Source organism: Diadema setosum, chromosome 9 (genome assembly GCF_964275005.1).
Source record: "Diadema setosum chromosome 9, eeDiaSeto1, whole genome shotgun sequence".
Taxonomy (NCBI): domain Eukaryota; kingdom Metazoa; phylum Echinodermata; class Echinoidea; order Diadematoida; family Diadematidae; genus Diadema; species Diadema setosum.
This window is the reverse complement of record NC_092693.1, coordinates 20,019,081-20,133,091: the sequence shown is the minus strand read 5'-3', so window position 1 is coordinate 20,133,091 and position 114,011 is coordinate 20,019,081. Positions and strand designations below refer to the sequence as shown.

At 39.0% G+C, this 114,011-nt stretch overlaps 2 protein-coding genes and 1 long non-coding RNA gene across 3 annotated transcripts; all 3 read right to left on the bottom strand.

Moving 5' to 3' along the window:
* Window positions 1-11,115: 11,115 nt before the first annotated feature.
* LOC140233210 (rotatin-like) lies at window positions 11,116-100,160 on the bottom strand. The gene is made up of 45 exons (XM_072313323.1): window positions 100,020-100,160; window positions 94,082-94,269; window positions 89,990-90,185; window positions 87,858-87,998; window positions 83,072-83,162; window positions 79,224-79,338; window positions 78,692-78,845; window positions 75,287-75,449; window positions 70,915-71,182; window positions 69,871-70,050; window positions 69,255-69,467; window positions 68,387-68,490; window positions 67,218-67,353; window positions 62,903-63,028; window positions 60,140-60,256; window positions 59,692-59,846; window positions 58,802-58,967; window positions 57,726-57,825; window positions 50,987-51,199; window positions 50,079-50,226; window positions 48,907-49,113; window positions 47,581-47,832; window positions 46,655-46,996; window positions 45,954-46,091; window positions 44,951-45,026; window positions 43,366-43,494; window positions 42,260-42,352; window positions 41,091-41,249; window positions 39,865-39,960; window positions 38,415-38,598; window positions 37,582-37,646; window positions 36,271-36,313; window positions 35,320-35,512; window positions 34,517-34,836; window positions 33,714-33,842; window positions 31,467-31,673; window positions 30,140-30,304; window positions 29,533-29,627; window positions 28,498-28,575; window positions 26,854-26,980; window positions 24,029-24,219; window positions 23,176-23,335; window positions 13,857-13,979; window positions 13,050-13,153; window positions 11,116-11,940 (listed from the first exon to the last, which is right to left on the bottom strand). The coding sequence occupies exons 1-45, from the start codon at window positions 100,117-100,119 to the stop codon at window positions 11,761-11,763; spliced, it is 6,930 nt and encodes a 2,309-aa protein (XP_072169424.1). The 5' UTR covers window positions 100,120-100,160; the 3' UTR covers window positions 11,116-11,760.
* Window positions 100,161-103,190: 3,030 nt separating this feature from the next.
* Window positions 103,191-107,024, bottom strand: LOC140232962 (uncharacterized). Its single transcript, XR_011901511.1, has 2 exons — window positions 106,827-107,024; window positions 103,191-106,751 (listed from the first exon to the last, which is right to left on the bottom strand). It is a non-coding gene; the product is annotated as an uncharacterized lncRNA (long non-coding RNA).
* A 94-nt stretch (window positions 107,025-107,118) lies between these two features.
* Window positions 107,119-112,062, bottom strand: LOC140233074 (E3 ubiquitin-protein ligase MYLIP-like). Its single transcript, XM_072313191.1, has 4 exons — window positions 111,923-112,062; window positions 109,433-109,629; window positions 108,440-108,829; window positions 107,119-107,959 (listed from the first exon to the last, which is right to left on the bottom strand). Exons 1-4 carry the CDS (start codon window positions 112,007-112,009, stop codon window positions 107,338-107,340), a joined length of 1,296 nt encoding a protein of 431 aa, XP_072169292.1. The 5' UTR covers window positions 112,010-112,062; the 3' UTR covers window positions 107,119-107,337.
* Window positions 112,063-114,011: the final 1,949 nt, after the last annotated feature.

The following is a 114,011-nucleotide window of genomic DNA, read 5'->3' as shown; positions in this document are numbered from 1 at the left end:
CTTTCAATGTGATGGCAACAATGAATTTGTGTACCTTGAATTGGAGCAGCGAATCAAAATGCAGTGTAAAACTCACAATTTTAACAGCAAATAGTTTAAAAACACGCTGGAACACGCTTTGATGGAGTACTTTATTTGAAAGATCAAAATATCCCCTTATTAACAGATAGAAAATTAACATGCGGAAATGTGCACATTATAGAAAAAAAAACTAGGTTCTTAAGAGGGCCTAATTTTCATTTCCTTTCGATTTGCGAATTATGAAGAAACTAGAAATACATGTTAACAATACTGAATTCTTTCCTAAACTATTCTAAATCAATTCGAGTATTTCATTTAAAATTTTGCGGTGAAATAAAGCTTGTAATTCAACGAAAGGTGAAATGCGTTCTTCGTCTCCGAACTTCGTCTTGCAACTAGAGCGGTGCCGAGCATGACTTCAAAGCGTAATGGAATGCTAGACATCCCATTGTAACGCCTTGAACCCAAACATGTGTTTGCATGAATTACGAAGAGCTGCCACTCCATCTCTGTAACACCTCCCTGCATGGTGCAAAGAAATCAAGGCACCAAACTTGTCCTCATTATTTTGCCGACTTACAATCGACAATCAATGATGGCTCAAAGTCGTTGCACATAATAGATCTTCCTCATCGAAGGTTAGTTACAGCCATGATGAACATGTCACTCAATTTCCCTTGAAGCCATCCCTCTGTTTCCTCCTCTCCCCTCCCTCCCCTCTCCCTCCCTCCCCTCTCCCCTCCCCTTTCCCCTCCCCTCCCCCCCCCCCCCAATTCAGAAGCAACGACACGGCATGAGACATAGACAGCAATTCAACTGCATTGGGACTTTTGAAAGTGTCCACTAACAGCAAAACTATCAAGAAGTTTTTGCACATCCCATATAGGTTGGCTGAATTGCCTGGCCGTTATTTACGTCGTACAACAGGACGCGGCAAAGGGCACGGATGCATCAAAATGATTGTGCGAAAGCAAAATTAGATAACGGAAGGATCCGAACCAATTCGGAAAAATGACGCGAATAATTTCCGACTGATAGCCAGTGCGAGGCTGCCGGGGGTCCCCGAGGGAATCAAAAACTCTATCATTTTTGGTCAGTTACATGCAGAGGTATTGAGGTCAGATCTAGGGACAGTCAGGAACATGTGAAAGTATATCATCTCTGTCTATTGGATTGGTTTCTATGCGCGTCAACTCATTAAGTTGTATTTGATTTGGCAAGTTCACCGTCATCATGAAGTTCAGAGCGAATTGCCAGGCATGGTTGTATGAGCAACGCCAACAAAATAGAGAGAGTACGTTTATTGGTCGAAATTGACTAAATTTCCTCCTGTCCACTTTGTGGTTGCCCTTTAAGATTTTTGAATAGATTACATTGACCGCATACGCAAACAAACACTTACTCATGGACAAAAGCAAGTGAACATAGAGGCACAAAACACATGGTCACTCACGTGTCGACCTATTATCTCCCTTGATCTATCCCTATCACTTGCCACATCAAGTTCTCAACCCTTTTCCCCATCCTCTCGTGGAACCCAACGCGAGTCTGGTTCACCTCGCTCACTCACATCTGGACACTAACAATATTATTTTTTTTTTAATGTCTGACTATCTGCTGATCAACAACAGCACCGCACGGTCCTGTATTGTCTCTTATGATAGTGCATAATGAGTAGACCCTCCGAGCAGGGAGGGGAGTGAGCTGGTGATGGTGACGAGGTAAATACATGATGATGATGTTGAGGTCACTGTGACCCAGGGGTTTATGCTGTGGGATTGTGAGCACGAGATTCAAAGTTCGAATCCTGTCCGGTGCCCGGTGCAAACATCGTACTGGTTTTCTTCTTCTTCTTCTTCTTCTTCTTCTTCTTCTTCTTCTTCTTCTTCTTTTTCTTCTTCTTCTTCTTCTTCTTCTTCTTCTTCTTCTTCTTCTTCTTCTTCTTCTTCTTGTTTTTTCTCTTCTTTTTCTTCTTGATTGTTCTTCTTCCTTTTCCTCTACTTTTTCTTCTTCCTTCTTTGTAACTTCTTCTCCTTATTCTTCATCCTCTTCTTCTTCTCCTCTATATTTTTTTTTCTTCTTCTTCCAGTTCCTCTTGTCCCCGGTGGATAACGCATACCTGACTATTCTTGGGTATTGTGATAATGGCATGGCTCCCTAGGATTATAGTGCTTACACTTGCCTGGGCCTGAGGCTATTCTGATTTAAAAACCCAGAGGGTTCCATCACCTCGCCACGTTGAATATCCTCCTGACAATCACATTTCCACGTTTTTCATACTTACCTCGAATCACTCAGAGTTCCACTTATTCTTCGCTTGGATTTCACGAAATACTAAAAAAAAAGGTATCGCCTATTTCAGTTTGGAACATTATCTTTGATTGTTTTGCTGCTTTTCCCCAATTCCTTTACTTCAGCATGAACGAGTCAGGTTCACAGGCGGACACAACAGAGCGAGAGTGCGCAAAAGGCCCATCTGCGCAATAGCGTAAGAAAATCTTAGGTTTAAATCACGTCTATTATATACAACTTATCAATAGATTTATTTTCTGCCGCTTTTTATGACGCCTCGTCAATTCGCTAACTTGTCAATCATATCAAATTTTCAGTGTAGGCCTATCTGATCGGGTGTAGTGGGAATCGCGAATATATTAATTCCACGCGTTGTCCGGTGCTCGGTTTTAGTAGGGCATGGCGGAAGGCCGTTTGGGCGGGAAGGAAGAGGGGAAATGAAAATGCTCTTTAAAAATCAATCTTCGAATTCAATCTTCGAAGGTGACGTCAAGTTTTACCCTAGGTTGCAGTGCATTTGGAGGCGTTGTCATCGGATCGCTGTTCAAAATAGCCCGCAGACCGGACCACAGGTGTTTCAAATAATTTTTTATAGACTACGAATTGAGCTATGTTTGTACTCTATTCTGGTTTGTTAGCATTCGGAAAAAGATGCCCTTAAATCTGCCAAACAACGGAGAGATTTTGGAAAAAATAACATATTGTTATTCATGTCAGACGGGACAAACACATAATGTCCTTTTAATTCATATTGCTGTTCGGAAATATTTTATTCTCGAAATTTGTATCTTAGGACAACTGAAAGACATCGAAAGCATTCATAGAAGATGAAAGAAGATTTGCATTTCAGTGGATGGAATTTGAGGCATCTTTTATATGGCACGATTCATAATTAAAAAAAAAAATCGGTTGTTTCGTTGAATTCTTGCTTCTTGTTTTTCACATTTTATCATTTTTGGGGTCTATGCTACGTCCCCTTCTCTTGCATGTAGAAACTGTTTGATTGAATTTTATTCTATTTCTATTTACATATTTTCATTTCATTTTATGTATTGCTATTGACGCCACCATTCTGCGGGCGGAATGTTGTATATTTTTGCGATAATAGTAGCGCGTCATAGCAGGAAAGTGTGGCAAGTTATCTTGAAGTAGAATCTCTCTTATTGACTGTATGATGGGAGGAAGAGAGGGAGGACAATAAGATAGCGTACCCGAAAATTCCGAGTATTGTTGGTCTTGCAGAGAAAGACAGACATATTGGCACGCTTGACATCTTGTAACGCGATAGCGCCACGTACTTCCAGCGGCCTGGTTTGGAAATGCGTCTATGATCCACTTAGCCTTGTTCGACTCGTTTTCTCTTTTCTTTTCTTTTTTTCCATAATCTCTGTTGACAAGAAATGAGTCATATGGACAGGTACGGGTTACCAAGAAATTGTTCTAGGCTGATATTTTCATGTCAAGATGGACAAACAATGAAATGATTGACACTTTAAGAGGGACGATGACAGACAAATCATTTTTTTTTTTCTTCAGTTTTCCTGGGAAAACGAGGTCATTCCGGCCACTTGATATCCTACCCTACTTTTAGAAACTTTTATTGTACTTTGGATGGCAAGCACCAATATGATGTGATATGTTATATAAATGTGAGGAGAATCAAGAACCCTGGATATTAATTTCGAGAGATGGGTGGGAGGGGGGGAGGGGGTGGGAGAGATAGACGGAGAGGGAGAGAAAGGGGACGGAGTTTCCAGGGAAAGGGAGAGGGGGTGAGGGGCAGACACTATGCAAATGCTTAGCAATCTAAGAATGTTTCATTGGTAGAATACAAAGTAAATCTACTCTGTTGAAAGAAATGATTCCCAGCGAGGGTATGTGCCGTGATTCCTACCAGGGTTTTCCGAGATTTGGTGTGACCCTTATTGCCTGTTTCTCTCTCTGCTCCTATATCAGATTCGTACTACTCAAAACATCACACTCCCCCTCTCCAGAGAAGAACCAAAATTACCCCTAACATCCTAGGCTTGTACACGCCTAGTGTTGGTTGAGGTGAGGATTCAGCTTTTATTGTTTTGTGAGACGTTTAGAAACCACCATATTTGGAAACCATTCTACGCCATATGTTATAGTTATGTTGAATACATGTACGATGTACATTTGTATGTACACATGATTAACGCCCTCTGTTGTTAACAAGTTAGAGTCCTCTCGGGCTCGGTGAATAAAGTCTCTCCACATCGTATCTGAGGTCGTCCGGCTTTTCCTTCTTAATACTGGCGTGGTGGCAGCGTCGGGATTCGATTCGACGTCCATCCTGAGAACTTAACATAGTTACCCAAACTAGGAGGAATCAGCTCTCAAAGTAGAGGTCGGGCGCTCAGCAGATAAGTGTTGTGATAACGTCAGTTACGCTCTTCGTGTTTAGACCAGTCCCACGTATACAAAGTTATGCGGGGTTTACGTGCACCGACGCAGTGGTGCTTCACCGAGCCCGGGGGCATTTCGGCCAGCGGTAGCCGCAGTTACATGCCGACGACGTGGCATGAGCCAGTAGCGCCCAAGCGCGAGCGCAAGCCAGAATTCCGTAGAAGTAAGCCTCGATCATACATACAATCACCCTTTTTTCTTGCCCAACAAGGAAACCGAGATGTACATGTGAGTGTGTGTAGTGGTTTGGATGTTAATTTAATCAGTGAGTCTGTTGCTGATATGCTATCTGAGTGTGACATTACAGCTGATGAGTATGGTCACAGCATGAGAGTGCCTGGTGCAATAGGCTTCACAGACGTGTGCATCACATTCAATGACAAGCAGTTTTGCATTGATGGTGCAGTGGTCAGAGATTTGGATGTTGATGTCGTGGCTGGACTTCCGTTTTTGGAAATGTATGATCTTGTTGTTCGACCAGCTAAACAACAGATCTTGTTTGAAGATGGATCGACATTCCATTATGGTTCAAGGTCTGCTCATGCAGACAGGCTTCACAAGCATGAACTATTCTGTACAGATGAGCCTAGCTCTGCAGGTGAGATGTGTGCTGAGCCTAGCTCTGCAGGTGAGACATGTATTAAGCATAGCTCTGCAGGTGAGATGTGTACTGAGCATAGCTCTACAGGCGAGAGGTGTACTGAGCCTAGCTCTGCAGGTGAGATGTGTACTGAGCATAGCTCTACAAGTGAGAAGTGTACTGAGCCTAGCTCTGCAGGTGAGAGGTGTACTGAGCCTAGCTCTGCAGGTGAGAGGTGTCCTGAGCCCAGCTCTGCAGGTGAGATGTGTACTGAGCCTAGCTCTGCAGGTGAGGTGTGTACTGAGCCTAGCTCTGCAGGTGAGGTGTGTACTGAGCATAGCTCTACAGGTGAGAAGTGTACTGAGCCTAGCTCTACAGGTGAGATGTGTACTGAGCCTAGCTCTGCAGGTGAGGTGTGTACTGAGCCTAGCTCTGCAGGTGAGACATGTATTAAGCATAGCTTTACAGGCGAGAGGTGTACTGAGCCTAGCTCGGCAGGTGAGATGTGTACTGAGCATAGCTCTACAGGTGAGAAGTGTACTGAGCCTAGCTCTGCAGGTGAGAGGTGTACTGAGCCTAGCTCTGCAGGTGAGATGTGTCCTGAGCCCAGCTCTGCAGGTGAGATGTGTACTGAGCCTAGCTCTGCAGGTGAGGTGTGTACTGAGCCTAGCTCTGCAGGTGAGGTGTGTACTGAGCATAGCTCTACAGGTGAGAAGTGTACTGAGCCTAGCTCTGCAGGTGAGAAGTGTACTAAGCCTAGCTCTACAGGTGAGATGTGTACTGAGCCTAGCTCTGCAGGTGAGGTGTGTACTGAGCCTAGCTCTGCAGGTGAGACATGTATTAAGCATAGCTCTGCAGGTGAGATGTGTACTGAGCCTAGCTCTGCAGGTGAGATGTATATTAAGCATAGCTCTGCACGTGAGATGTGTACTGAGCATAGCTCTGCAGGTGAGATGTGTACTGAGTATGGTTCTGCAAGTGGTATGTGTACTGAGCCTAGCTCTGCAAGTGAGTATAGCAGAGCAGGTGAGATGTCTGCTGAGCATAACTTTGATCAGATTGTCACTCGGCCTCGCTCTGAGTTTTTTACTGAGCCTAGCTCTGACAAGACTTGCATTGAGCTTAGATCTGATGGGCCTGAGGTTTGCACTGAGCCTAGCTCTGAAAAGGATGTGTATACCCAGCACAGCTCTAAGGTACAGATGAAGTTCTCCCAGCTTCTGGTTGATGACCAGCACTCTGACCATTTTAACTGTCCTGATTTCATGGATTTCTGTGTTGATGTACAGGTGAATGACACTTCCAGTCATTTATGTGATTTGCGTGACTGTGCAGAGCGAGGTGCTATTTCGCACAACAGTATGTCTTATGCAGACTTGCATGCGCCGGCTTTTGCGCAACACATGTATCGTCAATACGAAGGTGGTGGAAGTTCACCATATCCAGCCGAACAAGGGGACAAATCTGACCTGCTGCCCTCCAGTTGTACTGAGGACAATTTTCTGTCACCTCAGATAACGACGGCTATGATTAGGTCACCCGTTCACAATGATCAGTCACTAGATGGTGGTGTAATCAGTAACAGCCAACCACACCCTGCTGATAATTCCCCCCACGACGTCATCGGCAACCCTGATGTCAACAGACACCATCTAGATGTTGATGGTTTACTCCCTGCTGATGACACCATTCCCGATGTCAACGACGTCCTCCAGCACGATGATGGGAGCCCCCCAGCTCGCGATGATATCTACCGGGAGATTGATGCCATCCCTGTGGCTAGTGTCGACTTTTCCATGGTCGTCGATGACGGTCCTCCTCTGAAGCAGGTCATCCTAGTCAGTGTGAGCGATCCGCTTCCTCCTGATCGCAGCCCTGTATGCGACATGCTTCTGCAGGCCTATGATGATGAGCCTCCAGTCTATGGTCTCCACTCGTTTCTAAGCGAAGACCCCTCGACTCCTCGTGACGTTCATCTTGGATCTTGTTGCGTCGAACTCAGTCTCCACCCTTCAACGGACCATGGGACGAACATCCATCCACCTCATCCCCCACCCTCAGTCCCGCATGTGGCCAAAGTTCACCGACCCAGTCCCCCACCCCTAGCCTATGGACTCGGATTGCACCCCATTGTGCCATATTTAACCCTGCCGAGAGGGATCGGGCTTGTCCCCCCAGACAGTGTTTCCCCATGTACAGGTACAATTTTCCCTAAGTTGCCCCATGTCCTTTCCCCAGGATAAAGTGTACCCCCCCCCCCCCCCCATGGACATGTGTGGTAGAGTACCGTTTTTCCTCATGTCACATTGTTTAACATTTGTTCCAATATTTTTTAAATAACTGTTTTGCTCATTCAGCATTAGACCATATCAGTATTTATTCTTGAGAAAACAAAATATTCAATCATCAAATTGGTAACATGAATGTTTTCATGGTTGTTTGTAATGGGCATATAACAGCCAGTGAAATTAGTTTGTCAGATGTGTATACATGTATGTACCCAGTGCATCAATGTAGATGGTTTTTATCATGTACCCTTGATTTTTCAGTGCGTGAGGCCGATACCAACTACATGTACCTGTATTTTGTGATTTTTGCCAATCATAACAAAAGTGAGCGTGATTGGACTGTTGCATAAATTTGTGTGCTGTACCTTAATATTATTGGTTAGTTTGATTTTAACAGTGACGGTGTTGATTATGTCATGTTTTTGTATGTGACAGTTGCCTACCACTTCATCAGTTTAATTATTGAGTACTCACAGCCTTTCGTGTACCCCTATTTGCTGTTTGCTCATAAGCCGATTTATTGTATTGTAATGTTTCAATTCATGTATTATGGTACATTGTACTGGGAACATGTTAAAATCATGTGTGATTGTTTGATTTATTGTTTTCTGTAAGGTGTAGTTCTAAGTATTCATTTTGTTTCAAGCTGGTGTAAGTTCGTCATTTTTATGACATGGTCTCTGCAGTAGAGGATGGTAGTGTGCATGCATGACGGTAGAGGGTTAGGGAATGTTGTACAGTTGTTCACTGTACAATGTAAATTTTGTTTGTTTGAGGAAATCATTAATGAGTTTTGCCTAATTATATTTGGTAAGTGTATACAATGGAACTCAATGAGTCTAACTGAGATAGTCACAGCAGTGGTCCTCATCCCTGTTGGGATGCAAGTTTGTACTTTGTGATAGGTTACTCTGATTTCTTGTTACAGGGACATTTTATCTTTCATAAAATGCGCATTACATTTAAGTCAGCACTACTTGTGTGTATGCCATTATTTCGATGTTTAAAGTTTTGGAAGGGACATTATTTTGTTCACAGAGAGTGGTGACGTAGCCATCTTTATAGAAAGGGAACAGAAGGGTTGAATGATGTACAATACGTGTACTACATGTTGCAGTGTTGAGTTTTTATGTTTTTAGTCATATGTCACAATGAATGACGGAAGATTTGTAATTAGGAACAATTTGTCAACTGTTATATGATAATTAGTTTTGTATCTAATAATGCTATGTCAGCAAAGTTAATTGGTGTTGATATGTTGTATACATATTCTACATATGTATTTTGACTGTTTGTAAGTTGTGTTCATTATTCTTTTCTGGCCACATGAGATGTCGGAGATTTATCTTAAGGAGCCACAGTAATTATACATAATATGCATATGGGATGGTACAGATTCTTTGAAGTTCCAATATCATATCACTGGAAGCTTTATTAGGAAGTTGATATCAAATTGGTAATTAGGCAGCAACCATATGCTTATGAATGTAGTATAAAGTAACAAGTGATATAGAGTTTATGAGTATAAAATAACAGTCATATATAGGTATGACAATTGTGTTTAAAGTAGTGTTGTTTGTGGACTAAGCACAGATATATTTGTGGTCAGGTCTTATTTAGTTACTAACCCACAGGACACATATTTCATAGATTTGTTTAGATGCATAATTGTTAACCCTTTATTTATGATAGTTTCAGTTGTGTTGAAAATAGAAGAAAAAGGCAGTCACGCCATATGTTATAGTTATGTTGAATACATGTACGATGTACATTTGTATGTACACATGATTAACGCCCTCTGTTGTTAACAAGTTAGAGTCCTCTCGGGCTCGGTGAATAAAGTCTCTCCACATCGTATCTGAGGTCGTCCGGCTTTTCCTTCTTAATACTGGCGCTATGAAAACTTAAGGAGCATACAATTATACGGGGAATTGAAAGATTATTTGATGAAAAATTGGTTTTGAAATGAATGAGATATCCAAAAACAAGGTAAACCAGACATGGCCTGTTGCATTTTATTTGGATCACATTTTTTTTGGATATCTCAACAATTTCAAGACCAATTTTCATCAACTAAACTGTGAATTCGTCTAAGAATTACATGTTCTTTATAGGGTGTATACAGTTCTGGTTGAGGGGGGGGGGGGGATTTAGCTTTTAACGTTATGCGAGATATTGAGAAACCACTCTATGAGATGTTGAAGAACATGCAATTCTAAGGGGTATCAAAAGTTTATTTGATGAAAATCGGTTTTGAAATGGCTGAGATATCCAAAAACAAGGTGAAACAAAGAGATCCTAATACAAGGCGTGGCCTGTCGCCTTTTATTATTATTACTTTTTTGGATATCTCAGCCATTTGAAAACCAATTTTCATCAAATAAATGTTGAATCTTTCTTAAGTTTAATCACATGCTCTTTCATATTTCATAAGAGGTTTCTCATTATCTAACTTAGGAATGTTCAAAACATGAATCCCCACTTCAGCCAGTACTGTACAGTCCCTTTAATATTTCACAAGAGGTTTCTCATTATCTCACAAACACAAACACAGACACAGACACGCACACACACACACACACAAACAAACAAACAAAAGTTGGAAACCTGGAACCCCATCTAAACCAAAACTGTACCATCCCTTTAACCCAGATGCGGAGATGAAATGCAGTTTGCACTGAACAAGATTACACCAATGGCATATTAGCGCATTCATATCATGGGACATTCTTTTTTTTTTCTTTTGAGGGGTGATTGAACAATTGGCTACTGCCCATTCTTGCCTTCAGATGATCTCCAAAGTAAGGGGACTTCCTTTGTGTAGACGATTTACCTTGTGTACCAGTAACACAGACAACACTGTTTGTGTGTCTGTGTGTCTGTCTGTATGAATGCACTGGCCAGTTTGGGATATCATGCCTTCTAGCTTGTCATCAATTCATGCCACTGCACTTTGAATCCAAGTAAGGCCCATACCATTAGAAATACAATGTTGAATGCAGTCAATAAAAAACAGGACTGGTTAATGAGGATTGGAAAATATATGTACCCACATTCACGCAAGCAAGGCTCATGTATCATCACCACCATTATTTGTAAGGCTTATTCATCATTGCCTAATTGTCACAAACTCGGTGTTCTCTGGAATTCAAAGTTCTGAGCACAGTAAACCCCAAAACGGCTTAACTAGATGCCTGTGTTACATGTTTGACGTTTGATAGGGTGACATTGAGACAAGTTTGAAGCATAGAACTGAGCTCCTTGCTCAGTGACGCCAACAGCATGGCATGATTCAGTATCATGCGTCATGCACAAATTCTTCAAGCATCAATCATGTTCATGAGATGTACATATTTATGTGACATCAAAAGGGTATCCTCTCTCCTAAGTTCTGCCACACCCCATTTACAATCACTCCATACATCACATAATCATCAAACCTCTCTGCATGCTAAGATAAAACTGACCACAACAAAATTGGCGTATTCATGAGCTCATCCTGTTTCACAGCTTTGTAGAGGCTTTATTATTCAATCTCTGTACATTTTTACAGCTCTGCATATGCATATTCATAAATACTTCTGTTCTATGTACATCATGTCTACATATCTGCATACACAGTGAACTTCTCAAGAATCCACAGATTTAAAAAAAATTAGAGAAAAAATCTTGGTCAAATTGATCATTAATTTCATCTCATGAGAGTACTACTCCCAGTTGCACATTTTGACACAAGTCAGATTTTGTCAGAAATCAAATTCAGCAAAGGGAGGAGTTCAGAGGATAAAAGATAAAGTTGCTCTGCATCACCCACCAGGAGCTATCATTGGCATAGACTGTTTCGGTAATGTTTCAAATTCTATGCATGCTTTGCACGAGTTGTCCTTAGCAACCACAAAGTGCGCTGGAGTCTTGCCCTATTTAGCAACAACTAAGCGAATTCCTGCCTATGGAACTTAATGTGGCCCGCTCGGACAAGTAAGATTCACAATGGATTTTCAAATTTTCCTTTTACTTTGGGCCACCAAGACTTCAAATTTAGAGATTTTAGTGGTCCGAACCTGCCACCAGTGGAAAAAGTTACTGAAGAGCCCCGCCTATTAACTGTTCTGGAAAAGTTCCCTTGGATGCTCCACGAGATTTCACTCCCTACTCCTGTAGCAGCGTCATGATGGAGGCTGTAGTCACCTGGCACCTGGCTGCCATGCTTCTCTTAGCCGCCTCCCCAGGGGAGCGGGGCGGCTGTGGTTGCTGGATCTCCTTCTGCAGCACGCCATCCAGCTCTTTGAGGGTGAGGTAGAGGCGGGATGGCTTCAGAAGGGCCTTGGCCTGGAGGGGGTGCAGGAAAAAAGGGGAATGGTGGGAAGGGGGGAAAGATGGGAGGGGGCAGGAATTTCCAACAATGTTATGATATATACAGAGAAGTCCCATCATAACCAGTTTGCTAGGAGCGCTCATATCACCCATTATAATGGGTACCTCATTGTGAATGTCCTAAAAAAATAGACCAGCTAAATACAATCTTGAAAAACCGGGAGTACCTAATTCACCTTGTTAAAAGCTGTACCCTGTTGTAATTAAGCCTGCTTTTATCAGAGTTTCCCTGTGCGACTCTTCAATGCAGTCTTTAAACCAAGTCTGTTTTTTCATACTCCTACTGTCAAATTAAGCAATGGTTTCTCCTTGAATCATAACCAATTTTACAGTTGTTGGTATAAAAAATTATTCATTTAAGGCAACCAAGCAGTCAGAATTCATAACCAACATCACAATTGCACTGTACTAAAATAACAGGCCTTAATACTCATAACTTGCCCTTTGCAGGCTCATGCACAAGCAACACAAAACTGCATGATTACCCTGATACATGCAAATTTCTCATGTTATGGGGAAAGTGTGCAGTCATGACCTAGATTTGGGTAACACTTTCAAGCACATGTAGAAATGTGTTTAAATTGGATATTGAGTAGAGAGCACCAGTTCAGAATTAGCATTCATAAATACAAATATATCAATAATAACAATGGCTGGCCCATTGTCTTGGGACCAATGGCAGACAAGTGCAATTAAAATTTGACCCTAGCTCAATTGATACATTTTAGTGGCCACCTCAGGGACAGCCAGTATTCTTTAAAAATTGTCACTGTAAAAATAAAGATAAACCTGCTACAGTCAAACCTGTCTTAGCAACCACCTGCCTATAGCGACCACCTGCCATATACGACCACTAAAAAGAATTCCTGCAAGAGGAAAAGCATGTTAAAGAACCTGTGTATAACGGCCACTTTTTTTTCATGTCCCTTGGGTGGCCACTATAGACAGGTTTGACTGTAGTAGACTGCCTGCCAGATACACGAAGTAAGTTTTCATATGAAGAAGGGGAAATGCACCGGAATGCATGTGGATAAATGTATCGTTCATGAGTAAAGAACTCATACCTTTTGGCTGTCATAAATGAGGGCGTAGAGGGCACTAGTCACAATGAGCTGCGACTTCAGGTCTCCATCAGTCAGACTGGTCAGGAATAGACGAACCAGCTTGTCTGTGTGTGCAAAGGTGAAAGAATATTGAATGACGATCACTTACACCCATACTCAGAGTGGTTGAAAAGACAAACGTTGTTGCTGTCACTGTCTAAAGCATGTATTCAATAAGGAAATGTGCATACCATAGTGGCTGCCAGGCTGGAATGGTCCCAAGTGGGTTTCGCCGTAATGTGGCAACATGGTGTATCTGGGTAAAATGTAAGTTTTATAAATCTTTCTATATGAGGGATCTTTGAGGTCAAAAATTTCATTCAGCCAACTCTCAGATGCACTAAAGTTTATGTTTCTTTATAATAAGAGCTTTCTTGAATCATTGTAACAATTCTGGGGTGTATTTGATTGCAAAAGGGTGTATCTTTACATACATCCTGCTGCCATACAAGAGAAGGGATATTGTGCCTGCAGATACATCCTTTTGCCATATAGACTAATGCGGCACTTGTCAGGTTTTGTTGGCAAAAGGGTGTATCTAGATGAAATTAACTCTAATTAACCGCTGATGAATACAATGTAGTTGGGAAAACTAAAAAATGTTTTTAAAAATACAAATTATAACATTGTGATGTCAAGATGTGAAACAGCGCAACATGGACGAAAAAAGACAGGAAAAGAAAAGAAGCACTGTCTCCATCACTACATTGCACATGAATCAAAACTTTCCAAAGAAGAAGAAAAACAAATATAGCTGTCAGTCCTCACCATTGGACAGTAGCCTCGTCCGATTGACTGCTAGGTAGCAGAGGTTGTGGAGGACCAGTAGGGCTGGCCGGTGAAGACTAGCTGCTGGACATTGGGCAAAGTCACTGAGAAGGTCCAGGCTTCCTAAAAAAAAAGGAACAAACACAAATAAACAAGAAAATACATTATAAGCAAGAGGTATTAAAGGTATTTCATTTTCTTTTTTTTAGTGGCAAGAATATAGTTAAACATACACAGAGGCCCAGTGTACATGAAAGGTGCACTTTGTTTTGAACATTAATTATCTTTGATTGCAACTACCATAGCAACAGTCCAATTTGGGTGGAAGTGTTCCTATTGTGCTGTTGAGTGACGTTAATCCATATCAATTCAATATGCTGGCAAGTTGTTTGTGCAACAGGCCAGGAATTCTGAATGGATGGAAGACCAGCATTAGTGACCGTCGCAGTCACTTTTCATTTTCAGAATGCTTTCCACATGTCTCCTACTTGTAAAAGAAGAAGAAAAAAAAAAGATGATCTGAAAAAAAAAAAAAAAACATCACTTTTAATACATTTGTACATTGTAGACTGAAAGTCAGCGCAAGTTGCACTTGTCAAGTAAAATGCAAACACCATCTGTCATCGTTGGACATTATCTTAATGCTGTTTGGAAAGAATTCTGAGTGATGACATATTTTCCCCTCAAGTTCTAGAAATCTGTGTCACAGAAAAACCATCCATGTGGCACATTTCTCATGATACAGTGCATGAATGGGAAAGTCATGAGTTGTCATGACTGTATGAATATCTTCTGCCTTATGATTTTTTGTGCATTCAGTAAAGAGCTAAGCTCTGTGTATGGGAAACCGTCTAATGCACAAAGCCTTCCATGAAACATTGCCCTCTGTTGGTTATCAGGTTACTTGGTCTTTGTCACTAATATCATTCTCAGAATCAAAAAAAAAAAAAAAACCCACACACAACAAAAACGACTAAACTTGGCAGGCAGTCAAAAGAGTCAAAGGTGCCTGTATAGCACAATCAAAGAGTTACGGGTATTACACAAATTACACAGATTACGCAGGATTCGAGGTGATTTGAACTTCATCAATTCTTACATTTCCCTCATACATGTACATCTGGAAGGGGGGGGGGCATTTCATGAAGTGTTTTGTCGTATATTTTCTCTGACAAATTTGCTCACAGCCAATCAGATGGAAGGATTTCCGTAGCTTGCAACAGTTTGTCAGAAAAAAAAAAATATCAGACAAAACACTTCATGAAATACCCCCCCCCCAGGAAACCTAAATGACTTGGGCCCCCTTGATATTGATTAATCCAATGAGGACAAGGCAATTTTGCTACAACCTACACTTTCCATAGACACCTGTCTGAGTATTGGGGTGGGGGACTGGTCTTCAGTGGGTTAATCTTACTGAAAACTTGTCACACCACAATGAGCCCTCTCATCCAAAGATTAATGAGCACATCCCTATATCAAATATGTGGAACATTTGTCAGGGGGATGCCTACAACCAAACATCAGTTAGACCAAGAAACCAAGCTAGGTCAATGGAAAATTTATAACCACAATGGAATTCCATGGGGCTATTTTCTTCTTACCAATTTTTTGATCTAAAAAGAAAAAAAAAGAACAAGATAAGTGACTAGAAAAACTTGTCTCATATATTTGTGGTCAGAATATGATTTATGCCTCCCCAGGGACTGGTAGTATCGCTGGAAGCGAGAGTGACGCTGGAAGCGAGAGTGATGGTTGAGAGGTTGGGGGGGGGGGGGGCTACTTCTGGGGTATGGAGGGTGCTGGGACCAATGACCTGGGTTTGGTTGATCATTCAGGCACATAGGATAGCCCATGCAATCACTTCATAGAAATTTAATTTCGTAGTCCTGCAGTGTTTTGAGAACATGCAAATACATAACTATCTGCATGTTGACTGTGCAAAAAATATGATTTTGCAACCTTTCCTATGAGTTTGTTGTTCTGTTTCTCATTTGAGAGATTATTCCACACTCTCATTCATAATCACTATTACTGTTACCATGGCAGCAGTATCAGATGACAGGTAGTTCGTCATATTTACACACCCACTTCATGAGTTTTATCTTGACTGCCCTTTGGAAAAAGAAAAAGTGACTTCAGAACGAACAAGGAGTCAACGTCATAATCCAAACAGGTGTAATGGGTGTAACTAAATTGTCTTTCAAAAATGATAAATAAAGTTTGTGAGCAGTGATAGATACAATGCATAATCAAAGATTTGAGACTGGGGCATATTTGCGTTAGAATGAAAAACTGGAAATTTCAAAATTTCATAAGCAACCTATATGGCAAGTTGTGAAGGGATGAAATCATCACTTCACTCTTTTCATATTCATGTTGACTGTTCAAGAATGGTTTCCCAAAAAATTAGCAAAACTTCTAAATGTCATAACTTCCTTATTTTTCATTCAATTATGATCAAATGAACATTGATGTGCTACGAAAATTTTACTCCTTTTCAGACTAACGTTCAGTTGTATTGGAATTCCCCTTTTAACTCTTTGCTTGTTTAATATATATATGAAAAATGATGATGATGATGATGATGATGATAAGAATAACAACAATGAATTTGACGATATCAATGATTACAAGAAAAATAAAACATTCTTGCTGCTTCACAAAGGACCCGATTATGTCGAAATCATGGCAAGTGTGAGCAAAACCTGGCATTGTACACACTTACTCAGTACTCAAAGAGGCTAGGAAACAGGACAAACATTAAAAGAAAAAAATGCTTGTATTATTCCTAAGGATACCACCCATAGAAATTATGTCTCCAAAAACGAAAAAAAAAAAAGAAAAGAGAAAAAAAAAGTTGCATAAAAAAAAAAAGGTCATTCCCCTTTCTTTGGGTTGCAAACTCCTCCAAAAATAAAAGCATGGATGTTGATTAGCATCTAGGTCCAGTCTTTGTTAGGTAAGAGCGTGTGATGAGCTTTGACAGGTATTCTATGTGGTGTGAATGCATCTAGCAATTAAACCATTTTATTAGTTACTCCATAATCTCCACGAACTCCCAGGACAGCTTTCTTGCATCTTACTACAGCTCAACTCTTCCCGCCATAGTTTCATGATTTGAAAAAAAAAAAAAAAAGAAGCCAACCACCCCTTGTTTATTGGTACAGTCCATTGCCTTTGGCAGGAGCCAAAATAAAGAAGGAGAAATTTTATGTTAAAAAAGAAAAAAGAGCACAACACGACTGGGGAAAAGATGTAGGGGATTCCAGATGGGTATCAAGAATGGTTTCCTTCTCGGTGTTAACCGCAACAGCCACTAGATTCTGCAAGACACAATAGTCACCTTTACACTTTCTCTGACCTCAGCTTCTCAAATTAGCGAAAAAGCCTCTATTCCAACACCTGATTTTTTTTTCTCTCTCTGAGTAATCTCTCTCCTATGACATCATTTCACACAAACTCTACTGTTATGCCACGTCATCCGCGAGCATCACGTCACCAGATTAATAACATTAATCACAGATGTACATGTATGACGTACGATGGTTGAAGTACAGCAGACGACTGCTGATGGACAAACTGTATTGCAATAGAAACTAAGGCAAGATGAATTGAAAATCACTGAAAACTCCTCTTTCACACCTCACCTTAAAGGCATCATTTACCATTTGCAGATGAAACAAAATCCAGCTTTAGTGCTTCAAAATAGTTCTAAAATGTAAGTTAGGCATAGAAACATCCATTGTAAAACATTTAATCAGGATAACCAATGTTAAGTATCGTTAAATATACAAAATATGAACAATAGTTATAATAAAATTGTTTCTAGACCAAACCATCGACATTTATTGTTTAGTGAGAAACACAGTGATATCTCCCTACACTGTAGGTTTTATTGCAAAATGTTTATATGATAGGATGTTTTGTGATACACACATGCATCAAATGTGGTAACTCCAACATTTTTAAAATCACTGCTCCCAAAGGTAAACTGTACCTTTAAAGCAGGTCTAGTCAAAGTTTTGCACACACACACACACACACGCATACACACACACACACACACACACACACAGATATATGATGTCAAATGCCATCTTCAGACACAATAAAAAGTCAGTGGGGGGGGGGGGGGCGGAGAATGAAAACAGAAAGCATCCCCCACCCCCCATAAAAAAAAGACAAAAACTGAGGGCTGCAGTCCTGAACTTTTGACTCTTGTGAGTGACCTCTTTGGGAAGGCTCCCTTCTGAGAAATGCACGAGACTTCCTACATCTGACCACAGGGTCAGTATAAAAGTAAGTCTCTAGTCAATCAACACGTGTTGTACTAAACTTGAAACAAACAGAACACCTTGAAAAGTCAAATACATTGTTTTATGAATCACCTTGAATTCTATCCAGGCACTACTATCTTCTTCTTCCTCTTTTCTCTCTCTTTTCTGCTCAAGGGAAAATATAACATTACTGTCTAAATATGTGGACCTACATGTGGCTGTAAACATCAAGAAAACTTGTTACAGAATTAAGGTGAACAATTAAAGCATGGATTTAGAATAAAGATTATCAGGTAAGTCAAGGCCCATAGAGTCATAACAAACATAAAGTGGACTCTCGTAAATAACAAAATCTTCAGGACCGGCAGTTTTCTTTCGTTACATCAAGAGTTTGTTATAACCATACAATAAAGCACACAAAGAGATGCACATGATGATAATTTGGGGACTTGAATTTTTAACTTTGTTGTAACAAGAATATTGTAATATCCATGTTTACTATAGCAGGAGTACACTGTAGTGTTTGCAATGGTGCATAATTGATGCGTTCATATAAAGCAACAGCAATAATGGTGGACATTTCTGATGACCTCGGGTCTGTATAACAAGACTACTCTCTCCTCCAAAATAAGTCCAGGACAAGAGGTATAGAGGAAGGTTTTTGTTCTCAGAATTTCTGCCATGAGGAACAAATAATATCACCCCTTTCCTCCCTGGGGAGTCTTCTCCTACCTCCTGAGTCTCCTGGGGCTGGAGTTTATAGCCCTATCTGTGCTTTGCCCTAGGAGCTAAGGAAAGGGAACAAGCCCACAGGTAGATAGATTCTCCCTCAAATATCACAGAATTAACGAGCAATTCTCTACCCATCTCATTTGCCTACCTACTCTACTAAAGGGGACAAAAACCTAGTGAATAATTACGATAAAATGAAATATCCTCAACCATTCTTCCCCTCTTTCCTTTGTCTGTTTCCCCTCCCCCCCCCCCCACCAAATTTGTAAACATAATAATTCTTGTTCTTCCTTCAATCTCTCGGTTTGCTGCAAAAAACAAAAACAAATAATAATCAAAGAGCACATCTTTTATTTGTCTTTCTGTCTACACCATTCTGAGTTTAAGCAACATCTTCTCTTATTAAACCTGTTGAGGACGGACTGATTTTGCTATAACACGCATTTGCCATACAAACCTGCCGAATATTCTCGGGACTCGTCCTCAACGGGTTAGATATTTGATCTCAACAATGTATATCTTACACTATATACATGTATACTACCACTCAGGCTTCTTGCATGTTTGCTATGTCATCCAGTTGTTTAATAACATCCTAGGTAATCTAGTCAAGTGATACACACACCTTCATTCCTTTCCTTTATTCTCCCTCTTATATCTCAAACATGAATGGCTCTTCTCTTCCATGTCAACATAGCTTTTTCCATGAAACAGTTGGTCAAGTGAATAAAAGCTTTGCATTGTTCTAACCGTGTCATCACATTTTCTCTCTGCTTGTCCCCATCCATTTCCACTTTTCTAGTACAATGACAGAGCACTTGATCTACCTCTTTAAGAAAGAGGGGGAAATGAAAATTACCCTCAACATATGTCAGTAATGAGTGTCCGGAATATGTACTTATATGTACTTTTAATTCCCCTTTAAAAACCACATTTCAGTCATGAAATTTTGGATTGAATGTGTCTCAAGAAAAAACTAGAAATGTCGCTTTGGCGACTGGTATGCCTCCGCCATAATGCATGATTTTCCCAATAGGTCTAGATAGTACATGTGGACACTGTGTGATTACATTTTCACAAAATTGGCAAAATATTGGAATGACAAGTTTGTCACAAATGTGTTAAATGTTCACCTTCCTTGACGTAGGTTTAATTGGAAGAATAGGAGAGCATGTATCTAGGGATTTAAGGACTTTAACTTGACTTTGAACCATTCATACATTTAGGCATTGAGTAATTTTCAAGGTACAGGTGTGGAGAAAAAGTGCAATTTCTGAATTGAATAGTAAATTGTTACCATTTTCATCTGGCCCTTGACCCTAAAATTCATGAGATAATTACTTTCAGGTAGAACATGCATAATATGTACTAAGTTTCAAGGTAACTTGAGCCACTTCCGAGATATGGAGGAAAAAGTTAGTTCAGCACTTTCAATTGATCTTTGACCTTTTGACCTTTGACAAAAAGAGAAAAAAAAAACTTTCCAGAGAATTTCTATTAGGTTACACACGCATACACCAAGTGTAAAAAAACGCTGCTGGCATTGCATAAATATGAGGGTAATAGTAAAATTTTGAAGTGTTGCACTTGACCTTTGACCCCACGAACCCTACATTCTCTAGATAATCACTTTCAGTCAGTACATGTATATACTATGTTCCATGAAGATACCTTGAACAATTTTCCAAGGTACAGAGAAAAAAAAGAAGTTTTAATATTTCTACTTGACCTTTTGACCTTTGACCTTTGACCTCATGACCCAAACTTTCACCAGAGAATCTTAATTGGGTAATACATGTATACACTAAGTTCCAAGAAAATATCTTCAGGCATTCAATAGATATGGTGGAAATAGTGAAATTTTATGTATTTGACCCTGACCTTTTGACCTTTGACCTCATGACCCAAACTTTCACCAGAGAATCTTAATTGGGTAATACATGTATACACTAAGTTTCAAGAAAATATCTTCAGGCATTCAATAGATATGGTAGAAATAGTGAAATTTTATGTATTTGACCCTGACCTTTTGACCTTTGACCTCATGACCCAAACTTTCACCAGAGAATCTTAATTGGGTAATACATGTATACACTAAGTTTCAAGAAAATATCTTCAGGCATTCAATAAATATGGTAGAAATAGTGAAATTTTATGTATTTGACCCTGACCTTTTGACCTTTGACCTCATGACCAAACTTTCACCAGAGAATCTTAATTGGGTAATACATGTATACACTAAGTTTCAAGAAAATATCTTAAGGCATTCAATAGATATGGTGGAAATAGTGAAATTTTATGTATTTGACCTTGACCTTTTGACCTTTGACCTTGAGCATGTGCACCCAAAAGTTGATAGGCACAACTTCACCCCCTAATACACATACATGCCAAGTTTCATTAGAATACCTCAACAGGTTTCGATAGTTACCTTGTCCACAAAATTCATTACGGACGGACGGAAGGACGGACGGACGGACGGACGGACGGACAACCCGAAAACATAATGCCTTCGGCACCACTTCGTGGCGGAGGCATAAAAACAAAACAAAACAGAAATCCTACTAGGCATACAGAGCTATGTACAATATCTTCAGCAGAAACTTTGTCTTTTTTCTCTCTTTCTTTCTTCTCTGTCCTAAAAATACATTTGGGAGGAAAACATATTTTCTTCACTACTTAATGATGTTATCATAATTGAACCTGTTTGAACAGTAAACAAGTTGTTTCATTAAGGGGGGAGGGGGAGGGCAGGAAGCATGTCAAATTTCCAAAGATGGGGGTGGGGAAGTCTTCTACAAAGTCTTGAAATCTACCCAAGACTCACTCCAAACAGTCCCCTATTTAGCCTGTGATGACAGAGCACCATTTCACGCACACACGTAAACAAAGTTTTGCATCCTGCATGGTCACGTGTGTGACCAAATGACCTCAGATAAAATTCAATTAGGATGTGGTCTGGTAGTAAAACCATTGTCACTAGATTCTATTATGAGAGGCATTCATCCCCCTGCTAAGAAGGGACAAGATACATTGGGGGGAAAAGATCTTTAAATGGTGACCTGGGAATCAAACGAGTGTGAAGCAGGTATTGGTCAGTGGGTCCTGGTAAAAGTTTGGCCTTTTGTCACACTGAGACATCCGTCTCTCCTTACAAACAACGCAAATAATAATCAGGACAGATGGAAAAAGAAAGTAGATATTGTAAGTACAACAGCTCAGGGAGTATTTGTTGTTTCAGATTCCTCGATTAATTCATCTTGTGACTAAGCAGTGGGGAGAAAACATCAGTGTGATTTTCGGACACAACAAGATTATACAGAACATTGAACCAGATCCTTGACACACAAAAAAAGGGATGCATGCAAGGACTATGATTGAATGAATAATAGGTTGTTTTTTATTGAATGATGTCATTCTCACTTCAGCGTGTATCTCGTATCCCAGAGAGGAGATTGGATGGGATGGTGGCACAATCTCATCACCACAGTATGAAAAAGAGCATCTCAGACTTTCCCCGCAGAATTTTGAGGGAGCGTACGCACGGATAACAAGTGCATGAATTTTGGACCTCTGGCATCAACTCAGAGCAATCATTCTGAACTCTTTTTTTCTCCAATTCTTGGGATCTGCACAAATCAACAGCTCAAGCAACAACTCATTAATGCATGCCAGGCAGACTCATTTTGTAGAAATTATATCACAAGCTGGTTGGAATGGAATGCTTGTCAATCATCAAGCACTTGGGTCCAACATATCCATGTCAATAGTTAGGTTCACATGGCACTGCTCTCACTTACTTAGAGTTAACTTGCAGTTAGCTAACTTTGATGATAGCGGCCCCCAAGGACGTCAAATCTGAAGTTAGGGACCGTGTAAACTTGTAATTACGACCACAAGGAATCTTGAGGTCAGCGTACACACAGATTGACAATTTAGACACCCTGAGTGAAGTGTTGCTGTTAGTGAGCCCATGTGACTGTAGTCAACAAAAAGCTTGTGGTTAGGCTTGACCCCCTGTGAGCACTGAATTCCTTCCCATTAATGGACACCTGTGAGCAAAATGCTTGGTATGCATCAAATGGGGGGCACTGGATGCAAAGCATTGGTCCACTGGATCTTGTCATTGAGTGTTGCTCGTCATTAGCTAACTATGGGTCCTATCATCAATGATAAGCACTGTATGAATGTAACTCATACCATAGTTCGAAGATAATTTGCTTGTTGTCGATGATAGCATGACCACAGGGACATGGCTTTTGAAATGTACATGGAAAGCAGCAAGATGGACAATGGAAAGGACTTACCTGGAATGCGCATGACCATCTGCTGCCCTTCCATGGCAAAGGTCAAGTTGGCAAACAGCTGCAGCCAGAGGGCGGCATACTGGTTTGAACTACTGGTTGCCTTGGTCTGCTTGGAGCTACGGGGTGGGGCGACTTTGGTGAAGGTTGAAAGAAACCCACTCTGTAGGAAAATAGGTAAAATGAACAAAAAACTTATGACAACAAAAGAAAAGTACTTTTGAGCATACAAGAAAAAAAAAAGAGAGTACCTCATACACTTTATAATGCATGCATCTACATGATAGGTTTTATTTTGTGATGTGATTTCACATTTGTGGTACATCAGAAATTGAATTTCGTGGTGCTTCTTGCACATCATTTCCCACTCAGTTTCAAATTTCCATTTCATGCACTACGGATGCCCTGATTATTATATAAATTTGTTTCGAAAGTAGTGAAGAATTGATGAACAAAAGAGAAAATAAAAAAACAAAATTATCACTGGAAAAAGGCAAAAAAAAAAAAAGAATTCCCCTTTAGGATAAAATCTGATGAGCTTTATTTCTCTTTCCACCAAGAACACGTGGTTCAAATGCAGAGTAATGTAGGAGATGTAAGAATAGCACACACACATGAAATATGACAGTCACATTACCAGGTGAACAATGAATGTCCTTGGAAATAATCGCAAGATTTCTTGGAATTTGGATCACGATGCTGGTCATGCTCTTTAGTGAGATTTTCATGTCCACACTGGCATAAATCTCAAGATATGGATCACGATGCAAATCTCGCGACTTGTATCCCGCTAATTCGCGTCAGTGTGAATCCCACAGTACCACACAGCCCCACCACCTCTGTGAGCTCATCTCACCTTCCAGAGGACATTCCTGCACTCCCCGAACCACACCACGTTGCCCAGCGTGGCGAAGAGGCTCCGCAGCAGGGGAGAGGGACCTCCCTGCTTCCCGGCCTTCAACCTCTCCCTCTCCGTCAGCTTCATGAGGTAGTGCAGGATAGAGTTGCCGGTCTGTCCGGGGCTGCTCGATGCGATGGCTGCACACACTATCGAGGAAAATATGAATAAAACATAGAGTGAAGGCCAACTATTACTACCCCAAAGCCTGTTTGCAGCTAGCTCACATCTTGGTCAAAACATGCACACATTTCTTTTAAATCGTAGTTCAATATAATCTCAATCATAAAGCAATTCTACACCGAGTTCAAGTCGACTTTCAATCAGGTGTCATATCCACTCGACAACTTAGCTTCCACCCGATAGCCATTGATGATTCTGATCCCGTACAGCAGCGGGTACTGCATAAATTATCAAGACCAATGCATCAAGTTGAAGAGCAATTTGTCAATCGGTTGCAATATAATCAATTGACGTAAGAGCCATTAATTTGAAGAAATTATGCAGTACCCACTGCTATACAGGGCTCTATAACCATCACTGCCTATTGGGCAGATACCTGGTGGTCTTGTGGATATGACTGGCAAAAGCACATTGACCTTTGACCCTGACCTTTGACCTTTTTTTTCCCAACCCTCATATCATGAAATTAAGTGTCAATTATTTTACTAAAATATATTACAAATGAACATTCCACGATGATGAGACAGGAAAATGGCAATCCTTCAAGAACAGCCTCAGTGTGTAATTTTGGAAAACATTACATCAATCATATAAGTTACATTATGATGATGATGATTTTTACAAAATACTCAAACAAACATCAAAGTAAATTGACTCTGACAAGAAATTCACCACAGTCAAAATAATACTGCAAAACGAGGAATGTTCGCTTGCATTTTAATTTCGCAAATGTCACGAGAGCCAAGATTCACGAAATTAAAATTCACACAAAAGTTCTTGTCTACACTATATGCATTGAATGTCAGTGGCAATTCGCAAAAAATTTAATGCCGCGAAAAAGGTCATCGGCTCCAATCGCGAAAATGTCATGCTGCGAATATATCGTGTTTTACAGTACTCTCATGTAACCACACAATGTAAGATTCAGAAGACCACACTGTAGCACACTCGAATTGGGCAAAGCTACTTTTTTTTTTTCCCATTTTTAAAAATCTCTCATTGAAAATTAAGCCTTGACCTAATTATCACACTTCCTGAACACCCAGACTGCATCCCTAATCCCTTCCTGACACTGCATATTTTCCCATCAAATCTTGTTTAATGTTTTAACTTCATCAAAAAAGCCAACTAATGGCAGAGGGATATCAGCACATGATGTGCCATGTTACCGGACACACATTGCATAAATCCCATGGGGCTGGATTTAACCTTGGTTGCCATGGCATTGACAAAAGCACCAGACTATTACTGCAGCCTGGATGAAATTTAATAGGGAGCCATCTGAAGATGGGGTGAGGAGTGGAGATGAACGTTCTCCAGAGGCGCTTGATGATTGGTTGAGGTAGACAAGATTAGATAATTGTGATGACACATGACTGGCAGACTATCAGTGTGTAGAATCAGTCTTTGCTATAGATAGGTAGTTGTTCTTACTTGACCACATGCCAACTTTTTTTCTTACTGCTCACCTAGTCTCTCATTTCTATATACACAAAGATGTATACTCCACTTGCAGGGGGTGCTAAATACTTGCCTTGAATACCAGGACAATAATATAAAGGAAATGTAAGGAAAATTGCACACAATTCTACATTTCATTAAAAGATTATGTTTCTTGCAACTCACATATGTAAAGCATAATATTATTATAACATTATTCCCCCTGCCTTTACAAAGAGGTAAGCAAATTTTCGTATTGCTAGAAAAATGAAAATATGTTAAATTCTCTTCACATTGCCTTTGTGTATTGCTGTCCATGTGTGACATCAAAAAGTTGCTGTAGACTTCTCATCCAGTAATGGCTGTAGAGAAACCTTAAAATCTCACAAATTCTGAACGGTAACAGTCATATTTTCCTCAAACTCCACTGATGTGGTCTACTATATTTCTGCATTCACTCAATCCACATAGATGTTTTTCATTCCCCTTAACAATTTATACTATTATACACAACAAGTCTGCAAAATGTGTGCAGAAGCAAATAAAAACAAAAACAAAACAAAATAAAGCAAAAACAGATCCAGAAATTAAATACTGTAAAAGTGGTTTCTTTCGCGGTGGTTTTATTTTCGCACTTTTTGCGCTTTGAGGTTGAACCGCGAATTTGACATCACACAAAAATGTTTTGAAAAGTCGCGCAAAATTAACCACGCAAGGAAATGTTTTGAACTCGCCCCTTTGGCCTTGTTACAACGCGCACATGCACACACAAAGATTCCGCGCATTGAGTGTATTGATGGTCATCACACACACAGCGATACCGCGCAATGTAGGTACAAGCATGTTATAAAGAACTCGAGAGACAGGATTTCAGGTAAGCCTGCATTTAATTCTAATTTCTATTTAATGAATAAAAGAATAATTGGATTATAGTTTGGGTTTTCATGTGCAAAACAAAACAGTTTTTGGCGACTGTGAATTCACAGATTTTGCCGACCGCGAATTTAAACACAAAAAAAAGTCGGCACCGATGGAAACCCCGAAAGTATCTGTACGCGAAAGAAACCACTTTTACAGTATAGTATGGGGTGAGGGTTGTGGGGGGAGTGGAATCAACAAAAGAGATAGCCAGAAAGGACATTATATTACATCAGTCTTACCTGTTGGGCAGTGGGCAGTATACGTGGTGAGGAGGGACAGTGTGGTGGACATCAGCTCTTGGTCCAGTCCCAGCCACGCCCACAGCTTGTGAAGGACCAGGCCTAGCCCCGCCTGGTGGGCTGCAATCTGTGGACCATGCATGCATAAAACATCAAAGAGGAGTGTTTAATCAGGTCTGTTTTCAGAAAGAGTAAGATTCCATTACACATTTACAACTTGGCAGTGATGAATTAAGTAAAAAAACACAAACAGAATGGAACTGAATTTCATCAAAATCAGGACACGTGGGCAACATTTCATGAAACTTGTCAGTCATTGACAACTATTTTAAGCCAATGAAATCCTTGCATCTGATTGCCTGAGCGTAAATTTGTCAGTGAAAATCACTGAAATGAAATGCCCTCCAGATGAGAAAGCTAGCAGTAGTAGTGTCACCTGTTTTCATCTGGGCATTCGTTGCAACATCATGGCTGCCAACATTTGCCCACCAATATCATGAAGATTTCAAAGAGCAATCAGGGGATACTTGCCTGTCACATGCATCTCAATGAGCAATTAATGTAATCCCCAAATCAGGAAAGCTTTTATGTCCATTTGTCAGGGCATGGAGGATATATCTTAACTTTTCAGGGAGCCTCCTGCAGAACCAGGGAACTCTTGCAACCACATATCCAAATTGGAAGTTCCCTTTGATTTCAAAATTGTGTGACTTTGCTTTGTGTATGTGTGGGGGTGGGGGGGGGGGGAAGGGGAGGGAATGGTTCAGCTTTTTCTTTTCCTTTTACATATAATGTCCATAACTGGATGTGACATGTATGAAAATAACTAATAGTAGGATATTGGTTTTAACCCTAAAAAGACTGGGATATTTTGGTAGCTCGAAAGACTGGGGGGGGGGGGGGGGGGGCTAAATAGGGCCCCCCCCCCCCCCTTAAGATCTCGGCCGTGGATCGCGCGATCGCCGCGGAAATTTGCACAATGGTAGTGTGCGATGTAATATACAAGATCATATATTTAAATTTTCCGAAATAGCCTTCTTTTATTTTATTTTGATTAATCATGCTAATTTATGCGAGAAATCAGACTCTTTGATCTAAATCAGTAAATAAAGCTCCAAAAGTTCTCATTTTTGGTCTAATTATTCTTTGTGGCATTTTTAGCAAATGTACTTGAAAAAAAATTCAGTTTCAAAATTAATTTTTATTTATTTTATTGTTTTATGAATTTCTTATGTATTTCTTTGTTTTTTTACCTTTTGTTTTTGTTGGTTTTTTAACAAAATTTGTGGCAGACACTTTTTGAAGCATAATACTCCTAAAACAAATTAATTTTAGCCATTAAGAGTACAAATAATCATATTTATATGAACCATTTGAAAAAACTCAATTTGCATTGACTTTGTACACAAAATCACATTTTTGAGCCATTTTCGGCCTCACGTGCATGTACGAAAAGTTATGTAACTTTATAACCGTACCCCCGAGCGTCACAAATTTGGTGTCAAAATGTGCAGGAAACTCGAAAGAAAAAAGTCATAGAGCATCGTGGCGAGAGCATTGCATGTTGCAGAGTAATCGCGCGAAATGTCGAGGGGGGGGCCTTTTAGGCCCCCCAGTCTTTTTAGGGTTAAGGAAGGTTTTTACCTTGACACTGTTACTGTGCAGCATCATGCTGTTCAGCAGATCAAAGGAAGACATCAGCTGCCCATAGACAGGATCCTCCTAGAAGAGAAATGTAGAAATATCAACAGCAATGACAAATATCAAATACACACCTTAAAAACACAAACCAGCATAAATCATTGATTTCTTTGAATAACAGCCCTTGCTTTGAAGAACAAAACAAAATGAAAATCACAAAGCCATGATGTTTGAGACTCTGCTGCAAACCCCCACAAGTCAAACAAACAAAAAACATTTATACTGATGCCAAGTAAGAATATATTTCAGATCCTCAACCCCCCCCCCCCCCCCCCCCCCCCCCCCGCCGAAAAAACCCCCACCAACACCACATAATATCCATGCCCTATCTGCATGGCTAATTTGCAAGGTATTGAAGTAGCTATCCTCGACTTCACGATCAAGAAACTCAACTTCAGCATTCAAAGGAGTCTACAGAAAATTAACACCATGGCAATTTCATATCCATGTTTAAGCAGAATTCAGCCCACTCTACAAGGGTAATTTTGTTAACTGGGAACACCATCGGGAGGAAACCCCAAGGGCTGACTGCTCCAGGTTCAAGCAAACATTTGACTGAAATTCTCGTCTCAATCACGGACATTCACAACAAAAGCTGACCCATTGATTGGCTGGTCACACAACATGCTGCAGTGCCATTATTATCATTATTATTACTGTTCTTATACAGTGCTTAATACCTTTGGAAAGGTCTCTTGCGCTTACTACATGATACTACATATTATGCAAGAATAACTTTTCCCATATTTGAGAGGGCTTTAGAGTAAGCCAACTAACATATCCCTTTCTAAAAGCATTGATAGCAACTTTTCCACCTTAACCCTAAACAGGCCAGGCTTTTCTGGCTGTTCTGTGGCTGAGGATTTTACAGGGTGGTTAATCTTTGAGATGTCAGTTGACTCCAGAAGTTTGAAAAAAAAAAAAAATGGTTCCACTGTGAAAAATATACTGCATATAGAAGAATGGTTATCTTCTCACCTTTTTCCTGGAGCTCTTGGTCATATGAAGACTCTCAAGGGTCAGTTTGGTGTGAATCTGTTTGACGGAATCCACTGTGCTCTCTACCAGCCCAGCTGTAAACCCAAAGACCACATGTGGCAAATACAAATAAACGTAATTGACATGATTTAAGATATGGATTTTACTTGCACAAAGCTCTTTATCTTCTTCTTCATTTTCTTCTTAATGGGGTGGGGGGGGGGGGGAAGGGGAGAGAGGGGATAGTCTCAATTTCAGCCCTTGGGCTTAGCAGGTCAAATATTAAATCACAGTGGTGATGGTTACCACCAAAGCCAAATTTTATCATGTTGCAGCTATTAGGTGACTCCTAAATATTTGAAAAAACAACAAAAAAAAAAACGAACATAATTTCTTCCAGCTAAATTTTTAAGTACATGAGCAAAGATTTAACTCAATCCAAAGTTGACACTTTTTGCCAATTGTTGAAGGGTGAATGACTGGCATAAGTACAAATGTCCAACTTCTGTCAACATGCTCTGAACAAATTACTAGTAGGTATTATGTTAATACTTCTGCCAGAACTGCATGAAATGACTAGTAGAAAGAGAGAGAGATGTTCACACACCATCCAGAGCAAAATGTTTGGCGGTGCTTGAGACAGCGAGGAGGATCTTGAGAGCTGAAAACACTGCTGGTGTTTCTCTGGTTAGACCTGGCCCCGTGGACCTGGGGAGACAGCCGTCGTAGGCCTTCAGTAGCACTTCACACAGGTCGCTGCCTGCCTTGGATCCTGATGGGAGAAATCAAACAGCCATTTCATCACAACGGTCAGTTTGGCAATGGCCAAAGGAACTCTCTAGATTATGAGATGACACGAAATGGGTTTCAAAATGCTTGCTTGTTTTGTTTGATTCTTGTTCTGTTTTTGTTGTTGTTGTTGTTTTTTTTTCTTTCTTTTTGCTTTACATAAGAGCAGTCATCACTTTTCCTCTCTGGTGTTTAGGCGAGAGGATGATTTCATTGAGTCTTAACTAAGTTCCACAACGTGTACTTGCCAGGGATTTACTAAAAAAGTACCTGTGGACAAAGGGGGAAAAATGATATTCAAGTCTGATATGGTTAACTCTATAACTACAAAGACACATTAAATTCAGGTAAGCACTTTTGAATGTAAATACTTGTTTTTAAGTATTCATTAAAAAGTGTCAATATGGCATTAGTCAAACTTTTACAATTCTAATAGGAAAAGTTGAAGCTAAAAAAAGTGCACTCGGCTTCAAAGCAGCGTTTGATAGGAGAATGAGTTGAACATGGCTCTTTTAATAGTTGATGTCACTTTGACTTTTGCTGCATTGACCAAATCTCACGTTACACAGGCGTACATTGCAACAAATTAAATATATTTATTGACTGCCACAGACTAGGAAGTAACAATTAAACAATCATACCACACACCTTCAGTCCTAATCAATCACTGTAAGTCCTTTACAGTAGCTACAGTGTATATTGCGCAAATTGTAGCCAGCTCCCCACAAACTTAAAATACCAAACAAATTGATTCAGTTCCTTCCTACATTCCAAAATGTTAGACCCAAGTCACTTAAAGATAAAAATAAAAAACTATTTACTATGCTAACTAGTATTCAATTTTGAATTTCCATATGTTTTTATATTATGAAAACAAATATATACATAAAAGCAGAAATCAGTCTTTGCTTGATCTAAAATAAAAATAGTTACATTGTTCATGGTTCTTTTTAACGCTATGAAGTATTTAGAATGTAAATACATTATTAAAGGAAAAATCTATGATGTTGTTGCATTTATTCATCCTTCCTACATTCCCTTCGTACAAACATCCAAACGTTAGAGTTCATGGCAAGCAAGAAGCTTCTCCTTGAGGCATGCTGTATCTTCATAAAGAGCAAGATCAACAAGTTTTTTCATGTCACCATTTAGAAGGCTTTCTTCATCCAGCAGTCTTGTTGCCATTGACTTGGTATCTTCTCCATCTCGCAGGTCATCTCTGTTGTCATAGAAACGTTCATCATGCTTCCTCTCCTCCTCCTCCGCCTTAGCTAGGATCACTGAGAGGAAGTTCAGGGCAGCCGTCCGCGTGGCCGCAGGGCTGGGGTTCCTTAAGATGGTTACGATGCAAGCTAAAATTCAGAGATGCACAAAATGTGTTGTCAGAATAACATCTGCCGGTCCACAAATTGAGGCCACATGAGAAATGCTTTCTTTCATATGTATACAGTGTACATGACCAATAGCAAAACTAGTAAAAGATTGCTGTATAAGATATATAAGTTTAGCTCAGAGGTTCTGGAGAAGAAATTTCCAGGATAAAATGATATTCAACTTCTCAAACTTGGACATTCGCAACCGAGTAAAGTAAGAGACAGAACATCCAACCAGTAGGTTTTTTAGTTTCAGCAGGGTATCAATGCCTCAATGTTAAAAAAACGTACATGTAAAATATGTACATACACACATCAATGAAACCGATATGGACTACAGCGCACTCCTGTTATAACGAACACGGTTATTACAAAATTCTCATTAAAACAAAGTAAAGATTCAAGTTCCCAAATTATCAGCTATACCTCTTCATGTGCTTTTAATGTACGGCTAGAATGAAATTTCGATATAACGAAGGAAAACCGCCAGTTTCGAGGACTTTGGTATAACGGAAGTGCACTGTACTATCAAAGCAATGTGTGACATCCTAGACTAACAATAACTTTCCTGCATCAGTGCATAGGTATTCATCTTTCTGAGCTGGAGAAAATTGTGGTAAAAATCTAAGTAGCCATTTACACGTATTTTGTTTGCAGAATTCTGCCACAGCAAAGTTAAAATGACACACTTACTTGGTATCCCATTCCTTAAAAAAACTAGAAATGTCGCTTTGGCGACTGGTATGCCTCCGCCATAATGCATGATTTTCCCAATAGGTCTAGATAGTACATGTGGACACTGTGCGATTACATTTTCACAAAATTGGCAAAACATTGGAATGACAAGTTTGTCACAAATGTGTTGAATGTTCACCTTCCTTGACGTAGGTTTAATTGGATGAATAGGAGAGCATGTATCTAGGGATTTAAGGACTTTAACTTGACTCTGACCCATTCATACATTTAGGCATTGAGTAATTTTCAAGGTACAGGTGTGGAGAAAAAGTGCAATTTCTGAATTGAATAGTAAATTGTTACCATTTTCATCTGGCCCTTGACCCTAAAATTCATAAGATAATTACTTTCAGGTAGAACATGCATAATATGTACTAAGTTTCAAGGTAACTTGAGCCACTTCCGAGATATGGAGGAAAAAGTTAGCTCAGCACTTTCACTTGATCTTTGACCTTTTGACCTTTGAGGCAAAAAGAGAAAAAAAAAACTTTCCAGAGAATTTCTATTAGGTTACACACGCATACACCAAGTGTAAAAAAATAACCCTGCTGGCATTGCATAAATATGAGGGTAATAGTAAAATTTTGAAGTCTTGCACTTGACCTTTGACCCCTGACCTTTGACCCCATGAACCCTAAATTCTCTAGATATTCACTTCCAGTCAGTACATGTATATAATATGTTCCATGAAGATACCTTGAAAAATTTTCCAAGGTACGGAGAAAAAAAAGAAGTTTTAATATTTTTACTTGACCTTTTGACCTTTTACCTTTGACCTCATGACCCAAACTTTCACCAGAGAATCTTAATTGGGTAATACATGTATACACTAAGTTTCAAGAAAATCTCTTCAGGCATTCAATAGATATGGTGGAAATAGTGAAATTTTATGTATTTGACCTTGACCTTTTGACCTTTGACCTTGAGCATGTGCACCCAAAAGTTGATAGGCACAACTTCACCCCCTAATACACATACATGCCAAGTTTCATTAGGATACCTCAACAGGTTTCGATAGTTACCTGGTCCACAAAATTCATTACGGACGGACGGAAGGACGGACGGACGGACAACCCGAAAACATAATGCCTCCGGCACCACTTCGTGGCGGAGGCATAAAAACAAGACAAAAGCACAAAGATAACAACACAAAAACCAACAGAAGTAATAAGATAGAAGCCAAAGCTGAGGAAGAGACATAAAAAAACTGGGGCAAGACAAAGACAGAAAAATGAAGGTGAATTGTGGCAATACTTAATATGTCTGCCTTATTTTAATGCATACCAGTGATGCTGCCCCAGCAGGGATCGAGCACAGGGCCAAGGTTTTTCACACCCACTGCATGAGATAGGGCAGTCAGGAGCTGAAAGGATCTCTTCCATAACTCATGCAAGCCTCCAGACAGCCGGGCATCTACAGGAATGGATTAATGAATGGATGGATGAATGAATGAATGAATGAATGGATGAACAAACAAACAAACGAACAAACAAACAAACGAACAAACAAACAAACAAACGAATGAAAGAAAGAATGAACAGAAAACTAACATGGATGATGTATTGAATGTTTACATTTCTGTTGTTTTTTTTTCCATTAGGGAAAGCAAATATTTCGCAGTCAACCAAATGCCTTTCATGGAAATCTCTCACCAATAGCCATGAATGTTAGGTTAATGTGGTACTGCATGCAATTTATTTGGATATGATCACTGAAATCTTTATATAGGGCATCAGTCATGCTTGTGGCGAAAAGTCGTATTATGTGCAATTCAATTCATTTTTCTTTCCTTGGCTTTTGGGCTACTCAAAAACATTGATGCAGGCAAGTTACATCGTCACAAATTCACGTAGTACAATACTTCCTCAAGACAAGAGCTGTTGGTTGCTTCCTGCTTTGATGATGATGCTGCACCAAACAACTCAGTGTGTTTTCTCACAACATGCTGCTTAGTACCTAAGTTAAACTGTATATTTTCACCACTGTCAAAATCTGGTTTGAGTCAAAACTTGATAAAAGGAGATACAACTCTTGCTTACAATCTGAAAGAATAAAGAAAGAAAAAAAAAAAAAGAAAGAAGTCATACCTGCTTGTTCTGGAAGACAGAGACCGAGGAGTTGGCAACACGTGACAGCCAGCTTCCCATCCTGGGCAGCGTCCAATGACGTCGCAGCATCGCGTTGCAGGCTGGCCAATAGGAAGCGGAGGATGGAGCTGCACATGGCACTCTGCCTGCACAGCTCCAGCTGGCTGGTGTACAGGGAGGAGTGGCCTGCCGTGTGACAGATGGCAGCCTCCGTTGATTGGATGGAGGAGGAGGAGGAGGGGGAGGGGGCGGGGTCAGGTGATAGGGTGGAGGGCGTGGCTTCCTTGATGAGCGACTGAATGCGACGGACATTGATCAGTCTATAGGATGTCATGAAGATAAAAAAAAGGAGGAAAATCATTATATTTGGGGGATTTATTTCAGTCCATCACAGTTTAATATTTCCTGTTCTAGAAAAAAAAAATCCTTCAAGAAAAATAAACAGTTCTTGGGACACTCTTTCCTTGGTGATCACACATTGTAATGCTTTGGTGTCCTAATGTGATATGCAGTTTCGAGAAATGATATATTTGAAAAGGGCACATGTTGAGAGCTGGAAAGATATGTGTCTTCACTCGTGTTTAATTGTACTAGAATGAGGGAGCAAGGTGTTGTGGATAGCTCTACCAGTGTAGTGGTAGAAGAATATTCATACAACTTTGTTGGGCAAGGTGGTGGTTAGACAGAGGAATGCATGCTAACATGGGAATGATGAAAAGTGAGAGGGAAGACTGGACTTATGTAGGTGGGGTTGATAGTGGTAAAATCATCTCATCAGATGTTTTGTGGATACCCCAACTTACCTCAGCAGAGTCTTGAGGATGTTCTCCTTGGTGATAGAGAGGACCGCATCGCTCGGGATGACGGCGAGGAGGTTGGTGAGGAGACAGGAGACGGAGGAGACGAGGCCGGGTGTCACCACGCTCTCGTAGCGACCGGCCCCACTCGGGGAGGGGGAGGGGGAGACGGTGTCGGGGGAGGACGACACAGAATAACCTAATACCAAGACGAGATAAGAGGGTCTGATGATGGAGGGGTACAAAACTTTTCGTGCAAGGTACATGAACACAGAAAAAATAAACAAACAATGAAATTGTTAGCACATTTTCTAGAATCCTTACAAAGTCTGTAACAGCTGTGTTCATTTCTCACATCTTAAACAAAAATACACACAGTGCAACTGGCAGCATATATTTACATGCAATATGGTCTTCCTGCAGTTACCAGGGGGTGTTTCATAAAGCTGTTCTTAAAGTTACCAACGACTTAAGAACGACTGGCGATCACTTCTGATGTGCTATACTTATCAGAATTTCAATTTCCACTGTCAGTAGTTCTTAAGTCGTTCGTAACTTTAAGAACAGTTTTATGAAACATCCCCCCAGGATATTTTACAGAAATTTCCCCTGTCATTTAGTTAAGTACTAAAAAAAAAAAATCAAGCAAGGATTGCTATCATACAGTATATAATTTCTACACCAAAATGTACTCATTTCATTTATTTCCACGTATAATTCTTGTATATGCAGTTCTCATTTTGTCATTCAATGAGTAGTATTAACACAAGAACCGTTCTGACTTGCTTTACGTTTGATACTGTGTCACACAAATGCATGATAATTATAAGATCAGCAACTAATTAAACAAATTGACAATCAAACTTCTGAACTGCCAGTCAGCCACGCAAAGAATGGCAACCTCACAGAATTCAGGATGGATTTGATGTGAAATTGTGAGGCTTGTTGTCCACTCACCATCAGGTGACCTGTGCTCTGCGGATGGTCTCCCTCTTTCAGTCTGTCAATTTCATGAGTGATTTAAGAGAGAAGAATTGGACAAACTTGGTAATGAGCATCATGAATACAACATTCCCAAGCACAAATGGTTAGGTGGTATTGGGAGGATGCAGTATAGAGATGAAGGAAGAGTATAAAACACACAAGATACCGACACATGAAAGTGTAATAAGATCCCTTGAAGGTCCTGTTTACCGTTGGGAGCAGTGATTTAAAGAATGTTCAAGATACCACTTTTGATGGATATGTGTAGGTGAGTTGTGTCACAAACATCCTACCATATAAAATTTTTGCAGTAAAGCCTAAAATAAATGGAGACATCACTATTTTTCTCATTAAACCATAACTGTATACGGTTTAGTCTGGAAACATTTTTATTACAACTATTGTTCACATTTTGTATATTTAACAATAATTAACATCAATCATACTGGTTAAAATTTTTACATTGGTTGTTTCTAACCCTAGCTCACATTTTAGAACTATTTTGAAGCACTAATGCTGGGTTTTTGTTTCATCTGCAAATGGTAAATTATGCCTTTCAACCTTTGTGTGCTTTGAGAGTCGACTGGCAAAGAAATCCCCATAGCTTTATACACATTGTCCAAAAGAGAAGGGCCAAAAAGAATTTGCAACAAAGTTTAGTGCAACAGAAAATGTAAAATTGATTCACACAATTAAATTCTGGAGGAAAGTGTGAAGTGGTCCTTCTGCATTCTGTTAGTCTGCATGGGGAAATTCAATTTTGAACAGAGAAATTGGACAGAGCACAAGGGTCTAGAACAAAGAGTGAATACTTATCCTTGTATAAAAGTTGTGAAGTGAAAACTGACAATTCTAACTTGACCTTTGACCATGTGACCAAAGATTTTACCTACAGAATCTTCATTTGGTAATACATATACAATGTATACACTTAAGTTTCATGTAAATAAATTCTGGCATGAGAGATATAAGGGGAAATGATGACATTTTACCATATGACCTTGACCTTTGATCTACAATTGCAAAGGATTTGCACAAAAAAAGTTGATAGGCACAGCTTCATTCATTAATACACATGTATGAAAAGTTTTGCTTAAATACCTCAAATGGTTCTCAAGTTATGTCGTCCAAACAATTGATTACAGATGTACAGACCACCCGATAATATAAGGCCTTTGGTGCAACTTTGTGGCGTAGGCACAAAAACACCTCTTTAAGATAATTCATAAAGAAAACTCATAGAACCAGAGTCTAGTCAAGGGTGCATATCATTTTAAAACTCACCTGGTTTGGATTTGATCCTCTGGGCTCACCTCTAGCCGCACCAACATCATCATTGTCAGTAGTATCTATTGCAGAGGAGCAGGAGGTGGAATGCAACATTATATTGCATGCATTCAAAGGGGCACAATGATAATAGCAAGGGTGGTTGGGTCTGAGGAATTTTCATTACAAGGGAATAGTGTACAAACAGTGAATGGTCAAGAGCACCATGATGTCTTAACAAGACTTTCCCACAAGGTGAAAGGAAGGTGTGTTGCTGACTTTGACGAGGCAAAGCCAGGTCAAATAGAGCATCTCAACTTTCACCAAATCATGCACTATCTTGCTTCACTGCATAAGTAAATAGTATTCACTATTTGTTTTATACTGTATGTGCCAGATACTTCCTAACTATGATAGTTTGCAAATTGGAACCTGTATGACAATTTTGCGAGTGGTTGAATTTACAATTGAGAACCACAGTGACAGAATGGGAAATAGGTATTATCCCTTTTCAGGAGAAAAGTTAGTGCTTCACAGGAGGCTAATAGTTTCGCAAGTAGAAAATTGTATAACATTATAAATCATCCCCCCAAAAAAGAAGATATTTTCCAAATCTTATCGACAGAATTTTCACACCAATCTAAGAAGAAACAGCAAGAGAAAGCAAATACATTTTTATGCTTTTGACACATTTATTTCATAAGACATTGGACATTGACGGTACCTCCTCAAAGAGATCTGCCACTGTTGACAGTAAACCTCAAACTTCATCTCATTCATTCAACACTTGCACATACTTTCACCGATATACAGCTAATAGTTTTAGACATTGACAAGCGAGCTGAACTTACCTGGCGTGGTGAGTGTGGATGGCCCAGACTGTGTGCTGGTGGATGGGAGAGTGGAATCTTCCACTACGCTGACAGGTCGGATGGTGTGGTCAGGGTAGTAGTGGGTGAGGAGAATGGCAACCTCGGGGAAGAAGCGATGGTACTGCAGGAGGGCCAGCACAGCGGTCACACCCGACATGGACATCTGCCAAAATAAAAGGGTGACATATTTATAGAAATTCATGTTGGATGTGATGCTCTACTTGCATGTAGCCATGCACAAAAATCTTGAAGACATGTAGGGATACTGTGGAGTGGGAAGTCTGGCCTGGCTCAGACATATTCGAGAATCTCTATAACAAAATGTGTGCAGCTTTACCACAAAAAGAGTACACAGAGCTGACATTAGGTTTGACTTTGATGTTCATAGTTAAGCCCCTTGCCAAAAGGTTGTTACTCACAGACAGTGTTCACAATCACCTGCTGTAATGGTTCTAATGCCTGACATAGGTCCTTTTATTTCTGGTTTTCAAATTGTACACTCATGCATGAAACCAAGATTACAATTGCTAGCAGAACTTTCAGGTGATTTTCAGACTTTTGCATATGGACATCTATGAATTGATTATACTGGGTACAGAGTAACAGAATTTATACTGATTGGGATAAGAAATAACAATTGCAACTGATTGACAAATTGCCCTGCATCGACGTAAATAAGCACTGAACTGATCAGTGTTTTAGTAGTAGCCATGATAAAAAATCATGGGCATACATACTCGAGCGGGATTCGAACCCACGACCTCCTGATCACCGGACAGGCGTCATCTCCACTAGACCACCGAGCTTTCGCCCGACAGCAAGTGTTGGTTCTAATCCTTATAGCATGCAGCGGGTACTGCGTAATTATTCAAATTCATGAAATTCTTCCGTCGAGATGCTTTCATTGCATTTCATTGTCAATTGTCAATCAGTTGCAATGAAAGCATCTCGACGGAAGAATTTCATGAATTTGAAGAAATAAGAATGTTTTCAAAATTCATTACAAATCACAATGAACAAGGATGATGACATAACACCTTCACCTTAATTAGGTGCTCGTGGAAGCAAAACAACAGAAGAAAGCATGTATAAATTATACACAGGTGAAGTTGTTAAGCAAGTGGTATTGTAATGGAAATTACATTGCTGCAGTACTGGAATATATGAGTCTCCTATGTCATCACCTTTGTTCAGTGTAATTTGTTTTAGGTTTTGCAGAGTATTGGTTTCTCTGCTAAAGGACTACAGTAAATTCCACAAATCTATACATGGCAATATAGATGTATGTACTACGTAATGTGAAATTATGAAAATCGTCAGGAATTCCCCTTTCACTCTGCTTGAGAAAGAGGCTTTCTTCCACACATTGCATACAAATCTTGACAACATGCATTGCATAATGGTAACTGTCAAATAAGCAGGTTCTTACCTGAGAGTCCTGGTCCAGGACCCTCGGCTTCTGGCCATTAGGAACATCATCTGAGGCCAGAGGTTGGAGCAAGAGGTTGGCAAGTACAGATGCAGCCTGTAGACAACAGGAATCAAGTTTCAACCATCATTACTGTAAAAGGCTTTCAGAATGCAATAGTCAAACCAGTTTCTCTGTCAAGTGTGTTAACATTTCTGCTTACATTTTAAAAGACAAGTTCACCTTCATTAACACAAGGATTGAGAGAATGAAGCAATATTAGAAGAACACATCATTGAAAGTTTGAGGAAAATCAGACAATCCGTTCAAAAGTTATGAATTTTTGAAGTTTTTGTGCAGTCACCGCTGGATGAGAAGACTACTGCAGTGTATGATGTCACATGCCTACAACAATATAAGGAAAATATAAAGAGAATTTCATAAAAATTTCATTTTTTGAAAAAAGTACACATTCCCTTGACTCGTTACTGACACATCTTATGGGTAATATTATTCCCATTGCCTTTAGATAGAGGCAAGTCAAGTGCTCTTTTACTATGCGAAAAAAGTGAAAATATGTTGAATTTTCTTTACATTTTCTTTATACTGTTGTACTCATATGACATCACGAGCCTTAGTAGTCTCCTCATCCAGCGGTTCCAACACAAAAGTGTTAAAAATTCATAACTTTTGCATCAATTGTCCAATTTTCCTCAAACTTTCACTGATGTATTCTACTAATATTGCTGCATTCTCTCAATCCTTATGTTAATGAAGGTGAACTTGTCCTTTAAGTATTGGCAGAATAAATAATAAATTCTATTCATTTCTGGTCAGTTTCCCTTTGTTTGCGTTTATTACATTTGAAGTAATAACATCCTTGTTAACTGAAATCTTCCCAATCGGAACAAGAAGGTCATATATACTACCAGTCTTGAACTCAAGCAACATACGGTCCTATTGAGGACAGTATTTTCTTATAATATTTAATTACATAAATTTATCTGATAGTTATTATCATTTATAGCTTGGATGATTGGGCAATGCCTTAGGCCAAAGGAGAGCTGATTTCAGAGCTCCAATGCACAACAGCGACACTAAACCACTTGGAATGCAAAATGCCAGCGCATCCCAGATAAATCACCATGCCTGTCAATTACAGACTTTTTGGGTAGCATGCACGATTATTCTGTTGGAAATATGGGCTCCAAAGAAGCAATAAGGCAGATTGTCATTGATGGACCCACCTGCTGTCTGACCACACTGCACTCGGAGTGGTCCAGGAGCACCGACAGGGCCAGGCCCCACACCCCACCAGGCACCTCCCGGAAGCAGTTTGAGACAGCAGCACATCCCTGCTGGCTGGATGCCAGGGAGGCAGCTATTCCAAGACCAGCAGCTCTCACCTAGTATTGCATACACAGGTGGGAAGAAACAATAGATTATTTTACATGTAAAGTCTACTGCTTAGATAATCTTATATCAAAAGGCACATGTCACAAGATCATAATGTAACACATGCATATACATCAGATTCTTTAATAGATGTTTCTCACTCACTTGCAAGCTTCTCCAAGTTTGACAGATGCTGTGATCAAGTGATGTGACTTGTCCAGGTATTCCAGGCTTTTATTCTAACTATCACTTGTCTAATAACAACAAAATTTTACAGCAGCATCAGATCTAAGTTGACCTAAGTCATCAAGCATCCTCAGAGAAAAGAAAGTACAGTACTTTGATGTCAGGTTTTGAAAAGTCTTTTAAGATTTCTTCCTTTTATTTTAAGGACAACGAGACACAGAATACAAGATATATCAAGAAATTATTATTATTATTATTCGTCCTTTCTCCATTGATTCGCATTCCATAGCCACTCTGTTCGCCGACTTCGTTCTCCTCTTGGTTTCATGAATCTACACTGCTCTCCCCTATCTCCATGATACTCCAACATTCAACTCCTTCCTCTTCCTCTTCCCTTCTATTTCATCTTTCCCCTTCTAACGATGTCCGAACATCTTACTTGATTCTCACACTATTCTTCCTTACCACTCTCTGTGTTCCTTTCTCTACTGTCTCCACTAGTGCAACTTCAACTTCTAGCCCACTACTGTCTCCCACTCTTCACTTTTGCCCTCCTCACAACCCCCATATGTCGCTTCCCTCTTCGTTTTCTCTTCTAGGCTCTTCTGCCAAACAACGATCCGGTTAAGGACTACATACACATGGTGTCACCGCAAATCTTTCTTCCTTATATCAAGAAAATCAAACAGAGACTTGCAAAATATTTCACACACATTCATTGCAAACATGCAATAACCACATGATAGTCAGAATAAAGTGCATGGATGGTATTTGAGAGAGTTGAGCTGGGTCAAGATGTTCGAGGCGTCTCCTCATTGAAACCACTGTCCATTACCTCAGGGTCCCTGTATGACAACAGAGGGGCTAGCCACATGTAGCCTGCTTCTGATGCTCCTTTACTGGTGTACAGCCACTCACTGGGCCAGTTCTGCAAGAACAAGGTGGACAATTAAACAACAATATCAAGGAACTCAAAGTATACAGTAAAAGCAGAAATTATAAGTTGCAGATCTCTTCCCCATCACAATTACAGAAGTTCAGAGACTACTGTTTTGCAAAATGAATCTCAGGGTTAGAGCAATGCTTTACACCCCAGTATAATTAAGTGATGAAATTCTTATGAGTATGTATATGTGTGTGCTGATTCGTTTGTTCTAGTTGTTTTCCCTCTCGATATATTTGACTCTGGCTGTACAGCATTAGGAAAAAAAAAATGTGATCTATATTTTGTATACAGCCCTCCCCCCTCATTTTCATTGCATGAAATACAAAATGGACTAGGTACAGTACTTGGGCAGAGTTTTACCTACCAGAGATGCTCTTTATTAAAGGCAGCTGACTGCAATATGTTATGATAAGAAAAGTAAGATGTTGAGTGGCTTGCAGAGAACAAACGTGACAAGCACACAGTGCCAATTTCATGAGTCCGGTGCTTTTTGCGAAGGTAACAAAACGCAAAAATATCAACTCTGATCCTAACATGAATGTGATGTGCAAAGCATACACGTACTGGTACAGCACATAGTCTGCAATAATACAGTGTAGTAGGTGAAAGTCTTAGAACTCCTGCTGTGTGAATGGATGCATGGCGCACTTCTTCCCTGAAAATGAGCAAATGATACCGATTTCTCTATCCATTGCTGTACTCCAGTCACAAATTTAACTGCTCATAAAATTGTCAGGGAGTCCCAATTCATTATAAGATTATATTCTCCAAATATATGGCATAAACACTATTGTCACTGGTCTGAACAATGTCATTTGCCACATAGCACAGACCTTCTCTGTTTAAGGGGTATCAGAACAATACATCCTTGACCCTCCCAGCCTCACCAATCCAAAATACCACTAACATTACACAGAAATATGTTACCACTAGACTGAATGAGATCATTGCTCGACTGAATGAGATCATTGCTCCTGGAAGGTAGAGGGGCGTACCTTGTCCACAGCCCTGGCGGCCATCTCCCTGGTGAGGTGGAGGAGGCAGAGAGTGGCACTTTTGGTCACCCCTTTGCCCATGTAGGACATCGCTGTGCCGCCCCGCCCAACGTGGAAGGCAGACACCACCTGCGAACAGAAAGCACATTGCAACACACCGGGGGTTGAAGACGCAGGAGTATTTCCCACGGGATTATTCCCATGGGGTAACTGCCCCTGGAGGACAATTACATACCTGCCAACATTTCAAGATGAAATATCTTACTCGTGGATTGCAAAAATCTTATTTTATATGCAAACTGAAGTTAAAAATCTTACTTTCGGTCAAATCTTCAGAAAATACACATGAAAGGTATATCTAAATATTTTTTAAAAATCTGATTTCTCTGACAGAAAATCTGATTTTGCTTTTTTTAACCTAAAAAATCTTACTGAATCTGATAAAATCTTACTAGTTGGCAAGTATGCAATTACCCCCAGGTAAATACTGGTAAGTGATAAGGTTAGAGTAAAGATTAATGTTAGGGTTAGGTTTAAGGTTAGAGTTTGGGTTAGCGTTATGATTAGGTTCAAAATTACACGTAGGATTAGGGTAAGGGGAAGGGTCTGGGGTAATTGTCCAGGGGGTAACTACCCTAGACCCATCAAAGGTTATCAAGGTATATTCCAAATACGTCAAAAAAGGTCTCAAGTGGTATATTCCTCTTAAAAGGAATCTATGTTCTAGTTCCGACCCATTTGTCTTTCCGGTCACAGAACTTGTGGTAAAGCCAGAATTGTACTTTTACTGTAATGGCAACAAAGGAATGGAACAAACTTGCCACTTTCATCAAATCTGCAAGTTCAGTACATACTTTTAAGAAAATTTTTTCCTTAGTTGTAATGACATGATATGCCTAGTATTTCAGTTATTCTTTTTGTTTTTGTTTTTGTACATGTATCTTTTGTAAGCGCTGTGATATGGTTGAACTATGTATATCATATCTAAATGCCTGGTAATGATGAAAATAATGATGATATTCACTCCCGAACATGTACACCGTATATCCTCTCTTCTATGAACTTTAAGCTTTCTAGAGACCACAACCAAGGTTTAAAGTTCAGCAGCATTTAAAGTAAAAATGAATCAGAGGAAGTTAGAGGAAGATATATCCACTTCATAACACATTTCTCAGAATTTGGGGCTTTCCTAACATTGCATGCCAAGGTTAGCAGCATTTCACAGGGAATTGAAAATAATTCAAAAGAAGTTATAATTCTCCATTTCAGCGATGTCATTTCAGGTAATGTGATTCCAGAATTTGACTGGCTTGTTGACTGGTTGCCAATCAGACATTTAAAATAAGTAACTTTACAACCATCGAAACTGGTGTGAATCCATGCTATGATGAAATGATGTGTATCTATGTAGACCAGAATATAATATGACAAGAATTGCCTTGTCTATCATTGTAATAGAACACTTGACAGTCCCTGAAGTTACATTTTTCCCCTCAAGACAATATCAAAAATATAATCTCTTGCAGAAAATATAACTTCTGCAGGGATGACAAGTGTTATATTACACCTCTATCTGTATACTAACCTCTTGTAGTGATGTCAGCATCTGTTGACACAGTGTTAGACTGTCGCCCTCAGCCCAGTCAAGACTCCACCCAGGTCTGTGTGGATATACAATATATGTGAGTTTATGTTGAGTGGAAACAAAGCAATACAAAAAAACACAACTTATTTTAACTACTTGTGGCTGTTTGAGGAGCAAACCGGTTTGCTTTCACTCAGCTGGCAAAGCTGCACTCGCACAGTATCTGACACTTTAAATAAAACTTTAAACTCTTTATTAAAAAACAGCATTTCATTTACAATTCATACATGTAGCATGCAAATTTCTTGTAACAATGAGCTTTCCTTTCAATTAATTCTCAATCCTCAGTGTTAATTGTCAATTGATACAAAAATCATGATGATGATGTATGGACAGATTGGAAATAAGTATTGGGTGCAAGTAAAATGAGCTAAATTGATCCAATGAATATAATCATTACATTCAACCCTGAACCACTCATAGCCATCCCTCTTGAAAATTACTGAAACACCATGTGTGAATGTTACTGTGTGTTTCTCTGCCTGGGTCAGATCATTTTCTATATCATCCAATTCTAATAGAATATGTACTTGGATTTATTTACTAAACCAAAGCATATCTTGTTTGACATTTAAAGTTTGCGTGTCCCCCTTGCAACCCTGAAAATAAGATTCCTTTCTATAAGCTGGTATAATGTACAGGTAGATAATTTAAACTATTCCTCAAAATGATAAAACTGGAAACTTCTTTATGATGGATGGGAAACAATACTAAAGACTTCCAGTGAATTTATTCAGACACAAAGACAATTCCAAATGATTTTCTCAGTACAAACGAGGAGCATATTTTCGAGTGCAATAGCCCATGTCACTTTCTTTTTTTCTTCTAAAAACTCTGTGGTGTATTATTGTAAGATTTTACATGAAAAGTTGGTAGACATCATTCTCAATCATACAAAAGTTTGTTACGTTTGTAAAAGGGATGTACAACCTTTAACACACACCTGGCAGTGACGTGGATGAGGCAGTGGAGGGTGGCTTCCAATGAGGGCAGGTCGTAGAAATGTAGGGCGTCGGCTAGGTCAAGGCTACCCAGCAGAGCTTGGACTAGAGGTCCACCAAGGAAAGCCCCTCGCCGCCTCCTGCAGACAGGCAGGCATCATAAAAAGACGGTTTTTGTTTTGTAAACATGGCCCCATTTCATCACATCAGGACTAGAATCAGTTACAAGTATGCTTTGTTTCGCTTGAATTCACCGTCTGTGATGAGACAGTGTCAACAAGTGAGGATACAAACAAGACTTTACGGCAAAGCAAAAGAAAATGAATAAAGTCACCACCTGTGATGGGCACTATCAGCTGGTGAGGATACATGCGAGACGTTTGGGGCATGAGAAAAGAAAAGAAATATTTCAAACACAAGACAAGCCACAAATTGTGGAGCAGGAAAGCCAACCTTGTAAACAGTATTGCGGTACTCTGAAGACTCAAAGGGCATATTTTCTGTGGGGAAAACAGTATTTTTTTCAATAGACATCTATAGTAATACAATTTGGGAAAAACATTTTTTTTCCATGAACCAACAGTATTGTTGGAAAAAAAGAAGAAAACAGTACAGTTGGCTTCTCTGACAGTGGTTTTTGAAAAATCAAGAGTTCAATGAGGGATGTACACTGCAAAGCAGATGTGTGAGGTTCTGTACTCACCAGGCATCCTGGGAGAGGGGTAGGTTCTGGATAAATGCCGTCAGCAGCCGCAGGAGCTCCTTCCTGACTTGACCCTGGGTGCTGTCCTTCCCCCTTCCTCCTCCACCACCACCACCACCACCACCACCCCCTCCCTCGGCCTGCCCCTCCCCAATCTGGCCAGTGGGCGGGTACTTCCGGAGCAGCTCCACCAGGGAGGAGTGGCCCTCGAAGCAGGTGGACCCCACCCACTCCATGAGGTCAGGGGTCACAAGGGGCGAGTGCAGCAGCTGGGTGAGCAGGGTCATGACCTGGGCAAGCAGCTGCTCATCCTCTGGGTTGGCAGGAACCACTTGGAGAAATCTTGACAGGATGAATGCACATTGTGAAACTGTCATCAGTCTTAAGTATATGTCTCTGGTTGTATGTACACATACATAAAAATATCCCACTACCTTCCCTTCCCAATCTCATCCCCCCCCCCAAAAAAAAAAAAAAAAAATAAATAAATAAATAGATAAATAAATAAATTGAATAGAAAAGATAAAAGAAAAATACTTCAGAAGACAAATAACAACAAATTATATCAACAAATGAAATGAAATACATAATGGCTATGATGGTTTAATATTACCCACTATTTTCCCTATCCGGACAGCATTCCTTTTCCTCTATTCTGAAAAAAACCACTGGTTTCTTTTTTAATCTACAGGCCAGTTAGTAAAGTCCATCTAATTTCTCCTGTGAATCCAGTGTCATTGTTCTGTCAAGTGACAAAAAATTATTCATTTATCTCAACATAATATCTAATGATACATGATGCATGCATGGTGGTCCAGGGGAGAGGGATGCTACAACTTTAGGCGACTGCATCATAACATGCCATTTGAAAAAAAAAAAAAAAAAAAATTGTAATTTGTAGGTAGCATTGCATTGTTGTGTTTTACCTGTTAAGAGCTGCCTTCCAGTCGAAACTCAGCAAAGCCCTGGTCAGAGAGCCCAACCTCCCTGCATCCAGGTCGGCCCTGCTCTGCTGCAGGCTCGTCCACTGTATCCCCAGGGAGAGGCCCCAGAGGGTCTGCCTTACAGTGAAGTGGGAAGTGGCAGCTAGGATGGCCCGCAGGGACCGGCCCAGGAAACTCGCCGGGCACGATGCGGCCAGCAGCGCCGTCTCCTGTGGGGTGAAGTCCAGATCAGGGCTGCGCGCACGAGAAAAGTGACAGGGACTCAGAATACCACTGGGAAGTTCTGCAGCAGGTTTCAGCAATTTTCCTCTATAAGCTCTTCTTTGGTAAGGGCACTGCTGTTTTCTATGTCCATCCTACTAAACCCACATACACAGTATCATTATTCTTGTGCATCTTATTACTTCCGCCAAGGGAGGAGGTTATGTTTTCGTTACCGTTGGCTTGTTTGTTTGTTTGTTTGTACGTGTGCAAAATAATTCAAAAAATAGCTGACAGATTTGGATAAAACTTACAGGAAAGCTTGAGAATGATACCAGTAACAAATGATTAAATTTTGGTAGTGATCGGAGAATTCTTGGGGAATTTATGAAGGATTATTGATATTTTGACAGGTAGAGTCAATGAACTTGGGAGTTCAAGCCGCGCATTTTTGAGGTTTTTAAACGCGCACTAAAGTGGGTGCTGTAGTTTCTGCAAGGGCAAGGCACGCCGCAAAGCTGAGGGTTTATGACATAACAAAGGCTTCTGTATTGGGAATTTGGGCAATTTTTCAGCATGTATACGGATGGAAATCACTGATCTCTATGGAAGAGCCCAAAGAACTTTTCCAAAGTAGTGGAGAGGAGAAAAATCTCTTTGGGAAGAGCAAAATCATCGGTGCTTGGCGGAGGTCTGTGCTCTCAGAGTGCTTTTCTAGTAAAAGTTGTTTTACCCTCTTTGCTTTTTTGTTATAATTTGACACCACATCAGCATACGACATGATCCCTACAAAGTCAACTTTATTATGTATTATTGCAAAAGTAGGAATTTTCACAATTCAGAACAAGACCACTTCACACAGTTCCTAAATGTTGCTATCAATCATGCAAATCAGGACAGCCAAAATATAATTAAGCCTTATTTGTTGTATAAGTTCGTAAACACCGATTTATGGTTTCCTCAGCATCACTAAAAAAAGACAGTGTATTTGCGACTCGAGACAAAATTTGTTTCAATTAGGTGTCTATTACCATGTAAGTGTGTCAGACTATCTCCCTTTTTTCCATATTAGTTCTTCTTTCAAACTGTGTTTTCTAAATGGCTTACTTATACTCCGCTGCCAGGATCCTCTTCTCTTTGCACACTAGGACATAGTCTAGACCATTGGAACCGTTGGAGGAGCAGGCCCGGGCCCACTCTACCCTCAGTCTGGCCCAGGTCTCCGGCTGCCGCAAGGGATCTGGGGAGGGCCTCGGAGCCATGCTGTGGGGACGGGCGGATGGCGTGATCCCACAGCGCAGAGGCAGCTGGAAGCTATGAATAAAAGATGCATGCATCATCAGGGACATACGCAATTGCAAACTGGCTTTGTGTTTTACAGAGAGAAGAGTCTGGAAGAAACATGTTTAAGAAAGTGTAACTCTCTTAACTGGTCACACAAGAAATACGAAGCACAAAATACGAGCCAAACACATACATACTGTAATGATAAGTTACTTTGGGTGAACAGGAATGTGTGTGGCTTGTGTTGACCTGGCAGTGACACACAAAGGTCAGGGCTACAAAGGTTCATCTCACACTAGACATAGGGGAGTTGTGCTTGGGGCTGGGAGGTGAAAGGACGTAAAAGTTGGGAGGGCGTGACCAGGTGTAACGCATTGGTGTATAGCATACCTTCCTTCATGTATTTATAGACTGTAACCAAGCTCCAAAGCAGGCAAGTTAGTGAGTTTTAACTGCCTTTTTGCATTAAATATTTTGTGTAAGAATGTAATTTCTTTGTGTTTGAGTGAAAAGTGACCTGCTCTTATGGGTGAAGATTGACTTGTTGATGTCCACAAAGCTTATTATGAATACCAAAGCTTGTAAAAACAGAACTGGTGAGAAAGACTTCGTTTGAGAGTGCCAGGAAAATGCAAACCCAGTTGTGTTACACAGGCATTACTCAGTAAGTGGTCATTTGCGACAAGGTTACTGTTGTGAATATGGATTACAGACTTTAATTGGAACAATACAGTACACACCACAGAACAGTGAGCCAGAGTGTGTTCACAGTGAATCAAAAATTAGATACCGCCCGCAACGGGGCAGCGTTAATTTTCACGAATCATACATCTCTAACATATTGAACTGTATCATGAACACAGCGTTCAGAAATCATCTACAAGGTTTGAGATTGCAGAAATGTCTACAAATTCCAAAAACTATCATCTGTACTTACACAAGGGTCATCATATATCTGTACTGAGTTTATCACACGTGAATGGCACCATACTCACTTCTGCAAGATTGGCTTCGGTAGGCACATCTTCCGGGTTCCTTCCTGATCGTTGATCATCATGGTGATCAATTCATCAAAGATGAGGAAGGTGAGGAGGAGAGCAGCATCTCGCCTGGCTTCCTCCTCGGAGCGACAGATCAGGGCCGCTGGGGGAGGACAAATGGAAGGAGGACAAGGTGTTACTTTATACAGATATTGCTTCTGTAGAGGTGCAACATAACACTCGACATCAATGTGGGAGTTATATTTTCCCAAAACACACAGTTTTCATTTGGTATAGAGGAATAAACATTATTTCACAGCTCTGCTATCGCATGGATATTTGAATGATAGCACGTTTTATCATAACAAACATTTCAGTTCATTCAATAAAGTATTAAGGTCAGGTGAATACACACATGAAGGATAGATCTTGTTTTATGTGATAAACATTTGAGTTTATGAAATCCAAATGTCAAAATTTGCTTGCTTAATACAAGGTCCATTTTGTCTTTAATATCCCCTGTGAATGCAAATATGGATACGAGGGAAGTGTTTTGAATCTTTAACTCTTTGTGTGCTGCATTTGCAAACAGCTTGCTTATTTTGCATATTCTGCTCAAATGCACAACAGTACAAAAACAAATCAATAAATTGCAATTCATGCCACAAGTACATTGAAAGTGTCAAAGCAATAGCGTTTTCATAAATCTACATCACAAAGCTTACAATTTTCAGCGAAACTTTGCTGTACTGCATTTGTTGTATGAACACTTCCATTAAAACTCACATGGCTTTGAAAAACAAGAGTGTTTCCCAAAGGCAAAGTAATGCCTTATGGTCTCAGAATAAAGTGGCACAAAGGGGGAGTTTTCATCGTGGCACAAAAAGGGTTAATGGCTACACGATAACTTTCATAGGGCTTACCTCTCAAGAGAGTGAGGGAAATCCCCCGCCTATGGGCCAGCTCCCTCCTGAGGGATGAGCTGGATCGTACCAGGTGACCCAAGATGGAGAACACCGCTGGGATCATCTCCCTGGCCACGCCCGACTGGCCCGTCGGCATGACAACGTCAGAGAGTGTCTCTAGCATCATGTCCAGACCGCCGTGAGAGATGAAAATTTTGTGAAGTCTGCTGTCTGCAGAGAAACGTGGAGGGAAATCGTGAAGGCGGTATACATCCATTAAGAAACAGCACTGCAGTAACGAAAACTGTGTGCAGGTAATATTTCAGTCAGGACAGTTGCCAACTCAAATTCATTATTATGCCACTATGGTCAGGAAAGCATTTCTACATACATTTCTATGCAAACATGAAGCACAATATTTGGGATTACACAAAGGGCTATGCATTGACTTAGACAATATTTTCAACTAGAATATGTGACCTGGCCATCATGAAAGTAATAAAAAGTAGGCATACACAGCCCAGGCATCTTTCAGCTTCCCAATGGCATTTAATCATCAAATCTGAAATAAGTTATTAGAAATACAAACTCTTAGAATGTTACTGTTGAGATAAGGGGTTCAGTTCAGGATGTTTTGAAGTGTACTGACTGAAGGGATGTAAAGCCTTTTAATACTTCTTGGAATATACACTGTACAAATTCCATCAAAGGACAAGTATATTGTATATGTGGATCAAGTGAATGCAGTAATATCAGTAAAACACATGATCAAAAGTTTGAGGGAAATCCGACAATCCCTTTAAAAGTTAGCCATTTTTGAATTTTCAGTGCTGCCATCGCTGGATGAGAAGACTACTACTAGTTTGTAATGTCACATGTGTAGAATGATAGTTACAAAGAAATTAAAAAACAACAACAATACTTTCAGTCAATTTTGATGGTTCAAATTCCAGATGTTGACATGTAGATAGAGGGAATTTCACATGTGTAGTGCAATACATAGAAAATATAAAATGACAACAAGACTTTCAGTAAATGTGATGCTTTGAATTCGAGATGTAGATAGAAGGAATTTCAATTCAGGATTGAAATGTTGTTGCCCCGAAACATACACATCACGAAATAATACTATTTGTACATTTTGTCTGCTACGTGATGTAAGGTCTCATGATTTCCATGGAGCAATCACAGGAAATTCTCAAGTTTCAGAGAGGGAAGTTAATTCTCACAAGCAATCTAGAAATTCTCACGAGCAATCGTAGAAAATTCTCAAGTTTCAGAGAGGGAAGATAATTCTCACGTTACAAGGGAAGAAAACTAAGACATGAAGAGATGGGAATGTAGAAATTGAAGCATGAAATTTCACTTCTTTGCCGAGGGAGGTGAACAAACTTTCATTTCCTCATCACTAGAGTGAAGAGAGATTTTGTTACTGCTTCTGTCCTTGTTCGTCTAACACAACAGGGCATGCCAACCTTGTAAATACCATTGTGCACAATATTCTGAAGGTTGAAAAGGTCTTTTGTGTTTTTTTTTGTTGAAAAAAAACAGACAAACACATTTTTTACTTTTCCTGCAAAAGACATATGGGCCATTCTCAGATTAAGTGTTCAATTCCATGTGAGTAAAACCGAAAAATTAACCACAAAGTAATACATTCAAAGATGTTTTTCCGGAAACTTCAAAACCGGTCAAATACGAAACAAAAAGTGGAACATTCTAAATGATGGCCATTCATCGAGTAAAAATGAATTGAAATAGAGCATCATATATGATTTTTGATCACCAATCAGATACGTTACCGCAAATTTACATGTTGTAATGGACTCCTAACTCTGAATTAAATTTATTGTTTTGATCCAATTTCTGTTCAGGAAAAGACATCTGTCCCCCCTAAAGATATTGGGGTTTTTCAACAGGTAAAGATGTTGTCATCCCTTGCTAATTGGTAGAAATTATTTCTGTGTGGTAGGTTGAAGTATGCTTTTTGCTGAAATGAAATATAACCTTAAAATTCACTTTGTATTTTTAGCAAATTTCGCTTACAAATAAAGTTTCGAATCCCACAAATCATGCAAAGGGAACGATCCGATCTGGAATTTCACAGGAAACAAATATGAATTGCTTTCCTGGGGAAATATCTATTGAAAAACATCGAATCACCTTTGGTAACGTATCTGGTAAAATATAAGTAATAATTTTAGTTGTGTATGAATTAATAAATATCACCTGCTTAATTATTTACCTCATGAATTGATGTAAAAATGAATGATGTAAGCCCAAATTAACCATTTTAAACATTGTACGTAATATTTAAACTATGAAATGTAGTGGAAAAGAGCCCTAAATGTGAAAGCTGAGTTCTTCATTCACAGAATATTCTCATCTTACGTCTGAATGTATTTATCCATCTGACTATAAATATTCATTAAGTTTTGATGGATAATGCAAACAAGGTTTAAAAAATATATTTTTGCAGGCACTTAGAAGGAAGTAGGTACAGTCTCTATGAACTCGATATGCTAAACAGTTGTTTGCCTTATGGTAACGTATTTGGCTCATTCCTTTTAATGAAAATGAATAAATAATTGTTCAACTTATCAATGAATCTTGAGTAGTTCTTCATATGTTGAAAAACACTAGAATAAATATGCAACAGAACACTGAAACTTTTCTCGGAAGCGTTTCATAAACTACTTTTTACTCTTTCAAAGTTTGGTAACGTATCTGGCGTACCGTAAATGAATCTGTCGGTGAAGTTACAGAGCAATTTCTACTGAATATTCTTCATTTGAACATAACTTTAATTTTTTATGGAAGCGTCATTCTATGCAGAATTGTTTTATGAACACTTTGTTTTACATAACATTATTTGTCACCGTGGGTGCCCTGAATTATACGTAACGTATCTGCTAAATCTGAAAAGCAAAAAACTGATATGCTGAATCTTAGCTTCGTCTTGTAAAATAAACGTTCAAAATTGTTGCATAGAATATGAAAGTGGCTGGGTTTCATAGAATAGAACTTTGGAGTTTATGAGCACACAACGATTTGTTTGTAAAAACATTTACAATTTCTTTTCAGCATTTTGATTATATGGTAACGTATCTGTCGGAAAACTTGGCATTAAGTTGTGAGACACTGACGCAGAAAGAAAAATCATGTGGAAGTGTTGATCTTTTTCACCTCTCTGTCCTTTTGGTGTAAGAATATAATCCTGAGGTCCAACAAAACGAAGCATGTAATGTGTAGGGATGAATTTTGACCAGATTTGATCCCCAGAAAGCACAAGACCAATGAGCAAAATTCGGTCACGTATCTGGGGTAACGTATCTGTGGTAACGTATATGGTCGATCATATTATTATGAGAGCGATATCTACCAAATATTTCTCACTTGTACTAAACTTTAATGTTGAATCGATGCGTCATTCCGAGGAGTAATGTATAATATACAATTTGTCTGACATTGCAATATCTGTCGCAGTGGGTGGCGTGAAAAGTATGTCACGTATCTGTCCAAATAAAAGTGTAGAAAACCGATATTTCAAACATTGTACCGTATTCTCAAAAAAGAGCTGTTGCACAAAAAAATCTAAGTACTTGCATTGTATGAAGTATATCCTCAGGGCTTCATATACACAGGGTCATTGCATAGTCTTGTTATTTTTGCAATGCTGTAACACTAAAGAAACTGGTAACGTATCTGGCGGTGAACTTGGCGACAGGTTTCAAAAGGCTATAAAAAAAGAAGTCAATAAAAATTTTGGAACTTTTTGAGTATTGTGATTAGCACATATGATATGCTCATCGTCCATGAAAATGATATTTGGAAAGTGTGTTTGTGGACGGAGAGGAGCAATAAAACATATTTCTGACATAGCCGGCGACACTGCGTTTTGGGGGTCTTAACGAAGTTTAACAGCAAAATTTTATACAAAAAGGCAGACAACCGCATTTGATCGTGTTTATTTTTAACAAATAAAGTCCTCGTGATATATTATAAACATTTAAATAGTATCTAATATGTTTCAGGGAACCGCAAACTGTCATGGAATGTCGGCGACACCAAAATTCTGTATTTGAACGCTTTTACTGAGAATGGGCCATATAGTCGGGTACCTAAGGGGGGGTCACCATGCACCCCCCAGGACTCCTCGAAACTTACATTTTCAGGATCCTCATGACATACCAAAACATAATCAAGATGTTAACAGGAACGAAAAGTGGCTGTTCTAGGTGAAATTTAATGTATTCGATTGTTTTTCATAATTTCTTATGTATTTCTTTGTTTTTCAACTTTTTCAACTTTTGTTTTTTCTTTGTTTTTCTATTGGAAATTGTCACTGATCACTTTTCTACCATAATTAGCACAAAACTAATCAATGAAAGTGATTAATTGTAAAAATAATCAGGTTTTCATGACTTTCATGACAGAGCACCTGTTTTCCATAGGAAATGTACACAAAAGCACAAAATTGTGCCCGTTTTGGGACGACATTCCGTTACAAAAATGGGCGTGACTTTGCAAAAGTATGCGGGGAAGTTGCAAATTTGGTCTCAAAAGTTGCGTGAGACTTGAACAAAACAAAGTCAAGTAAGTTTTGAGGAGTCCTGGGGGGTGCATGGTGACCCCCCCCCCCTTAGGTATGCCATGTAAGCACATATATATTACATACATACATAAGGATGGGGGGGGGGGGATCCGCCACCCCCCCCCCCCCTCAAAGTTTTGCGCTATAAATCTGTCGCGAGGCTTCTTGACTTTGTTTGGTCAAGTCTCGCACAACTTCTGAGACCAAATTTGCAACATCCGCGTATACTTTTGCGAAGTCACGCCCATTATTGTAACGGTATGTCTCCCCAAAACGGGCACAATTTTGTGATTTTGTGTACATTTCCTATGGAAAACAGGTGCTCTGTCATGAAGGTCATGAAAACCTGATTATTTTTACAATTAATCACTTTCATTGATTAGTTTTGTGCTAATTATGGTAGAAAAGTGGTCAGTGACAATTTCCAATAGAAAAACAAAGAAAAAACAAAAGTTGAAAAAGTTGAAAAACAAAGAAATACATAAGAAATTATGAAAAACAATAGAATACATTAAATTTCACCTAGAACAGCCACTTTTCGTTCCTGTTAACATCTTGATTATGTTTTGGTATGTCATGAGGATCCTGAAAATGTAAGTTTTGAGGAGTCGGGGGGGGGGGGGGGTGCACGGTGACCCCCCCTCCCCCCCTTAGGTACCCAAGTAATAATTAAGTAGTGATACAATTAGGGAAACTAGAAATGTCGCTACGGCGACTGATGCCTCCGCCATAATGCATGATTCTCCCAATAGGTGTATAGTACAATGTCTTGACAATGTGTGATGACAGTTTCACATAACTGGCAAAATATCGAAATAACAGGTTTGTCAGAAATATCTTGAATGTTCACTTTTCACGAACTGGGTTTGCTATAATTGTCTATTAAAGAGTGCAGGTACACATATTTGGGGAATTGAAAATTTTTACTTGACTTCTGACCGACCTTATTATAAGTTTATGCATTGAGTATAATTTTCAAGGTATGAAGAAAGAGTGTAATTACAGTACAAATTTTTTTTTTCATTTAAACCTGACCTTTGACCCTTAACCTTTGACCTTCTGGCTGGAAATTTCCAAGAGAATCTCCATCAAGTAATACATGTACATATATTAAACACTTTTAAAACTAATAATGCAATCATTGCATATACTAGTATACATGTATGAGGGAAATACAGTAGTAACATTTTGAGGAGTTGACCTTGACCTTTGAACCCCTGACTATTGACCCATGACCCCTAAATTCCCTAGATAATCCCTGCCAGTCAGTACATGCATATGTACCATGTTCCATGAAGATACATTGAACCATTTGCGAGAAAAGTGATATTGCAACATTTTCACCTAACCTTTGACCTTTTGACCTTTGACCTTATGACATGAAACTCTCTGGAGAATCCTTACGCAGTAGTACATGTCTACACTAAGTTTCAAGAAAATAACTGCGGGCATTGCATAGATATGGGGGAAATAGCAACATTTTTAGCATTTGACCTTGACCTTTTGACCTTTGACCTCTTGTCAATGTCACTAGAATCTACTCAACTAATTGTCCCATCATACATCATCCTTGGACCAAGTTTGGTGAAAGCTGCTTCATCCAGTTTTGAGTTATCACATAAACAGATAAATTTTAGGATTTGACCTTGATCTTTGACCTTTGACCTCTGTCCGATTTCACTGAAAAACTAATCAAGTAATTGTTCCATCATACATCATCCTCCAACAAAGTTTGGTGAAATTTGCTCCATACAGTCTTGAGTTATCGCGTAAACGGATACAATTTCATGATTTGACCTTGACCTTTGACCTTTGATCTTTAGCCGATTTCACCCAAAATCTTATCAAATCGTTGCCCCATCATACTTCATACTTGGACCAAGTTTGGTAAAATTCCAGTAAATAATACTCAAGTTATCGCGTAAACGAAAGCGGACGGACGTACGGACGTACGGACGTACGGACGTACAGACGTACGGACGTACGTACGGACGTACGTACGGACGGACGGACAACCCGAAAACATAATGCCTCCGGCACCACTTCGTGGCGGAGGCATAAAAACAAACTACTTACCATAAAACATGCAGCATTTTTATGGCAAAAAGGCCAGTACAAAATACTGGCAAAAAAAAAAGAAAAAAAAAGGCATTTCTGACACACCTTGCAAGATGATAGCCATCTGCTGCAGGGCTGACTTCTTCAGGTCCGACTCAGTGTCCTCCGCAGCAAAGATGTTGAACACCTGCAGGAATCCTTCCTCCTGAGTGGTGAAAGATACACCAACATCAGCATTTTGTCATGAGGAAATCTAAACTGAGGCTGCTGTTCATGTTCTCTCTCTCTCAAAAAGCAGAAGAGGTTTCTCATAAACATGGTTTGTTTGTTGTTATGGATCAGTTAATGGAGTGCCAACTGGAAAGCAGAATACACATTTCTAAATTTTCTCATGCATGACACTTTCACAAATTTTGCAAGGAACCATGATTTGTAATTTAGTGAAATATATAGAAAAGCTCTCTTGTCTACACAAGACATTGATTACTCGTAGCAATTCACAACAATTTCATGCTGCACAAAAGATAGTTGGCTCTGATTCGCAAAAGTTTCATGCCGCAAATGTTTCTGGTTTAACAGTATCCAGAATGAGTACTTAATTTTGTGTCATTTTCCACGGGAGTTACTTAGCGCATACAAGACACACCTACATATTATGTGGGGTGACACGACATTTGCTCCTGCGACAATTGCTCCGGTCTTATTTTCTGAGTAGGTTTCTTGAGTAGGTTTTATGTTGGGCTTAGCCTACAGATATTTCATGGGAGCAATTGTCGCAGGAGCAAATGTCATGGAACCATTATGTGGTGCCATTAATTAGTGTTTCTAAATTACAATCAAACACCAATTCAACACAAGTCTCCTGGTGATTAGTGGTTTCATTCTCCTGTATAAAAAAAAAAATAATAATAATAATGAAATATCTCTGTAGCAATGAAGATGCAAATGATTGTATTAAACATGCAGGATCACCCATGCAACAACCACAAACTGTATCCCACCGAATGACTGCCCCCCCCCCCCCCCAGTATGATTATTCTGACATATAAAAAAAAAAAAATGTCATATTTCTCATTCATGAGTGGAAATTAAAGCTAATTGATTTATATCACAGCATTTTTTAATTGGAGGAGGAAATCACTACGGAAACATCATTCTGACGGTTCAATGCTAGCCCTGACCTGGAATACCGACGTCCCTCCGTCGTCATCCAGGCTGCTCGCGGAGGAGAAGATGAAGAGATCTGCCACGCCCATGGGAGGGGGATTGAGGGAGGGCTGCTTGAGGTGGGCCTCTGGCTCCTGTAGCAGGTGCCACATGAGGGTGGTGGAGGCCTCCGTGCGCACCCTGTGGGGAGAAAAGGATTGGTATTCGGGTCTCACATCAAAAAAAGTCCTTCACTGCGTGATTGCGTCCGGATAATAGAGATTTCCGGATAAAAGGAGGCCGAATAATCGAGGTCGAACTGTATATCAAAAGGAGAATGACCACTGGCAACAAAGTCAAAAATATTTCTTTGTACATTAAGACCTTCAGTTTGATTTGGCTTTGTTTTTTTCCATACCATGGTAGATCCTTTGAAGTATGCGACAGCAGCTAAAAAACATTCCGAGCATCAAACAGACTGCCATTTATTTACATTCATCACAGATTTCTGAATCTGAGGAAAATATCTTTAACCCGTTGAGGACGGTTTGATTTTGCTACAACACGCATTTCCCATGGACACCTGCCCGAGTAAATTCAGGACTCGTCCTCAGTGGATTAAAATCTACACACTTTTGGCCTTTTAGGGCCCCATACTTTCACTCCCTTGGGGGAGGGGGGAGGACAACCTGTACCATCCTAACAGCTCTGTATCTCTGCCCCAGTGCTTCCCTTCTATGGCATTCCATATCTGGCCATGCAGGTATTATAGAAGATAAATAAGCAGAAATTTTACAGATGACACAATAGACAAAAAACAAACAAACAAACAAACAAACAAACAAAAAATAGGAGTCCTTTGCTCAGATGAGCTACATATAAAGTACAAAGAAACAAACAAAAATAGAGGAAATCATGCCATTACCTGAAATCTTTGCTGAAGAGAAGCCTTAGGGCCCCCTGGACCTGCTCTGATGATGGAAGCTTGGCATAAGACTCAAATGCCCCTGGGCCAGGGGCCTTGTGGACCAAGTCGTTAACACATCGACCAACGGCTGGGTGACTAACACCAACTCTGGCCTGGGACATAAACAAGTGAGTGGTTATCAAGTGTGATATGGAATTTGTGCATCATATGACATGCGAAGTGTTTAGATTTGCATCGTCAGAATTAACAGAATCTTTCGCCATTCAAATTATCTTGGCCATTGAAATACCCATAAGCTTTCTGATTCAACAGTGCTAGTCTCAGTACACTCTTTCATTTGTGTACAATTTTCTCTTCAATTGTTTTGCTGACTTTTTTGTTGGTTTTGTGACATACAGCAACATACGACTCATTAACTGTAATGTTTATTCCAAGTTACTTGTACCTGTAGCAGTGGCAAAACTGGTAGAAGGGCCTGAATGAGGTCTCCCCAGAGGCTTGGGTCCATCAGAAGCTTCCCCTGGAGAAGGCTTAGCAGCAGGGATTCACTCTTCTCCTGCACCTGAAAAGTGACAAGGGGGGTCAGAAAGGAGAGGAGAGTTGAAAAGGAAGACACTAATATTAAAGCCAATTTGGGGGTCCCGCTTTGCACATGAGCAGAAAAAGGTCATTTGTACCAACGAGGCATATATATATATATTTTTTTTTTTCATTTTTTTTTTTTTTACTTACTGAAACAAGCATCTGTGATGCAATGATTATTCAAGTAATCCGAAGCTTATAAATGGTGCTACCCAGCACATTTACTTGACAGCAAAAGTCGTATTCGGCACTATCAACAAAAAAGATTGTCAATAAATAATAGTCATGCAAAATAACGAAATGGATTCTTCCCCAAGTATTAATTGACAAACCATGCTTGGTCACCTGGCATTGTCACCTATTCTACGCAAGTCCATCTTTGTTTGAATATGATTTATGAATTCCATAAATTCTTATGTCAGGCAAGCTTATGCATTATGTGGCTTTAAATACAAGTGAAGTGCCCCACCAAGGAAGAAAAAGCAAGGTCACATGGGCATGTGATAACTCCACACTGGCTTATTCCTAAAGACAGCCAAAGCAGGGTTGTTTGTTTGTTTGTATTTTTTTAGATTATAAGTCATGACAAATGTTTTATTATACAACACCTATTTAGAATGTAGCTATCGGATTGGTCGATTGCCCATCAAGTGACATTTAGTGAAAGGTTCTATTACACGCTCTGGCTGTCTCAGCATGCAATTTTGGTTCGATCAAAATGTTCTATTGCACGCGCCCTGATGTCACAATAAACAAACATGTGCCGCGCACACTCAACAATTACAAGCGCGCTTACAAGCGCGTACTTTTGACACTATTTCTTGTAAACAACTTCATTTCGCATACGTACGTACACGTTAACATGTACATACACGGTGACTGCGACTGTGAGGCTACTCATTCGTCTTTCACAGAAAATGGTTGCCATTTCTGTGCTAAATTCAAGAATCTGTGAGTACCAAATTCGTTGACGTTCGAGGTGTTGTATAAAACAAATAGTGTATGGTCTTTTCTCGTGCAATGGAACGAGATTTCGCACTCGGTGAAAGATGAGGCGCACTATTCAACTCGGCTTCGCCTCGTTGAATAGAGCGCCTCTATCTTTCACCTCATGCAAAATCTCGTACCATTGCACTCGTGACCATTCACTATTTGTATACTAATCTCTTCCTTTCTATTCTTGCACGGAGGCATATATATATATATATATATATATATATTTACAACCTTTCATGTATATATATATATATATATATATATATATATATATATATATATATATATATATATGAGTATCAAATGGAGGGTTTGATTGCAAAATGGGCTATTTTTACACTAAGTCTATCATCAGATAGAGGAAAATGAAACCTTTCCAGAAATAACTTACTTGTAACAAATCAAGGAATATTCCTAAAGTTATGATTACAAATACTATACTATACTATACTTTCTTATCATTTCCTAAGTTGTCGTTTTGTTTTTTTGTTTTCTTTAGCAGTTTTAATCGCAAATATCTCAACTTAACAAGAATGGAGTTAACCCGTTTTGCAACCAAATTCTTCAAATACATAAGAGCAATATAACTTTGTAGTTTATTTTACTGGCAAAGTACCGTAACAGCTGAAACAAAGATTATAGATTTTTGAAAGGCAGAAGATCAAGGACAGGATTTAGGGCATAAAATAGTGATGGAGTAAACAAATACTCTTTGTCTGATAAGCTTGAACCAATTCTTTTATGACTCACTTCTGTAAAGCAGAAGCAATCAGTATACACAGTGACCTCCTTTTCTCCTGACCAAATTACATAAACATATGAGATACAACAAAAAAAATATAAAGCTGAGGGTAGTGCTTCCAGATATACTGTCTAGGCATCTCAGAGGAAAATGAATAGTGCAGTTTTCAAGATAACACTCCACATGAAAATCCAATAAACATAAACAATGAGCCATAATTATTTTTAAAAGGGACAGCTACCCTCGTACATCGATTTGAAAGTGCATTTGGATCTTTCTTCTTCCAGGATGTTGTTGGTGAACCTTTATTACAGTGTACAAACACCACAGCAGACGGTAGACAAACAAGGCTCTGCACATCTAAACAATGCTCCACTTTACCGACTATCACCCAACCCCTAAGCACCCAGGGTTCTTCTCGCCATACTATGTCTACTGAAGAAGGCAGTAATTTACAACCTTTTTGCACAGAGTTCAACAGTATGATCATAATCATACGAATGGAGATTAACTCTTTGTGTGCCAGGGACACTGGACAGTGCATACAATGCTAGGGCCTTTTCTGTGCTATCTAGGCATGCAAATCACACACAGGGTTAACTTGCAGACTAGGGTAATATTGAAGGAGATACATGTAATGATTTAAAGGACACAAATATATACACACTTTAATACACATACTCACACATAAACACACATATGCCCCTGAAAGGGCAATATTACATGTATGTTCTTTATGCAATGTTGGGGTAAACCATACCCTGATTTACTGGCAGAAACTGTGCCATAGATTTTTTTTTTTTTGTTGACTTCCTGTAACTTTTACAATAATGGCTTTTTGAGACATAATTTGCTCTCCTATACACAGGGACAATTCCAATGACATACCTCTGCGCAAGCGTCATCTAGACCGTAACAGGCAATTTCATGAAGAATTGCGGAGTCGACGAGAAAGGTCACCTTATAACTGACCTCTGACCCCGGCTGTATGGCTTCTTTGACCTGAAGACTATCCTGAATGCAAAAAAAGGGGGAAAATGTGCGAGTCATTGATACAAGGATGACCCCTTGAACAGATGATAGGTTTGTTTACATCATTGCAAATACAACTTTTCAATTTGAGCGTAGGTGAAATATGATATTAAGAGAGACTTCTGTTTGTGGTTTTTATGTTTTTGTTTTTGGTTGCTTGTTGTTTTTGTCTCTAGTTGTTGTTGTTGTTGTTATGCTGCTGCTGTTGTTTTTGTTCTTGTTTTTGCTGTTACTTTCCATAAACAAGATTGTATCTTGTATTATCATGAACATCCAGTGCAAAAGAAGGAATTAGCCTGGGATTTCAACCAGAGTCACCTACGGCTTTCTTACCTGGCAGCAGCACTGTCATGGAACTGCAGCCAGATCATGGCAGTAACACGATGTTCGATCAAATACTGTATGCCATATATTTAGTGAGTTCAATTTTTCCATGAATCGGGATTTTCGGATGATTTCGTGAGTGGTTAAATTCATGATCATGGAGCACAGGACTGAATAAAGAAAAGGATGTGTGCACGCTTTGTTTACACTGGAATCAGAGTCAATATTTTCGCGTGTATTTAAAGTGTATCTGTATACAGAAATTTAGTTTTCTGACATTGTAGGTTATTGTACTGGTAATAACAATATGAAATATAAGAGTGCAACGTTACTCACATACAGAGATAAAGCAATATATAAAGAGACATAGAGCAATCTCTAAAATGCCAAAAAGTACATGCGCCTTCATCTAAGAGTAGTCGTCTGGCGTTATCAACTGCATTCGATTGCGTAGTTCGATAATTTTCTGTACGATCAGTGTACTACGATACTCTCAATACTCTCAAACGCATGCAAGTGTCCATGTACGCAGCTAGGTTGGTGCTGCCGCCGCACCGTGCTACTGACCAGGCAGCTGGGATACCGATAGACAGTATTCGATATAGCTGTGTGCAGACGGAGGCGAACGAAGGAGACGTGCACACACCGATGGTCTACGCGCGGTTACTATTGAAGCGCACACTAGTGCATGCTGATTTATCAAAATTGATATTTCACAGTTTGGGGCATTTTTTGTGATGGGTTAGAATTTTCTCTAGAGTTCTAAGGACTTGCTCTCACACCTCTCAAATTTTAATTTTAGGGGAGAGATTCGCTTTAAATTTGCAAATAGCACCTGACTTGCAAAATTCACAAAAGTAAAAACCTTGTGAAATACTCAGCATATATAGTACCCAGAGCATAATCTCTTTATTGAACATCTAAGCAAACATGACAAATGACATTACTAAAACTCTTACAGACTTAAATTCATTGATTTCAGAGTTGATCTTCAGCAATCCAACAGAATGGATCTTGGTAGATGAGAAATGAATCTAATTTTGCCTCTGCACACACACACACACACACACACACACACACACAAAAAAAAAAACCCAAAGAAAGAAAGATCATTAAATCTGGGGAGAGAAGAAAAGACTAGAAATATCGCTATGGCGACTGGTTTGCCTCCGCCACAATGAATGGTTCTCCTAAAAGGTCTATAGTACAATGTCTTGACAATGTGTGATGACAGTTTCACATAACTGACAAAATAATGAAATTACAGGTTTGTCACAAATGTGTTGAATGTTCACTTTCCTTGAACTAGGTTTGCTATATTGTCTAAGAGTGCAGGTACATATATTTGGGAATTTGAGGATTTTTACTTGACTTTTGACCCTTTCATAAGTTTATGCAATGAGTAATTTTCAATGAATGAAGAAAAAGTGTAATTTCAGTATTAAATAGAAAAAAAATTGCATTTCAGCCAGGCCTTTGACCCTTGACCTATGACCCTAAAATTCCCAAGAGGATCAATGTCAGGTAGAACATGCATAAATATGTAGTACGCCTACCAAGTTTCATGATACCTTGAGTCACTTTCAAGATATGGAGCAGACCCACACTCACTGTACAATTTTGTCACACACTATGTATACATGCTTGTTAATCATTTCTGTTGAAAGCTACTGTGAAGTATGTTACATTGTCACCCCCATTTCTGAAGCTTTTAACAGTTTCTTATGGTCCACCATCTTCACAAATTCTTTGTAGCTTTTAACAGATATTTACAAAGCAAATGACCTGATTGGCTAATCAGCATTTATTATCATTAGCATTCCTGTGCCAGGTGCATCTGAGTGAATTTCACATCACCTAAGCTGTAAACAGCTTGCAACACCTGTTTCAAAGAGCAGGTGTTGCATGTACATTGCACCATGTCCATTGTCAAGAAATAATGAACTATTGATTTCTACATTATTTTGGTTGGTTTCAATAAACATGAAATGAACCATCAAGTGGGAGAACTGTTGTTTGTTGACAGCATGCTTGGCTCATCATATCATATTACACAGGTCATCAAACTTTGCTATCTCAAGCATATTCAACCAGTTTGTCTACTTCTAATTCTTCAGCAAACAATCATACAATCATATCAACCCTAAACATAATTCTGTTTAACCTTAAATCTTTACCATTGACAGAAGTCAATGAAATGGAATAATGGTTAACACACCTTACAAGGGTTCAAAACCAGCAGCTTCTCTAGTGGCCTGGTAACAATAATGTTATAAATCTGATCAGGGGGCCAGAATATCAATTTTTTATATGCAAATGCAAATTTCTTTGAATGGTACAGCTTCAAATCTTTTGTATTCTTACATGCATTCAAAAAATTCCTTGATAATCCCATGGTATACCATTTTATGCTGTTACTAAAAGTATATTTCACATACAACACTATTTACAGGCTATGAGTTGTTAACTTGGAAAAAAAAAAATTACTGGTAGTTGGTTTTTGTTTTATTTTTGGCCACTAACATTTGGTAAGTGATGACCTCACCTCTGCCTTATTGGTCAGCGAGAACAGAGCTGAATTTCTGTCTCCGAAGTTGCATATTGTGGATGTTATGTAACACTTATCATGCTACATGTATGTCATTACCCACTCAATCATTTGATTTCTTCTTCCAAGCAGTGCTTCAGTGTTTTACTAGAAAATATCGCTATGGCGACTGGTATGCCTCCGCCATAATTCATGGTTCTCCTAATAGGTCTGTAGTACAATGTCTTGACAATGTGTGATGCCAGTTTCTCATAATTGGCAAAATATTAAAATGACAGGTTTGTCACAAATGTGTTGAATAAGCACTTTCCTTGAACTAGGTTTAATTGGATGAATGGCTATATTGTCTAAGAGTGCAGGTATTTGGGGATTTGAGGACTTTTACTTGATTTTTGAACCTTTTGATAAGTTTATACATTGAGTGATTTTCAAGGTATGGAGAAAAAGTGTAATTTCAGTATTAAATAGTAAAACATTGGCATTTTAATCTGGCCTTTGACCCTTGACCTTTGACCTATAACCCTAAAATTCCCAAGAGAATCACTGTCAGGTAGAAGATGCATAAACATGTACTAAATTTCATGATGATAACTTGAGTCACTATTGAGATATGGAGGAAGAACTGAAATTTAGCACTTTCTCTTGACCTTTGACCTTTTGGCAAGAAACTTTCAAGAGAATCTCTATTGGGTAATACATGTATACATTAAGTTTCAAGAAAAATCCCTGCAGGCATTGCATAAATATGAGGAAAAAAGTAAGTTTGAGGACTTGACCTTGACCTTTGACCCCCTGGCCTTTGATCGACAACCCCTAAATTTCCTACATAATCACTGTCAGTCAGTACATGCATATGTATTAAGTTCCAATAAAGATACCTTGAACCACTTGCGAGATAAGAAAAAAGTGAAATTTTAACATTTTCACTTGACCTTTGACCGCATGACCAGAAACTCTCTTTGGAGAATCCTTATTTGGTAGTACATGTATACACTAAGTTTCATGAAAATACCTTCAGGCATTGCATAGATATGGGGGAAATAGTGAAATTTTGAGCATTTGACCTTGACCTTTGACCTTGAGCATGTGCACCCAAGCGTTGATAGGCACAACTTCACCCACTCATACATATACATGCCAAGTTTCATTAGGATACTTCCAACAGTTTTTTAGTAACGCTGTCCAGAAAATTGATTACAGACGGAAGGATGGATGGACGAAAAGACAGATGGAGGGACAGACAACCCGAAAACATAATGACTCTGGCGACACTCCGTGGTGGAGGCATAAAAACCTTACCTGAGTGATTTTAAGGCATGCCTGGTAAGTGTTCAATCTACAGCTGGCATCAGGATGGGCCATGTAACACAGCAAGGCTTGTCTGCACTGCACTCTAACATCCTCACCTCTGGAGGTGGCTTCACGAGTTCTGCATCTGTGTATTGTAAATGTAACATGCAAATAGTTCTGTAAAGCCTGAAGTCGTACACATACAACAAATCAACAATTACTGCATTTTATAGGCCAGAAAAAAAAAAGAAGTTTGCAATAGTTGGCTTATGTGCAAACAGGTGTGTTCAAGAAACAGTTATTGTAGACAGCATCAATATCATTTACCAGCGAGCAAATCAATCATGACAATGGGGGGGGGGGGGGCAATTTTTTAAGCACACTCTTTGTAATACTACAGACTGCTTCAAGATACTGTAAAGGCCATATATTTCACGAGTCTACATTGGGACTTCCCGACAATTTCGTGAGTTGTTAAATTCGTGATCATGGAGTCCTGTACTGCATGGAGAAATGTATAAGCGTACGTCACATTCATATCAGCATTAGAGTCAATATTTTCGCATGTCTTTAATTTCGCAAATAGCAGCTGACTCACGAAATTCGCGAAAATAAAAACCTCAAGAAATATTCAGCGTATACAGTAGGTTGTCAGTATATGCTGGAAAAGGAAAACTAAGAAACAAATAAACATAGAAATGTAGGGAATGACCACATACAGAATGTATTAAATCAATTATTTCATATCATCAGAACCGCACTTTCAAGCCCTATCCCACTATGTATTGCTTTAGTGTTGGCTACTTGCGATTCTTTATAGGGCATGAAACATACATGTGTATTTATAAGCAAAAGGATTATTAAAAGAGGATTGTATAGGTGTTTTGTTTGCATGTTTTGTGTGCAATTTTAAAATTGTTCTTCCTTGACTGATTTAAATCCCAGGCTAGTTCGTTCTTTTTTACTCAGCATATTATGATACTGATTGAGCACTGCAATCTCGTTTCGAGAGTGTAACAGAGAAAACAAACAGTCTTGGTTACAGAGAGTTAAAAAAAAAAAAATTCCAGTCATTCTTGTGTTGTATGCCTTTATTTTCCATTCATCAACTGATATGAAAGGGGAAGTAAGACTTTATCGTGATGATCTGTAAGTGAAGGAAGAGTTATGGAACTTACATGTCTGAACAGGTCTGAACAAGAACATCAATAACTTCCTTCATTCTGTGATAACCCCAAGAGAGGCAGGCTTCATTCACACTATGTATCTTATCCGCTAGACTCTAGCAGGGGAAAGACAAAAATATGGAGACAGTGATGTGATGGTCTGCAGTCTTTTTACAAACAGTTACAAGCAATGGCTATTCACATCTAACTATAGAGACAATATATATCACTGACAAAACTGCACATGAAGTTTCCTCATTCAAGAAAAGAAAACTGTGGATATGATGATATATGATAATGATAGTATGGAGGAATGATTGTGAGACATGCTATAACTCAGATGTGTGTCAAAAGAAAGTGGGCAAAAAGTGAGCAGTTTATTGAGACAGAACGTTGTTAAAATTTCTTCTGTGTGACATATCTACATTATTGGTCATAAGGCAAGTGCCACAGTGAAGTGTATGAGGATTTTCTTATTATGGATAAATCTGTCATACATAGAATGCAGGTAGAAAGCGATCAGCATAACTTCCATTATTTCAGTGCATTTAGGCACTTATGAAGCAATATGAAGTGACTTCAAAGTCCTGACAATATTCAACGATAAGGTGAAATAATGAAGATATCTTTTGAAAAGAAAAACATCCATGAAATATGTAAGAAAAGAAAGTCCTGCTAGATTCCACAGCTGTTTCATTGGTGAGCTTCAGATCTGCAACGCTAACACTGAGACGACGCAGCCTCCCGGGGTTGACTAGTGGAAACTGCTGTCTGACGCATGTGCAGAACACCATTTTTAGCATCATCCTATTGTTCCTGTCACAGCTCTAAAGCTTGCTATTCATGAATACTGTATGACAATTTGGAAATCGCTACCTACCATGCCTGATTTTTCCCTGATCAAACGACAAGCTCCGCACATGGACGATGCCACCCGCTGCACCTCTCCAAGGAGGCGAGTCTGTTCCGGGCAGGTGGTCCTGGTGTAGAGTTCAAGCCTCTCACCGACCTCGGGGCAGGCCGTGGCGAAGCCCGCATCCAGTAGCATCACACCCAGGGCGGAGGAGAGAACCTCTGGGAGGACGTCTCCAGACTGAAGGAAGTATGGGGGGTTGTTGGGGGTGGGGTGGGATGCAAGAGGAGCCGGGGGAAGGAGATCGGTTTGAATTGGTTTGGTTTGGCTTTATTTCTGTATTTTTTCCTCCAAGTATAGCGACAAATCAAAACAAATAGACACATAGTGTCTATTTGTTGCATACAGACACATATGCAACAACAACAAAAACGAGTAAGTTAGTAGTATTGAGAGGAGTTTAAAATTTTGAGGATTTGTTTTTGTTTTGTCTCTTTCTTCTTACAGAAGTACTGGTAGAACAACAACAACAACAACAAAAGAAAATCATACAGCTGTAGATATAAGATCTGATTTTTAAATGATAAACATCCATATACATGTAGTCGACAACTGTCTTTTCAAACATATATGCAAAACACACCTTTGATGCAGGTACGAAGTGTTCGCAGTAGAGCAGTGTGTACGAGGTCAGAACCTGGTACATGCGGACGTGGTGGTCCCGCTGCTGGCTGGTCGTGTGACCGTCGCCCTCGTGGGCCGACTGGCAGTGGTGATGTATCAGAGCTCCCAGGGTCTCCAGACATTCGTTCATTTTGTCTGTCTGTGGGTATGTTGCAATAGGTGCAGGAATCAGGCTCAGCACTTATAAAGATCTTACAGTTAGCCCAAACCTGAACCATGACCACATCACCTTCATAAGAGTCAAACACATTAGTACTGAGAGACTATGCAATGATGTCATTCTGCTGAAAATATGAAATGAGATATTTGTTCAAATATCAAAAGTTTCTTCTTTCAACCTCTACCTGTCCAGATTTCAAAGTCCAAGGGTGTTCTAAAAATTAAATTCTTCTTTCCTTTTTTTCTTGACAATGCATGTTGATACATGTTACCAGGGTGTTAGTCACTCAAACCTAACTTCAAGTTTTGGGATTGTGCTATCATATTGGATCTTTCATTTGCTTGGGTTGTAGAAAAGAAACCCCTCTGTTGCCATAATAAAATATTTCACAGATTTTCAGTTACCCAGTGGATCTGGCACTCACCTGAGTATCACAAGTTTGCAGGTTTTCATGAAGAAGTTGGAAATGTAAAAAGTTTATGCATGATGTAGACACATAAGGGACAGCGGGCAATAAATGATTACAGAAGCTTATTTGAGCCTTCGGCTCAGGTAAGCTCATGAAAAGCCATGCTGTGCAAGGCATAGTGAAAAACATTTACTAGTACAATTGTGTAACAAAGATAAGTCAATCAATTGGTATATAGTCTTGAATTGTTCATGTTAGAGCATTTATCTAAAGTTTGGATTAAACATAAATAGCAGAAATTAATTAAAATCTTTTGCGACATGCTGTGCAGTAGTTATAGTAGAATGCCATATATCAATTCAGTGGTATGTAATATGGTGGGCAAACAAAAACAACTTTAATTACATGACTCTGAAACCCTGACATGACCATACCAGAAGCCTGCCCGATACACTGCTGTCCTGCCAAATGTCCGTTGTCATGGAAACACACATGAGGCGAAACGTTTGGTACAGCATCTGGATCAGGTGGGTTGCCAGCTGCGAGCTGCAGAGCTTCAGGAGGTTCAGGGCGTGCTCGGTGACCTCCAGTGTGAACTGGGGTAGAGTCATCTGGGAGAACTGAAGGACGATGGTGTCATCCGAATCCGTCTCCGGGTCAGGAACAGGCGTGGCTGGCTCCGGGAGGGGCGGACTGGATCCTCTGTGGCACAGTGGAATCAGCACTTTGTTAACGGGAGAAAGTAAACTTGGCGACTTTCATAGAAACAAACAAGAACAAAGCAAAAACACAAGCAAGTCCAAACGGTTTACATCACAAAAAAAAACAACAACCAACCTTCATATACTGACTTACGATACATTCTGCTGTGATCTGAGAACATGGCAGATGGGTGGGATGAATCATTAACTGCTCATGGTTATATCAAGCATGTTTACTGGACATACAGTGAACAGCCGAACCCTACATGACAAGGTCAAGTCACATGTAGGTTTAGCTATGCACCTTAACCCTATAAAGCCCAAGCTATTTTGACCCTTCTCAGGCCCCTTGTGCCCCCCCCCCATATAACTTTGTTATTGTTTGATGTATCAACGTCATTATTTGGCACATGGGTAGAGCAACTCATACTCTACATGACCGCACATTTGAATTTTTCAAGGTCATCCACAGAGGGAGCTATTTACCAAAATATAAAGAAATACATAAGAAATATGCTAAAAACTTTACTTTTCTGTACAATTTCTTTATCCCCAGTATATATGCCTCATTATAGATCAATCATTTTCATATTTGCTACAAAACAAATCGAATCTAATTATTTGTTATGGTTGAAATTTCTCAACGTCACCACATGGGGGTGCTATTCATAACAACACAAAGAAATAAATTATGAGACCTGTGATGCACTGTTTGGGATAGGTACATGTTTAGTTATGACATTTCATGTTTCCATAATATTGGAATTTTAAGTTTGCAGATTGATAATATGATAAACAAATGATATTACACGCATAACTTGGGTGAAGGAATTAAAATGACACAAAATAGAAGGGCAATCATTGGAAAATACTGTTGTTTTCAATTATCTCTATTCTCTCTATTGTTTCATGTCTCTGTCACATTAAAACAAAGGAAATAATAGATACATATTAGGAAAACCATTTCAGGGCCATAAATACTTCACATTTTGCTTATTGGAATAGAAAAATATGCAAAATCAGACTGACATGGTTGTCAGTTTATGGTTGCCATGGCAACCAGTAATATCAAATGTAGCTAAATTATATATCAAAATGTTCCCAATAAGCTTCTACGAATAGTCATCACATTTGGTTGAAATTGGATAAAGGGCAAAGGAGTTGCAAATGGAAATGCTGGTTAATAGAGTTAATCAACGTCCACTATAATTTGACATTGGCTCGTTTATTAATTTGTTATTTGTCAGGATTTCCACAAATTGATTTTGGCCCATAATCAATTGCGACCTGTCCCTACAAAGGCCCCAAACAGTTAACAATATTAACTTTCTTTTTTTTTTTTAACCATACTTACCTCTGCCAAAGAGGTTATATCTTTATTGGTGTTGGTTTGTTTGTTTGTTTTTTTGTCTGTTTGCAAAATAACTCAAAAAGTTGAGATTGGATTTAAATGAAACTTACAGGAAAAGTTGATACTAGCACAAAGAACAGATAAATAAATTTTGGCAGTGTTTCTGGAAATGTTTTATTTTTTTAAGGATTTTTTTTCTTTATAGTCTGGCAAATAAAGTCAATGAAATTGGGAGGTCAAGCTGCTCGTATCTGAGGTTTGCATACGCCCAATAAAGTGCGAGCTCTGCTCAAGGCGCCATGCAGCATGCAGGAAGCTAATGAGGTTAACACGAGGCTTCTTTATCATAAGGAAATTGCGGGATTTTCAGCACGCCTGGAAATGAGCTGCTTGGCGGATGCCCTTTCTAGTTTTCGAATGTTACACAATCTTCCAAATGTAACATAGAACAACCGATCATAAAAATGGAAAAAAAATGGCTGACCACTAGTGAAGTTCACTCTGATGTAATTGAAGTTAAAGAGATGGTACAGTCTTGGCTGAGATGATGCTTGAGGTTTTTAACGTTTTTTGATGATGATTTTTTGAGATGAAAAACCTCTTATGAAAGAGCATATAATTCTTGGAGGTTCTAAAAGTTTATTTGATGAAAACTGGTTTTTGAATGGCTGAGATATCTGAAATAAAGCAATTCTAATAAAAGGTGGGAAAGGACCCACCTTTTATTAGGATCACTTTGTTTTACTTTGTTTTGGAATATTTCAGCCATTTCGAAACCAATTTTTTTCATCAAATAAACTTTGAATCCCTCTTTGAATTGCATGCTTTTTAACATTTCATACCATTGTTTCTAAGTATCTCACAAAAAGTTAGAAACTGAGTTCTCACCTCAACCAATACTATACCATCCCTTTAAAATGTAGATGCACTCAAGCGTGTGAAAGAAAAGGCATACTCTCAGAGGACTCAGAAAATTAAGAAGTTTTGTATTTCACAGGGTCTTGTGATGTGAAACACCGACAGGAGAAGTCTAAAATTCACGCCGTGAAATTTTGGACAAGAATAAGATTTCTCACTTTTCAGCCAAATCACCTGTTCTGCAGTCACCTTAACAGTAATTGCCAAAAACTTTCTGGGAAACAGCATGGTAAGAGAGCTACTTTTGTAGTAAGAAATGAGCGAAATGTGTAACCATGGCATAAGAGGGCTTATTCAGAATAACATTTTAAGCTTCAACCGTGTCAAAAAACAAAGTTTAGCTGCACTCAGTACGCCTTGACCTCCAGCTTGGCTATCACAGTGCTGATGATAACTTGAAGTTGCAAAACAACTTTAATAACACAAGATAAGAGCCCAAAGTCACTTTCTGTCGATTGTGCGAGTTCTCATAAAGTTAATAGTCCAATAAAATTTTCACTATACTGGTAGCACAAAACTGCCTACAAAATTAAGTGATAAACAGAATCAAAATAAAGAATGGTATCTGTTTGATGTGCTTGAGATGCTTCATCAAGGAATCTCACAGCTTCTGGATCTCAAGGTGAGCACAAAATTAAGTGAATTTCCACATGGCAAGAAAAACACCACTAGACATACCAGCAGCATAATACTCCTACATTTTATGATGAAATGAATTTTGTAAATTCTTACAAACACACATACTACCCCATACAATGATACATGCTATAATTTTGATTTAACCAATGCATCACTAGAAATGCCATTCTGGCAACTGGCACTATATATGGCATATATTGAGAGAGTCTATTTTTTCACAAACTGCGGACTTACCGAAAATTTCGCAAGTGGTTAAAGGACAAGTTCACCTTCATAAACATAAGGATTGAGAAAATGTAGCAATATTAGTAGAACACATCATTGAAAGTTTGAGGAAAATCGGACAATCCGTTTAAAAGTTATGATTTTTTGAAGTTTTTGTGCAGTAACCGCTGGATGAGAAGACTACTGCAGTGCACGATGTCACATGAGTACAACAATATAAGGAAAATATGAAGAGAATTTCACAAAATTTCATCTTTTGAAAAAAGTACACATTCCCTTGACTCGTTACCGACATATGTTATGGGTAATATTATTCCCCCTGCCTTTAGAAAGAGGCAAGTCAAATGCTCTTTTGTTACGTGAAAAAAAATGAAAATATGTTGAATTTTCTTTACATTTTCTTTATACTGTTGTACTCATATGACATCACAAGCTGTAGTAGTCTCCTCGTCCAGCAGTTCCAACACAAAAATTTTAAAAATTCATAATTTTTGAACGGATTGTCCAATTTTCCTCAAACTTTCACTGATGTGTTCTACTAATATTGCTGCATTCTCTCAATCCTTATGTTTATGAAGGTGAACTTGTCCTTTAAATCTGGGGCGGTGGAGTACAGTAATGAACAAAGAAATGTATGCCCATACTTTGCATTAATGTCGGAATCAGAGGTGATACATTTTTGCACGTTGTTGAATTTGCAAATAGCCCGACTCACAAAATTTGCCAAAATTGAAAACTCTGTGAAATATGGTGCATATAATATGCCTTCACAATATTGCGTTGTTTTCCCAATAGGTCTACAATACAGCATAAGAATGTGAGATGACAATTTATCATTATTGGCAAATAATCACTATCTGGTACTATATACACCAATTTTCATTACAATAATTCAAGCCATTTTCAAAATTTGGGGGGAAAAAAAATCATGAAACGTTTGAGCTTTGACCTTTGACACATCGCATCACTCACATAGAGCTGTTGGAGTCCCAGTCTCTTCCATCCCCGCTGACCCGTCTGTTGTTCCGTCCTATGATGGAGGGCCTGGAGTCTGAACTCAGCATCGACTGGATTGTCGAGTGCGACTGTGCCCCGCCCACTGAAGACGTTGTGGAGTTTGTTGGCGACACGAAATCTGCAGTAGATGGCAATTTTACACAAATACCTATCATGCCATGTCAGTCACCCCTACCCTTCCATGCTGCAATCCGAGTAAAAAAAAAAAAAGAAAGAAGCAAATCATAAGACAAGCTTGACAAAGAATTTGCCTCTTTGATTCTCAGTTATCTATATAATATGAATAATTTTACATCCGGAGATAAGAAAAAATTGCGAAAAATGCACCATTTCGTCAGAGTTCTATTTCTGTCAGTCAGAATCATCCCACCAGTTCTAATTTATATTACAAAAAAAAAAAACACACGCATAAACACAAACTAACTCAAACATTGAAACAAACAAAAACACTCACTCAATCACAAACACATACCTGTCAACCCTGAGACTTAATAAGTCTGAACAAACAAAGAAAAATTACATAAAAATCTGAACTTTCATAAATTTCATATACTTTACTATCAACAGATATTTCCAACAAATCAGAACACACTAAAATCAATGCATTTTCTTTCAGTGAAAAAAAAAACCTGAATATTTAGATTAAAACTGAACAGTTGGCAGGTATGCAAACAGAACACACATTTAATGCTACAAAATTCATGAATGAAGAGGAAAACACAACCAAAACTACACATACCACATACGGCACATTGTGTATAAACACATTGAAAATTTCTTTTCTTTCTTTCTTTCCCCTGTTCTTTTGTTTGCATAAAGGCATTGTGTTGCAAAATTCTTGCTCCGCTAGGTTGACACCAGTTATTTTTCTGTATAAAGTTTCATATTCTATATATTGTAAGATGTCCAGGACATACTTCTGAAGACTGACATGTTATGTTTTCTGTACGCAAATTAGGGTGGGCTCGGGGATTTTTGTTTTCTCCTTTATTGGTTTGGTTTGTTTTGGTCTGTTTTTTGTTGTTTGTTTGTTTGTTTGTTTTGAACAGCTCAACCCACAGCACTGACACTAACAGAATAATCAACTATTTAGAAAAAAATAGTATCATATTCATCAGAGCAAAAGTACTGGTACGTTCTTTTGGACTACAGCTTAACTAACATTCATTTTTTCTGGCCTTTGGCAAGTCACAGATAGATGCACCCACCCTATTATCATCATGAGTGTATTCAACTTGTTGTTATGAAAATAACATGTCTCCAAGATGATTCTCAATCATAAAAGAGCTGGCTAGCAGCCAGCGACAACACTGCAGAGAGGAAACGAAAACGTGGGTTTCCCCACATCTCTATTTTGTTGAATATCGAATATCTGCCTTCACTTCCTCCTACACAGTACACTCAGATTTCAAGCACCTTTCCTCAATCCTAGTAACCTTCATTTCCAGCTGTGCCTGCTAGATTAATAGCATACCGTAAAACTAGAAATCTTATAATACATCTTAATTTCAAAATTTGGCAAGAGCCAAGATTTAGGGAATCAAAATGCATGCCAAAGCTCTTGTCCACAATATATATGCATTGAATGCCAGTGCCGATTCATAATAATTTAACGCCTCAAAATGTTCTTGTTTTACAGTACTTGTCCAGCGTATGAAACACCCATGCCTCCCCAAAAGTTCAATGACATGCCATAACTAGAAATGTCGCTATGGTGACTGGTATGCCTCTGCCATATAGCAACATTTTCCAAAAAGGTCTGTAGTACATCTTGACAGTGTGAGATGAGAGTTTCACATGACTGGTAAAAAACTGAAATGACATGTTTGAAAGTTTGATGGCACAACCCAACATGCATTGAGTGTCTATACACATTCCTTGAGCCAGATTTCATTTTGATGGCTGAATTGTTTCACGAAGCAAGAATTTGCTAATTTCAGCATTTTCACATGACCTTTGACTCTTGCCCTTTAATCCCATGGCCCACATCTTTGTTCAAATAGTCACTAACAGGTTATATCTACATTCCACAATACATTGAGCTATTTTCAAAATATGGGAAAAAATAGTAAAATCTCAACATTATCACTTTAACCTTTGACTCTATGGTCCATTCCTCACAGAATTATTGAGCATTAATGCATACACATCTAGTCTTAGTATGTGTATGCACTGAGCAATTTTCAAGGTACGGAGAAAATAGTGTAACTTAGAATCTTACTAGCATTTTCACCTAACCTTTGAACCCATGACCCAAAACTTCTCAAGAAAATCATTGCCAGGCAGTAATATATGCGTATATACTACGTTTCACGAAGAGCCATTTCTGAGATATGGAAGAAAAAGTGAAATTTTAGCATTTTCACTGGAGCTTGACCTTTAACACAATACCCCCAAACTTCCCCTCGTGAATCTTGACCTGGTAATTCATGTATACACTAAGTTTCATGAAAATACCTTCAGACACTGCAGAGATGTCCACTCTTACATGCATATGCCAAGTTTCATTTGGGTACCTCCAACAGTTCTACAAAAATCCACAAAAAATGTCCGCAAAATTGATTACGGACAGAAGGACAGATGGACGGACGGACAAACCGAAGACACAATGCCTCCACGGACACTTCGTGGCAGAGGCATTTAAAAAAAACCCTCTACCATTCACAGGAGTTTAGTCACCACCAATATGCTTCATGACTGGTTTATCATATCATTCTGTATTTTTGTCTTAGTTTCAGTCTTTCCTTCCTTAGTATTTCTGTCACTGCAACACGCACCGGGTATTCAATAGGCTTCTCTTGAAAGTTCAGACTCTCGGGTCATTCTTCTCCCTCTACACCTTGTTTCACTTCTTTCTCCTATTTGTCTTTTCCGCTTTCATAAAGGACTTTCAAGCATTAATTGACTAAAGAGTCGAGTGCAAGTCCAAGTACGCCCTCCTGGATTGGCATGCACGAGGCAAAGAGTTGCCATGTAGTTAGTGATTCCAACCCACACAGGCAGGACGTGGGTTCAAGTTGTAAGAGGACCCATGGACAAAATGCTGTATCGCCCCCCCCTCTCTGTGCAAAGAGCGGAGAAGAATACAAAAACAAAAACAAATTGTGCTTTGGGGAGAAGATTCAGTGAAGATATGATGTGCTGAGAAGCTCCAGGCATTTGCATATTGTTTAAAGAGTAACTATATCTAGACACACATACACACATTACAAAAAAACAAACAAAACAAACAAAAACACCATTACACGGGAAGTGGGCACATAAGGCCTAAACTAATTGCAGCTCATTTCAAACACGTCACATCACGTCATGTCAGGTCACATGCCATTCAACAGGAGAGCATCATGTGACTCGCCATACCTTGCTTTGGGCAGTAGAGGGCGGGGTCATGGTAGAACTGAAGACGAGCCATGAGGAGAGTTGTGATGCTGACAAGGCACTGGGTGGCCCTCAGAGTAACGTTGTTCTCATCCGCCACAGCTTGCCTTGAGTCAGCAAGCAGTAATAGCAGACTCTTCGGAGAAATACAGTAGATCAACTATGAGGGGAAATTTTGTCTTTGAAGGGAAATAGGGTTACAAAACACATCAGTGAAGGTTTTATGAAAAATCCCACAATCTGTGTAAAAGTTATGCAATTCTAGAATAAATTTGGTGCTGCTATTGCTTGGATAGAAAGACTACTACAGACTGTGAACTCACCTATGGAAAATGATATACAAAGAAAATAAAAATAAAATTCACATATTATTTACATATATTATTTACCTCTTTCAGAAAGCAGAGGGAATATTACCCTATACATACGTCTTTGACAAGTCGAGGAAATATACTTTTCAATGAAAAAAAAAAAGTGATACACAAGGGTATTAAAGTGAACTCCAAAGTCTCACCTTAATGATGGCAGGCCTCTGAAGGAATATCTCCGCAGGAAAGTCGTGGAGTACAACATCTGTGATGAAATCACATGACGTCAAGACCACATGCGATTGGGGGCTGCACAATGAGCTACAGGGAAGAGAATACGAACATTTAAAGAGAAAAGATGAAATCACGGTTCTGGCCGTACTTCAAGTGAAACAGTGTCTGTAAACCATTATTTTACACTACATTTGTATGTGTTAATATCGGAATTTCACCACTATTCCTAGTACGAATCACTGGGTCATGGATCAAAATTACTCTTTCTTCTGAGCATTTGTACCCAGTATTTATTTCTTTGGATTAAAATACTGTTATTGATTTTGTCATGGAGAATGCAGTATTGTGGTAATCTATTTAAAGTCATCTGTAACTTGGTGAGGAACTGAATCTTAAAGGTGCATAGTCCCAGTAGTGTAGAGGGCGCTGTTGATGATACTGCCGATCACCGTTAGCATTGATACGAAGATTGCCGAAGTTGAGCTGTCATCAAGAGTAAAGCGCGTAGGTGTTGCTATGTAACGTTGCCTTCGTTGTCTTCTCTGTGCATCACGCAGTCTGTAGTAATGCCAGGGTGCGTGCATATGTGCTTCTTATTATGACATCACAAAAGAAGTTTGCTAAAGCTGTCATCCCCCTCAGCTGAATCATGAGCCGAACTGTGATCGGACCACTGACTACAGTGGATTGGACTTCTTCGGACTCTGGGAAGTGGGCCACAGCGTAAGCGCTAAAGAGGAGTCGATAGCGTAGGTCTCTATAGGAAACTTGCCTATATTGTAATATGAAAGTTGCAATCTTTTTGTGAGTCAAATCTTTTCGTCATTCAATCACTATGAGAGATATCTAATAACCCTTAATAGATGTGACACACAATAAGGCCGAACAGTGTACGCCAGTGTACAAGGAGGGTGTTGCTCTTCGGTTCTCATTGTTCTCACAGTTTTAATGAACCTTGACAAACTCTCAATATCACTTACTCAGCTTCAGTATCACTTATTTCAAAGACAGATGCAACTGAAAGATAACCAGTGTCTATATTTTCCTCCGCTATTACAGGGATGGTACAGTTTCCGTTGAGATGGGACTACAGGTTTCCAACATTTTTTGATGATGATTTTTTTATATGAGAAATCTCTTATGAAAAATGAAAGAGCACATAGTTCTAAGAAGAATTCAAAGTTCATTTGATGAATATTGGTTTGAAATGGCTGAGATATTCAAAACAAAGCAATCTTAATAAACGGCAGGACTGAACTTTTATTAAAATCACTTTGTTTTACTTTGTTTTTGAATATCTCAGCCATTTCAAGACTGATTTTCATCAAATGAACATTGAATTCCTCTTAGAACTATGTGCTCTTTCATATTTCATAAGAGATTTCTCATATCAAAAAATCATCATCAAAAAACGTTGGAAACCTGTAGTCCCATCTCAACCGAGAGTTACTCGGTTGAGAGCATACAGTACTGAGAGTACTGTATGCTCTTTAACATTTCATAAAGAGGTTTCTAAGCATCAAGCAAAAAAGCTAAAGGCTGAATCCTCATCTCAACAGATACTGTACTATCCCTTCAAGACAAGAAATGGAAGTTGACTCCCAGGCTGGTAGGTATACAATACCATCATCTATACTCACCACCCTAAGCAGGCAGTCAGAGGATTATACTGGACAATGGGCCAGTTCTGGTCTATTCAAGTAAAACTTGGAAATTATTATACTATCCCTGGTGGCTAACATGAAGATAATGGAGAGAGTGCTCCGTACACAAACATCTACGTTCTGGGGAGATACTGTTCCTCATTAACCCGTTCCATGAAGAATTCTGAAATGCCAACAGACTTTAATGCGCAGGCCACCAGGTTCCCATATGGAATGGGTTAAAACTTTGAACATAATAATTTGTTGATTTCATATAGGTCTCATAGACATGTTTTTTTTACAGGGCTCCTTGATGAACTATTATCAGACAAACCACAAGTCCTCTTTGGTTCACCCAAACAACAAAGAGTGAGGAATAGCAATTCAAACACCACTTTTTCATATGTGCAGGCAGAAAAAGCTAATAAAACTAGAAATGTCGCTACAGCGACTGGTTATACCCCCGCCAAACAACATTTCATAAGCTTTGGTCAAAACAACATTTCATAAGCTTTGGTCAAAAAACTGAGGAAGTAGTTAAATCCGCAAGATCTTTCCTTGATCTTCTGCCATTAATATGCCGTTACCATGGCAACGTACTTTCGGGTACTGTCGAAAAATGCGTCTTGCACATCTACAACCAAAGGCACACATCTGTACCAAGTTTCATGGAAATTGGGCAAAAACTGAGGAAGTAGTTTGCAACACAAAATTTTCCATCATTTTGGCTCATAATATGTGAGCTGTTACCATGGCAACATACTTTTTGTCACTGTCAAGAAATGTGTCATGCTGACCTATATCCTAAGACAAACATTCAATATGAATTCCATGAGAATTGGAAGAACACTGATGAAGCAGTTTTGCCATGAAGCATTTTGCCCTATATTTTACCAATAACATGCCGTTACCATGGCAACACACTTTTTGCCACTGCGGAAATATGTGTCTTGCACATTAACATATTCAGATGAACATCTGTACCTAATTTCATAAAAATTGATCAAACACTGTGGGAGGAGTTCGCGACGCAAGATTTGTACCCATTTTTGTCCATAATATGCCGTTACCATGGCAACGTACTTTTGGGTACTGTCAAAAAATACGTCTTGCACATCTACAACCCAAGGCACAGACCAAGGCACACATCTGTGCCAAGTTTTATGGGAATCGGTTGAAAACTGAGGAAGTAGTTCGCGACGCAAGATTTGCAACGGACCGACAGCCCGACAGCCCGACCGCCCGACCGCCCGACCGACCGCCCGACCGACCGCCCGACCGTCCGCTGATTCTTATATACCCCCTTCAAACTTTGTTTGGCGGGGGTATCAAGACCTGGTTGTGGTGCAAATCTTACTCAAAGAAGTAAGATTCATCTCCTTCTTTTTTTCTTCCCTGAATAATACACAATGATTTGCAGTTTGTAAGCTTTTTGTGTGTGAATGAAGTGAAGTCAGAACATCAATTATTATCATTTAAACACGAATCACCGCAGGATACACAAGAGTTGGCATATTGAGTCCACGCAATTTAATGACAGATATGAGAAGGTGGCAGCTGCATTTAATAAGGTTCATGAACTTACACACCTCCCAACAGCCAGAAAACGCGAGCACAAGATGTGGGACGGCTTGACTTGGCTAAATGCCACGGAAAGCGGAGAACCCTGTTCTGGTTTCACTTCTAAGTGCGTAGGTCACTAATCTCATTTGAATGCAAGTGTAAACATTGAATGTCAGATTTGGGTGCATGAGTGAACTCACCACATGTGATCAGGCAAGGTGGGACACAATATCTGTCATTTTTATATTTTCTTTTCCGTTTCACCTCAAGTTGTTTGAAAGTCACACACAAAGTAATCACACACCCGGGTAATAAATCCTGTCAAAAAAAAGGTTTTTGCCTGCAAACAGCTTTCCTTCTCAAGCCTTATGTTAAAGAGAAAATCTACCCCAAAAATGAATAAACTTCAACAGAAAGAGAAAATCATTTCCTACAGAACAATACAAAAATGACAAAAATCAGATAAGAATTCAGGAAGTTATGACATTTTGAAATTTCACATCTTTTTGAAAAACATTTTTTGACTTCTGTAGGGAATATTTCTCTCTTTCTTTCAATGTCTATTTATCTTTGGGGTGGATTTCCTCTTTAACGGAACAGGGCACGAGACTTACTTGTTTGTTGACCGAAGGACATGGACGTCTGTAGCTGTCAGTGGTAACCACGGAAAAGTTGAGAAGACCACACCTCGTATACCGTCACCTCCTTTGGGTTCATGAAATGGTCAGAGAAAAGAACACTCACAAATAAATAAAAAAATAGTTTTGTTGCTGACACCTACAATCTTTTTTTTTTATCATCATTACACTGACTGCCATGGCTGATAGTTTTCCTTTCTCTCTCTCTCTCTCTCTCTCTCTCTCTCTCTCTCTCTAATATAACATATATAGTAGGGCAGATATGTAGCAAAAATTGGTCGAGATGCTCACATCCGGCGGAAAGTATAAAATTTTGCAAATAGGGGTATTTTGGGGCGCTGATTTCAAATATTGCCGGATCCAAGAGATCTGACCACGGGGTCGGCCGCCATTTTGAATTCCAATATGGCCGCCATTATAAAATGAATTTAAAGATCCCTATCTTCAGTTCTGAATGACCTGTGGCACCAAAATTTGGTACACATGAGCTTTTTGACATATTGAATTTGATGACAGATTGATTTGAAGTGTCTGACAAATATCGAATGGCCGCCATTTTGAATTCCGATATGGCCGCCTCGACGAAATATTCAAAATCCCTATCTAGATTTCTAAGTGGTGAGTGACGCTGAAACTAGGTGTAAACAAGTATTTTAACATACTGAGTTAAAATATTAACTAATGTGATGTGTCTGACAAACGCAATGCCTGCTATTTTGATTTCCAATGTGGCCACGAAGACAAACATCACGACTAACATTAACGGGCATGTCAAGAAGTGCAGCAAAAAGGAAGCATAATGCACCTTTCACTGACGTCACAATGTAAATACAGCAGCGCGCACTCAATCAGTTAAAAACGCGCGCTCAATCAGGTTGCCTAATTTACAAACCCGAGATATAGATTTTCAACACTCCAACATGGCAACTATGTATAAAAATTAAAACTGGCTGCCGTGCAGCTTGTCAGAAATATCAAATAAGTCTGTTATTGAAGTCATCATTATCACCATGCTTTTATGTATCAAATTCCAATGGCTTTTGTCATTCAGAACTGAAGATAGGGATCTTTGACGGCGGCCATATAGGAATTCAAAATGGCGGCCGAACTCGTGGCCAGATCTCTTGGATCCGGCAGTTTTTGAAATCAGCGCCTCAAAATACCCCTATATGCAAAATTTCATACTTTCCGCCGGATGTGTGCATCTTTTTCACATATCTGCCCCACTAATATCCCATAAACTTTCAAGTGTGTTTATATCATGGGTGAAAGTGTAATACTCAGAAAGTAAAGACAATTCAACCGTCATATATATGTCATCAAACATAGCTTTTTGCGTGGGGATCAAACTCGATGCGAATATGAATTTCAGTTTCGGTGACATCATCGCTGGATAAGGAGACTACTACGATTCATGATGTATAGGGAAATACAAAGAAGATCCCACATATATTCATTTTCCTTTGTAACGAAAGAGCCCTTGACTTAATTGTTTCAGAGAATAAGGGGAATGATATTACCCTTAAAACATTTATACCGATATCCTTGTACCCATTTATATTCGGATTTTGGTTTCATTTCAACTGTCTCTCTCTAGGGGGGAGGCCCCCTGATGTTCCACGCGATGTATCGCTATTGCGAAAAGCTATCGCCGCGGCGTTTCATGACTTTTTTCTTTTGAGTCTCCCGCATCTTTTGACACCAAATTTGCGATGCCTGGGCGCGCGGTTCCGAAGTTGTGCATAAATATGTACGTGCATGTCAGATCAAAAATTGCTCAAAAACATGAATTTTGTGTACAATTTCAATGCAAACTGTACTTACAGGCAAATTTCATAAAAGCATGATTATTTGGGGGTTTTATTGATTAAAATCAATTATATTTTCTTGTTCGGAACAATGTCGCGGACAAATTTCATCGAAAAAACAATGAAAATCATAAAGTCGAAAAAACACAGAAATACATTTATAAGAAATTCAAAAACAATACTTAAGAAATTTTTTTTTCTGATGGCACAATTTTTTTCTCTTATATTAGCTAAGGACACTAAAAAAGAATATTTACACAAAAAATGTGCCTGTTTTGAGCTTTATTTAGTGATGTATACCAAATAGTCTGATTTCATGCATCATTATGCATAAATTAGCATAATTTAGCATAAATGCTAATTTTCTTTAAAATTAACTTCATGGTACTTTAGATTACATCATAGGCAATGTGTGTGCCAATTTTTGTCGCGATCGCGCGGTCGACGGCCGAGATCTGGAGAGGGGGCCTGGGAGCCCCCCCGGCTCTATCATGTACCTAATTTGCTATGAATATTGATTTACATAATATGTAAGTGAAAACATGTGAAAATTCTGAATTCCGCAGGTTTTCTAAATTGGATCTAATTTTGATGGAATAGCTACCATTCCATTTGATACAGCTTTTGCTTAACAAATTCGATTTGGAACATGGTGTGGATTAACAATGCCTTGACGTGTAGAATACGTGCTGAATGAATTATTTGATTTGCCAACCATGTAGCTCACTGAACATTGCTGCTTTGCACTACTACGTCAGAAATTTGAGAAAAGGTGAGCAAATCTTTTTTCCAACCGTACATTTTGTCACAGAAAATAGAACGGCCGAGACACGGGGTCAAAAACAGCTAAATGTCAATACCATGTGACTTTCACGCTCGAGTGGCAGCGACTGCATCGTACAATGCACGAAACAAGCAGTGCTGCACGAACATGCTCTAAAAATAGCAGTCTATTCAAGACAGTAGATGGACCATGAAACAGCTGGCTCTCTCTCTCGAAAAAAAAAAAAAAATGTATTGAAAGAGGGAAAAAACACAAAAACAAAGGCGGAGAGAGAGACAAAGAAAGCAAAGGATGCAGTGACATACACAAATGCCCCAGCCCCATCCCACCCCCCTAAAAAAGGTTTCTTTGTGTAATTTGTTCCATACATTTGGCACGTGTGTACAATGGTTTTAACCTTCACAGGTAGTTTTCCACTTCATTTCTACACTGTGACAAATAAACCAAGCTAAGAGGGAGATCAGCACTTCATTCTTTCCCCCAGACAGTCATAAACACACTTGACAAATTCGGGCAGTGACATACCACAGGATGTCATTACCTTTAATAGTCAGGAATTACTCAAGGCTCTCATCTGCATATAACATTAATCTCATGTTGTTATTTTTTCAATTTTTTTTTCTGTTGTACTTCCTTCACTTTCACTTGTTGGATAGGTGCCAATGGGCATCATGCCAGCTGCATTTGTCAATGACCTATTCGTATGTGAGAAGAGAGTGTGTCATTTGAATGACGATTCTGGTGATGCGTCAGTAGAATCATCATTCAGGTGACACATTTTGGCTGTGTATAGCAGACTAGAATTACAGAGGGTAATTTGAATTGCACAATTCAAATGATGGTCTGGCGGTGTTTACCAGTGATGATTCTCCAGAATGACTAATCATTAGAGTCATGTGTACGAATTGACTTCCATATCAAGCTTTGGTGGGGGGGGGGGGGGGGGGGAGCTTACAGTGACCTTGCGACCAGTTCTGTAGAAAAAATGTGTGCCTCGAATATTGAATCGCTCATGGGAGCCTTCACACCTGTTTTTAGAAAGGATAAATCCAAAAAGCAATACTGCTGTCGGGAAAGATTGTGTCTACTCTTATGTACCACCACTACTCCTACCACTGAATCCCCAAAACAGCAAAAAAGGAAAGTTAAAGTGTAACTGTACACAAAAATTTAATTTTCTGACATTGTAGTTTATAGTATTGGTAATATCACTGAGAAATTTGAAAGTATGACGTTGCTCCCATATAGAGATATTGAATTAAAACAATCAGTACCCAAACATCTAAACTGCAGGCGCCTTGATCTAAACTAGTCGCCAAGCTTTATTGATTGCATTTGATTGCATACTGTGTAGTTCGATAACTTTCTGGGCAAACTTCAATGTTTGGTATCACTTTTTGAACTTGCACACACATGTAGGTTTGTGTAGTTGATCAATAAGTGAGGTGATACTGATAGAAAGTATTTGATACTACTTGCAGATAGAGGCAAACAAAAGAAACATACACATGCCAAAGGGTTACGCAAGGCTACCAATAAGCGAACTAGCTTCTAATGCAGCTCGCATGGTCATGCACGTATGTTAACCCATTGAGGATGGGCTGATTTTGCTACAACATGCATCTCCCATAGACTCTTGCCCGAGTATACTCGGAACTTATCCTCAACAGGTTAAAAATTGCTAATTCTTAGTTATGGGCGTTTTTTGTGATGAGCAAGAAATTTTGCTAGGGTTCTAAGGACATGTTCTTCCACCTCACAAATTTGAATTTCAGGGCACCGACACATTTTCAAATTTTAACGCTCCTATGGCATCGCAAGCTCTGTTGAAGAGTGACTGATGCATACGGGTACCTGGAAAGAAGCAATGCCTCCTCTCCTTGCTCTGAAATGCAAAACTGCAGACTCTGCGAAGCCTTCCTCTATCATGTGTACAGATGATAATTCTTATAGCATTATCAGCATTGCAATTTGAGTTTCTCTGCTCATGTGAAAACGGCCTATCTGTTGCCATACTATTCCACGGCATATCAGATGTCATTGCCTACACCACCCTACACCCCCCCCCCCCACCACAAAAAAAAAAAAAAAAAAAAAAAAATCAAGGTAAAAAGTAAGAAACAAACAGCTGATTTCAAGGGCTGGAAAGATCCTCTGCCAATCAACTTACCGGATGATGACTTTTCTTGCAGCAACGGGCGTCGCAATGGGCTCCTGCTACCATCGGTTGACAGGGCAACACTTGGGGGGAAATAACCCCTGCCTGTCTCGGGTGACAGAGCGGCATGCCAGGAGGGGTCGTTCTTCCTTTCTATAATGGCAAAGTGAGTGCAGGTGTACATGAAAAACTTTGTAAGTCAGAGATAAAAAGACAAGGAAATGTACGATACACTCACAATGACAATACATTAGGAGAACTATATGCACTCAGACAGGCACTAATGCAATTTACTTGTTTTGCTCAGAATCTGCTCATATTTCAGTCCTGATACTCTCATTTTTCCACTTTTATTCACTCTAATTTCTTCAAGCGGACTTCCTCTTTAAGTCATGATGCTCCTGGGAGTGCTGCTGGGCTTTCACGGGTTAAGGTTTTAAACCATAATTTTTTTTTATAAATTACTGCATTCATGTGGCCCACTAACAGTTGCATGAACTACGGACAGTGTTCTTCACTACTGAGCTGTGGAGTATTCATAACCTTCCAATACCGTTTATCATCTACCAATGTATATCATTTATAATGTAATGTTGAATCATTACATGGAAAATCTTGGGGTAGACTACAGTAGACATCTGTGAATGGAAGCATGCAGATATATCATATTTAAGGCTTTGAGTTTTTACCAGTAAGGTAAGCCCTCTGTCACTCTTTGCCTTTTACATCAGTCCTCACCATTTTTACCGTACAATGCAATGGGTATATGGTCCAACATTAGTCAAACAAATTGTTTACAGGGGAAGGTGGGGGGGGGGGGTGGGGAGGAGAGGCACTGATGCACGGGTCTGAATGCGTCAGTAGGATCGAACTATGAGCATAATGTAACTGTGGAATGCTTAACCCATGATGGGAAGCCAAGTGGGTTTAGACTAAATTCAATAGTTACTGCATGTATGAAAGTGTGCATCATTTGTTTTATAGGACAGAGGACAATTTTTTTGTTGTTGTTGTTGTTGTTGTTGCCAGAAATCAATTTTTGATTATGTAACCTGATGGCAAATTTACCGGTTGCATTTCCTTTTTGCCTGACAGGCGCAAACCGAGCATCCAGTACTTAAAGCCATGCATCTTGTATACAAATGATGCACAGGACAGAGTGGATCGGTGAGAATTGGATGCACAAGTTTAACTTTGGAACTGTTTAAAGGGATCACACAGTTTTGGTTGAGACCTAATTTCAGGTTTCTAACATTTTTTTTGTGAAATAATGAGAAACCTCTTATGAAATATGAAAGAGCATGTAATTCTATGAGGAATTCAAAGTTTATTTGATGAAAATTGGTTTTGAAATGGCTGAGATATCCAAAAAAAAAAGTGTGGGGCCCACATGATCACTTTGTTTTACTTTGCTTTTGGATGTTTCAGTCATTCCAAACCCGATTTTCATCAAATAAACTTTGAATTCCTCTTAAAATGGTAATCAGTATGCTCTGTACTACATCATAAGTGTTTTCTTGGTATCTCGCAAAAAGCTAAAAGCCCGATTCTCATCTCCACCAATATTGCACTATCCCTTTAAACCCACGAGCGCAGCGAGTGGGTTTTAGACTGTTCCAAAGTTAAACAAGAACATCCAATTCTCACTGATCCATGAAATAGGCCTGTGCATCATTTGTGTTATAAAATAGGCCAGTAAATTCATGAAATACAACCATTTTCCCCATCATGCGTCCGGTACACCTACAACACTGTACAAGACTTGAGCCATGCGTTCGGATTTTACCTGACACATGGCCATGCGTTCGAATTTTACAGGACGCATGGCTCAGCGTGGATCAGTAAAAATCAATGTATGACAATTAACCAATCAGATTGCAGAGATTCTAAAGCCCATTTTATAAAAATTAATTAATGTTCGTTAAATTTACTGGATGCATGGTAAGCTAACCGATAGGTATCTCTTACTGAGTGCATTCAAACGCTTGCTTAGTGCGTGAAGTCTTGCTACAAATGCGAGATAACAAGTTTACAGTGGCTTTTGTCAGTGAGGCAACTTGTAGCCAGTAAATATCAACATACAGCTCTCGACCAATGAGAGTGCAGAATCCTCTTGACTATTTGTAAAAAATTCTTTGACCCACCTTGACAGTGATCTGCGCCCTGCATCTCATACAAGCAATATTGAGAAGAAACACTGGGCGTGTCAGCCGGCAGACTCAGCAGCCTCTCCAAGATGTCATCGATGAGAGGGTGTAGGCCATCCCCGACGTCGTACCGCAGCTGGGAGAGGAACTCTACTGCACCGATCTTCACGAGGTGCTCTACCGCAGACGCATGCTGGATGGGGAGAAAAAAAAATTGGGTCTCAATATGCAGAATTCTGCAGAGCGTCTGGTTAATCATACCTGCAGATTATACACCTGTACTACAAAATAAATACCTGTTGGAGTTGAAGAACACATAAGTACCTTTCACCTACCTCTGTGAGGTAAACCTACATGTGTACAAGTTGATTAAAGTGAAATGTGAGAAGTGTGCCTCTTTGGCACTGACTACTAGCTTGTACAATACATTAAATAGAACATCCTTGTGGATACTGGGTCTGAACTAGTCTGAACTATACAGGATAAATAATACGTATATGTCCAATTTTTATATCAGAGTACTTCTAAGGAATAGTCACTTTTCTTTTTGCAATTTAAGAATGTGTGAAAAATTTGAGTATTAAATACAATATCATAGAGTCAATAATTTTATTACATTACGGATAATTTAAAGACATACATGTACACTGCAACAGATGATAACACAACAAACATGCTGATATTTTTTGCGGACATGTATTTTCACAAATGGCATCTGATCAAACAGTTATGCTGTGTGGTCTTCTCATTATCAAGATTATTGCAAAAAGGGAAAAAAATTGTTCAGGGGAAAGTGTGACTTCTCAAACAAATCTTTTTGTCAAATCACTGCTTAAAAGGACATCAACTCTCAAAGAAAAAAAAAGTTTTAGTGTACACTATAGTAGTCACTTGATATTGCAACCATACAGTGTGCTGGGACAGTGCGTGCAGGGCAGATTTTTTGTTTTCATTTTTGTCAATATTTTCATGCATGTTATGTTTGCAATCAACAGCCTACATGTACGTTTGTACACATGAAATTCATTTAGAAAAAACATGCCACAAAAAATTTCAACCTACACAGTATCCCTACTGACATGGTCTAAAAATGAAAGTGAAAACATTTATGTCTTCATGATTAATTTTCATACTGATTCAAAAAGAAAAAAAAAAAAATCTGTTCAGATATATTTCATATTTATGCTGGTAACCTGCTTGTTTGCTATATTAGAACATGGCCCAGAACTAAAGATTAAAACACAGTATACCTCACACAAGTTAACATACATGGGACCAGGGAAACTTTGTTGACTTATATGCACATAAGTTGACAATAAAGTGTTGGTTTATATGCATGCATTCTACAGAGTACACAGTATCACAGTCATTTCTGGTTATTAATGAACATGCGCAAAATGGTACATGTACATGTAGTACCTGAGACTGACTGTAAAAGTTGTGAACTCCTGTAATTAAATGATCTTTGCATTTTGTACCTTTTAAATACATACGTAAATGACAGGACCTTTGGAATATATGTAGTTAGGCCAAGTTCATCAATAAATCTCTGCAGAAAGCATTAACAAGCCTATCCATAACTGTACATATATTTTGTACCACTGATACACGTGTACAATTTATTTCCATAAATGATATATTGCTAATTGCGACTTGTAACTTTTAGGAAATTTCACAATTTGTTTCATTTGCGACCGAGAAGTAAAATGACAGAAATTAGATACAGGGTGTCAACCATTTTCCCATTATAGAAATGATTGAACAGGGTGATCAGTTATTTTAACGCCCCCTCTGTCATTAAACATCTAAATCTGAACCAAAAAACTGCCACATCACCTTGATTGATCAAATATGGCTTGTTATTATTATCATCTTTGTTTCTGGTATCGATATGGTGACGAAGAAGATGATGAATTTCGAGGAAAGTCCCCACACTCAAATTTGACTCAGGGTTTCAGAATACTTTTAGCAGCTGGCCACACAGCACATGTCAAGCAGCAAATGCCAAGGAGCAGCTTTCACAAACACATTGGACATGATCATGCACTCGTGACATAGGCCCCACCACTGCGTGTCCGTACTGATACTACGGCTGCTGGCCTGTTCATACACTCGTGAATTCAGCCCCACCGTGTGGTGTTCATCGGTATATGAGCACGGCGGTGGGGCTTTCTTCCACAGTATAATACTTGTGAATGCGGCCCCACCAAACGGCATTTGTGCGAGATTGATATAGTGGAGGGGCCGATTTCCATAGCATAGCATCTTTCGTCCTCCCTTTCTCACATTTTTCCTTTGGTCTTCAACTTCTTATTCTCAGAAGGACTCCCTATAATGTCCCTCAACGAATTTAAATGCCAATTTAACCCTAAATACAACCCTAACCTAACCCTAACCTAACCTTGCTTGCTAACGCACGGGTGCACGCGCACTGCGGTGGGGCCAATTTCACGACTTTGCCAACATCTTACAGTAAGAAAGGAGAGGGGAAAAAAAAAATCATGTGTTTATCTAAACACTGGCATTTGATATCTACAGTAGGGTTCTAAATAACTTGTGTCCAAGAGGCTAATGGGGAAAGGATGCTAAGGGGAGCATTCTTGTTTCCAGAACACGTAATGGTTACTTAATTAATGATTACAGACAATAAAATTAGTGTAATAATAAAAATGATGCTGAGTATCTGTGAAATGTTATACTCAACTTTGTTATACCTTGGTATGAAAAGGCAGAGAAATACTGCATGTCCACCCCCCCCCCCCCAAAAAAAAAAGAAAAAAAGAAAAAAGAAAATTAGAATGGGACCCTCGCAATGATATCTTTAAAAATAATGAATCAATCTAAATACAAATTCAGGGTATGAAACTATAACTCATTGCCCACATCTTACAGAAAACCCCATTTGATTTGCTTCAGTGGTCAATGAGAAATCAGGGGGGTGTTTCATCAACGCTTGTCAGCGCCGACAACAGTCGGCGCTGACCAATTTCAGCAAAATCCTTGGTTTTGATTGGCTGAGATGCTCTGGTCACTGACTGTTACTATGGTGATTCAAGTTGTCAGCGCCGACAAACGTTGATGAAACACCCCCCAGGAGTTTTGTAGAGGATGTCAGAAATCTCTTCCCTCCAAGTTCTGTCTATTGTATTCACACACAGAAGCATCAAAGTGCTAAACTTGGAAGAATCAGACTCATGACATGCTTTACAACAATCCACATTTCTCTGTGACTGCTCAACCAAATTGAATGGGGTTTTCTGCAAAATAGAGCTAAGATGTTATATTTTAAGACTCTGAAGTAGCATTTAGACATTTTAATCACATTGAGTGTTATCAATTCAAAAATCTGATTGTAATTTTTTTAGGGACATACTGAACAGTGCATACACTACAGTATAGCCTCATTACCAAATCTAAGTGTATGACACATTGTATCACTATTTTTTTTTTTCAGAAGAGTACTGATCATGTGAACAAGCATCAACACTTTCGAAAATTACTAAGAGTTAGAAAGCTCTTGAGATTTTTCTTTTACTCCTACAGCACTAGAACAGGTTATGTTTACACTGGAGTACACTGAAGTTTTTACTTTTGAGTTTACCTTCAAAACTTTGTGGCAGAAGTTTAATTTGGCCTCTGTGTAGCACAAACAATTTGAAATACAGTGTACACATAGCCACTAGAAGTCACAGAGCCTTGTGTTGTGAAGTTTCCAAAGGCAAATTAGGGATGCCAAATGAACATCTTTTGTAGGCACCTGTTGTTTATGTACAATGATATCAAGTACTGTAAAAGTGGAAATTTTCAGGCATTTTGCAGAACCAGAAACTAGCACGAAATTAAAAGCATGCAAATATTTTAGTATGTCATACAGTAAGTAACATCTATCGCGCAGTTTTAAGTATCTTGATTAAGTGAAAATAAACAGACACAATATTCATCTTACCGACCTCAGCGCAAACAAAACTTTGTGCAAAAATATCCACTTTAACAGTATTTCATAGATTCCTGTTGTTTAATTTAAATGTAAAATTGTACAAAGTATTATCAAGCCTCTGACAGCTGTAGACTTTATAGAGTGCAACTCACAGCAGCCAAACGCAAGATGAGGGAGAGCGTTTCTTGCTTCAGGGGGCAATCTTTGAAGTTGAACCACTCGAGCAGCCGAATCAGGAGGTGGCGCTCTTGGACGAGGTCGGACTCGTCCACCAGCCGGTGTTCCAGTTTGCTCAAAAGATTTGTCAGAGCTCTGGCACGTATTTCTTCTACTTCATGGCCTGGTATTAAGAGAAAAAAAAGGAAGAAAAGATAAGTGTTATCACTTTGTACACCAGACTATCAAGCTCACTATTTACAAAGTGTTGTGGAAGGGCACCATTAGATGTGCAAGGTTGTGAATGATACAACATGGATAGACATTTATATAACATTTGTTTGACTGATTGCGTGCATGATGTACACATAAACCTAGTGTGTATGAATCAGAGTACACCTTGTGCATTCTGAGACAAAGAAATACTCACATACACTTTGTACATAACCCTGGGAGCTGTTGCATAAAAAGATGGAATCAAACCTACATTGTAAGTAAGAGAGAAATCGAAAGTAAGTCAGGTGTCAGCCAATCAGACTAGAGTATTCAGAGACTTATGCTGGATTTTCTTGCTTACATTCGATCTCAACTTTTATGCAACTGGGCCTTTGACACTTCAGTGATAAATGATGTGAATTTAAGCAATTTTACATTTAATTTCCCTTTATTACCTGCGCCAAGGAGGTTACATTTTCTCAGCATTGGTTGGTTTGTTTGTTTGTCTGTTTGCATAATAACTCAAAAAATTATGAATGGATTTAAATGAAAGTGATGCAGAAAGTCAATAATGACAAAAGGAACATATGATTAAATTTGGGCAGTGATCTGGGAATTTTTATGAACTTTCAAAGGATTTTCTATTTTTCAGCAGATGAGGTCAATGAACTTGGGAGTTCAATCTGTGCATATTTGAGGTTTGCATCAATGCGCACAAAAGCACGGGCTCTGTCCGAGGCGCTGATGAGGGAAATTGGGCGATTATTAGCATGCATGTTATAATGGGTGGGGTGACGGAAATGAGCTGCTTGGCAGACATCTGTGCTCTCTGAGAGGAAAGGAAAACATGAAAATAGACTGAAACAGAAAAGAAGATACAAAGAGAGATGGTTGAAAAGTAAAAAAAAAAAAAAAGAAAAGATGACTAGAGATAAAAAAAAAAAAAAACATATTATATTGTTTGAAAAGTTTTAATAAGTATAAGATGCTTATTAACATAATAATGAAGGAAAAGATATATTGGAAAGGAAAGATAGAAAATGCAAACAAAGGAAAAGACAAATGGAAGGAGGCAAATAACAGATAATAAGAAAGGAAATAAAGAAAAGTTGGGAGGTAAGAAGGAAAATATCAATTGGAAGGAAAGAGAAAGATATTTGTACTTAAAATATGAAAGAAGGAAAGACAGAAAAAAAAGAAAGAGAGAAAGATAAGGGGATGCACAATGACACACACAAACATCACATTAAACAACAAACCTCAACCTCTCTGTAGGCCTATATGTGACCATGCATCACAAAACCAACAAAAAATTGCCACTCACAGATTTTTAGTTAAAGGCAGATTCTGTAAGAGAAGACTCTAAGCTTTAAATGATGTACAGTCTGACCCCTCCTATGCGGCCTCCCTTTATTCGGATCTTTCTTATATTTGGATGTGATCTGACGTGATTTAATTTTTTAATGGGGAAAAGGGAAATTTCGAACTCATAGCCAAATTCCTACACAAACTCACATGAATTGCATGTACTATTCCCAACGTAATTAACACACATTCACATCTAATTTTCATCTAAATAATATGCATTCAGAGATTCACTACCCCCAAATCACTGCAAGAGCATGGGCAGAATAACTTCTCATTAAATCACGGCATGGCACAGTAACAGGCGACTGATCTTCGGCAGCTGTGTGTATAAAACATTGAGTCTCCCATATCCAGCCAAATCCCTTATTCAGATGAGCGTCGGTCCTGACATGTCCGAATAGGAGAGGTCGGACTGTATATATGTAACTCAATACAACTGGACCTTCCTCACCTGTCTAAATAATGGAAAAAAGTACATACACTCTGGAAGTGTTCACTGACAAAAGAGGCTTTGAAATTTTTTTTACATGAAAAAGCCTGACCTTTGAAACTGCCAGGGCCTGAATTCAGGCTTAAACTGAAAACTAGCATCCCTGAATAAAGGGATCATCAAATTAAGCTGAAATTTTCACTCATTCATCTCATCCTATTCACGACTGATATCAACTTTAAATGCAGTAGCATTATCCTTTCAAAAGTTATCAGAGTTGAAAGTGAACAGTGTGAACAGAGTTTTTGTGAAATGAAAAGAGACCTCTAGACATACCTAATCACTCTATTCTTTAAAAATACTGTTCTGTAAAGACTGAGAAAAACATACTTTCCAATTCGCTTTAAAAACCCTCAACATTTGAGTTACATAGAAAATTTGCTCTATCAGAAAATATAAACAACTTAAGATTGAGTAAGTTCACCCATTTCACCTGTTTTGAGTCCTCAGGCAAAATCAGGGCATGCGACTTTTCGTTGGTCTTGTGATGCATGGTCACAAATAGTACTAGTAGTTAATAAAACCACTACAGCAAGACTTGGTACATGCTGACAGAAAGAGGACAAAATTTTTAAATATCTTTTTGAAGACACATGAAGTTGATGTACCATCGACATTTCGCTGTGATCACTATAAATACGATGGCTACTTCATATTCAGATCAAACAAATGACTGCAGTGTGCGCTGCTTTGAGAATGTGTATCGTTGACTTTGATGTGAAAATTCATCATTTTGAGGATCTAAAGTGATGCAAGCTAAGAGATGGGTGAAAGGTTTTCACAAACAAGTCAAATCTCAGCGGGTTCATCTCAAGTTACAAGAAGATCTATCTCAACTGGAAAAATGGGCAACTGATTGGGGAATGAGGTTCAATGCTGACAAATGGTAAGTTAAGAGCATTGATGTAAAATCCTCATATCTTTATCATATAAATGGGCACATCCTCAAGTACACACCACAACATCCATGCCTTGGACTCACTATAGCAGATGACCTCAAATGGTCCTACTACAACAACTGATCAGTGAAGAAGGCAAACACAGAACTTGCACTATTACGCAGGAATATCAACTTCTGCCCTGAGAACTGCAAGAGAACAGCATTCATTGCATTGGTACGGTCAAGCTTGGAGTATGGTGCTTGTGTATGGGGCCCGTATCTACGAAAAGACATCAAATGCCTAGAAAAAAAACACAACGGAGAGCTGCAAGGTTTATATGCAGTGACTACACCTCCCACGATCCAGTAGTGTCACCTAAATGAAGGAAAAACTAAATCTGCCACTTCTTGCCTCGAGAAGCCAGGTCCTGAGATTAACATCCTTCTTCAAAGTGGTCGAGGGGTTGGTCCCAGCCCTACCTGTTGAAAAACTTCCTTTCAAAAAAATAAGACCAAAGCGAAACATCACAGTAAAGAAATTCGAAGATTGTAATACAGACAACATTGTAGAGAAATATGCCACAAATCACAGAGTGTTTGATACTCGGTAAGACATTGTAAAACAGAGCAACTGAATTTTTTTTTTTTCTAAACTCTGGTTTGGAACCAGCTCCACATCGAAGTCGCCAATAGCATATCACCTGTAGTATTTAAAGCAAAGATTGAGAAGAGTCATCTTCAATTCGACTAAAGTACCTGCACCCTCTTCTCACCCTCGGTGCCTTACATGTACATGTATACCGAAAGGTCCTACACTGTACTAGTTTCTACATCCAGATCCAGATACATCCAGAAAATGCCTCGAGCTTATTAAAAGATTGAATTTTAGGTCCTATGCCAAAAAAAAAAAAAAAAAAAAAGATAGATTCCTAAATACATAAAATAGAAGTTAGGCACCCAGTGCGAAATCGCACTATCTATGCCACCAGCATGCGCTCTGTATTGTTGCATGGATCTGCAATGGATGGTTCCAAAGCTATTACAAGGATTGGGGTCTATATAATCGCTAAACCAAATTTAATGTCAAACAGGGAGTAGACCTCTATATCTAGACCTACTGTTGGTAGTAGTAGAAGTACTGTTAATAGTGTTACATGTATGATGTATACAAATGCAAATCTTGTGATTACGGATTCACACATACAAGCAAATTATCTGTGCTGTGTGACTGTGTTTGTGAAAAGACTATTAACATGTTAGAGAATAATTTGATTATTTCTCACTTATATAGGAAAGTTAGATCTATGACTAATGGTAGTTTAGATCTATAGTCGATCTACATTGTAGTCTACATGGTCTAACGCTAGAGATCTACAAAAATGTAGATTTCCTGACATTGCCGATCTTGTCTCATGTCATTGAACAGAAAAAAGCTTTTTCATCTTACTCAATTCTCCCTAAATCAAGTGAATGTACACTGGTTCGACCTGTATTTGCCACTCGACATCGCATCAACAACTAACATGAAAATGGTAACGACTCGATTTGCATAGCATGATAGCAGTCAGCACAGCCCTGGGGGTGTTTCACAAAGCTGTTCTTAACATTATTAGCAAGTTACGAAGGACGGGACTGGTGATCAGTTCTTAAGTAGTCTTAATGTTAACTATACACAGCCCAGTCGCCGCTGTACATACGTAGCACGACAGGGCTGTACCAGCGAAGCTCCAAACACGAAGAGGGTCCAACGATCGCATGCGATCGGATTGAATTTTGATACTTTAGATCATTTTTTTTGTCACTTCAAACTCATCTGACGAACAAAATGATAATGAGACTTCATATCTATGCTATGAATATTGAAATTTAGATTTAATTACTTACCTAAAATGATGGTTATATGCAGCATGTGTGAACGGTTCACGAACAGTACATCGTCTTCTGAATGCCCTTTCAAAAGGTCGCGCTGTCGATACCGACCGTGCTGCTACACCAACACTCAAGCGCAGCGCATCGCACGCACGCAAAAGATTTCCGCAGAGATCAAGGCGCCATTTTGAATACTGCAACGATGAACCCCGACGGTGTTAGGGAATCCGCCAGAAAGTATCATTTTTTGGTTCCACGGACTTATCACGAGGGCTCTCAATGGACTTACGAACCTTCTCTAATACAAGCATGCACTTAAGGTGAGTAACGTTTGGTAACGTGTAGAAACACTGTTTATAAAGAACGTATAAAGTTTCATAAGTTTTGTAGTTGTGTTGTGGTTCCCCACTTTGAAGGTGCCCGCTCGCTGGTCAGACGCTGTATTCGCGTAGCGTATTAACAGCGTCTGGTCGGGCTATCTTAATGTATGTCATGTAGTAACGTTAGTGCTATATACCCAGTCATTGGGTGTCAGGACAGGTTGTGGGACCGGACGCGTACTGTAAAGTGCGTCTGGTTTGACAATTGACAATTGACAATTGACGCGCCTACATATACGTAAACAGTAAATGCGTATTCAAAAAAGTAAAATAAGCAAGTCAGTACGCGAGAGTCTTAAGTGTCTGGACACCCAACCCCCATCCTACTAACGTTAACTAGAAATCTCAATAATTTAGCACAAGAACTGATCACCAGCAACCAGTCGTTCTCAAGTCCTTCGTAACTTTTTAAGTTTAAGAACAGAAACACCCCCCTGTCACTGTGCTTCGTACGGGGTCTGGTCGGCCGTCGCGTCGGTCGCGGTCGGGCTCACGACACACGTACGACTACGAGATTGACTCTTTGTCTCTAGATTACGGTGCTGTTAACCGCACCAGAGCAGGGAGGTGGGAAGAGACCTCCCTGACACCATGCACCAGCGACCCGGCGACCCCACCATGCACCACCCCGTACTTCCACTGAACAGTGCCCCGCGCCGGGGTTACGGTACTCACGCTACTGTGGCCCAGGATGGGTCCAGTAGATGAGGGTCAGATGTTGAGATATTTACCCAATTTTGTAAATATTGGTTCCAGCGTAGGTAGCATAGCAGGTTCTGCTTTCCTATCCATATTCTCAAGCTCTGGGAGAGGCCCCGTCGCCGTTAACATCGTCTGTCAAACACTCTGTCGTTGGTTGAACACTTCGAATAGGCCGCCATTTTTAGCTCGTTTACGTACGTACGTGCGCACGTACTGTAGGGGTGAACATTATGCATAACATACAGTCCTACCAAAGAGGTTCCATAGCCTGATTCAAGGCTGTGTAATGTTTATCTGTGTGATTCTTCAGGTGCGCCGTCAAAATACATGTAGGCCTACATGTTACGTACCATAATTGATAGGTAGACAGAAAAATCCGTCTATGTCCAGAGGAGTCTTTTGTTTTTTGGTGTTTTTTTTACTTTATCAGCTCTCATCCGTTGTATAAGAGGGGGTTCTGTGAAGCCAGACGCAGTCTCCGCTGAACATATCCCCGACAACCAGATACAGACCGATCTTACATGCACAAACTACAACTTACAAGTAGGCCTACTAAAGTAGTGAACAATAAATCCCGATGTCAATGAAAACGTTGACAATTATCATAATGATGATAATAACAAAGGGATGAGGTGTATTTTCTTACCACATGTTCCCTCGAGAAAATGATGTGTGGTTTGTAGAGTGTACACAGTACAATCCTGATAGCAGGGTAGACTTTCGCATGGTATAATCTATGCATGGTCTGATATGTGTATATCAATAATATTGATATATTTGGTACCATAAAATTACTACTTATATAGTTGTTTGTATATACCACGGAACATGATTTGTTTATCACCACACTCTTCTTGTGTGTAAACTTCATAAGAGTGAAAGACGCGGAAATATTCAGTATCAATTCTCTGGTTGTGTCAATAACAATATATTATCAAGGTTAATATACTACATAATGATAATGATAATGGTAAAATTTATCATTTGTCGATAAAATCATAATACTGAAATATTAAACATAATCAAATTTAGCCATAATTGTCATAATATATCATCATTGGCACAGTCACTGGTGATTTTTCCACAGCATTGTGTAAATCAAACTAATATAATTTTTATCCATTTTCTTGCATTCAAAAGTATTTGAATATCAATGGATATACTAGTTTACAAATTGAATTTTCTTTTCACCTGCAGTTTTCCCAAAAGCGTATTGCAACAAGTTATGTACCCTACCATGCAGACTCTTTTTTTAAAAACCTACATGTATTTCAATCCCCTTCTACACCCACTTCACCTACAGTAACATGCACACCACCTTTTGTGTGATATTGTGTTTTGCACTAAATACAGTTTCCACTGTGTTTGCCCGACAGTATTGACTTATAACCAAAAAAAAAAAAAAAATGTTTTATCACTTGCCTGATGATTACATCTCCTGTAGATTGTGCGAAACTTCAATAGTATCAGGAGAGCACAGACGAACCTGCTCTAGAGTCAAATAACTGTGCGAATGTAATTATTATTCTACATTAATTTGGTTTCCAAGACATTGAGTACTCTACACCAAGATAGCCTTCACAAATTGCAAATAAATAATTGAATATATATATATATATATATATATATATATATATATATATATATATATATGTATGTATATATATATATATATATATATATATATATATATATATATATATATATATATAGGCCTATGTATATGTGAGTGTGTGTGCGTGCGTGTGTGGTGTGTTGTGTATGGGTGTATGTACTGTATGTGTGTACCTGAGTGTTTGTGTGTGTAAAATAGTACAATGCATATATATGCAGTGTAAGATTGATGTTATGATTGTGTGAAACTTCCAATAGTATCAGTAGAGCAAAGACAAACCTGCTCTAAAGTCAAATAACTGTGCGAATGTAATTATCATTCTACATTAATTTGGTCTCCAAGACAGTGAGTACTCTACACCAAGATAGCCTTCACAAATTACAAATAAATAATAGAATATATATATATATAAATATGTATTATATATATATATATATATATACATACAGGCCTATGTATATGTGAGCATGCGTGCGTGTGTGGTGTGTTGTGTATGGGTGTATGTACTGAATGTGTGTACATGAGTGTTTGTGTGTGTAAAATAGTACAATGCATATATATGCAGTGTAAGATTGATGTTATGATTGTGCGAAACTTCCAATAGTATCAGTAGAGCACAGACAAACCTGCTCTAGAGTTAACTAGCTGTGCGAATGTAATTATTATTCTACATTAATTTGGTCTCCAAGACATTGAGTACTCTACACCAAGATAGCCTTCACAAATTGCAAATGAATAATTGAATATATATATATATATATATATATATATATATATATATATATATATATATGTGCGTGCGTGCGTGTGTATGTAAAATAGTACAATGTGTGTATATACAGTGTAAGATTGACGTTATTTTGTACAATGTTTGTGTATAATGCAGTTTGTCTTTGTATGTTTTTTTGTTTTTGTTTCTGTGAAAGATTGTTTCTGTGATATGAAATTGAACGAAATTTGAATAAAGAATTATCCAAAAAAAGTATATTATGTCACATGAACAAGATATGCATATATTGTGTGTGTGTGTTTTTTATGTAGGTGTATGTGCAATCAGCGCTCTACATAACACTGGTCAGTGATGCAATGCAATCATGTGACTAACAAAGTTATTATATTTGCGAGCAGAGACGTCACATCAGCATATTTCATAATTTTCACTTGCTGCAGACTGGCCTAGAATGAAGAACCGGTATTGTGTTGTCTATCATTGTATTATTACGCTTGACGGTCCTTTGGGAGTTACATTTTCCATGCCAGACATTTTCCCTTCCAATAGCACTACATGTACGCACTTCAAGGGAAAAAAAAAAAAATCTCTTCAGGAAAATAGAACTCCTCCTTTAGAGACGTTAAGTGTTTTGTTACACTTCTAAAAAAGCACTACCTGTGTGTGTGTGTGTGTGTGCATATATATATATATATATATATATATATATATATATATAATAATATATATATATGAAACATATTTACATATACTGTATGTACTTACATTGTATACTTTATGTACTGTATACTTATACCAAATGCAGAACACACAGGACGCAGGCAGATATGAAGAGCCCAAATGGTAATGCAAAAATACTTTCCGGTTATTTTCATGTTTATTGGCTTCACATTTAAAAATCCATATGGTCAAGAGGGGGGTTACAGGATAATTTCCATTTCTCCTGCTACCATAATTTACAAGACGATATGGAATGAGCTGCATGTTTGGCTATCCATTTTTACATTAGGGGGTTTATTCTATGGCATGCACAGATAACTCATTACTATGGCAACATCTCCAAATAGCCAATTGACATCTGCACACAATTCATAAAAATTTACGCATTTCTTCAGTGGTATTGGCTCTCCACAGACTACTGCATTTGGCAATGTTAGCTTTCTGAGTACATAAATTCATGTATCTCTACTAGTAGAATAAGTAAAATCACACGATTGGTCCAAGCAAAACCAGACAAAAATTGAGTCTTCATTAGCATTTGACACAAGGTTTGTATACTGAGGGACAACAAACTTTTCAAACCAGTTTTAAGTGCAATGCCTAGAAAGAATTTACTATGACAATGAGTCAACACATGCTTTTCTTTTATACTGCACCAACGAAAAGGAGATACACACAACAACAAATACTTCTTTCATCACACCTACAACTGTAATTCTTGAATATCATAGTGCTGACTTCGTTACAGTTTGAGTCTTGATCATGAGAATTGGCATGAAGGTGCAAAAACCTGAACGTTAGGTAAATAAATCAGTTGGCTTTATCATCAAATTACACACGACTTGCAGAACAAAACATTCTCCTTGACATTTTTCTTTCAATTTTGAAGGATCTTCCAGAATATATAAAGAACTGGAGCAAGCAACTGGCAAAGAGGTGAAATTACTTAAATACAATGTGTCTTCATACACTGTACATCAAAGCATTATTTGTCTGTTCAATGCTATGGCAGAGAAGTAGTGGGGGTGGGGAAAGGGGTGTAGGATTATCTCCAGCTAGGGCTGATCAGGAATTCAGTCCAGTATACAGTTCATTCCCCAGCAATTGGGCACATCAACTGGAAAGCCCCATTGTGAAGCTCCTGAATGACAGCACAATGTAACACACCTCGTTGCCTTTTCACAAAGCCCACAAAGTCACCTAGTGGCTTGTTTACCACGAGTTGTGCACACGAATTGTACTGTTTTTCCCTTGTACATTGTACTTAATTCCATTCTGTTTTTTCCTCTCCTCTCTTTCTTTTTGTATTCCAGTTGGAATCATACCAGACTTCTTACACACAGGAATTCGCCAATATTCTGGCCATTGCGCAATAAGCGATGTACATCTTTGTAAGAAATTTTCAATGACAGTTTTCCAGAGCTGTGACGGGATTTTGGCTTTGTGCAATCAGTACAGGGATTATATGGCCTCACTAGCAAACAGTAAGCCTGCCAAAGCCATCGCTGCATTCAAGCCTACAATGTACATCATCCAGATAGCTGTACATGTGGATCACATGCTTTGGGGTGTCTGCATTTACTACATTTGGTTGTACAAGCCTGTACAACATTTAAAATATGGCACAATTTGGTAAAATTAGAAAAAAGGGGTTTTTCCCAAATATTTGTGTTATGGCACAAATATGGGGGGGGGGGGTGTAACTGCCTGCATACAATCCATTCATCCCTGTATACTCCGGTTTTGTTTTGGTTTTTCTTTTTCAAACTGTTAAAGTAGTCAAAGTAAAATAAATAATTCTGCCTCTCATTAAGGTAAAAAGCAACGCTCTTGTTCTTTGAAATTTGCTTCAGGTGCAAATCCACAACTTCAATACTAGGGGAAACTACATACACATACTTGTAACTCAAATGAATGAAATTATTGCAGTACAACGTACATGCAACCGAGGTACTCACAGCTCAGCACTAATCTACTTGCATTGAATAAGCACACAAGGTTCTCGCCTTGTTATATCATAAATATTGATGTGAGTGACACAGCATCAGCTTTACATAGAAATCTTACTTAGTTCATTTATACGAAATAAAAATCATACACTGCAAGTGCATATGCTTGCACTGTACCCAATAACTTAAAAAAAAAAGGAGGAGAAAATTGCAAAACAATTAAACCTTGCCTTACTGCATTCATCTGCAGTGCTTTCTGCCTGGCACAATGCAAACTTGTCACAATTCTCAAGTGACATGAGGCATCCTACCACATGTGTACCTGAGAACCAAACAAATGAGTAAAAACTTCATTGCAACACAGACAGGCAGACTGTCACACAGAAAGACCAAATGTGGTGGATTCCAGAAATCTTTAGTACATTGTAGCAACCCTGTGAGCTTTTTGAGTTACTAAACTGTGGTTAGATTTGGAATGTGTGCTAAAAAAGCAGAAGCCAATTACAGGGACCACCAGAGAATAAAAATAAATAAATAAATAACATGTATGTTGCTTAAAAAGAAGGCTTGGCCTTTCTGTTAAAAAAGAAAAAAGAAAAAAAGGTAAAGGCGATCTGAGAACACATATCAGGGGAAAATTGCAGGGGGCGGGGGTCAAATCTACATGAACTTCTGAGTTCTGCACCTGGTGTTAAGTACAATTACATTTTTAGCCTGAATTCCATAAGCACCAAGCAACAAATATTCAGGCCTCCCTATGTGTACATTGTACCCCATTCATAGCATTTTAAAGGACTCCACTGAAAGCATGAAAGGAGTCATGGTTGTCACATACAATCCAAATATATTGCACATACTAAGTAGCTGAAATTTCTATCACACGGAATGCAAACAACAAAATAAAAAGTACAAAAATTGCAATCTGAAGCACTATTTCAACACAAGACACCATGAATGTACATCAGGTACTTACTGGTAGAAAGCAATGTGTACAAATTCTACATGTATGATGTGACTGTACAATAATCACATGTACAATCCTAACGCATATGTGGTGCATACCAAAGAGTAAATCTACAACACTAAAAACTATAAATAATGTGAATACACAACGTATGCATTCTGTTGCATTACAATACAGTGTAACATGGCTCCTGCTGACTTTTAGTAAACAAATGTATCATCAACCAGAAGCCTTTACAATTTTCATCTAAAAATATGAGCACTCTTCAAGACTCTACTTCTCAAGGCAATTTCTTTATAAACTTTACAAAAATGTGACCATTATTGAAATATATAGCTATACTATCTACAAAAATGTTGTCCAAAACTAGCAACATCTTACCATGTGGCACATATCACATTTCTAGTAGTAAAACTTGCATCATGTAAAGCTAACTATATATTAGCATCTTAAAGAACATTACAATAAGTATGTGGTAATCTTTTGCATCACCATCATGAGATGGGATATGCCATATATACAGCTGTATGCATGACAGCTGCACTCAATATCTCCAACATCCCCAGTCTCTCACTACGTCGTATCAAACCACAGGACATTACATGTCGACTCGGCCCACTACTGTAACTGTACACAGAAGGGTGTCAAAGTTCATATCTGATGGAGTCGTAATATTCACATCACAGCCCCACAAACACAGAGACATTTTATAGACCACTGTGCCTCTGAGCTGGTATTTACATGTACCTGTACAAGGCTGTACATAAGTTTTAAAAGAATAACCTTGCAATGGAGTGATAGATGCTGATATAATCACAGCGAGTGCATGTATACTTCTTGTCTATCCCCCTACTCTACATAGAAATTCAGCATTTTATATTATCCTCCTACATCAGTGCGGCATTCAAATTAATGAAAACTGACAAGAGTTTAGATTTCCCCACATTGGCATACATGTAAACATGTTCAAGTAGAGACAAACATGTGTATATTTTCTTACACAATTGTGCTTACATGACTGTGCACACACTCAGTTGTATGGAAGATGCTATTGTACTATTGGGGTTGAAATTGTCAATTAAATAGAAAAAGTTCAGCAGCCTCTATGACTTACCAATGTTCTTTTCTTTTTTTTTTTATGTGGCCCAAATAGAAAACAAGGAAAACCTTAGAAGACAAATAAAATGTTTTTTGCCTTCACTTTAATTTAGAATGTTTTAGCTCTTTCATTTGATTTAGTTGTATTCACGCTTGAACACACTAACCATTTTTCTTTTCTTCTTACATCATATAATTATAACACTGAGCAAGAAATTTCATAATACTGATGACAACAAAACTGTTTATGGGTTCACATGTACATGGTCACTCAGCACGGCCTGAGCGGGCTGTCCCCTGCCCAATACACTCTCTTCTTCTCTACGATATCGACGCGGCAAGACGGACAGCAGGACACCATCTCGGCACAGGTACTGCAGATAATGAGATGGCCACAGGGCAAGAGCACGGTATCCAAGTGGGCGTTCATGCAGACCCGGCAGAGAACGGCATCCTGGTACCTCTGGAGCTGTTCCTCGAGTTCAGTCCGGTTATCCCTGTCGTTGGCCTGGGCGGCGAGGTCGGAGTGCGCGCACTGCGCAGTGATGCCCCGTCGGAATAGCTCCCGCCGCGCTTGGTCATGCACCTCCTGCTGAGTTCGGCGCAGGTCGAATGAGTACTTCTTCCCCGTGTCCGTCTGCATTTTCAGGAAGGAGCAGATGCTGCCGCGAAGATCTCTAACAAATGTGTCTTTGACAGGCTCGCTGACTGTCTCGCTCGTGAAGAACTCGACTTTCTCTGTGATGGACCGGTATATTCCCTCCGTTAACTCTTTGCTGCCCAGCGTCATTGCGAGATTTTCAGTCCTGAAGTTGTGTCCATCATCAACTGTGTAGCAGATGTCACAATCTCTCTTGTCTACAGTAAGCTGTTTGACACAAGCCAGAGGGATCCTACAACAAGAGTACATGACAAAAAAAGAAATCTTGCATGAAAATTCTTGCATTTCCACACCATTGCCGCAAAGAACACCCTAGGCTTGCTGACAAATACTAATCCTGAATGTTACAATTCTATCAGATACTCTCCTTGCAAGGGCAAATAGAAATCTTCTACCAAGGATGCAAAATAACATTTAATAAAAACGATTTTACTTCTAAATCCTCAATTGTAACAAAGCTGCAAACTGCAATGTAGTTATCTAGTGGATGAACATCATCACCAACTACAATACCTAACTTTAAACTGTTTACTCCATCTTTAATTTGTTGTTATGACATAACATGAGAATAATAAAAAAACATTTCTACAAGTTCAAACTGTTGACTAGAAATAAGGAAAAAAATGAGCATCAACACAGAAAATGTCTCTACATTCCGTACTCTGAAAAGTCTTTCAAAAAGGACAAAGGGCATAAAAAGTAATGCTCTTACTTCAACATTTCTGAAGAGTCAGCACTGGTGACCAGAACTCCATGAGGACCAACGCCAACCTCGTAGAGCTGGCCTGAAGAGCCCTTGGCGCTGAAGGTGTCCAGGCCGTACGTATCGTTCCCACATACTTCTCTCAGCAGCATGACCAAGGCATGACTCTGCTTCATGCTCCGCAGCCGGGCGTATTCCGCCTGCGCTGTCACCTTGAACTCCTCAGAGTCTTGATACTGAGGAAAGCACTGGGCGAGCTGCTCGACATCGCCATTCGTCGACGAGAAGTCCCCTTTCTCTGCCTGCATGAAGAAGGCAGCGAGGCGGGCGGCATCCTTCATGGGCGCCTTCAATTTACCCTCGTGCGCCAGCAGTTTGGCATCATGAAAGAAGAGATGTCTGCAAAGGAGAGAAGCGAGGGGAAATGTTTTGATTTACAAGTGCAATCAAGTTCTGCCTGTACAATGTTACAAACAGGTGCAGTGCCCATGGGGATACTACAATTTGTACTTGTTACCTGGCATGCCCTCAATGATGTGGTCACCAAGGCATGTCTGTGTTTACACTGTATGTACTTTTAGATTTATTGCTGATGTATTAACATCAAATAATAGTGAATTTGAAGCATCTTTGTAGTTAGGAGTGTTTGCTCTTTTCATTTGACAATTGAATACCTATGTGTCAGGTCATGAACTACAGAATTTGACACATGCATACTCCTGCAAAGCAAACAAACAAATCACTAACACAAACAAGAGCAGCAAAGACAAACAAAAACACTACTCTGCATTTTTAGAAGTTAACAGCTATTACCAGAGGGTTCAATGCCAGCCACCTCTATGAATAGTATCATAACAAACATGTACAATGTACCTGTACAGCAATGAAAGCTGATGACTAATATTCCTATCTCTAATCAATGGTTTTCACTTTTCACGGTCTTCACTAATATCACATTTCACTGAAAGATCGCAGCCATTCACACATGCTGGGTCCACTCACCTCGTAATGTCTTGCTGCAGTATGTGGGGCTCTACGTGGAACTTTACCCTCAGCTCCAAGCGGATGGGTGCGGAGAACCCAATCGGCAACTGAGATGTAATTGAATTCCTGAGATTGAGCCAATGACGCTCTCCTTTCCTGGCAAGGAACTGGAGGCCAAAGTAGTCCACTTCGACCATGTTCAACATGTTACAGGCCTGTGGGGCCAGGGAAACATTGAATACATTATTTTAGATCACATAAACAATCAAAAAGCGAAGTTATGGCACACTTGCCAGTCAAAGCACAGTAAATGTGTACTTTTTGCCAGTCACTGAAAGAATGCAATAATAAACAAGTTTCAGCTTGACCTTCCATGGGTGACAAACAAACTCTGTATATATTCTGAAATACTATTATCATGTTCATCACTTTCATAGAATAGCAGCATTTGAACAGGTCTCTGTGTATCAAAATGGATACCCCTGTAATATGTTAATACATCAGAGAATTTAAAAAAAAAAATCATAATCTTAATACAATGTACACACTTTCACTTGAATTTCATCAAACTAACTTCTCTAATAAGCACAGATGAAGGGTATACATAATGCAAATTTAATTTTTTTAACTCTTTCAGCAGATGCTATGATAACTCTTGTCACTAATTCAGACCTCCCGATCTTTTTTGACTGAAAAAAAAAAAAATAGGGATGAATTGGCTCAAGAGAAGGAAAGAAAGAGCAATTCCTACAGGAATTTGGTAAAATTATCCAGAAAAACAATGAAACTCCTACACTGAAACAAGAGTTGGGAATGGTCAAAATTCAGATTCTCTCCTCCAAATTCTGAATGGTTGGGAGGTCTGCTAATCTACATGTACACTTGTACATGTAGCTAGTGTTTGTCTACAAACATTGATTCAACAAAAATTCCTGAAAGTAGGATTTTTTTTTTTTAAATATGATCATGAGGACATATAGTACATGTATACACGAAAAGTGGTCAGGTGCAGTCATTTACAGTATACAGGTTGTTGAATGTTGTATGTCACATACCAGTTCTGGCATTTGGGTTATTTTTAATGAAAGCCATTTACAATAGTTGCAGACTGTATTTCAAATGATTAGATGACTTTCTTTTTAAAGTGGATTACCTTTGATTCTAAATTAAGACCAGTTGAATTAATACTTCAACTTCATTGGTCTTCACTCATCATCATCATCATCCATACTTGGATAATAATTAAAACATGCAAGGACCAAGGTATACATTGTACTACAGCTGTATACAAACTGTACACTTGTACAAGTTATAGATTTCAACAAACTCAGAAAACCACAACTTGATGCTACATGTATAAAACAAGAGACAACTTACCAATGGCAATATATGGCAATAAAGTATGATTAACATTACACAGAAAATTTTGTCTGATATATAAGAGTCAAAGACTTTAGTTTAATATTTAGGAGTTTCATAATATTTGACTTTGACAGTTTTCCTGCAAGGGATTCCATGAAACCAGGTGAAATCTCCACGGAACATGTCTACACAGATGTACTCGATGCTAAATGCAGACTGATCTTTTGGTCTATAGAATTTCGAACTCTAGATGAACATTTAATGTGAAAGTTACTCTAGACTCATTTCAATCTCATTTCAGAGTGACTAGGGCATCTAAAGGGTCTATTTGCTTGGTCACAATATTGTCAATTTGTACAGTCCAAAACAAGTGGTTGAAAATCCATTTGTTTAACAAAAAAAAAATATAAAAAAATAGTTTACAACAGTATCCAGATAGGCGAAATGTCAACAAATATTAAAGGCCTACACTCTGTTTCAGGGTCTAGTGAAACTACCACGTGATTGTACCATGGTAGTGTATGTCCCAATCCTTATCCTCTATCTATGCTCTACACTTACATAATACAGTTAAATTCAAATTACGTCATGACTGACAGTGACAGTCTCGCCAGACTAGAATGGCATGTTCAGACATGTCAAAGACTAGAAAATTTCTTTTAGGCCTATTTCTTGATCAACATGATCAATGATCATGATGATACGGTACCATGATTGCTGGATCCTACAAAATTACTTACGCTTTCAATTCATGTAGAAATCGAATCGGCATCACTAACTCTAAAAATATCAAAACCCTAACTCACAATCACATTTGGTTTTGCCATAGAATGAATAAATTTACTCTGTGTCAAATGACCAAATCGAAGTGCAACTGCAAGCCATGTGGGAGAAATGACCACAAAGCTGCATCGCCCGCATGTCCATGTCAATGCATGATAGGTAAACCTGCCGCCGGTACGCGGTACACTACATAGCTACAGTGTATTTGCAAAGACTGACAAGGTCCTCATCATGTGACCAGCTGATGATCAGCTGGAGCCGACATGCCTGCATGGCCTACGTCTCTCGAGTCTCAAACGTGTATCATCTAGATACCTTGTAACGTTATATTACGTTTATTGCAAACGATAACACAAAACTCACCAGATCGAGACATTCTTGACCTACTGCTTTAGGTCCTACTTCAATTTCCAAGATATGACCATCCGGCTTTTTCACTAAGACCAACATTTTGGAGCACTTTTATTCCTCATGCGACAACCAACTTTACCCTACGAACAGCGAACACTGCTTGCTTTGTCTGCGAACTGCGGTTACCGCAAATTTATATACGGAGACTACTCGTGGGCATTTTACACTGTGTGTGTGTGTGTGTGAATAAAAGTGTGTGTCGTGCGCTAGGTTAGGTAGGGCCAATGCTCACTGCGTCGAGCAGCTTGAGCGAACGGAGGACCTACGTGTACGTACGTGTGTGCGGCGTGAAGGTGACTTTCATAAAAATCTCTCATCGATAAAACAGCATGAACTGAAAGCTAAGCACGGTAGCGTCCATACTCTTTCTCGATGGACAACATCAGCGAGTTGGGGGAAATCGACTACAAAGTATGATTTTATGTTTTGGAAATTTAGGTCATTATTTACTTGTAGTGATCACTTTATAGAGTGCGGTGATTTGGTTCATAGAATTATCATAGAGATCGTCTCCTGTGATCACTTTTATAGATCAAATGACATCCCTCAACAAGGAATGATAAGTTTTCCAGTTGGGCTAATGGAAGATTCCGATTCCCAGTCCCCGGGTGAAATAAACAGTAACCAATCAGAATCTGTAAAATCAGACAAGGCCTTTTACTGCACCAATTACAGATCGGGGGCTCGACCAGTCAAGATGAATATTCATTGGATTAACCATACTTCACTCTGCAGAAAACATTTTAAAATGGGAATAAATCCCGGAATAAGTATGATTTCATATTTTGTTTGTTTCAGAAATACACTTCCCACTCTACAGGGCAGTAAAACAAAATGATATATAATTACTTTACATTAGAATGCATTGATTACAAGAGGATTAACTTCAATTTTGTTATTTTGCGGATATCTCGAGCTACCCTTGTGTCGCCCTTCATGGTGTGGCTGGTACCTTGGCATTGTATGCTAATTCATGCGATGACTAATACCTCCCCTAACGACGGTTGCACAGGCGGCGCGCGCTCGCTCGAGACGATTTCGAAAGCAGCTGTCTCACCGCGTATCCAGACAAGCTGCATGCCTCGCTTGTGAAAACAGCGTTCCCTCTACACGCGTACGCTCATGTTGATGTATTTCTTGGTAATTCTTCTTTTTTTTTCTGTCGTTATGTTTATCAGTCCCCAGCTCGAAAGTTTGTTCAACCCGGGGACATGCAAAATAAGAAACCGTCCCGAGCTGAGAAGTTCGTTGACTCGGATACATAATAGTACTGCAGTATAAACTGTGCTGTACATAATGTACATGGACACAGCCTCTGGAGTGCATCCAGAAAGGCCTACAAAATCTATAATTGGGCAGAATATACCGGGTAATAACAGATAACTCTCTAGTAAAATCAAATATACTGGCTTTCAGCGACAGTCAGTACATGGAAGAAAATCGTTTCTTCATGGGTTTACATTTTTCTCCCCCTCACTTCCAGCCCCCCCCCCCCCCCCTTCAATAAACTAGTACCGGTAGTGCATCATCCAATATACTAGTAGTTAAACTAGAAGAGCGAGATGTCGATATCGAGTTTGTCATCATTCCTTCAGCTATATATTGCGCCTTTGTACGTCAAAGTGCAATACGACACACCTCGTATCCTGTGTCATGCATTTTGACGTACAACGGCACCAAATCTGACACGGAATACTACTAGTATCCTGCTTTTCCACCATGTTGCTCATTGCTAATGCTATCACATGCATCCCTATTTACGCTTCACTATACCAGTGGGTTGAGCCAAGGAGGTACTAGGCTCGCCTAGTAGCCTACCTCCTTGGTTGAGCGGTATGAGGTTGTTTATGGAGCATACATAGTGATACAACCCATATTCGCCAAATTCGATATTGAGTAATGGTTAGAGCCTAGTCAGATATAACATATTGACCACGTGAGCTCATCCATGCAAGTTATGAAGAGTGAAATGAGACAGAACAGAGAAAATGATGATGACGAAGAAGAAGAAACCTAACGTCATGATATGATATTTCAAAGC

Excerpts from the sequence above, each read along its gene's own strand:
- LOC140233074 (XM_072313191.1), bottom strand. The coding sequence starts at position 112,009 with ATGTTGGTCTTAGTGAAAAAGCCGGATGGTCATATCTTGGAAATTGAA. Across the intron at positions 109,630-111,922 it reads GTCAAGAATGTCTCGATCTG|GCCTGTAACATGTTGAACAT; the intron begins GTGAGTTTTGTG and ends CTGGCCCCACAG. Across the intron at positions 108,830-109,432 it reads CTGCAGCAAGACATTACGAG|ACATCTCTTCTTTCATGATG; the intron begins GTGAGTGGACCC and ends TCTCCTTTGCAG.
- LOC140233210 (XM_072313323.1), bottom strand. The coding sequence starts at position 100,119 with ATGTTAACGGCGACGGGGCCTCTCCCAGAGCTTGAGAATATGGATAGG. Across the intron at positions 43,495-44,950 it reads TGCTGACATCACTACAAGAG|GTGGTGTCTGCCTTCCACGT; the intron begins GTTAGTATACAG and ends TTCTGTTCGCAG. Across the intron at positions 13,154-13,856 it reads GACGAGGCTACTGTCCAATG|ACAAGCTGGTTCGTCTATTC; the intron begins GTGAGGACTGAC and ends TTGCACACACAG.